At 39.2% G+C, this 144,179-nt stretch overlaps 5 protein-coding genes across 10 annotated transcripts in view; 2 read left to right on the top strand and 3 right to left on the bottom strand.

Moving 5' to 3' along the window:
• park7 (parkinson protein 7) overlaps positions 1–3,653 on the bottom strand; it is a 5,989-nt gene extending 2,336 nt beyond the window's left edge. Inside the window, exons 1-4 of the mRNA XM_017451145.2 lie at positions 3,424–3,653; positions 1,652–1,753; positions 1,206–1,265; positions 298–367 (exon numbers count right to left, since the gene is read on the bottom strand). Of these exons, the coding sequence (XP_017306634.1) occupies positions 298–367; positions 1,206–1,265; positions 1,652–1,753; positions 3,424–3,513 (322 nt within the window). The 5' untranslated portion in view covers positions 3,514–3,653. The remainder of the gene's footprint in view (positions 1–297; positions 368–1,205; positions 1,266–1,651; positions 1,754–3,423) is intronic.
• A 31,783-nt stretch (positions 3,654–35,436) lies between these two features.
• Positions 35,437–100,298, bottom strand: pax7a (paired box 7a). 5 transcript variants are annotated; one of them, XM_047149334.2, is made up of 9 exons: positions 100,161–100,298; positions 94,603–94,838; positions 93,426–93,570; positions 92,972–93,100; positions 69,689–69,888; positions 59,580–59,745; positions 59,298–59,494; positions 40,291–40,540; positions 35,437–38,423 (listed from the first exon to the last, which is right to left on the bottom strand). In XM_047149334.2, exons 2-9 carry the CDS (start codon positions 94,738–94,740, stop codon positions 38,308–38,310), a joined length of 1,341 nt encoding a protein of 446 aa, XP_047005290.1. In that variant the 5' UTR covers positions 94,741–94,838; positions 100,161–100,298; the 3' UTR covers positions 35,437–38,307. The 5 variants fall into 5 exon arrangements, with proteins under 5 accessions (XP_047005290.1, XP_047005288.1, XP_047005289.1 ...); XM_047149332.2 differs by lacking the exon at positions 100,161–100,298 and adding an exon at positions 96,118–96,810 and having other exon boundaries at positions 93,426–93,567; XM_047149333.2 differs by lacking the exon at positions 100,161–100,298 and adding an exon at positions 96,118–96,810 and having other exon boundaries at positions 93,441–93,567.
• Positions 100,299–105,600: 5,302 nt separating this feature from the next.
• Positions 105,601–107,276, top strand: mrps16 (mitochondrial ribosomal protein S16). Of its 2 annotated transcripts, none has more exons than XM_017450693.3 (4): positions 105,601–105,746; positions 105,972–105,999; positions 106,613–106,873; positions 106,955–107,276. In XM_017450693.3, the coding sequence occupies exons 2-4, from the start codon at positions 105,987–105,989 to the stop codon at positions 107,083–107,085; spliced, it is 405 nt and encodes a 134-aa protein (XP_017306182.1). In that variant the 5' UTR covers positions 105,601–105,746; positions 105,972–105,986; the 3' UTR covers positions 107,086–107,276. The 2 variants fall into 2 exon arrangements, with proteins under 2 accessions (XP_017306182.1, XP_017306184.1); XM_017450695.3 differs by having other exon boundaries at positions 105,611–105,766.
• A 3,149-nt stretch (positions 107,277–110,425) lies between these two features.
• Positions 110,426–129,587, top strand: LOC108255055 (uncharacterized). Its single transcript, XM_017450696.3, has 9 exons — positions 110,426–123,860; positions 124,014–124,135; positions 124,245–124,309; positions 125,210–125,412; positions 125,539–125,704; positions 125,826–125,993; positions 126,408–126,490; positions 126,578–126,673; positions 128,011–129,587. The coding sequence occupies exons 1-8, from the start codon at positions 110,519–110,521 to the stop codon at positions 126,640–126,642; spliced, it is 14,214 nt and encodes a 4,737-aa protein (XP_017306185.3). The 5' UTR covers positions 110,426–110,518; the 3' UTR covers positions 126,643–126,673; positions 128,011–129,587.
• Positions 129,588–132,499: 2,912 nt separating this feature from the next.
• On the bottom strand, positions 132,500–141,117 carry errfi1a (ERBB receptor feedback inhibitor 1a). Its single transcript, XM_017450698.3, has 4 exons — positions 140,904–141,117; positions 136,327–136,532; positions 136,081–136,160; positions 132,500–135,982 (listed from the first exon to the last, which is right to left on the bottom strand). The coding sequence occupies exons 2-4, from the start codon at positions 136,476–136,478 to the stop codon at positions 134,844–134,846; spliced, it is 1,371 nt and encodes a 456-aa protein (XP_017306187.1). The 5' UTR covers positions 136,479–136,532; positions 140,904–141,117; the 3' UTR covers positions 132,500–134,843.
• Between the last annotated feature and the right edge of the window lie 3,062 nt (positions 141,118–144,179).

The raw sequence follows: 144,179 nt of genomic DNA, 5'->3' as shown, positions 1-144,179 counted from the left end.
AAAAAAGATTCAGTAAATCCTTAGAACGTCCTTAATGTAATCATGCCATTAGCTTCATGACATGACCTCATGACATTGCTAATTCAATCAGTGACAAATTATTAAAAAAATTCAACCTGTAAGAGGCTAAAATGCCACTGCAGTCGTGAGATCACTCAAGTATGAGACGATGAAATGACACTTTCAATTAGCATGCGCTATTAAGTGAGAGTGTGTGTATTTTCTGAGCCTGTATGCAAAGCCACCACGTGCAGCAGAGCCATCGAGGTATCAGGTATGCGGTGGATTAAACAGTACCTGCGCAGATGGCGGCAATCAGCCCTTTCCTGCCCTCCTGCTCCTTTAACACCTCCTTCACAGCAGGAGACTACGAGAGAGAGAACGAGAGAGAGAGAACGAGAGAGAGAGAGAGCACACAAAGTTAACATCCTGAACACATTATGAATTTTCTTGCGTGAACCTTCATGACCTAATGAATCATTTAAGACTAATGCAACATTTGGATGTTATATTATGTCAGGAACATCGGCATGTGTAATATACTTGAGTAAAAAACCAAAGGAATATTCCTTCCACTGATTTACTGTTCCATTATTGAGAACTTGGTTTATACTTGATTTGACTGCATACGTGAATGTGCAGAAATTGGGGTGGCCCGAACCCCACTGTGCTTCGAGCCCGGAAAAATTAACACTGACATACGCTGGACAGCAGGTCAGAGCCAAAACATCTCTGACCATCACGTTTCCAAGTCAAACAGTTTGTTTGTTTAAGCAGAAAATCTTATCTTAAGCAGAAAATTTATTTTATTTGTTATATAATATACTTAATGAGAAATATTAGATAACCTTTACTTTAAAAGATATCACTTTTATATAACAATGAAAATGGGGGGGGAAATGGAATGGATTTCCTAAAAATGAATCATTCTAAAATGAACATAAAAGTTAATATGTAATTAAGATAAAATACTAAGAACAAATTGATAATCAAGAATCCGGGGGGGGGGGGGGGGGGGGGGGGGGGGGGCTGTTCAAAATCCAAACATTTATTTATAAACACTGATAAAAATTTATACAAACAAATAAAATGCATAAATGCTCAAAATGTCAGACAACAAACAAAACTAGAGAAATATTAAAATGTTTAGATGCATTTTAAATACACTTTTGTGAAAATAACGGCACAGAAACCAAAACACTCACCTCGGACAGGTTCTGGGCTCCGAGCAGTCCTCCAGGTAACAGAACCACATCATATGGGCCCTGAAGGGGAATTCTACTGTCAGTGACATTAAAACCCGGTTTATAAGAGAAGAGTTTGTGGAGAAGAACAAACACTGCTGATTTTATCGTTTACATTTTATCTTCTGATTGACTACAATTTAACAAATACAAAGAGGTCTGAATATAAAACGGTTTACTCATTTGCTTCTGAAACACTTAGAAGGGTTAAAAATATAAATGCATGTTTTAAGTTATCTTGAAATCAAATAGAACAACGTTGCAGGGTCAGGACAATTCCACCAGGGGGAGACGTAGCAACAATCATTTATCATCATCATCATCATCATCATCATCATCATCATCATCATCATATCAGTGTGTATTATGTTTTATATTTATGTTGTTCTAAGACAGTGAATGTTGACCTGTTTCGAGGCTTCCTCCAGGCTCGAATCTGGACAGATGAGGACATCACGGCTACACTGAACAGGATCCTTCCCCGTCAGTCCTGCTACAGTCACAGCGATCTGTCACAGTCACACACACACACACACACACACACACACACACACACACACACACACACACACACACACACACACACACACACGAGAGGCTTAAACACACGCATTAAATACTCTTTACTGACAGACGTAAAGATGACAAATCTGTATATTTCCAGTCAACCTGAAGAAGTCGACTCATATTGGCAAGCCAAGTCAAATGATTTTGATTCACTGGAGGAAAAAAAAAGACTTGGGACAGCAAACATGAAATTTATGTCCCTCACGTTATGATTTATAATTTAATAAATAAATAAATAAAAAGTTTCCATTCATATTTTTCACAGCTTGCCTTTATCAATAAAATAACTTCTCTAAATCAGCCAAGAGTCAACTCGTACCGGTGAGCCAAGTCAAATGATCTGACTCACCAAATAAGCCAGATATTGCATCAATAAAATAAAATCACTGGGGAGCTGAGTCAAATAATTTGACTCATTTAAAAAACCCAACCCCCCATCACTAATCATTGGACAAGTGGCTGAAATATAGAAGAAAATGTTCTAACAGCCAATTACTGATGGGAATTCTGACTCTTTTAGTGAGTCAATGTATTTGACTCAGCAAACCAATAAGAATCGACTCTTTGCTGAGTTGGAAAAATTCCTTTGACAAAAGCAAGATTTTTAAAAAAGATTAAAAAATAAACACAATTAAAGAGATTTAAAAATAAATAATAATAATAATAATAATAATAATAATAATAATAATAAACATGATAAAGTGAGGGACATGCATCTCATTTTCCAGCGATTTATCTAAATATTACTGGTGGCAATTCTGGCGCTTTTGAGCGAGTCAGATTATTTGACTCAGTGCACCAATAAGAGTCGACTCTTGCCGAAGATAGAGAAATTCCTCTACCGATAAAGACGAGAAAGTAAAAAAGAAAAGAAAAATGCTTTCTTAAAAACACATAACGTTAGGGATAGAAGTCTCGTGCTTCAGCGATTTATCTAAATGGTAGTGATGGGAATTATGTCTCTTTTCAGTGGGTCGTATCATTTGACTGAGCTCTCCAACAAGAACCGACTATTTGCGGAGTTGAAATAATTATTTGATCAATAAAGACGGGATGTGGAATTGCTGAAAAGAATTTGAATAGATGACAAGACTCGTGCTTCACCGATTTTTCTATATTTTAGTGATGGGAATTCAACTCACCAATAAGAATCGTCTTTTTGCTTAGACTTATTAAAAATAATAAATAAAATAAAGAATAATAAAGCGCTGGATGGAAAGCCTCATAAAAACTTGATTCTGGATTTAAATCCGGGGGCTAGAAGAGCACAGTGTTTTGTTTGTGTGTGCTTTTCGGTGAGATTAATGCCAAAGTCCATAATCATGACCGCAGCACACTTTGACATTTAGCTTTATTAACCTGAACCCTTCCTCAGTCTAGTCCAGTATGTATACACGTAATACCCGGATAATGTAGCTAACCTCCGCTAGCTACTTCTCACTGCCGAAAGAGAAAATAAAATAATAATGCATTTAAGTTTAAAGTAGCACAATTTAAACATTAAACCCAATCCGTGCAAACAACCTGCATGTCTGCAAGACTGGAGAACGTCATACAACCGCGCTAGCGCACTAGCTAGCTAAACCAGGTTAGCGCTAAATAGGCTACAAACCCCAGCTCTGCGCATGACGTCCACGGGTATCACTGTCTCCATCTCCTCCGCCCCCTTCGCCAAAATCACTAAGGCTCTCTTTGCAGCCATGACTTTCACCAAAACACGCTGGAGAGACTAGAGAAACCGGAGCAGAACGCTTCAGTTATAGCCGTAAAAATCACGACCGAGTTCCAAATGCCTGAAATTTTTACATGTAGCGCACTTGCTAGGGTGAAGACGCCTTTATGTCAAACCCTAGGTAGCGCAGTTATGTAGGAAGTAAAGAGCAATTTGATTTTTTTGCATACAATAAAAGTCACGTTTCCGGGATAATAGAATCATGAAGTGTAAAGTATTTATTCGCAAATAAGAAAATAAAACAGTTTATATACTTACAAAAAGACGACTAGTTAAATAAAGCACAAAAAATGAACTTCAATTAGAACATGCATCAAAACTAGATAAAATGTATAAAAAGAAAGCGGGTAAACTGTAAATCAGGACAGTTTCTTGTTAAGCTAAACGTGCTTATTAAAGACACAGCATTTATTACGAAAAGATCAAATGTTTTGTGAATCTGTAATCCCTATTTTCACTGTTCTCTGGAAAGTCTGTGTATCTTCTCTTATCTTCTACAACCATTTATTTTTTTTAATTCAACCTTGATGTCGAAAAGCACTCATACAACGATCTGAAACCCTCCCAGTAAAGCTGTTCGAGTGCAATATAAATAAAACAAATGCTTCTGATGAACTTCATTGCATTATTTTATCTTTATTTTTCAGATATTTATGTGACTGTCTGGCTCAGGACCATGTTAGTTTACATTTTCTCCCACCACCAGAGGGCAGTGTAGGATCTGATATGGCAAAGTTCTCGATTTCACGCAGTTCTGATGGGAGTTTTGACTCTTTCCAGTGATTCACATAATTTGACTTGGTTCACCAATAAGAGTCGACTCTTCATTGCGATACATTTACCAATGATTGTTATTTGCCTCCATTTTGTCTCAGTCGAAGCATTTTTATTACATTTCACCTGCCTGCGTCTACATAGCACACTGCTTGTATACCGGAGTCTAAATGCTCTCAACAGCTATAGCCATGTTTCCATCCACGTAATTTTATGCAAATTTTGGGATATTGCATGAAAAAACGTTGAATGGAAACAAACAAATGCGGATAAATTCCTCGATGCACATAAAAACAAGTCATGTGATTCTGCCTCAACAAATCATGACTGGATAATCGGCTCAGAAATGTATCGATACTTTGCACCAGTTTCCCCGGAAACGATGGTTCCATTCTGTTGAACACACAGGATGGAAACGGCGCTTTATTTGCATATGTTCTATGCAACATTCCAGTTTATCGTATAAGTTAAATTCGCACCTTGGATCACTGTCCAATCGCAGCTTTACGCCGTAAACGGGGGCGTGGTTATAAGCGGACGGTTTTGATCCATACGGAAAAGTCTGATATGAAAATGATTGGAGATTTCCAAAATACATGATTTACAGAATTAGCCACAGAACATGAATGCTAAGCTAATCAGCTAGTTGGATATGACAGTGAATGACAAGAAACAGGTGTTTAAATCCCACTCCTGTCAAGCTGAGACAAAACAACAACAACAACAAAAAAAAAAACAGTTTGCTTGATGTTTATTTCGAACAACAGAAGGTCATGAGGACATTTCCCATTAGCAGATTCATAGATTGTGACATTTACTAAAAGTATTATTATTATTAGACAATTTTCAGTAGTTTCCTAAGCATAAAATATTTAAATAATTATTTTTATATGTATATTTGATATTTTAAAATGAAATATTATCCATCCATCCATCTTCTATACCGCTTATACTACTGGAAACCTGGAGCCTATCACAGGGAGCATGGGGCACAAGGCGGGGTACACCCTGGACGGGATGCCAATTCATCGCAAGGTACAATCACACACATTCACACACACATTCATACCATACGGACACTTTGGACATGCCAGTCAGCTTACCATGCATGTCTTTGGACTGGGGGAGGAAACCCGAGTACCCGGAGGAAACCCCCCCGCAGCACAGGGAGAACATGTGAACTCTACACACAGGGCCATGGTGGGAATCGAACCCCAACCCTGGAGGTGTGAGGTGAACATGCTAACCACTGTATTATATTTATATCATTTTGTATTATTTTAAAGTTTTGAATGTTTAGGCATAATGTACGAAATGTAAAAAAAATGTAATTCTATTTTCATTGACATGTTTGTGTGATTTCCTCTCTAAAGGACAGACCTAGGGGGAAAACACTTAAATTCGAGGCCTACGAGAATTATTTTTTTAAATAAATAAAGTGAAAAAAGCCACTTCTTGCCAGTTTGAATAGGTTTCTGTGTTGTGTAAAAAGTGCACTTTTTCTTTATGCAACAGATTAGAGTGAAGCATGGTGTTCTGGCAGACGCCCGTGTGTGTGTTTTGTAGTATGTTCCCAAATCCATCCGTCTGCGCAGATTACCAACAAACACAGCTGGGATCAGCTGAAGCCATTCCTCTGTGCTACACCAACTCATTCCTAGAAACACACACTTCATTGAAACCCAAATGATAATTTATATATACACCTCAAAAAAAAGTTGTTTGTAAACCAGGAAACCTGGCGAGTCTCCGCTGGGAAACAGAAATTTTGAACTCTGGATGCATGGGCATGGAAGTGGATGTGGAATTAGCCACGGACACATCAACACACACACACACACACACACACACACATGCACACAAACATACACACACACTTGGCTTTGGTGGCTCTCATGACAGTTATAATGCTCTGCGCACAATTCAGGGTTTAGTGTAGACCAAAGTGTGTGTTCTTGTAGGATCTAGTTAGCTTCTTTGTAGCTACTTCATTCAAAGAAAAAAGAGATATAAATGCAGAGACAGAAATACAAAAAGATGAGTATGCAGTAATCCAGTAGCTGTATGGCCTTGAGATTGATTATTAAAAGAAACGGAAATCAAATCGAAGTCGTAATCAAATCAGCACGCTGACACATGAGGCATAAAATGACGCTCGTTATTGTTTAGCATTTAATAACACGTTTTTAATGTTGAATAAAACATTCATTACTATAAAACAAAAATACATAAACACAATGTTAATTGTTAAATATAATACAATAATGCTTTTTTTTTTTTAAAAAGTCTTTGATTAGTCGAAGTTAAAAATTACAATATATGAATATGCATGGTTTGTGGGCGGAGTCTCACAAACATGACCAGCCCCAATTCTGTTATTTGGAAATAACTAGACTATATTAATACATGGATTATAGTAATGTATTTAGTACTATAACATACACATACCATCCACTTTATTAGGGACACCCATGCACCTGCACTCATGCACTTATTTAATCAGCCAATCATGTAGCAGAAGCACAATATATAAACTCATGCAGATATGAGTCAAGAACTTCAGTTAATGTTCACAGCGAACATCAGAAATGGGAAAATTTTTGATCTCTGTGAATATAGCCGTGACGTGGTTGTTGGAACCAGATGGGCTGGTGTGAGTATTTCAGAAACTGCTGATCACCTGGGATTTTCACACGCAACAATCTGTAAAGTTAGACAGAATGGTGCGAAAAACAAAAAACATAGAGTGAGCGATAGCTCTGTGTTGATAAGAGAGGGTTAGAGGAGAATGACCGGACTGGTCTGAGCTGCCAGAAGGATATAGTAATTCAAATAATCAGTCTTTTCAAGCGTAATGAGCAGAAAAGCATCTCAGCATGCACAAAACATCAAACCTTGAGGTGGACGACCTACGACACATCAGATTCCTCTCCTGTCAGCCTAGAACGTTAATCTGAGGCTATCATGGGCACAGACTCGCCCAAACTGGACAGATGAAGATTAGCTCAAGTGGCAAAGAATGATTGCATTTATGGCTCCTAAGCCGTGCAACAGAAAAGTCTTCGTCCAATCATAAGGAGATCGCGATTTCAAATCCTGACGACGCCACAGCAAAGAAAGCAAAATTGTCCATACTCTCTCCCCTGTTAATCACATCACAGTGATACTTGACAGTAGTTGGTTTCTGAGTGTTCATGTATGCGGATGATTTGGCAGATGACCCTATCTTCATTAAACATAAGCAGGCTGCACTGCACTGCATGATGTTCATTCATTCATCCTTAGTAACGGCCTGGTCAGGATCACAGTGCTTTAAATTAGGCTATAGGTTTCTTTATGTTTTGGGATATAATGGCAACTAAATTTATAATAAAATAGCACAAACAAAAATAAAAACTGTGTGAGTGGGCCACGCCTACTTGTTTGAATAGGAATACAGATATTTGGAGCACCAAACAGATACGGATGTTATAGTCTACGTAGGGAGCGGCAGTGACAAAGACAACAGACCGGCGCTGCATAAACGGGAAAATTGGAAAACCCCCAGGTGCCTTCATGTTCATCTTTTGTTAGCAACAAGCTTGTGATGTACATTTTCCTCCTCAAAACACCGAGCTGCAGAGTCGGTGTTACGCATTTAACAAGCGAATATGTCTGAATGTTTATTGATTGAAAGCTGACATGTGTATGTAAATAAGAAGGGATGCTTTGCTGTGAGCGGCCATGTTGATTTGACGTCACTTGCTGAACTTGGGGGTTGAGGAGACCGTCCCAAGCTCTTTCGCAGGAATTCCCCAGTAGCCAGATCCTAAAGCTCTCTGAACACATGTTTCTACTTTCTGTGGGGTTGTGGTAAGGAGTAAAACAGCCCAGTGATCATCAGCGTCAGTGTCACTCTTGAAGTTTCCAGCATCATGTCACACAAACATGGAAAAACATAAAATTTAAACCAGATTCAGTGCAAAATCTGCCAAACGTACAAGCTTAGACATAAGCATCAGGCGGGACCTTTGATCTTTGCTTGGCGGCCCTGACGGCTTTTAATTCTTTCCTGACGTTGAGATGAAATCTTTTCCATGTTTACTGGAGTAGGAGGAACATTAGTGCTCCTCGTCGAGGCAACACGGCTTTATTTTCTGGCTCCCTCCTCAGCAGCCGCTTGGTTGCCAGACGCTCTGCAGACTCAGCTTTATCTAGTACTGCGCAGAGGTTTCTTCTCAAACCTGAGGGGCTTCTGGAATTGAACCACTAGGGATTCTTTAATACTTTATTTTTTTTTTTAAATAGAAGTCAGGGAGTCAGGGAATTCCACAAATTCTTGTTTGTCGTTAAGTAATCCTGTTAACATCGAATATGTAATGGTTTAAACATGAGAATATTTTCGTTTTTTTAAAGAAGAAATTATAAGCTCTGTTCAGATCCCGGCCTGTATACGACGGTCCAAAATGTTCACATCGCATGTTGGAGTACAAGAGCAGATTAAAGTTGAAAAGAAACCTCGGAATACATTAAAGCGAAGACGCCTCGTATCCGTACTCAGATTCAAGCCAGGAATCGCTCACGAGTGCCATGATGTTCTTATTACGGCCATGTTTTTCGCTCAGCTAGGTCGTAGGTCTGATCGATCGGATCTGAGACGTTACCTGGCTAAAAAAGGTTTCAGGAAGTGATTTAAATCGTTAAGCAGAACAAAATCGTCGTGACACCTGATACAGGTACCAATGAAAAATGAAATAAGTGTCCTGCTTATTTTTTATACACACTTTAAAACTTTCACATTTTCTACACTCTTAAAGGGAAACTCTAGCATATTAAAGATCTCATCTCTAGCTATTGCATCTTTAGTGTATATACAATTACCACAGACAATAATAATCTTTTTAAAAAACATGTTTAAACATATTTACAGGGCTCATTTACTGTACAGTGTGACGGGACGAAACCTTTTTCTCCATTTGCTAATCTGATTTCAGCTAGCCAAGCGCTTTGCTGGTCTTTGACGCGTTAGCCGTTAGCGTAGACGGACAGCTGTGTAAGGCAGGTGAGACGTGCAGCTGCTTCTCCTAAAATGAGCAGCGTGACCGATCCTGACATCCCATTCTCCCAAATCATCACACGCTACACGTCTAGTAGCGCATTAGCTCCATAGTTGTCTCCCGTTGTGCTCTGGCTAATTTAAAAAAATGGACGCATATGGAGAGTATCAGTGCCTTCTACACCACGGGCCTCACTCCATCAACGTGAAGACCAAAAATCTGTTTGCTTTCTTACCTCAGTCACGCTAGGCGGTTTTCATATGCTAGTCATGATGGTATGGCAGGGCAGATAAGACTGATTCTGTTAATACTTGGCTAAATTTACATGTTCATTCACACTTGATTACACGGGGCAGAGGCCAGGGTTCTGTCACGCTTTTTAAGAGTCACTTGAAGGAAATATCAGCGAGTCCTGCAAGTCTGCCAGGCTCTGAGAAGGCTACTCAAAGACAATAAGGCTTCTGAGTCCATTTTACAAGAACGAACGTCAGACAGTCTGGGGATCTGAGCGAAACTGAATGCTTAAAGGAATACTTTGGCGAAAAATTTAATTTACGTACACATTTTAAATGTAATCAATCGTCTGAGAAGTTGATCGGATGTCTTTCAGAGCTACAAGGATAATATATAACGTAGCTCAGACTTCACACAACGGGCCTGATTTAGCAATCTTTTATTAAAGTTTCGTTGATATGTTTGCATAAGTCAAACCACACTAAAAAATTTTTTCGCAGGATTTACAAAAGTTGTGTGCGTATGTTGATTGTCTGTAAAGTGCAAAGTGTGGTCCTGAAATAGCTCGTTTACATGTAGCGACGCACACAAAACTCCATAAAAAGATCAAGGCCCGGAAACATGAAATCTTCCATCCGCGGCATTTTGTTTACAGTTTACGGCTCTGCGTCAGACAGACTGGCCCTTCCTCCATTTACACAGCACCATTTCTTTTGTCACACATCTGAGCAAGTCTTGAATATAGTTAAATTTATCTTGTATTTTTTATTATAAGAGTACAGTAAACCAAATAGTGAGCGCACTATTATTAGTGGTTAGCACGTTCGTCTCACACCTCCAGGGTCGGGGGTTCGATTTCTGTTGCAGCTCTGTGCGTGGAGTTTGCATGTTCTCCCTGTGCTGCGAGGGTTTCCTCTGAGTACTCCGGTTTCCTCCCCCAGTCCAAAGACATGCATGGTAAACTGATTGGCGTGTCCAAAGTGTCCGTACTGTATGAATGTGTGTGTGAATTGTGCCCTGCGATGGATTGGCACCCCGTTCCCACCGATAGGCTCCAGGTTCCCCGTGACCCTGAAGGATAAGCGGTATAGAAAATGGATGGATGGATGGATAAACCAAATATAAGATCAATAAACCTATTTCTGGACATTATTACTTATTTCAAGTTTGTAGTTTTCTTATTCTTATTCTAGAAATAAATGCTTAAAATGAATGCTCAAAATGATCTCCCGATAGAACTATTTCAAGCTTGAAATGAGTGCGAATGTGGCTTGAAATAGGTTTAATAATCTTATATTTGTTTGTAATTGTACTTTTATAATAGGAAATACTAGATAGATTTGACTATATTCAAGGTATTTCCACTTGCTATGATGTAATTTTCTGATGTGCATAATTGAATGATTAGCTTTATTTGTCTTACTTTATGGGTTTGTGTTGGCTTGGTTCCTTACTTCCTTCTTTCCTTCTTTCTTTCCTCTATTTAATTAATGCACATAATATTAAACGACTGGTTTTGACAAAAGGTTCTGGATGGTGCCGTTAGTCCCTGACCTAGTGAACTAGCATGAGGACGTGTTTTTGATCGAGGCCCTTCCAAAGCACTTCTATAAAACAATCAAGAGGTTATGAACATTATTTCCAAATTGATGTGATTTTTAAGAATGCCAAATTTCTTGTGTAAACGCTTGTGTGAATGATTTACCAATAAATCTGTTCGTATCCATTCTGATAAACGAGGCCCAATGTCTAATAATCCCAAGACAACAACAACAACAACAACCAAAGAATCTTATCAGTCAGAGAAAACTTTCAGCCTCAAGCTGAGACATACACACACACACACACACACACACACACACACACACACACACACACACACACACACACACACACACACAGACATCATAATTATGCCTTTTTCTCAAGCCTCACGTCTGTAATTTTCACTTTAAAGCTGTGTATGATGCAGATAGAAAATGTTCAAGACCCTGATAGAAGCAGGTCTGGTGTCTTGTGCAGATAAGCCATGTGTGTGTGTGTATGTGTGTGTGCGTGTGATTCAAGCAACTGAAATGAAAATATAGAGACAGAAAACACTGGACCAGCACAGCTCTCACTTCTAGCACACAGTAGGAGATGAAGATCCACCAGCAGAAGCCTTTGAGCGCTCGCTCGTCTTAATATCTCCGGCAGTGAGGCGACATTTCAGCATCAACACCAAGATAAAACACTGACCACGCTTCTCCTCTAATCAATTATCCATGCTTCAAGGGTGGCAAATGCACGGATCTGATTGGTCAGGAGGTGTGCGTCATTTCGGCTGTAACACGAACGACGGGTTTATAATAACGCGCTCATTAATATAACGTGATGCTTTCTATAGCAGCAGCTCATATATAGGGCCGTGTGCGGCGGGTGCTCCACATAATCTAAAGTTTAAAACACATTATAATCGTTGAGGTGTTTTGTTAGGAGACGTTTATTTAACATTTAAGGAAGGACTCACAGAGCTTGGTGAAGTTTTCACATAACAAGAATGTCTTAAGGACTGAGGAGTTTAAGGTTTCCTCGGAAAATTTACAAGCTCTGTTTATTGAGAGAGAGAGAGATAGAGAGAGAGAAAATAGGAGATGCTCATTGCTGTAATGTAAGTGAGAAGAGGAACTAACTTGTCTTAACTATAAACTGTTAAAACGTGTGACGTCGTGACGTTTGTTAATATATTAAACATTGTACTCATTGAAAAGTATTTGTGGTACAGTATAAGTGGAATAAAACACCCCCAAATCATGTGGTTATATGACAAATACACACCCACCCCCGACGTAGATTAGTTTCATATAACAGTATCTATAACCTGTCATGTGTTATTCCTTTCATGTAACAGGCCATGTTTTGCATACGATGTGGAGGTGTCACATGAGGACCCGCATTCTCAGTCGCACAGTGTTTCAGGAAATGGAGGATGCTCTTGTTCTCTGGCCAGATAAAGGAAGAAGAAGAAGAAGAAGAAGGCAGCTCACAAGACTGCTAAGGAAGAAGTTAACCATCTCACTGCCACGAAATCATGAAACCTTTTAATCTTTTTTTTTTTTTTTTTTGATTAAAATTGTTACTGCATATACTACTCTTTAATTATTCCTATCCATATAGCCAAGATTGTACATAAAATCTAGAACTCTAAAAGTTACTTCGGTCATCCATCTATGGGAATACAACATAGAACCATTTCAGATTGGTTTCTCCAGATAAGGAGAACCTTAAAATATCCAAGAAAACTATTTTAGAACCCTTTTGATTCACTGCTGAAAGTGCACCAAGTACCGTTCTAAACTCCTGACTCCTACTTTGTTCAGCACCATTAAAAAAAAAACATCTCGAACATGGGCGGATTTATAGAGCATTTCTTAATGTGAGATTATTATAAATCAGATACTGAAAGATAAAAGATTACTCAGACTGTTTTTAGACGATTTTCAAGCTACTTTCTATAAATAAATGCTTAAAATTAGACAAATTGTCTGCCGATAGAACTATTCAGACTACCTCGAGATTGAAATTTATTATTATCTTTTTAAAGTCTAGAAATTAGGGCTGGGCAATATGACAAAAATATCGTATCATGATACACAACAAGTATCACCGATATATAATTTAGCAGACAAGGAGTCCACAAAACAGTAGTAAAATAAACCAAAAAAAGCGTCGACTGAGTTTGACAATACTTTAACGTCTACAAAGACAAAGAAGAGTACATTTTCAAAATATTACGTAAAATCAGCAGCATCCATTCAGCGCTGTTTAATTTGTAATTGTTACAAATGTAAAAAAACAAAACAAAACTTCACCATAACAACCATATCTCAGAAAATTGTATCACGTAATCATTTATTGCGATATCGATATTATATCGATATATCGCCCAGCCCTACTAGAAATAGGCTTAATAATGAGAGATTTCGTTTATTGTATTCTTATAAATAGGTATAATAGGTTATACTAGATATATGTCGCTACAGTATATTTAAGACATTTTCACTCGGCATCATTTGCTGTGGCAAAGTGTAGCACAAACCTTAAAGGGATAACTAAAGAGTGTAGTTTGCGTAAATGTGTATCTGGGATTGCTCCTTAAATTGAGCTTAAAATCTTCGGATTAACCGTTTAAAATAATTACGCTGAGCATAAATGGAATACAAATAATTGTTAAATTGAAAATCAAAGACAAAGACAAAAAAAAACTTCAGCATTAGAATTCAGACTGTTGTTATGTGCTGTCAAAGCTACTACTATTATGGGCCACTCTTCTTGTTGTTGATAAACGTATCAGTAGATTTATTTTCAGGAAATAATAAGGTCACTAAATAGGTCCATAAGCTGTTTACGGTCACACTGTGTTCAGAAAACTTCTGATTTTATTCCGCCTTCAGAGGTCAAAGCAGTATTGTAAAGTAACGCCGTTTCAACACCATCAGCTCCTTGTCTGGCGTCTTTCCTAAGCAGCAACAGTATTACTCCTACAGACCTTGATCTGTGCGGCTCGGAGATGAGCGGAGGTCTGGAAGCTCCGTGTTCGGCTCGTCTGGCGGTCCGGAGATAAAAGTCAGGAGGAGATCCTGTCGAGTGAAACATCTCAGCGGTTTACAGAGAGACAGAGTGAGAGTTGCGCACAGGTTTGGGGATTCTCGGGGGAAATCCACTCGTCCCTTTAAGTCTGGACGGGTGAATGTGAAATCAATGGTACACCCATGTAAGAGTTCGCTTGTGTGGCCTTCACTGGCTTAGGAATAGTACAAAAGTCTCACTTTTTTATCGCAAAGTATATTGGAAGCTATTAAATGGTGAAGGCAAACAAAGCCGCGTGGATGTGGATGGATTGCACTGTCTGGGCGAATATCAATATTCGTAGCTACTCATGCTTGGGGAAAAAATAAAGGGCTTTGTATTATAGGAAAAGCATCAAGTCACAAAGCAAAAAAAAAAAAAAATTGATGCCTGTTATAAAGGATGTACAGATTCACAGATTATCAACCAACGCCACCTTCTCAGTGCACTAGGTTCGCCAGAAGTTTCCACATCTGCAAAGTTCTAAATACTAAAGTGTATATATATATATATATATATATATATATATATATATATATATATATATATATATATATATATATATATATAAATGGCACGTACACGGAACAACGCATCCCTAAGCTCTATATAAAGTCAGACTCACGTCATAGCCTCATGTTGAAACTCATTCCATTAATGTTTTTATGTTTATGTTCGTACATGAAAGAGAAAACAGGAAATATGTATCTTAATTAGCACTTTAGTGTTGACTGTTTAGGTAAGAAATGACAACACTATCTGGATTGTGATTGGTCAAAGATGATTCCAGAACAGAAGCTCTGACAGTAGCAGCTGCAAATCACACGTTCATATTAGTGCACTCGTTCTGATTATGGTAGGTTATTGTTTCTACAGAAACCGCTCGTTCACAGGGACACGCCCGACGGACGCTCCGCTAACAATAAACTGATTTTAAAATGTATGTGATTATCAATATGGTGTAAGTTTTCTGTAAGGAGATGTTTATTTAACATTCATGGAAGGAGTTTCCAGTGTCAGAGCTTTGTAGCAGTCAGAGGTGAAGCTATAACTTTGACTTTTTTTATGATGCAATTTAAAGACAGAAGAGTTTACGCTTTTTTGCCGTTTCTTGGGTAACATGACAATCTGCGATTTTTTCCCTTTTTTTTTCTTTATTAGCTTCAAAATACGAGAGGGCTGGTGAGGGAACGGCTGTTTATAGCTGCGATAATGTAAGTGAGAACAGGAAATAATTTGTTTTTTGAACATTAAATGTAATAATGAAGCTAATAAAAACAATGGTGTATGACGTTCTTTAATAAACAAGGACTGCTGTGGTGTCAGAGGAATAAAACACTTTAGGACATGCTTTAGCCTACTACGAGGTGGGAACTGTACGATTATGTTTATTATTTTTTAGTTAGGATGAACTGTAAGATGTTTATTTCAAATTCATAAATATGTCTTTAAGATTTAATAACATTAACTTTTCAGTCCCTCCAGGATTGCGCGATTTTGCGATCACAGAAATGAATGCAAAATCCAGGAAACACCACAGTATTTGGAGGAGCTTGCAAATTTTTTTTAATTATCGCCGATTTTCCGCAGATTCGGGCCGAGACGCGTCATGTGACATGAATCACGACGCGCGTTCAGCCGAAGCCTTCTTCGATTCACGTGTGTCGAACACGAGTACAGCTAAAAGGACTGACTTCTGAGGTACATTTGAAAGGGTGTTCGAAAGCATTTAAAAACATGTTACACAGCAAAACCTAACGTTTTCCTAAACTTAAAATTATTCCAACTCATGAACATGGTTCACACACTCCCGCATGCTATACTTCCTGCATGAATAACGCTAGCTAGCCCATCACGCTCGCGATCTACCAGAACCCATGTTCTTCAGTTTATATTAATGTGTAATGAGCGTATTGACAGCGTGCGCTCCAGAGAGCCCTCGGTCTCGGAGCTCATACAGAAGGTTTCTGTGCCTCGGCTCTTCTCGCCTCCACTTCATATGCAAAGTAGAGAGGAGAAGCGGCGCGGTCTCGGGCCTAAAGCACATTCCTCCTCACATAACCCAAAGTGACAACAGCAGCAGGAGCGGGGCCAAGCACACAGTGGCACTCTCACTAAAGCATAATGCACTTAGCGCTCCTCTAAACACCATGCTCTGCATTATGGCAAGAACTGAGTAGGAGATTAAAAAAAATGTTGCTGTTTATTTCGGTTTACACAGCAAGAGAAGTCTTTTAAGTGGGCTTGCGCGATTTCTCCGTTCATGCTGAAGTGTACGAGGTAAACAGGGGCGAAAAGAGCAGATAGAGCAGCATACTAATTGAGGGTTTGGAGAAACATCTCACTACGGTGCTGTTAACATGGACAGCCGGTACTACAATAATACATTCACTCCTCTCTCTGTGGGAATCCTTAAAAACCGTTGAGGAATCTTTTTTATAAGTTATTATTTCCTTCTTATAATCGGTTATGTTTATATACACGCTTCGAATATGTAGAACCCTTAAGGTTTCGTCAGTTGTCCCTCTACAAAGTGTTTCCCTATTAAACATGTTCCAAGTAGAACCCTTTATTTTGTTTTTGGAAGCTAACAACCTTCAGGGTTAACGATGGCACCGATCCAATACCAGCAAAAAAAAAACGTTGGATGAGATATCGGAGAGAAAAAGGAACGAATTTGATCCGATCCTGAAACGAATTTGATTGGGAAAATAGGTATTTTTTTTTTTTAAATGAAAATGTTTACATCTAAACAGACCTGGTTGTATTATTTTATTAGATTTGTACAGTTGCAATCAAAATTATTCAACGCTTTTTTTCTAATTAAAGTAATAAAAATTCTAAAAATTTTTTTAGAATTTTTAAAAAAATGTAAATGTAAAATTCATGCAGTAGAGGGTGCGATAGATTGGACTATATTCAGGATATTTTCACTGATATCATTTTTGCAGTGTAGATGTGTGGAGTCGGAGTCGTCGAGGTCAGTAAGAACGCACAGTAAGGCGCTGTAAAGATGATGAATGAGAGATTACCGTGCCATTTCATGGATTGTATATATATTATCAGTTGTGACACACGTCACACACGGTTCCCAGGGTAGACGGGTTAAACAGCTGGATCGTTCCCCTCCGTCCTTGCGGTTCTTTCATGTCTGTTTTCGGTGCCAGTACACTTTTATTTGTTTCCCACACGCTTTATGTAAGGACGTGACGGTAGTAGTAGTGCCATGCCAGATGGGGCAGGAGTGTGAAATGGGAATACAAAGATCTACCTTAAATATGAGTGTCGGAAAGGACTGCACTCTTAGAACATTTAGAACCCTTAAGTAGGAAATAACGCGTTTATTGAACCCTGAATTCTACCACAAATGGCAGAAGTGAAGCACAATTCTGGTAAAATTTTAAACCCTTACATGTTCTTTAATTTTCTGTCTCATGGAGCACTTAAAGGTTCTTTGTAGAACCATTTTAGGAGAACTCTTAATTACCCAATGAGTAAACCACGAGTGTCCCAAGATAGCAAAATGTTAAACTGAAGAAGCTTTAAGGGTTGTAATGGTACTTAAGTGGTTTATAGGATAATTAAGGGTTCTTCACTTTCAGGTTATGTTTTTAACAGGAAACCACATCTACATAGAACCTTTAAGGGTTCCCGCAGAGTGACAGCTGAGCGGACACGTAGTGTGTAGTAAAAATATCCAGAAGTGATGTAAGGAGAAGTGGGAGGGTACTACGGATGGTTCTGGAGTCCATCCCGGTCCCCACTAAATCTCACACGATGATGTCATACATCACTGTTCACTAAAGCTACTGTTTACTCCAGGCTTCATTTGGTGAAGAATAATTATCGGTTTATAGCTGTCGTGAAATTGCTACAGGAAGTTCCTGCATTCTGGCGTGGAGGGTTCTTGTTTTGAAAAGAGAAGAATAATCTGTGTGAGAGCCATGGAGCAAGAGGGACAGAACTCCACACCGGACGTTTGAAAGAGACGTGAGAGTTAGGGGGAAGGGGCCTATGGCCTGGGAGTGGGGAGAAGGAACCCATACAGAGCTTAAGTCTCGATCCGTTCTAATAAAATCTGAGGAAACCAAACAGGCCTCGTGTGTGCGGTCCTGGGATCTACCTTCAGGCTATGTGCTGGTTAATCAGAGACTCCCCAGAGCGATCGCACTTGGGGAGGGAACCCGGGCCAGATCCGGTTCAGTTCACACATAAACACTGACGGGAATGTCACAGGGGAAAATATAGAAAAGCTTAAAATGTTGTGTTGTATTGGGCTCACTTTTCAGAAATTTCTGCTCTGTCCAGGTAGTGTACACTCAACAGACCTTAGCCAGGTCAGGTATTTTATGTGTTCCCGCTCAAGCACACCTGGTGCAACAAAAGAAGCCCTTGATGAGTTGAGACTGTTGAATAGTTTTGAGATTGGAGAAATCATTATAAGTTGTGTTTTCAGTTGAATTTGGGGAAACCCCTCTAAGCGTTCGTTGTGTTGAATTATTTCAATCGCTTTTGTTTGATTTGTTCATCGCAAACAGTTGAAAGTCGGTCAGTTTTGACAATAAACCTGATTTGAAATGGGGTGGGGGTGAATAATTTTGATTGCACCTGTATATAAATATATAAAATATGATTGGTCTTGCCATATCTAAAAGTTGGAAAAACTTTGTGCACTTTAATTTCCTTATTGTTCTACGGGATGAGAAGAACCTCCTAACACCCGTACATTTTCATTCCCCCGACCTACCGAGGGTCTTCAAATGAGACTTTATGTTTCATACACGCAGCATCTTGGGTTGCAGCGACTGCAAATGAAATTGATTCCCCTCCCGTTACTCTCCACCTTCAATTCGGACTCCAGCTGCGTTTCCCCGTATGGAGCAGTAATGAGAGAGAACGCGCTCGATCTAAAGCCGGGCCGCATCACAACATCCAATCCTTTCATTAACTGCGACGCAAACGCACGCTCCCTGTCACCCCCAGACGTATCTGAATAAAGCCACGGCTGCACGTCGTATCTGTGTTGTCATAAATATGGATGTCAGAATCTAATGAAATTCATTATAAAGCGCTCAGTGCTATAGACAAAAAAATGGAGCGAAATAAGACAAGAAAGTAAACAGACCTAGAAGTTTATTGCACATGTATTACCATCTATTGAAGTTTTATACTTTTATACTATATCTCCAAAGAACAGTGTGATATTTACATATTCTGGTTCTTTCATAACGGTTTTAAAATGGTTTCACTCAACTGACCTGTTTACATATAAGGGACTAATCATCAAAATTACATTTAAGTCATTATGTGGCGTTCCCAATAGTACTACACTTACCTGTACGTGTTGTTGAGTTGGAACCATCAAGGGTACACCTTTAGTACCTTGTGTACAGTATATTTCATCTGGAAACATGGAAATAGTGTTACGGTTACAGTATCTTATACATACATGAGCTCACAGAAGCTTGTGATTGGCTAGTGTCCCTGTGATTGACAGGTTGAGAGAGATTATGCCCCTCCCACCCAGAAAGAATAACCAAAGGTGTGTTTCAATCAGCTCCCTAGCTCTCTAGGTGGTGAATCAGTATATGGTACTTCAAGCAGGATCGTAGGCTAGCTAGTGGATTCTTCAAAATCATTAAACACTTAAAAGTCGTTGGATTCAAGTAAACCATATATAGAATGGCAAATAAAGTAAAAGATCTCTAGCGTAAGTAATCATTCGAGAGCTACAACAACAATAAAGAATTACTTACATTTATAGACGAAGTTGGCTGCGATTTTGTCCGCCATTTTGTTTCGTGCCGAGAAGCTTAGAAAATATGACGTCATTTCCAGTAAGGGAACATAGTGAGCATCGATGCTCCCTGGTTTTTGCAGTGCACTGTGGGATTTTAGAGAGTAAACATTCCAGTGAACTGGAAGGATTTTGAAATTGAGACAGAACTCAAAATGGCCGACTCCCTGACTACTGTACCCTGACTACTGAACTAAGGAAGCTGAATGAGACGCACCCAAAGTTTGCTCTCTTGGCTCCTGGTTTGACATTAATATACTTTTAAACCATCTTTCACTTTAAAGAGCCTCTAGAAAATAATGCTGTCTCCTAAGCAGACATTTATAAGTGTGTGTGTGTGTGTGTGTGTGTGTGTGTGTGTGTGTGTGTGTGTGTGTGTGTGGAGGGATTGGTCATCATTTCTAAATTATTTGCTAAAGTTGTGTGTAAAAGATTTCTTGGCTAAATTGAACGAAAAATTCCTTCCACATTTCCGAAAGTTTCACTGATTGTATTAAAAATTTTTTACCAAGCAGGTTCAGACACAGCTTCGTTACATTAACACTTGGCCACGCCCCCAAAAGTCCATAAAAGGCAAAGCTCACAGAGAGCAACAAAATGGCAACAAAACGGTGAAAGAGCAGCTCTCAAGGGGGGCGTGCGCAAAATCCTCATGTACTGCAGCTCTTAATTGTCTTAATTTCCTGGAAGTGCTTTGGATTTCTTTCGAGTCATTATGAAATAGATGAGTCTGATAAAATGTTCAATAAATCGGTGTGTAACTGATATAAACAAGTGATTTATACTTGACAGCGTAATCCGTATATCAAATTGCAGCAACTCATCGACATTTATAGGATTTGAAGCCAAACAGTCGCGGTTCATGTTAGTGAGTCATCTTATACGTGGATTTACACGTAATAAACATTCTACCCCAATGACATGTATTTTCTTACGTAAATACTCCTGCAGATGATTTACGAATACGTGGATGAGCGCATGTGTGTTTGCTTGCTCCAGGGTCTCAGGTGTGTGCTATCTCGGTCAGTGCCTTTGGGAGCTCCTCCAAAGCGGTGCTGCTGTAAATGACTCACTAAACAGTCCTGCACTGGATCCTGCATTTTGGGAGGAAAATCAATTATTTGACCCCCCCGTACATTTCACAGTGCATTTTAAACACCCTGGAGTGAATTAAACCCGGACACACACACACACACACACACACAAAACAACACAAAACCGTTCTCTTTATACAATTCCAACAACGACCGGCATGGTGATTCTGACAGACTGTATTTGTTATCTTTTACAGATTCACTAAGGTGTGCTAATGCGCCTGCTGGAGAACATATCCTCTGTCCATGACGCCGCATGACCTCTCCTGCGGCTGACGCCGACGATCTGACAGCTCTAATGAAAGATGATTACCGGGAGGCATCCGTTAATTTGGCCCTAATCACGACAAAAAGGAGAGGCAGCACTTAACAGCTGTGAAATGGCAGCCGCTGTTCGGAAATGAGGCTCTGGGGAGGAGAGGGGGAAAAAAAACAGGTCCGAGGGCAAGGGGTTAGAGCCTCCGCTGTCATTACCTGCCTGCTATTGTGGCGCTGCTGCACCCGGATTAGCTCACGGTAACTTTATAGCACTGTATTTGTCCGCCACTTCACCTGGAGAAAAGAGAATTGGTTTGCCGCAAAGCTCTTTGATCCAGGTGAGAAGCTGACAGTAACAGGCTTAAGCTCGGTTCTTTATCTGCTGAGTGCCAGGGGATTGGACGTCGACCCTCGTTAGGCTGATGAGGTACAGGAAGTCCATCTGTGTCGAAGTATTAGTGGACACACACACACACACACACACACACACACACAAAGAAAACAGCACATCATTGACCTTTGATTAACAAAAAGGTTAGGGATGGAGAGATACTGTTAACAAAAGAGGTCCTCGATTAGCACAGATGTGGAAAGACACCAAAAATCACAATTATGAAAAGACTCAATATAATCAAGACCCGTCTATAGGCTTCATTCTAAATTACCCGAGCGGCTGAGAGCGCTATCGATTTCTGGATTTTCTATAACCACGATACACACAGTACTGTAGTTTAACTGCAAGTCACAGATTTATGTACATTAATTTGCTTGTCCTAATATGTTATCTAATATGTTTCCATATTAGATGTGCAACAGCTCATTCACAGAGATTTTTTTTTAAATTTATTTTTTTTTTTTTTTACAAATGTCTGCAATCACTGATAGGTTGAAGTTTTCTGTAAGGAGACGTTTATTTAACATTTATGGAAGGAAGGAAAGAAGGAGTCTCCAGTGTCGGCGCTTTGTTACAGTCGAAAATGTGAAGCTGTAACTTTTTACGACAGAAGTTTACAGGTTTTTTTTTATGGGTTCTCTTTAACATGACAATCAGCATTTTATTAATTGTCTTATTAACTTAAAAAGTGCAGCTGGTGAAGGAGTGATTATTTATAGATGCTATAACATAAGTGAGAACACGAACCGACTCGTTTTCGCAGACATTAAAAGTAGCTATACACGAATATAAAGTAGGCCTATGACGTGTCATTCTTTAACAAATAAACAAAAAACTGTAACTGTGGTCAAACTGTTGTGTTATAAGAGGAATAAAACATCATCACACCACCGTGTTGTGTCTTATTCGGCACTTGTGGGACCACTGGGAATCTCTGTGCGTCATAAAATATACATTACAACACAGGGTGCATTTGGCATCCTCTTAATCATGCTTCACCATTGTGTTCTGCTTAGACAGGAAGACAGCAAACCATGCCACAGTGTAAGCAAGGAGTCCTGCTGGTGTACCACACACACATTTCACAACACCGGTGTGCACTAAATACACCGAGAAGCTGAAGCGTGCCAGCGTGCATGAGGAAGGCGAAGAATTCTGCGAGCTGGCAGCCAGCACAGTGTTACCTTTTATTACTGTCATAATTAGTGACCCACGGTGCCAGGCTTGGGGAGGGAGAAAAGGCTTTGAAAGTCATCTGCTTGCAGAAGGCCTGAGGAGAAGGCCAGAAAATAACCCCCATTCAATTAATGGAGTGAGAAGCTGAGCTCAGAGCTGGGATAATATGACAAACAAGCCAGAACATTCCGTTTGGCATCATTTGGATTAATCAGTCAAATAGCAGCGGGCAAACAGACGTCGAGGGGGTTCGGGGGGTTTGATAGGGGGCCTGCGATTAAATTACAGAGCTCTTAAAGATGTAACTAATGTGTCCGAGGGGGCAGCAAGTTGATTTTATATGCAGTATATCTTTATTTACATTATTACCAAAAACCGTGTCGATTTTTTCCCCAGTTCCAGTAATGAGACATGGTTCAAAGGTGTCCCCAGCATCTATACCAAAACATCTGGACCCAAAAAGTTTATTCCAAACGTGGCTCAGGATTAGACGATCAAGACGATCATCATGTCTGAGACGTGGTGTGTCTTGGTCAGCTTATTCAAACGAGTTCATGTCATCATCAAGTCCATTACTGATTCGCTGTCAGGTCTTTAATCTGGTGTTCGTACTTATTGGCTGATAAAAGCTTTGGCGTCAACCTGAGCACTGAAAGCCGCTGATCCGTGCCGACATACACAAACAATTACACTTCGCTTAATGTTCTAGAGATGACTAGATGAGGGGGGAAAGGATGCTGCACTTCTGAAATATTAGGCTTCATCACTCCATGGGCCGAATTCATTACGTAGCTCATTGGCATTAATTATTCTCAACGCTGGCTTCAATTATGTTTCAAACCGTTCACATTTGGAGCTGCTTAGTGCACGACTGAGCTACTAGACTCTGCTCAAATATATGTATATGAATACAATTGGAATTGGAATACGTGTATAATTGTGCTTTTTCCCGACTCTCATTTTGAACATATACACACCTGCCTTCAGTTGCTGATCTCCAGTGAATATAAATATTGAATAATGTAATATTTTCTTAAGACAAAGGGCAACTTTTGATCGTAGGCTTGATGCCATGCTTGCCAGTGGATCTCTCTCTCTCTCTCTCTCTCTCTCTCTCTCTCTCTCTCACACACACACACACACACACACACACACACACACACACACTTTCACCTTCGCGTGATGCTTTGAGCCCACTCGAATACCCGGTAAGCCACTTAAGCCCCGTTTCCATGGCAGCCTCACACAGGCTTTTTTTCCCACCCTGCTGAGGTGTTTCAGTTGTGGCTGAAATTTGAGTTTTACATTTACAATATTAATGAGCTAATTACACGAGCACACATTCTGGCTGCTGTTTAGAAACACTGAATAACGATGCCTATTTACATAAGTTAATTATGAGAAACTGGTGAGTTAATGTGGCACTTTATTTATTCTCATCAGAAGAAAGACGTCTCTGCAATTATCGAGTCAGCTCATTTGACTCGGCTCACTGATAAGAGTCAATTCCCAAATGACTCACTGCCATTTTGTTTTCCAAACTGGACAAAATGTGCTATAGTTTTTAAAACTTTGTTATAGATTTTTATTTCATGAAATTATCGAGTCAGTACAAAAAACATGTTAGATTTCCAAACATTTGTTTTCCAGCACAAAATTAAATGTTACAGAAAAAGGTTTGTATATCAGTAAAGAACGCAGTATATTAAGTGGTAAGAGACACTTTTCAGACAAAAAAAACATAATGAAGGCTACTGGGTTTCGCTGCAAAAATAAGAAGCGAGAGCGACAGTCAAAGTCTCCAGAAGAACTGTGGCAGGTTCTGCAACATGCTCAATAAAACTCAGCTCATTTCCTTACAAAACTGCACTAATTCTACCTGCAAGTACTAATATATATGTTTGGTTTTTTTTTAAAGCAAATGGTCATCAGACCAAATATCGACATTGTTTCATTTATTTTTGTTTACTGCTCTTTATAGTAGGCCTATTATATTTTAATATAGAATCATTCAACTTAATTATGTTTGAAGGCATCTTTGCTGTACAGCATTTCTTTGCATGTGCCTAAGACTATTGCACAGTACTGTCTGTGTATATATATATATATATATAAAAATATATACATATATATATATATATATATATATATATATATATATATATATATATATATATATATATATATATATATATGCACTAAGTTCAGTAATGTTAATTAATGTCGATTAATCAATGTAAAGAGTCGACTCTTGTGGGCCACCTAAAAGATTCAGCTTAAAGAGTCGACTCATTTCCAAACGACTCCTCACTATTCTGAATAAAAGCACAGATGAATCATGTCTATAGTTTTTTATTTTTTTTTTAACTGTTTCGATTTTCACTGAGCTGGATGGAGGAATGGGGTAGAGGGGGTGAAAAGAAGAATATGTATATCTCTAAGCCTACAGAAAAACACACGCCTGGGTAAAACGCGGGACCAAGCTGGGCACCCTGGCGTCGCCTCTGAAGGGGGTCTTAGACAATTCCCTGCTGCCTGTGCTAGGTTTGCAAAGTCCAATTTACGGCTAATATGGAGGTCGCGGCAGCGGGGCACAGAGGGCCTGGTAGGACATAATGGCTACGGAATTGTAAATATTGGTTTGGAGATGGACCCAAATGGAGGGGCAGGCGCAGGGAAATTTCCATCGAGTGCAACTGGAGGCCTGGAATAGATTTTCCATTCTACTGTGTCGCATTAGATTTTCGGAGGTGCTGGGTGGCAGGTACATGTCATTAGTAACACTTTAGCGCAGTAATGAAGCTTTTTATTTATCCGCCGGCTCCTCTCATGAATGCATAAGGAGACTCTCAGCTATTCTACCCCCTGGAGAGGAAGGAGGAGTGTGGGAAAGCACAGGGGATGGGACCGGGGGGGCAGTAAAGGCTACAGGAATGACCATTGAAGACTTAAATACTACACACGGGACACTAAGACAACACATTTACCCAGAGGTGATGAACTGACACACACACGCTCACTCCTCAGCCTCATTGGTAAACCTGACAGCCACTTATGGGATGCATCACTCAGACGAGCTCCAGCCCCTAAGGAAAAAAGAAACATACACACGCACACACACGCACACACACACACACACACACACACACACACACACACACACACACACACACACATACACACACACACACACACACACAGATAAGAAAATGGCAGTGCAGTCATGTTTACTCTTGTGCATCAGATGAAGCGTATTGAATGGAAATTCGTGATATTTGTTCGTTTCCACATTTCAGATTTTCACAGTTCTCAGGTTGTTTCGAATGCATACACACAAACACATACAAGTAAATAATGCTCTTCTCTGGCACTGATATTGATATTGACTTGGAAATTCTCAGCTTCAGATATTTAAGTACACGGTTGAGGTCATCAGTTCCCTGCTGTCCTTTAGCCCTACAACACAGAGGGTATTTGGATATTTTGTACATGGTGGTGTGTTATTTGAGTTCATTTGAGTTATTAGGTTCAAATTAAAGTTATATCTTACTGAGTGTTTGATTTCCCCAAGGAACACACACAGCATTTCACTCAAAATGAAAACAAAAAAGAAGGTCTATACAGCTAAATGGGACTCATATGACTGACATTAAAAGTATTTATTAATGAAGAGTAACTGCAGTGTAAACATCGTTTGTCCTGAAGATGTCAGAATTGTTCCAAAGCACTGACATCGGAGACTCCTTCTCTAAAACTTAAATAAACATCACCTTACAGAAAAGTTCTTCTTCGTTCAATTACATTTTTTAAAACTGTTTATTATTAGTCTTAGGTTATGTTGAGCATCTGCCGTGCGAGTGATCTGTTGCTATAGAAACGATAACGTATTCTGTTTAGGTTGGATAACACTCACTTGCATAATGCTAACTGGCACTGTTAGCCACATTAGCATTTCTGGACAAATTATTCCTTTTAATCTCTATTTGGCAGTGAGCGCCAGTGTTGCTCAGGAGGTCATAACACACACACGCACACACACACACAGAGCTCAGCGTCCCTTCCCAGAGTGCAGCGAAGCAGGTCATTGGTCGTGGTCAGGGCCTCATGGTCACCCCAGCGTCCTGCCTCTTCATTTCCCTTTCATCTCTGGTGTGAAATCGTTGCCGGTGCGCCGTTGACCCGCAGCATTAAGAGGTCGACTATTGAAATCTGATGTGTGCCTGTTGGCTGAGAAACAGGGGAAAGCTGAGACGACAAGAGATTGGATTTTAACAGGGATTTTTGTTTATACATGACGTGTAGTGTCAGTGCTCTGAGACATATACAGCACTTATTCTCTGGGGGCTGAGGGGGAACTTTTATAACTAGACTAACCATGACTTTCTACTTTAAAAACGGGATGTGTTCCATTTTCTTATTTTTCCAATACGTTTTTGATATAGGTTTGAATTAAAGGTTGAATTAAGATATAGGTTTGAATTAGCTCAAATGAGATTAACTTCGAAAAATCTCACTATATAAGAAAACCAATCCCATGTAAATTAGTTAGCTAGTTAGTTAGCTAACTAGTGATTTTATTACGTTAGCAATGAAGTGCTAAGTGTACACTCTTAATTATTTCTTTTTTTTTTTTAAGGTCCCTCAAGGATTTTAGTGTAGAAAAGTGGTTCTGCTTGGAACCCTCATTGCTGTAGGGTTCTACATTAAACCTTTAAGGGTGCACAAAAACGCTGTGTGAATCTCCCTCTCTCAGAACATACAATACCACACGACACTAAAATGATACCATAAACCAAGTACGGATTCGATTCACTGCAGAGCTGATTCAGTTCACAACTGACACGATTTGATTCAGGTCCCATCCCATATGATTAATTGCCGTTATATTTGGCCTGCCCAGTTTAATCACATTAAATAAAACATATTTATTAGAAAAGTAAAGTGTATTAGAAATGAACTGGCATTACAGCTCCTTTGCTCGAAACACTAATTAGCAATTAAGAATTAGCACAAAGGTTTAAAGTACTTACAGAGTTACAGTAATGCAAATACAAATAAAACACAATAACCTTTAAGGTCCTTCTCCAGTTAGACATTCATTTGAACAAGGTCTCTTCCACAGCACCTGTTATCTTTCTCATGAGGGCTCACACTCAGAATTAAGCAATTGTGCGAAAAGTGTCAGAATAAGAGTCATTCACTGTAGGAGAGTAATTCATATATAACATGCATTAAAGCCAGTGCAGGACAGAAACGTTTCACAAGAATCCAGACATTTTTTAATTTCTATATTATTATAAAATTATTATAACAGTGACGGTCATAAATTTATTAGCTAAAAGCTCCAGTGTGCTGCACATTCATAAGATTTATTTTCCTTGTAAACTTAATTGACAAATAAGTGGTAATTAGCTAAAAGGTCATGGCTAATATTATGTAATAGCTTATGGCCAGCTAGTTAGCTAGTTAAGTATGTTAATATGGATGAAAGGAAATGAATGCTAGCACTGACTCGTACTGGTTGTATCAGGCAATATTGTTTAGTTCTGATTAGAAACGGAAGCAGCCCTGATGTATAGAATACACCCATTATAAAATTTATACACACCGCTTCTGTTACATTTGAGTTACGTGCTCAGTTTTGTATTCAGATTAGCAAAGTAAGCTGACTGTAGTAGTTTAGGAACTAGAGTCGACATGCTAGTTACGCTAGCAGGAGAGGTATATGACGGCTCTGCGTTGTAGTTTATTTTTGCACAATTTCGTAATTCTTTTCTGTTTCAATCCTGTTTGTTCCTGATTCTGAAAATTGGTGCTAATTAATCCAACTGGTAAAAATCGTTCCGTTAGTCAGATCGACATTTGGGTAATGTGTGAGATTCGGGACGAGTAGCGCTCGCTGTAGGCTAGTTACAGCACCGGGAAGAGCATTATGTTTAAACATAAACCGAATTTAAAAAGAAAATGTAATAATTTTTCTTTCTCTGTCCAACTGGGTTACAAAACCCTCCTAAAAAACGAATAGCGTTGAGACAAAATCTGCTCCGGGTTACCGATTTGTCCAACTCTGAACTCGATGTGGCTTTTATCTTTTATTTCTATTTTATTTCTGTTTTATTTCTATTTATTTCTCAGAGTTTGTATTCCTGTCCAAATGAGGTGTCAAGTCTCAAACTTGTCAAACTTTTAGCTCTAGAAGTGAAACATTTTATTCAGGGAGAGAGAAAGAGTGAGGGAGAGAGAGAGAGAGAGAGAATCTATCACAGGTAACTGTTAGATATGATTTTCCTGATAAGGAGCTGTAATTTGGCTTTTACAGATAGCTGCAGGGGTTAGAGAGCTGAACCACGCTGATTTACTCTGTGTATGTGTGTGTGTGTGTGTCTGTGTGTGTGTGTGTGTGTATGCATGTATGTGTGTGCATGTGTGTGTGTGTGTGTGTGTGTGTGTGTGTGTGTCTGTTTTCTTCCTCTTCTCCATCACAATTTTTTATCTCGCCCATTCAAGGTTTATTTATTTATTTATTTATTTATTTATTTATTTATTTTTATGATTTTCACTCGTTTTATGTTATTTTATTTTGTTATTTCTCTCTCTCTCTCTCTCTCTCTCTCTCTCTCTCTCTCTCTCTCTCTTACTCTCTCTCCCTCTCTCACTCTTTCCCACTCCCCGCCCCCCAGAAGGTGAGATCACAAACCCTACAGAAGCCAAGTTCTGGCCATGTTTTAAAGAGCACTGGACAAAATACAAATATTTGAAAATGTATTTCATGGCAATTATGTTGAGTTTCATGGCCCCGGCGCAGTTCTGAGGCACAGCCTGGATGCCTTAATTTGTATAGAAATTGTAATCATTTGTTCATTTCAAGGTGAAAATTGCATTTTTTAATTTAAATCGTATCCTGCGTGATAGGCTATTATCTAGAAAAATTGTCTTCGTGTATGGCGGTCTATGGCCAGGCGTCACGCTTGTTAAGAGCTGCACTTCCATTCAGAAAGAGCTTATGTACAAAACCCTGGGTTTGTTCTTCACTCACTCAGGGCCTCTCTCTCTCTCTCTCTCTCTCTCTCTCTCTCTCTCTCTCTCTCTCTGTGGCTCATTTCCATTTAACTTATTAATATTAATTAGTCTGAGAGCTGAGCTGAGGTTTGATATGTAAATCAGAACGAGGCTTCACAATGATTTTTATCTCAGCTGAACATTTCTCTGATTTACAACTTTTTTTTGTCTTATCTATAGAGGAGGAGAGAAAGGTGTGTGTGTGTGTGTGTGTGTGTGTGTGTGTGTGTGTGTGTGTGTGTGTTTGTGTGTGTGTGTTTGTGTGTGTAAAAGTGAAAGTGATTTTTTTTTCTCTCACCCTGAATGACAAACCCACCTTCAGAACCAAGAACCTGGAAAGACCCTAATCCCAGAATTCCTTTAGCATATGAGCAAATCCACATTTTAGCCACGTTAAGCAGTAAAAAAAATGCTTTCTGATTCAGCCAGACGTGAGAATGAAATCCCAGCTTACTCGTCCTTCGGAGTGGCGCAGGTCCTCCATATATCCTGGAATAATTACAGGATTTAGGGAATTACAGCTAGCTGTAAGTGCTATCACCGTGACGGCCGTTAGGGCCGGGTGCAGCGGAGTGTACACTTGAAACACGTAAGTCTTGGTGAAGAACAAGAGTAATGTGGCTGGATCGCGTCCTGAGATTCTTCAGAATCCTTAAGCTCGCTTATATGAAGAATTAAACGCTCCGTGTCGAAAATAATGTTATGAAGCATTGAGTTACTGTTAGCACCCGGAAGTGCTTTATTTCTCTTATACCACAGCAATTACAATTAAAGGACGAGACATACTTTTTTATCTGTTGATAGTTACACTAAATGTGCAATTGCAGCTATGAACAGTTCTTTCGCCAGCCTCTCTAAGAGAAAATAACTCAACTCATTGTGTTACCGAGAAAGTGGAAAAAGCGTAAACTCACCTGTTTCGCAAATCTTAATGCTTACAGCTTTACCTCTGACACTGGAGACTGATTCTATCCATCCATCTATTTTCCGTACCCCTTATCTTACACAAGGTCACGGGGGGCCTGGAGCCTATACCAGGGGACTCGGGGCACAAGGTGGGGGACACTTCGGACAGGGTGCCAAACCATCCCAGGGCACAATCACACACATTCACACATTACACACAAATTAGAGACGCCAATCAGCCTACAACACAAGTTTTTGGACTGAGGGGGGAAACTGGAGTACCCGGAGGAAACCCTTGAAGCACAGGGAGAACATGCAATCTCTGCACATACAGAGCGGAGGCAGGATTCGACCCCCGAACCCTGGAGGTGTGAGGCAAACGTTCTTCTGTAAGCCACCATGCTCCGTGACTCCTTCCATAAATGTTAAATAAATGTCTCCTTACAGAAACACAGAACACGATGACTACAGGTTTGTTAGTCTCTTTATAATTAGTAGTGTATCCCTGCAAATGAGTTGTTACTATAGAAACGATAACGTATTAGAAAGAGCGCTCACGTTTTTTTGCAGAAGAATCAAAACACTTCTGTGGAAACTTTGTTTACCTTGTTTTTAAAAAATTAAAAAAAGTATAAATTTAAACTGCTGCTCCTCCACACCTCGCTTTTCTCTGCCAAAGTTCAAACCGAGGGATCTTATGTACAAATAAGCAGTTTATTAACTTCACTCTGAGGTCTGAGTGAGTCAGGTCTTGCAGTGGCGTCTCATTCTCCATGCCTGTCCCTTCTCAATTATTGGTGCCCTTTTTTTTTTTTACTTCTCAATTAGATCCAAATCGAGGTCCTTCTTTCTCACCTCACACACTTTCCAGGCATGCCTCCCAGGAGATAGTGGCCCACCGGCATTCCTCTCTCTCACACGTCCTGGAGCTCAGGAGTTTCATTTCCATCCCTGTGATCTAAACAAGCCCATTATGGGAAGGACACGAGCCACGGCCGATGGGAAAACGTCCCAGTGTTAAGCCACCGTGGCACCTAGGCACCTTCAACGGCTCTACGTCTAAGTGCGGTGCACAATATAGAGGGTTTTAAAAAAAAAAATATTTATTTTTTATCAGAACCTTTCCAGAAGAAGCGAGAGGAATCGGCTCTTGTGGGTTCTGTTTATCTGTCGTCCTGTAGTCAATCAATTACAGCATCAAAGCAGAGGAGAGGGGCAAGCCACAAAGCGGAGGTGCATGGTGGATTGGGACGCAACCCACAGGAAGAGGACCAGGAAAGACAGGAGAGGTGGAGAACTTTGGATGCAGAAAACGAGAACCGTACAAACATAGTTAGAAAAAAATTACAAACAACAAATATTATACCTACATAAGTTGCCTGAAAGACAATCCTCAATTTTTAAAATGTTTTTAAAAAAAACAAACAAACATGTAAAAGTATTTATTAATGTTTATTTGTTATTTATTTATAAGCTTTGTTTTGTTGCTCCTTGATCAATTCCTGTTTTCCTGGATGTTAGAAATAATAATAATAATAAAAAACAACGAACATTAAACATGATCTGGGCCATTAAGAAAAAAAATGCAAGAAATTTGAAGCAAAAAAAGAGAAAAAAGAAAAAAGGAAGAGTTTAAAAACTTGTTAGACATTACAAGAATAGGCTCATCAAACTTAAGAGTGGGGGTGCCAATACTTTTACACCAGTGTTAAGGAAAGTATTCATATGACTAAAGCTCAGCTTCTGTGTTATGTCATGTTGTATATTCATTCTTGCTTATTGTCATGAAGGGTGCCAATATTTTTGTAGTCAACCACACGCTAATCCTGCCGTGTTGCTGTGGTCATCAAAAATACACTCAATGTGGATCACATCACTGGAGCACAGAGAGCTGGGTTTCTCCTCAGAGTTCTCCTCAGAGTCTCCTCAGAGTCTCCTCAGAGTTCTCCTCAAAGTTCTCCTCAGAGTCTCTAGGTTCTCCACAGAGTTCTCCTCAGAGTCTCTGGGATCTCCTCAGAGTTCTCCTCAGAGTCTCTGGGTTCTCCACAGAGTTCTCCTCAGAGTCTCTGGGTTCTCCTCAGAGTCTCTGGGTTCTCCTCAGAGTTCTCCTCAAAGTTCTCCTTAGAGATCTCCTCAGAGTCTCTAGGTTCTCCACAGAGTTCTCCTCAGAGTCTCTGGGTTCTCCTCAGAGTTCTCCTCAGAGTCTCTGGGTTCTCCTCAGAGTTCTCCTCAGAGTCTCTGGGTTCTCCTCAGAGTTCTCCTCAAAGTTCTCCTTAGAGATCTCCTCAGAGTCTCTGGGTTCTCCTCAGAGTTCTCCTCAGACTCTCTGGGTTCTCCTCAGAGTTCTCCTCAAAGTTCTCCTTAGAGATCTCCTCAGAGTCTCTAGGTTCTCCACAGAGTTCTCCTCAGAGTCTCTGGGTTCTCCTCAGAGTTCTCCTCAGAGTCTCTGGGTTCTCCTCAGAGTTCTCCTCAGGGTTCTCCTTACGGTTCTCCAGTGTGACACTGCGGTCTCACACATCAGACCCCAGAGTGAGGAAACACAAGTGTTACTGTCAGAATGAACGGAAGAGAACGTGGTTGCTTAGTTACGCACACGGTCACCGGCTTAACATTTATGTTCTTACACTTAAATACTGAAGATGACTTAAATCACCAATGTTACACTCGTCTGCCATGTTTGCAGGTTGAATTCACCAAAACTCCTCCTCCCTCACTCCCTCCCTCCCTCGTGCAAGGAATTGTGGGCAATATTGACTGAAAAAGTGCCCATGGTTCCACACGAAAAGCTACCAGAAATAGTAGACCATCCAGGTTCCTTTTCACCATACTTCGATTTGGTACACACTAATTCTAATTTCGGATACTATTTAGGATGGACAGTAGGCGAACTGGGAAGCAGCATACTTCCTAATTTGTTTTTATCACAGCTCTAATCACACACACCTGATTCTCAGACTCACACCTGAAGGCTGATTATGTGTATCAGGTGCGTTAAATTAGGAGTGAAAATCATTCGATTAGCATGAATGTAAAATCAGGGACCGACGAAAAATATTATTTTAATCATGTTATAGATTAAAGTAAGAGTTCGCTGCACAAAAATGAAAGGAGATATGATGACACAGAGGTCTGGACCTTGGTTGTTTTGAAAGATTTGGATTTTTCCCCCTCCATTTGTCAAATTCAAAATGGAAACAGCAACATCTTGATACTACGGTGCCATAAAGTAGGAAATACTTCGTGTTTTGGGTTCCAAGACCCAATCGGGAGTGATGATCGGTTCTCGACTGACCACAGAGCAGCAGAGAGGAGGACTCTTAAGGACTGCCCATAGACATCCGTTATCGCTGGACAAAAATATCACCTCGGTGTGGACAGAAGGCCAAAACATAGAGAAAACGCTTAGTCTTCGCTAATCATGGTTAATGAATGTGCTGCCAGAGTGAGATTCTTGATCGACAGCTCCCTGACCTGGAAGTAGGGACTTCAGCTGTGTGAATTTTGGAGAGCGTTCTGGATGCAGTTCTCTGTATAGTTCTACTGTTTGTACTTTGTAGTGGAAATGACTTGCTTACTGAATCAGTATATTAGCTTGTTAATAATAGTTGAGGTTTGGGTAGTCTCATACCACTATTAATTTTTCGAGATGAGCTTTCAGAAATGGTATGGAATGTCATCGTCATCATCATCATCATCATCATCATAGTCATCATCATCCTCCTCCTGTGAAAAGGTGAAAAGGAAGCTTAGAAAACTGTTAATAAAGAACGCTGTTTATTAGAATTTTTGCCCCTGAGTTATTCTTTTCAGGGTCGCGGGGAATCCTGGAGCCTATCCCAGGGAGCATCGGGCACAAGGCGGGGTACACCCTGGACAGGGTGCCACTGTATGATTATAGATAAACGTCAGCTGATGAATTACAGATCACTACAAACTCCTTGTCTGGCTACAAACAAACACTTAATAAACATGTAGTTCAATTTTAAGTTGTATTGTGTAACATTTCTCAGTAATAACATACTACGAGCGTGAGAAAGCTCATTATTAACTATTGTCTTAATGGCCTAATATCAAAATTCAGAAATCATCAAGTAACTATTGATTTTAAGTCAATAAACATAGTCAGAAAAGTTTGTGGATAAATGGAAGGAAAACATAACGAAGATTAGAAATTAGCGATTCATGCTGTGCACATATTTAACCAGAATACATTAATGCCACGTGGACCTCGTGAAAAAGTTTCATCCCGGTTTGGGGGCGGAAATTTTGATCGCTGTCAAATTGACATAATGTTAACTCTTTTAAAAAAAAAATAGCTGTTTGTGATCATACAAATAGATGAAACCAGATGTTATATCTATTTATATCTATAAACCATTATGTTGAAGGCTAAATATTCTGACCCAGTATTTCAGTTAACGACTAGGCCTATATTCCTATAGATCCATACCAGACTTTTCTTTAAAGATGCATTTGTATTTGCATTTGAAGCATCGTCATGTTTATAAAATTATAAACTCATGATACAAGCAGGGTTTTTTTCTTTTCTTTCTGTTTTAGATCTTTAATCAGTAACATTTATGCCAGTGTTACAGGAAAGACACCAAAGTAGTAAATACCAAATACAAGTTTCACACTAATCTATTACATCATACAGCAGAATAAATTATACCATGGGAATGTATACACACACACACGCGCACACACACACGCGCACACACACACACACACACACACACACACACACACACACACACACAGACGCACATGCTAAACAGAAATGGAAGAAAGCATAAACACAAATCCTAAGTGATAGGTTTAAGTGATTGGTTTCAGGGGTTTCAGGAGGAAATAGATACACTTTTAATATCCAAATGTCGATTAGCGCACGTTAGCCACGGATGGTCTAAGCTAAGAGTTGATTCTCTGTTTATTTATAAAATGTACACAATCAGGGGCAAAGGAATCATCTAAACAGTCAACAACTACTCGCAGTGTCTTGATATGTTGAGGCTTCATGAGGAGTTCTTCAGCGCCGGAGCTGCAGTAGCACCGATCATGGCTGTGTTTTTCTACCAGATATATTCCACAACAATCAAACAAACGTCTCTGTTCCAAAAAGTAATAATAAAATAAAATAAAAATTCACATCTGCAAACTGAAAATGTTGAGTTCTTATCATCGGCGTCCATGTGATCGATGTCAGTTTGTGTAGTGGCCAGGAAGAGTCAAACATAATATATACTATATATATATTTCACAATTTTTTGGGAATTTATGGAATGCTGTTTCATATTATAGCAAAAAATTTTTCCATCATCATGGAAATAAAACATAAGAACAGAAAAAAAGAATAAACCCACACTCTGACAAAGTACTGTATTTTTTAAATGAAAAAAGCCTACATATCAATTAAAAAGTAAAGTAAACAAATGTAAAAAGGAAAAAAGACGAAAAAACCAAATCCCTTGTTTCATCTACTATCGGACATAATTGTTTTGTTTTTTTGGTTTAGTATAAAACATACTCTTCATAAACAAAACAAATACAATCTGCGTGTTTTACTGTACAGTTTCCTTCACGGGCAACTAAATATAAATAAGCTGGAAAGGCTATACAAAGGTCAAAGATCGGACCGTCTTTAAAGAAAGTTGAAGAAAGAGTCTGAATGAAGAACGGGAAGTGAAAAGAAAGAAAGAAAGGAAGAGAGAGAGAAAAGGAAAGGAAAGGAAAAAGAGAGAGAGAGAGAGAGAGAGAGAGAGAGAGAGAGAGAGAGAGAATGTGATGTTGCACTTTCACCTCTGCCCTTTAGCAACTGAGATGAGGATTCGATTTGCGGAAGTGTGTGTGAACACAGGGATTCGGATCTGGAAAAAAACCGGCACTCCGACGTTCTGACGTGATCCAAACACCACATGAGTAAAGGTGTTTGTTCGTATACATGTAGGCCAAGACATTGTTTATTTTATTATTATAGGCTATCAGTTCCAAATATCCAAGACCACACTGAAAATCTGGGATCATATGTTTAAGTGTTTAATTGAAGACAGAAGGTTTTACAATTTTAAAACAAAATTTAAAATGCTAAATATTCAGAATATTGAAGATCCTGCGGTATTTCTTCATTATTTAAACCGAAGCAAATGTATGATATTGATCATGTGAAGTTTTTGTAGCCGAAAAAAGATGGATTTTCTTCGAGTCTTATCCCTCATGCTGTCATTAAAGCAGAAAACGGGACGAACCAAATACTAACAACTTCCGAAATTTGTGTAAATATTTCTAAAATTTTACTTTTCACTCAATTTTTTTTTTTTTTTTGCTGATAATGAAAACTGTTGCATTAAATTACAAAGCATTTACATTTTTTTTGCTCTATGTTATTTATACAAAGGAAGAATCCAGGAAGTAACTGCAGTGGAATAATTCAGTAATAATAGTAGATGAGGTCAAAGTTCAGTGTAGGTACACGAAAGTCCTTCATCTGCTGTCTAAGCAAAGTGCTTCTGAGTCTTTAGGAGGTGAAACCAGGTTCTGAAACACCTTGTTTCTCTCAAAACGTGATTTTTACCAGGCCTACATACATGCAGTACTGTAGATGCATATTTAACTTCGCTCGAGGGGAGTCTTTAATGTGAAGAGTTTAGTGATTTAGAGATCGAAAGATTTTGGTTGTCCATAGGACCTCACAAACAGAGCCTATATCCCACAAATCCTCTTTCCTAAGGGAGAAGAGTAGCGAAGAGAACATTTGTCTCACAAGCGATGACGTAAATTCCCAGGAGAAGATCCTCAGTCAGACTTCCCAAGATCTTCTGGAATGTAAAGCGAAATAGGAAAGCTCGTCAATGCGCACCGTTTCACATTAAGAGTACAGAGTTCCGAAATTTGGGAACGGGAAAGGAATGTCACGGTCTGACGAGCACAAATTCAGAGAGAACGAAGACATGAAGGAATGAAGGGATTTGCACTCATAGCTTTTCATACAGCTTCATTATGATGATGATGATGATGATGATGATGATGTTTGTTTAAATCATAAAATTATTCGACGGATTTTTGCATGAGATCCGGTCGGTGTTGTGTTTCATAGCGAAAACAAAGGTGTTAATCATAATTACAACAACAAGGAAGAGGAGAAATATCATTATCAGGAGAGTACTAATAAAAAAAATGAACAATTTTTAATGACGTCTGACTTCATAGATGAGTATATACAGTACAGGAAGAGACACGGTCAGAAATAAAAGCCTGTCCTCTTTATCAGACGAGTTCTCGCTTAAACACCAGGGACATCAGGCTGGAAGTCTCTCACACACACAAGTGTTAGAGAATTACAAGTAGATCACTTAATAAGCAGATCTGCTGGTGTGTGTGTGTGAGGGTGTGTGTGTGTGTGTGTGTGTGAGAGAGTGTGTGGTGAGATGATCAGTAGGCCTGTCCCGTCTCCACCTGCAGCAGGCCGAGTACTGCAGAGTGATCTCCCAGCTTCATCCTCCTCTGGGTGGACAGACTGACATTTTTAGCCAGGTAGTCGACTGCACCTAGAAAATCACACACACACACACACACACACACACACACACACACACACACACACACACACACTCATTAGTTGTGTGCTTAGTTGTGTCATTATTCTCACTATATCCTATATGAGTACGGGACAGGGATAGCACTGTATTACGCAAGTCCCGCCTTTTCATAAAAAGAAAGAGCCAATCACGTTGCTGGTAAGGGTGTTAAAGGAAAAATACTGGCCTACCAGATTCTTAGATTCTTAGATATAATCTGTCTCCACACCAGCGTTGCTAACTTACTGTCTCTAGATTTAGTGACTTTTGACTATTTATCACTCTTGTTCCCAACAACCAATCAGTGATCAGCATTATTCCCGATGACCAATCACTGACCACCATTGTTCCCGACATCCATTTACTGATCACCAGTATTCCCAGCGACAAATCACCGTTTTTCCTGTCTGTTGGCAGCACTTGATGACACTGGCATAGCTGAAGCATGAACCCATGCTGTCACTCACTGGAGACGTGTGTGTGTGTGCGTGTGTGCGTGTGTGTGTGTGTGTGTGTGTGTGTGTGTGTGTGTGTGTGTGTGTGTGTGTGTGCCACTCTTTATTACTCTTGGCATCTCGGATTTCATGCCTCACACACTCCTCATCAAAGCCCTTCCATTCATTCTGCCGTCATTAAGCGGCTCGCGTCGCTCAATCTCTCTGATAATTAACCTGACACTCGCTCATCAGCTTGCCTCCCACAGTGATCCACCTTCCTATCGATCCAACATCACACACACACACATACACACACACACACACACACACACACATTGAGGACACACACTTCACTTGCACTCCACACCGAGGCAGCGAGCAGAAGCGCTGCAGTTTGGCCCCGGTGTCAACACCAGCCACTGATTATGTTAATTAAATCAATCAGTCCTTTCCTGGCCTGCAGTATATGTGTGTGTGTGTGTGTGTGTGTGTGTGTGTGTGTGTGAGGGAAGGTGAGAGAGGTGGCTAAGAGGACACTAACCCCCCCGAGGGTACTTGGTGCGCTTTGAAGCAGCCCGGTGCCCGTTTCCCCAGCCGAGCAGAGTGGAGTGTGACTAAACGAGGAGCCCCGGGACATGGATAGGATCTTTATCAGGAGCATGTGTGTGTTCCTCTGGCCACAGGGGTCACGGAGTGAAAGAGACACAGCCATCGATCGACACGTTCACCACTTCCACCACCCTTAAACAAAACAATTATTTTTGCCCGGTGGTAGAAAGTCAAGTTGATTGCACTTGCAGCTAATATGAGACGCTGTAACCTTCTAGATTATATCGTGACTCTGTATTACTAAATATTTCGAGTAAACATGAAGTATGGGCCACTCCGGGAGAAAGGTGGAAGAAATAAAACATGCTACATTGTGCTGCTGGAGGAAAATAATCAATGATGGAGTGGTGTGAAGAAGCAGAGTTACTGTTACCACCCGGAAGTGTTTTATTCCTCTTACGCTGCAGTGATTTTTTCTTTTTTTAAAGAACGACACTTCGTACTTTTTTTTTTATCCATTTAACGTTGCAAAACATCTGAGAAACACGTTCCTGTTATCACTTACATAAACAGTCGTTTCCTCACTCCCAGCCTATTTTTTTTCTATCTCTTGACGTTAATAAGACAAAAAAAACACACACTTAGTCATGTTACTGAGAAAGTGCTGACACTGGAGACTCCTTCCAAAAATGCTAAATGCTAAATGTTAAATGTGTCCTTCAACAAGTCAACGGTTGCACTTGGTTGAAAATTTTTTTTTTTTTAAAAATACAAGTGTCGAGCTGTTGCTATAGAAACGATAAGGTATTAGAACTGCTGGTCAGGATGATGCGGACAGGAGCGGTACTCACTCTGGCCATACTGGCTGTACTGGTAGCCGGCCGTAACGGGGTCCACGCTGTAGCTGGTGGCGCTGTAAGTAGGAGGGCAGTAGGATTGGGACGAGGCCAGGCTCTCCACGCTCTTGATGGGATCCGAGCGCTGGCTGCAGCTGGCCGAGATGGAGCCGGAGGCGTCCAGGCTGCTGTGGAGCGGTGAGATGGGGAAGTCATGCTGTGGCTGAGTGGGCACGGCGTTGGGGTTGCTCAGGATGCTCATCACCTGCAGAGACATGGCGGAATAAAGCAAATGACACTTAAAACGTCCGATCTGAGTTCTCTGTGAGTCAGGCATAAACTTTAAGAACTTTTCAAGAAGAACTTTACTGTCATGTCCACAAACTACAACGCACAATGAAATTCTTATCCGTTCTCATGGATGCCGCTGTAGATAAGAAATAATTACAAATAATATTGCTGAAGAGTTGCATGACGTGAAGATCTTAAAAGCTCCACTGTTTGTTTAATGAGTGGCTTGGAATTTATCCATCAACACACACACACACACACACACACACACACACACACACTAAATGTCACCCTAGAAATTCTTCCAGAGATGTATTAAGAGTAAAAGAGCACCGGGACAGCATGGACTCCCAGGCAGGGCACGGGCGGCGGCCAGGCAGCTCAACAAGCGCTGAGGGAGAACTTAATCCCACCCTCCAGGCATCCCACAATCCCCTGCTCATGAATAATAACAAGTCAAGACAGATCCAGCCAAGCACCCGTTCATGAACGTGCCTTTTTGTTTTTCGACCGAATTACACCGCGCTTTATACAACAGATCACAAATCCACAGCTGTTTAACTTTATATATATTACATTTGCATATAAAGGATTGTAAAAAAAAAAAAAAAAAAAGGAAAATTAGAGTTGAAAGCGAAAACATAGGGTTTTGCATTAAAAAAAGTGTAAGATGCTACTCGAATATGTATAAAGTTAAGATTAAAAAAAAAAGTGTTTTAAAGTAAAACGTGTTTTAAAGTAAAGTGAATTGTTTGAATTAGGACACAGGACATTTTTGTGAGTCATATTACTTGCAAATTTGCACAATATTAACAATTCGGCTTACGGTCAAGTTTAGGGGTGGAGTTGGTGTTTTTACCTTTGTGCTATGCAGTATGTATACTATATATACATAAAATAATGGTGAAAATGCACAGAAATGTGACTGCTGTGAAAGAAAAACAAATATATTACCACAGTCTTTGAGATTTGAATTACAGGTGTGCATCAGGACTGGGAGTTTTACTTTCCTCTATATGCATGGGAGAATATGATGCTCGACAAAGATTTGATGAGTTTTTCATGTGATTAAGCGAGTGATATGCGATCACGTGTACTGTAGAACAACGATGCACGAGGGTGATGCTGTGAAAATGGATGAATCTGTGAAAAATAATGAATCATGTGGAGTAGAAAACCACATGGACTGCATGTAAAGGAATTAAGGTGAAAAATGTGTGTGTGTGTGGGGGGGGGGATATAACATATTAAGTGACTAAAAACCGAACGCGAGTCGTGCGATCGTTAACGTGAGGTAACGTGATGGTTAACGTTAACGAAACACGTCGGTGCTTTCCAGCTTGACTGCTTTACTGCTGTACAGTACACAGGCTGTACAATGCCGTGGAAGGTATGAAGGAATTTCAAGTTGTACAATATTGAGATTTCGAGTAACGCCAGATGTGAGACAGACAAAGCGAACTGAGGGGAAAGTGTTCTTAATGCTCTGCGTCAGTTCCATAAACAAATGGTACATCTGTAACCCGCAGTATATTTAAGAGGTTTATGAGACATGTTCAGGGACATAAGGCCCTGAGAGAGAGAGAGAGAGAGAGAGAGAGAGAGAGAGAGAGAGAGAGAGAGAAAGAGAGAGAGAGAGAAACAGAGAGAGACAGCGCGAGAGACAGACAGACAGAGAGAGAGACAGAGAGAGAGACAGAGAGACAGAGAGAGAGAGAGAGAGAGAGATAGAGAGAGATGGAGAAAGAGGACAGAGAGAGACAGAGAGAGAGTCAGAGAGAGAGAGAGAGAGAGAGAGACAGAGAGATAGAGAGAGATGGAGAAAGAGGACAGAGAGAGACAGAGCGTGAGACAGAGAGAGACAGAAAGACACAGAGAGAGAGAGAGAGAGAGAGAGAGAGGGAGAGACAGAAAGACACAGAGCGAGAGAGAGTGAGAAATAGAGACAGAGAGATAGAGAGAGATGGAGAGAGAGGATAGAAAGATGCCTCACACACGATCTCTCTCTTTCTCCTCACATCAGGTTCGTGTTGAATCGGCTACGCTGTGCTGCCCTTTGGCCTCCCTGCCTGCTAAACCAATTAGTCCATCAAGGAGTTGCTTAGACACACACATTCACACACACACACACACACACACACACACACACACACACACACACACACACACGTACATACATATATAGATCCTTGATGCTCTGGAGGAAACGTATTATTTTTAATATTTGACAAAGGCTTCTCCTAGGAAATGGGAAACACTTGAGGCACATCGGTTAGCCATTTCCGAATGGTAATTCTATTAGTAGGACTTCTCACACACACACACACACACACACACACACACACACGCACACACACACACACACGCACACACACACATGGAGCATGTATGGGACATGGATTCATGTATGCTGGAGATCCATGGTCGGTCCAGTTGAGACACAGGTGGAAGAGGAACTGGGAATGCCGGAGCCATGAGGAGGCAATACTACACGCTACAGCGCTGTGTAACACACTCATGAAGATGTGTGATGTTTCACTGTCTCTCTGAAGAAACATTTGAACCCTACAACAAAGTGCTTTACTTACACACAGGGTTCAAGTAGAATCCTTTCGGAGGCGTAAAGAACCACTGAAAAACTCTTTTTTAAATTTCATAATACGTAGATCAGGAGTTTAACATTTTGCCTGGTGTTACTCAAAGGTGGTTCTTGAAGGGTCCGTAACATATGCATGGGATAATATGGATTCTTTTCCTCCTTCGAAAAGTGTTCTACTGGATATAGTACACTTCAAGAGTTCTTCAGGGGTGTACTAGAATGGTTCTACTGTACATGGAGCACTTTCTAATACAGAAGCACTCTTAGGAGCACAGACCTCAGAACCCTGTATAAATATATGCACACATATCACAGAATAGACCCTCAGAAGAACATGTATTTGGTTCCAGATGAGTTTGTTGCCCATCTGCTTCTGTACACAAAGTATTAGCCTCCCTGCACCCCATTCCTCCATGAAAAGGAACCTTCATAAGACCAAGAACCCTCTAAAACCTTTTTTTTTTCTCTCTCTAAGGGTGTATTCCTTCCATTCATTTTTCTTCTTTCTTTCATCCTTTAAAAATAACATATATCTAGAACCCTGAAGGAGTTTGTCCCTCTGGAGGAACCTTTGGAGGTTCCATGTTGAATCCTACAATCATATCATAGAAGTAGTAGGACACTTATAGGGGGCTAAGAAATTGAAAACACTTAATGTATGTACCGAGAGCTAAGAGAGCTAAATGCCAGACAGGATCTAGGTTTTGATGTTACATTTATATGCAGATTATTTTACAGGTTAAAATGACAGGCAGATCTAATACTAATGCTAATTTCCTGTTAAAGCGGCCATGAGTGCACTACACCAGCATTTGGGATGGAGCCCGAAACTGGAAGTGCGAGGCCGACCTCTTTTTCCTTTTCTTTCTTCTTCATCCAAAAAGTTAAAACTCCTTCACCATTAAACAGCCATGTGTGTATGTGTGTATGTGATGATGATGATGATGATGATGATGATGATGACGATGGTACAAGTGTTTTCCACACCTAGATGTCACTGTTGAGAAACAGTCCAGCAACCGAAAATATTCAATGCTGGTCAGAAACACAGGGTTAAAAACCCAAACCTCACAGTTGTACACTCGTACCAAAACACACACACACACACACACACACACACACACACACACACACTGGTGGTCTTAGGGAGGTCTCTATCGATGGGTAGAAAGGAGTGAAAACTTTGTGCATAGTGAAGTGAGCTACATGCTTGGTGTGTGTAAAAAACTACAGCAAGTAACAAGCTAAGTTCCATGAGAAGGTTGAGGAGAAGTTGTTTAACCTTTACGGATGCAGTGAGATTATCTCCTTCACCTGAGATCTGATTAGACACGTCTTGTCACCTGGGGATGCTCACGTGGCTGAAAAAACACAAATCAATAGCATCCCGAGTCTTAATCTGATACCATGTTTTATCTGGATCATCTCAAGTTGGAGAGGGATAAAGATGAGCACCTCGTGGCTATCACACACACTTCACAACCTCCTCCCCTCCCGTCCCCCAGTCTCACTCTCTCTCTTGCGCTCTCTCTCTCCTTCTTTCTCTCTCTCTCTTTCGTGTGACTTTGATGAGCTGTGTTGTGTAGATAACCGCTGCCAGGACTGCAGAGTGTAGAAGCACACAGCCTCGGGGCAAGTGCCCGTCTCAACACACACCCATCTCTCTCTCTCTCTCTCTCTCTCTCTCTCTCTCTCTGCTCATAGATTACTCAATAAGTCCTAATACGAAGAGGGAAAAAAAACTAATTAATTCTCCCAACTTCTGAGAGCTCACAGCCTACGGCGTCTCTAAAGCACGAGTGTAAATTGATACAATGTGCATCCTTTTAGATAAACAAACACACAGACAAAACGCCAGGCTTTCACTCCGTCCATACACACACACACACACACACACACACCGAGCAGTCAAATTAGACACTATAAAATTATTATGCTATAAATGTAAGTGGAAGCTAGATGACATTTTCACAAGTGGGAATGAGAATTATAAGTACGCTGCTTATTTATTTATTTATTTATTTGTATGTTTGTTTATTTATTTATTTGTTCATTCAAAGTTTGAAGGAACTCCACGTCAGTAGCAATGATAATCAAAAATCCAGCATTTAGTCCACCATCCTATATGTTCTATCTCTTTTGTTATTTATTACTTTTTTTTTAATTTCACATATGTAGCTCTTATTCATTTGTCAGCCTTTTAACATATTCATTTGTTTGCTTCTTCATTTGTAGATTCGTCGCCTTTGTTCTCTACTTTAGAAGAAATGAGAGTGAAAAAAATCCTAAATAAATTCTCCCATGCCATAGGCTTTTAATTATTTCTTATTGACTATTTTAATTGACTATTTAATTTGAACATATTTATTCATTCATTTAGTCAATCGTTTTGTAAATATTCTTTCTTTTGTAAATACACTTTAGTAACAATAAGGGTCAACAATCCTAAATGTGTTCCCACATCCCATTTAGTTTTATTTATTGTTTATTTAACAGCTTTTCAAACTAACTTGTTTATTTATTCATTCATTTGTTCAGTCATTTGTCATTTTTTTCATTATTTTCTTTGTAAGCACATTTGAGTAACAATGAGAGTCAAAAACCTAAAGTTTATTTCCCCATGCTGTAAAAAACAGCTTCATTTACATATTTACTTACTTAATTACATTAAACATTTTATTACTGATATATTCTTACTCATTATTTATTAAACAGATTTGTACATTATTTTTTAGCTTATTTATCTATTTGTTTGTTTTATATTTTTACAACTTCATGTTAGAAGTCAAAAACATTCAGTTTGTTCCCCCATGCCATATACAACAGCCTTATTTATATTTCTTATTTATTTAACATTTGGTTATTTCTATATCTTTTATTTATTCTGCAATTTATTAAACTGCATTTTAAGATTTATTTTGTATTTTGTATATAAGTTAACTATTGTAACAATAACAGTCAAAAATCCTATATTTATCCCCCCATAGCTTATTAAAGAGCTTATGGGAGATACAATAAAATAAATAAATGCATGATATACGGTATCATATAAAAGAGCTATTCAATATCTCTCTCTCTCTCTCTCTCTCTCTCTCTCTCTCTCACACACACACACACACACACACACACACACACACACACACACACACACACACAGGTTTGTTGATTGGTGAAGTGTTGAAGTGTTGAGTACAAAGACTTCTGTAGGACTGAGTTACTGAATTCGCCCGAGGGCCGTCAGCCTGCAGAGGAGATAGCAGCAGAACCCTTCTTTCCTAATACACACACACACACACACACACACACACACACACACACACACACACACACACACACACACAGACAGACACACACACACTCCTAATCTGGCCCACAGTGGATTATGGGGACTTTTGTCACCACAAACTCCCCCTTTTCGAGTCCTCAGTGCCCTCCGGTGGTACCTTCAAGTTTAACAGAGGTCAGGGTGGAGAACCGCGGAGAATCCGCCGCCCGAGTGTGTGTGTGAGACGCCCGAGTGTGTCTGAGCTGCTGAGAGTTATCGGAGAGGAGCAGAACGATAATCACTGATTGGCCGAGCTGATAGGCGGCATGAAACCGGAGAGAGACTCATGTGGGTTAATGGTGTAAAAAGGAGTAAGAGTTTTTGAGTAAATAAATAAATAAACAAACACAATAAGCACGTTTCTTTAATTTCATTAGATCAGTGCCATATCTATTAACAACCCATTCACTTTGGCATCAATACACCAACAGTACCATTAACAACCATGTGTTATTTATTTATTTAATTTTTAAAATATCAAACCAAAATTAGCCAAACCTGCATCAGAGAGTGAAATCACTTCCTCATCATAAACAACATAACATTTGGATAATCTTTAACGAACATTTAGAAATGCTGTAAATGAACTGATGCTACTTGAATCAACACTTTCATGACGTGAGCTAAGTTACTGTGTTACTTTATTAACGTTATTAAAGGTGTATTAATGCTGAACTAGCCTACAAGTTAACTACTGCAGTAAGTAATGCTACTTAACGGAATATTCAGACGATATAAAACCTATTACGTGTTTCCTATGAACACTTTATTTAGTGATGTGAAAATGTAAAAGCAGCTTCCAGCAATAAAATCATCAACCCATAATCACACAAGTCTAGCCTGCAGAAATGTGGACCGCACCCCTCCCCCCAACACACACACACACACACACACACACACACACACAGCACAGCCCCCATCTGAGGAGACAAAATGACTATTTAAAAATAACAGTGGTTGCATAAATTCAATTAGGGGGCTTTTGGTCACGGTGGAAGTCGAGCGCGGGGCAATTAAGCAGCCTGGGAGTGCCTAGCCAAGCCGACTGGTGGCAGGGAGCAGATGACGGGGGCAGCGGTGGGCGTCAGCGCCTTAATTGGCCACAGCACATTAATCAAAAGTGAAAAGAAGCTTCCGTCGAGGACAGAGAGAGAGAGAGAGAGAGAGAGAGAGAGAGAGATGAGGAAAGGAAATAGAGACTGACCCAGGAGATGCTGAAGCGATGAAGGCAAGGTGTGATAATTGTGTTCAATTAGGCGTCTGATTGGCACTGACAGAATCTGGGCACTGACAAGTGCAGCACAGATGAGAGCGATTAGCGACTGCTGGAACAAGCTGTCACTCCTCACGGCCCGCTAACGGCATCAAACCCAGCGCATATGGCTTCCTCTGAACGGCCAGCTCGCTAATATCCTCTAATACACTCCTGTTCTACACCACCAACACAGTCACTCACTCTCTCTCTCTCTCTCTCTCTCTCATACACACACACACGGAGCTGTGTGTTAACGTTGAAATTTAAGCCACTGCAGATGGAATGGATCATTTTGAAAGACTAGGCTATAGATATCACAATAAATCATTTTCCATTCAAAATCATGGACTGTACCACTTTAGGTTGTTTCTCATTTCAACCGCCATCAAATGTTTCACATGAAGTCTTATTGGGAGGTTTGCTGTTTTAGAAAAGACAAACTCTTTTTTTTTTGTTCCTGACCAATCAGGTTTCAAATTCAGGAGCAACCGAGAGAAACAAACATGGAGGACGTGTCACATGACTTCTTTTTATTTTCCCCCCAAAAAGTTGCTGGAGTGCATTTTTATGATATATGTATGATGAACATATATATGATGTTTGTTGGTAAAAGCTCTCACCAGTAGCTAGTATCAGCTAAATATCTAGCCTAGCTTGTTCTGTAGATGAGTTTTGTTTTTTTGCTCACAGTTTTCCTTTCCCAATAGACTGAAATGGAGGCGGGGTTAGGGGTGTGTCTATAAAAAACCCCGAAAAATAACAGAAGTAATGTAAAACGGTCTGCACAAGATTTCACCCAGTTTGTTCAAACTTTGCCATGCAACTTGCGGAATTTTTTTGTGCTTTTTTGTGACTACTTAAATTGGTGAAATTGCAATCGCACAAAATTGTTTCGCTCGGTCTTTCGCAGTGATGTTTGTTGGTAAACTAGACCTTTTAGCTGTACTCGTGTTCGACGCACGTGAATTGAAGAGGGCTTCGGCTGAATGCGTGTCGTAATGACGTCACGTGACCCGCGGAAAATCTGCAGTAATAATCTCCTCTGAATATTGCGGAGTTTGTTTGATTTTGCGTCAATTGTGGAGGGACCGGTAAACACAGAGAATTGTTCTCGGGCTGGACCGCAGCTTTCCGAACGGCTTTTCTCGGCATCATAACATCCTGATGCTCATGCCATGGCTTAAACAGGGTTTTTTTCATCTATATTTTCCCAGATTATTTTCTAAAAAATCAACTATTGCACCTTTAACGCACAGGCCCATATTAACTGTCACTATCTGTTAATGTATAAGGTCAAAGAATGTGTGTGTGTGTGTGTGTGTGTGTGTGTGTGTGTGTGTCAGGGAGCAGACAGAAGCTGTAAAAAGGTCTGTGCTCTATTGCTCTTTCGCTCTCATGGGGCAGGAGGCAAGGCGGCGAAGTGTAAAGTGTGTAAAGTGAGGGACACGAGCTGGGAATGAGCCGACTCGCTCTCTAAACGCTGGCAGTGTGTTCGGCAGAGAACCAGAGGTTAATGTGTCTTCTATTGGGGAGCAATTGCAGAGTGCGTGGAGCGCAATCCTCTATTCTCCGCTAGTGATATGCTTGAGTGGCTGCGGGATGGATTCAGCCACCAGGAACAGGAGCTCACACACACACACACACACACACACACTTCTCACTTCGCAGAAATTAAACGGCACATTTTATGATACTGGATGAGTGCTTTCAGCATGGCTGTGGTAGAGAGAGAGAGAGAGAGAGAGAGAGAGAGCATAGTAAAGGAACTGAGGAAGAACCCACAGTGGGGGTGGGTGGTGGTGGGGGGGTTGTTTGCTGAAGACAGCAGGGGGGCGTCCCAGTGAAAAATGTCAGGTCAAATTATTCTTGACAGTGTTAATATCTGGCCCTCATAGCCATAATCACATGTAAATAAATAGTGAAATAGCTCTCAGCTGGAGGCAGGGAGCAGAGGGATGCTTCCAGATGAGCGCCATGGCCGACACACACTTCCTAATCAGAGGATGGTGAGGGTGTTCAAGAACCGAGTGATACTCGAGCTGAAACAATACAATCTGATCACGTTGTACCTACACTCTCAGAAAGAAAAGGTAGCAGACTGTACTTTTCCTAATCTTTCCTTGTTCCTTTAGTGTTTACATGCGGAAGGTGCATGTTGTAATTTAATTAGCGTTTAGACTAGGAGTGTTAAACAATGCTATTATACTGTATATGAAACAAACCCGATCTCCGACATGCAAAAGTACAGAAGGTACAGCCGTTCAACTTCAACTGCAAGTCAGGAACTCCAATATCCACCTCGCTCGAGTTCTCTGACATAAACACACCTAACATCACAGCACTATAACAGCACACCAATATGGCAGTCAACATTTTAACAGCTCAGTACGTTTAAATTTGTAACGTAATTCTGATCATTTCAGGCCAAATATCCTAATGTGATAAGACCAACGTGACGTAATATTCATGAGCAAACATGAACGAGACAGGTGAGTCATGTTATACGTCATGTCTTGTCGTTAACTGTGCAGCAATAATTCATGTAGATGTTTATCAAATATAAATTCAGCGACTAGGCAGACAAATATGACATTTTGATCTCAGGAACTCAGAAAAACAGACATGGAACGTTCAAAGGTACGAGTACAAGTGAACCGCAGCATTAAATCCTGAAGTAGGCGTGGCCTAGTTAAAACAAGTTCTAACTCTGACAGTTCCTCAACCTAAGCTACATCACTTCAGTTCAAAATCCAGTCCCTGCAGGATTTAACAGTGGGATTTAACGGTAGGAGGAGCTTGCAAGTTTTTAGATTTACCGCAGGTTTGGGGCGAGACAAAGCCAAAGCCGAAGCCGAAGCCTTCTTTGAGTTACGTGCATCGAACACGAGTACAGCTAAAAGGATTCATTTACCAACAAACATCACCGTGAAAGACCGTGCGAAACCATTTCACGCAATTGCGAAATAGTTTTCCGCAAAAAAAGTACAAAAAACTCCGCAAGTTGCATCGCAATGTTTTTTTTAAAAATCCGCAGCAAAAGCAAACGTTTTTGGCCACAACGATCACAAAAAAAATATCTGTGAAATCCTGTAAGGACAGATAATCAGTATCAACTAAAATTGGGATTGTTTTTTTTTTTTACACACACAAAACAACAAACTTAGAATACAAGTCACCACGACCCTGACCAAGCAGTTCATAAAATAACTGCACACTTCCATAGGTTAAATTAATGTTGTCTTCGTTTGTCCTGTGAGCTTCATATCAAACCACTGAACAAAATACATCCCTACTGTATGTTCAGCAAGTTTTAAAGGTACACCAGAGGTCACTAGTGCCTAATAATGTGCATTAAAATACATTTAGAAATGTGTCCTGGTATAATATTCATATTAAAAGTACACAAAATGTCTGCTTTATGATACCAAGTATGACGAGGATAAGTACTTCTTTATTTCTGAGAGTGTTCCAAAGCCATGATAGACTCATAGCACAATATCATCCTTCCCTGAAATCATTTTAAATCCTCATCAAGCCTCTTTCATTTATGTAAGAACCGTTTTATGGACATCCAAAGACGTCCATATTAAATATCCAAGGCACAGAATTTGATCTCAAAGGGGGGGAAAATCTCTGAGGGTTTTGGGGGATTTTATCCGGTGGGGTGCCGATGAGCGTGAGAGAAAACGAGAGCATGTGAGTGTGGCATGTAAGCGAGTAAGAAGCTGTTGCGGTATTAATCACGTCCACGCACCTGTCACACCGGCATGTGGAACTAACAGGAAGCACATTGGAGAAAGTGACGCCATCCAAATGGCTGGAGCTACCAGCACAGGTTCGCTCATGTTTACTCGGGCAGACAGCGACCCCGTGACCTCCTGACCCACTGAACCTGTAGATCTGAGGATAAAGCCAAGCCTGGATATGTCTAAACACCCTCACACACACACACACACACACACACACACACACACACTTCCACCTGTCTACAGAAAAAAAAACCCTAATCTATAGAAAGGTAATAATCTGTATTACGATTTTAAAGAAATCTGTAATTCGGGGCCAAATTGAGTCTCAATGCTGTAAATCAATGCAGAAATATCTCACTGTAACTGGCATTTAGGATACACACACACACACACACACACACACACACACACACACACACACACACACAATTTTATACTGGCTGCTTGCTTCTGCAAGATAAATGTAAAAATCGCAGACATTCACCATTTATCAGGAAACGGGAGCTCACATTCAGCGAGGGAAAAACTATCTCTGAGAAGGGAAGAGAGAGAGAGAGAGAGAGAGAGAGAGAGAGAGAGAGAGAGAGAGAGAGAGAGAGAGAGAGAGTCTTGCATTTAAATATCATTTTATTGTCCCTCTGTAGCCTTTCATATCTGAGTGCAGGGAAAAAGAGAGAGAAAGAGACAGAGAGAGAGAGAGAGAGACAGACAGAAAGAGAGAGAGAAACAAAAAGAAAGAGAGACACAGAAAGAGACTGAGAGAGGGAGGGAGATAAAGAAACAAAGAGAGAAAGAGAAATAGAGACAGAAAGAAAAAGAGACACAGCGAGAGAGACAGAGATAAAGAGACAATGAGAGACAGAGAGAAAGAGAGAGACAGACAGAAAGAGAGACACAGAGAGACAGAAAGAAAAAGACACAGAGAGAGAGAGACAGAGAAAAAGAGACACAGAGAGAGACAGACAGAAAGAGACACACAGACAGAGACAGAGAGAGACACGCACACAGAGAGACAGACAAACATACATACAGAGAGAGATTCAAGGGATTGTGTAAGACATGTGTAAAAATCACGTGAAATTCCACTGCATGCGAAATGTACAGGTGATGTGTATAAAAACGTGGGTAAATGGTAAATGTCACGTTTTCCATGTGATCATTAACACGTGACGTTCACATAGCTTTTCCATAAACGTGTCTAAAGTTGTAAGAACAGATATGAACATTAAGCGTACACAGGATCTCTAACCCTATATATATATATAAAATGCTTTCTACAAACTATACCCTAACACTTGCACAACAGACAATAGAGTCTTACCAAACCGTCAGACTGCTGATGCTGTGTAAGTGTACTTTTTATACACTTTCGATTAATTTACAGCCTTTCACTCTCGCATGTGAATAAAGTGTAGAAACGGGTCTGAGCTCTGAACCTGGGAACGACTTTAGTAGATCAGACGTGGGTGAAAAGGGGAAGAAAATATTTTTTTTTCCCTTTTTAGATACAAAGAGAAATTACCAGAACACCCAACCAGACCCCCTGATGCTAAAAGTTTTTGCGCCCGTGGGTGATTTGGGAAAACCCGAGCACATTTCTTGGCACGGATCTTCTTTCTCAAGCCTCTTATGCATCTTTTCCCATTACACCAAAAACATAAACAGTATCAGCTTTAATGTAATTATTAAAATAAATACCCCTCCGTAAGCACACACACACACACTCACACACACTCACACACACACACACGGGAAGTGTGTACAGGGTGGTATAAATACAGATATGCGCTCATCTGCTTTGAGAGCACGCCAGCTGACACCGTGCCCAGTCTGCAGCTTATAATAATGCCCAAGTGTGTGTGTGTGTGTGTGTGTGTGCGTGCGTGCATGCGTGCATGCGTGCGTGTGTGTGTGTGTGCACTCTCATTTATATTCAGTAGAAACACAGGTCTTGTCGAAAGTCAATGAGGAACATAGATGATGGAAGCTGAGTTCTGTTCTTTGGAGCTTGTGTAAATGCGCAGTGCTGCAGTATAGACGAGGAGGACGGTTCAGACGGAGTCGGAGCGTCTCTCCTCCCTTATCTCAGTCAGACAGTTGTGGAGAGCTCGAGAGCGGCGGCGGTGAGAGCGGTTAGAGCGGGCGGCGCGGGCACACACAGGCCCGGGGACAAGGATCAAAGCAAGGAGTGTGAGGAGTGTGCGCATCGAGGCTTCCTCACTTTTACTCGCCATCCTGCCTCACTCGCATGTCCAGAAATTTCTCTTACTTCTCTCAGTTCTGAAATCCTCACGGTGTTGATTAGTGGTGTAACAATCTGAGAATTTTGACCGATGCGCTGATTTAAAAGGCAAACGACTGCAATTAATTAATACAACAACCATGAACTGATGTGTAAATAATTTAATAGGCTAGCAAGTTGATTTGGCCGTAACTCTGTTACGTTGATAATATTCTGTAATATTCATTGTTCTCGAGGTAACAATAGACGTCATGCAGACGCTTACTGCAGAACGGACAGAGAAACCAAACAAATTTCCCTTCGGGGACAGTAAAGTATATCTTATCTGAATTAACAATAGGCCTGCCCTAGATTCTGAACAAAGTTGTTCATATATCAATCAGAGGCTACTAAATCGCATTACATTGCATTGTATTGCATTGTATTATATCGTATCGTATCGCATGGTATCGTATCGTAATGTATCGCTTTGTATAGTATCATACTGCATGGTACTGTATCGTATCGTATCGCGTGGGATTGTATCGTATCACATCGTACCGCACGATATCGTATCATATTGCATTGCATCGCATGGTATTATTTCATATTGGTATCGCGTGGTATTGTATCATATCATATCGTATCATATCGTATCGTATCATATCGTATCATATCGTATCACATCGCACGGTATTGTATCGTATCGTATCACGTGGTATTGTATCGTATCACATCCCATCGTATCATATCGTATCGCATGGTATGGTATTGTATTGTATCACATCTTATCGTATCGTATTGTATCGCAGGATAGAGGATAGACCGCATAACAAGATCTTATTCGTGCACGACATTTGAACACACACATTATTTGTCTTGCTATCTTTGTGAGGTCCTTTTACTGACCGAATTATTAATGTAGCTAATAAATGCCATACTAAATGACCTAAATCTATGATTTAAGTCTATGATTACAGAGTCTATAGGTTTGAGGTCGATTAATAAACATCTGTGTATCTTCTCAAGACTACATCTAATATATGTTAATGTTTGCGTGCCGTCTTTGTTGCTGTTAAGGGACTTGAAAGTTCCACACGTCCGCACAAGCAGAAATGTCCTCTATAACAAAGAATGAAGGTGAAAAACATTTTCCTTGTTATTTTTCTGACCTATGCTTTCCTTATTGACCGGTGGCCATTTTCTCCTTCCCTTCTTCCAACACCTGCTGTGCTCCAAAATGAAAAAGGGACCGTACCTCCGACCCGGTCAAGCACAGCTTAATGGATCTCATTTTGACATGGCGGCGCTCCGAGTCGAACCTCCTGACTTCCTACAAGCGGCGATGAGGACAACCGCAGGCCGCTGAGCAGCGATGAGTTTTCTGCCCGGCCGTAATGAGAAAATGTAGTGTGTCTGTGTGGGTTATGGGATTGTAAAGGTGACTGCGACGGCTGTCCTGAGATCAGCAGGGATCCATTACCACAGGCCACTCGGCCACCGCAACCCATTTGCCAGGAATGACAACATTTTGGTTGATTTTTACCAGCTACGAGCAGAAATGGCTTGTCTCCACCAAACAGATGTTCAATATAGCAGTGTTTTATATCTACAAAAGGGAAGATCTTTTTTTTCAGAGAGAGAGAGAGAACTTGGGAAAGGAACCAGACTTAAAGACACATCTCCTACAGGTTAAAGGTTCTAGGTTCAAAAGAACACACAGGGTTGCTCTCACACGGAAAAAAACAACAACTTTCGCGTCCTCTCCTGATACAAAACACATCAGTAAATCTTACAGGAAAAATCTCAGCAAAAGTCACACACAGGATAATGACACATCAAGTCCATTAAAATATACTACACACGTACTTTTGTATATTTACAGAAATGTGCGGTTTATTTGCAGTAAATATTATCATGCCTGGACATGAAGAGGATTACTCTGGGTGCCGAGTATTCTCTGTTCAAGTTTAGTTGTAAATGCAGGAATACTGTATTTTAATATTGTTTCCAAAAAAAAAAAAAAAAGAAAAAAAAAAAACATGTATTTGAGTTAAATATACATATATGTTACATACTCAAATATATATTTATTGTTCAAGCATTTACAATTTTATTTGTAGAAGAGATTCCAATTTTATTTTACTTGAATATCATTAGAACTTGATTTGACCTGGTCTTTCTTTCTGCCTTGAAAAATCTCATAACTCTTTTTTTTTTTTTTTTGTCTCGTATTATTTCTACCAAGGAATTTTCTTGTGCTAAATGAAGCACAAGTGAGAATCGCTATTAAATCTCCTGTGATATGAAAGAGAAAGAAATGTTCCACTGGGAAAAGCTTTACGACAAACAGCCCTTTATTAGGAAACACTGCTGGAATGCCAGGCATCTCCTCTGGTCTTTAAGTTTTTACCCAGATTGAGCTTTACTGTTGTGTGGAAGCTGAGAGATTCCCGGCGAAAGGACGGATGTGGGGTTCAGCAGTAAGTGACTGCAGCAGATGCTCGAATGTGGTAGGGATTCCTGCGTTCGGTCGGAGGTTTCGTGTGAAAGTGCTGGCAACCACAGCACAGAGACTTTGAGCTGAGCCTGAACTCTGGCTCTGCTGTCAGGCCGGACATATATCTCCGGCCCGATGAGAGTCTGATGGCTCTACCACATGTCCGAGAGAGAAAGATTGAGAGAATGAGTGAGAGATTTAGCCCTTCACCCTTCCTCCTCCTCCTCCTCGGACGTCTCACCATTTTTCCACGTTTAGGAATACACGACGGCGGAATAAAAGATCATCCCTGAACTCTGCATCGGTTTTATACTCATAAGGCGTTTTTAATTCATTTTCCCTCATTCACAGGGACTTGTACAGCGATGCTGATGCTTCACATACTCCAAGTTTAATAAAACAGATTAAACAGATTAAACTTAACAAATAAGAATGTATAATCATCGATACGGTGACGTTTTCTGTAAAGAGATGTTTATTTAACATTTATGGAAGGAGTCTCCAGTGTCAGCGCTTTGCAACAGTCAGGGGTAAAGCTGCAAGTTTAAGTTTTTGACATCTTCAGGACAGAGGAGTTTCGAGAGAAAGGCAGGTCAATAAGGGAAACACTTTATTGCTGCTATGACAAAAGTGAGAACAGGAACTAACTTCTTTCACGGATGTTCCACAATGTTAAATGTAAACATAAACGGATAAAAATAGTCTTTAATAATTGATAAAATGCTTGTTTTTTCCCCTGATTGCTTTATCCCTAACCTAATTATAGCATACCAAAATTATGAACCACTTTACCATCGGTCTGATTTGAGACTTTCTAAAATGTCTAATTGAAATTTCCCAACAGATTTAAGAGAAAAAAATGGATACATTTTCAACAAATATGTTAAAAACATAGCCTCCTCATTAAAAAAAAATCAAAAATTAATTTCTAATTTCTTTTCGAGCCCAAAAGCTGCAGTCCTAATCCACAGCATTAACCAGGAAACATTTATCATGTATTACTGAGAGGAATTCTGAGAAGCTGATTCTGTAGCCGGTATTACGGAGGCACATTAATGGATAAAATTTTTTTAAGAACCCTGTGTGTGCTGTGGCATTTACGCAGGTTGAGCAGGAGAGCATTAGCGCTTAAAACCTCTGTGCTGTGATTAACAATCACACACACGGCGAGGAGCCCGTGTTATCCTTCTGCAACGGAAAAGCTCTTTTTTGTCATCAAATCCTTCATTCTTTCTTTCTCAGGAAAAAAAGAGAGAGAGAGAAAGAGAGAGTTAGAGAGAGAGAGAGAAAGAGAGCTAATACCACAAAATGTTCCCCAATCTGCTTTGAGAAAAGAAAAAAAAGAAGACAGAGGAAAAAACTCTCAATAAAACACGTGTGAACAAGGGGTAATTGTGGACAAATGCAGCATTGAAATTCATTTTCAACTCTTTACACACCATTTCAATCTTATTTTCTGCTTGTTAGCCACGTCTTGTTGGTGAGGGTCAGCAAGACTGCCCGGTATTGATGGGTAATTGTGTATAATTCACTCTTCGCTTGCGTCAATACGCATCATTTTTCACTGCTCTCTCTGTCTAAACACGCATTCACAACAGCGCCAATGATCTACAGCTAGCAGTACTTGGAAAGACATGTTAGCATGTGTCTACTGTACGCGTGCTAACAATCCCACATGAAGCGGATGGAGACGCTCGCACTCGAAGCCTAATCTAATGACGCCTATTGACACAAACTGCAATTAGGACAATGAAGCTTCAAATCACATTCAGGACGTAATTCTCTGCTCTGTTAACTACTCCATAGAGACGGGAAGCACACTGACGTGTTCAAGAAAATATATTTACATTTACATTTGTTCTTTTAGCAGATGCTTTTATCCAAAGCAACTTACAAATGAGAAAATACAAGCAAAGCGATATATCAAGCAGAGAACAATACAAGTAGTGTTACCGTACAAGATCCAGAAGAAGCAAAGTGTGCAGAGTAGAGGTGTAAGTACCAGAGTAAATTTTATATATATATATATATATATATTTTAATCACTTTAAATCCCGACTCGTGCTGCTTCGACTTCCTCTAAGACAACATCAACGTTTCTAGGAGCTGTGACCATTTTATAGCGCTCTAGTGCAGGCTAGGTGAGGAGTAAACAGTGAGAGTCTTTTACCACTACAAAGTGGACCATTTTCCTATAACAGCACGTCCCCGAGTACATTTTATTCCTCTTATACCACAGGAATTTACCAACATTTACATATTCGTGTTCATTAAAGAACAATGTGTCACACCTTTTATCCGTTTATAGGTACATTTAATGTTAGTTCATGTTTTCACTCATGTTATAGCAGTTATAACATAAGTCGTTCCATCACCAGCCGGTCTTTTCTCTCTCTCTCCTGAAGTTAATAGTTACAGCTATTACCTTTAACAAAGACCTGGAGACTCCTTCCACAAATGTTACATAAATGTCACCTTACAGAAAACTTCACCACCCATTTTTTTTAATCACTAACCATTTTTTAAGCCCGTCTTAACATATTAGAACGAGCACAGTTGATAGAATTCTGCGATTTGCAGCTTCACTATTGTCAGACCTGCTGTTATAGAAAACTAATCAACAGCTTCCGACCAATCACAATCCAGAATTTAAGTGTTCTGTGACGTAGATTGTTTAAGGAAGTCTAAATCAAGGACCCTTTTGGTAACCCCCCCCAAAAAAAACTCAGCACTCAGGATTAATGAGTAATACATTATTTAAAGGTGAAGTTTGTGATGTTTAAAAGTGTTTCCACACCTGTAAGAGCTACTGTACCACTATGTACACTATGTACTTATGTACACTATGTACAGTATGTACCTATGTACACTATGTACACTATGTACCTGTAAGAATATATTGTATATATTTTTAAAGATACCAATTAGCAATACTGCCATGCAATAGATCTCAGTAGTCCACTAATCGATGTTTTCATTCAAACTGCAGTTCACATTACAGACAGCAGAGGTCTGTAAATATTGCACACTGCTCCTTTAACACTACTCCAGCATTGAAGAATGTGATTTAATTTGGTCTGACCTGTGGGGAGAGCCCGTTGCTGACCGGGTTCATGTGGTTGCTCGAAGCCGACGGGGCCATGAAGGTGTCCGAGTAGCTGGAGAAGGTGTGGCGATTGGATGAGAGGCCATAGGCGGAGCTACTGTCGGCTGAGAGCCCGCCCTGGTGCATGGACGAGGGTGGGAGAGGCTGAGGTCGATGCAATGTGCTACTTCCATCTACAATGCAAACGCATGCCCTATTAGAACGATAAAGCAAAACCATCGGTTCATCTTCAAGAGGCAGCATGTGATTGGTTCTTACCCTGGGAGAGGGTGGTGCTAGGGTAGGTGGTCTCTGGAAGTTGATAGGTTGGCAGTGTTGGCATTCCAGTCGGAGGAAACCCTCCAGGTAACAGGTGGTTAAACGCTGCCAGCTGATTGGCTCCTGCTTGTTTGCGCCATCTGGCTCGTCGGTTACTAAACCACACCTGGGAGGAGGAAATAAACAAGACCTTCGTTGAAGTAGAGAATGAGGAAAATAGAAATAAAATGAGATAAATGACTTATAATCCAGATAAAGTTAATATGACTGAATGGCGACAGTTACCTTTTAAAACACTAAAAGTATTTAGTATTTTAAGGTAAATAATAATAATAATATAACGAAAAAAGAATTTTTTTCGTTTTATGGAAGTCTGTGAAAAACCTGTTTTCAGTGAGCTAGATAATTGCATGTGATGTGAGACGATCTGCTACAGAAGTTTAAAAAAACGGTTTAAAAATGTTTAAAATGCCGGAATCGCTAAACCACGACCATTTTCATGCAGAATTGTTCTGAATCTGCTGAAATACTTTGCTGCGCTCGTAACCATTTGACACAGTAAGATCCAAATGTTCTTTCTATTCAGAATTAATAACCCCAAATATTTATAGCTCAGACACTCAGACAGAAATGCACACAGTGGGGATGATTGAGAGCGCGTCCCTGTGGGAAAGTATGTTTTATCACAGGGCGAGGCCCCTGTTGTTCTTGCTAAGTGGCTGAAGCTGTGTTCTGTATAAACAAGGCTCCCTGAGCTGCCATTTAGAGAGCCTGAGCGATTACGAGCTCGGAGGTAGACCACACGTTTCCACAACACGGACATCTTGACCGTTTAAAATGATCACTGCGGCCAATATGTCCATGCTGAAGTCTTAGGTTTTACCAAAAGAAATAAATAAACAAGATGTGGGATGCAGTGAGGCTCCATCATCAACTAAATCCTCTTTCTTCGACGAAAAGCATTGTTGTCGAACTACAAAATAAGCTCCCACAGAAGCGACTCTAGACGCTCGTCTTTAACCGACGGTAATTTACACATTGTAAAAAGGCTTCTGCTTCACCAAAACATGAATATAATTAGAGGACGTGAAAAGGCTCGGCCCGTACAGACGGCAACCTGTTCCGTTTCACCAGGACAAGGCCGGGGCCCCGTGTGCGCCAAAGGTTGAACGACATTGATCTATGCCTCGCACTGGCAATTCATCCGCACTTAATACACTGTCAGCGCAGTTCATCTACTGTTGTGTTTCAAATGGCCCAGTCCATTGTGAGGCAGGATGAAAGAGTGGGACAAAGAACTCTCAATACAGCGGACCGAACACTGGCCACAAAGAAGGGGCGTCCCTTTTTAAACAGGCCTTTAAGAGTTCCACTTTCATGGTATGCACACAAGGACACACTCTATTCGGAGGCGGTGGAACCGCAGACACACTCGACAAAACACACATGCACAGACACACACCCACACACCCCTTTCTTGCCAGCCACCCCCCCCTTCCCAAAGTGGTATTTATATTGTCTGTGTGCAAAACTGTCAGGTCGCTAGCAGCTAGCGTCTCATTCAAATCAGCTTCAATGGATCTTTAACGTTTGATTCGACCAGAGATGACTCTTACCCATCTGTCAAGTGTTCGGTTCAAACCCCCTTTTTTTTCCTTTAGTCTTTAGTCGCAGAAAGCGACGCCCACCCTTCCCCCACTTTCAGACTATAAAGCTTCTGAGGGGGCCCTTTAACTCGGACTCGAGCCTTAATCCATGCTACTCAGGCAGGAAAAAAAGCAGCAGAAGTCGGGATCATGTCATCGACTGGCTCCATTAAGGTGCGCTGGAGCGGGTGGCTAGGCTTGAACTGATCTCCTACTGGGGTTGGACAAACAGGTCTCCTGGCCCCAGGGCACGGAAGCTATCGGGATGCACCACTTCCTTTCCTTAAATGACTCTGAAATCGTAGCAGTGCCACATGACCTGTGACCCCGAGACCCTACTCTTGACCTTTTCAGTCTTTCAACTCCACAGCAATTGTGGAGCAACACGGTGTGACGTCATGCTTCTGGGTTTGAATATGAAACTTTTGTAGGTGACCTTAAAAAAGAAGATTGTGTTTTGCAATTTCTTGGAATTTTCTTTTTATTACCTGCTATTTTAGGTTGTTTTTCTGTTCAAATTCATGATTTTATGCTCTAGACCTGCACTCAATGTGGACGTGCTTCTGTAATCACACATATGAGTGAAATTTGCAATTTGAATTAAGAGTCTCCGAAGCACGCTCTTCGATCGAGTTAAATTCGCCGACCTCTGAGGCCTGCGTGTCCCTTCAAAAATGCAAATGGAAAAGCCTCTGAACATGTCCGTGTGAGTGTGTGTTTGTGTGTGTGTAAGGATGCCGTCTGGGTCCAGGCCACAACAGCTGCATTTCTCAGCTGGATTTGAGGCTCTGCTCTGGAACCTGATCACAAAGTCACCTTGGACAGTCCCAGTTTTCCTTCCATTCCATTCCACAATCCATCCTAATTCCTCCACAGAGACCCGTCTCATCCTTCATAAGCATTTTCCTGTCTACTGAGACTGATGATCTGCTGCCTTATGAAGGACGACGCATTCGGAGACCGACAGAGTGAAAGGGATCCTGTATATGAGAACAGGTCACATTGCCTGTGACAATGACAGTAAAAGCATCCGCCTCATCGTTAAGCTCATCATCGTCGGGTCAAACATGGAAAGAAGTGACGTTTGGTTAAGTGTAAGTTAATTGTAAATAGTTTTGTAGGCCAGATTTACTAACAGATTTACAAAAGTTTGCAAAACATATAAACATTTTCCTTACACTCATCTGAGTCAAACACCAATCAGCCATAAATTACCAAACGCATTCAAGGCACAGGTGATGTACATTTAGCCATGCACACACAAGCGCTAAAAATGAAAAAAAAAAAGTCGACTAAACGGTGAAAGAGCTTCCTAAGCATGGCGTGCAATAATGCTTCCAGTAACGCAGCTCAGCCACTGCAGCACATCGGCTACTGAAGGCACACACTCACGCTTACCTTTTTAAGTATAGGGCACCAATACTTTTGTCCTAACTGAACGGCTTGTCATATTTGTCTTAATTTATGGGTGCGTAATATGAAATGACAGAGTTTTGCAAAATAAATAATCAGTATTAAGAAAAAAATTCATCGCCAATTATAAGATGTCAAGCCACTCAATCAAGGTTCACGCTGGGATACAAATGTTTGTTTTCTGAACTAACTGAAGGTGACTTATGAATAAATTAATTTGAGAACCTCAGCGAAGTCTTGCCCAACATGAATAGAACAGGAAGGTTTGTTTGTGCAGTAAAAGAATTTAAAATAATTTGTAAAATAAAATTTTCTGCAGATTAGCATCACAGAACAAAGATCATTGTTAAAAGGTAGAGCGAGCATTACATGAAACTCTCTCTCTCTCCCTCTCTCTCTCTCTCCCTCTCACTCTCTCTCTCTCTCTTCACCAGCAGTGCTTTTGTGAATCACGACCCATGCTAATTTGTTTGCTATATATTGTTTTCAGTACCTGACTGTGTACTATGTGTATAATATATACAGTATGCTACAGTACATGTTGCGTCATGTGATATGCGTAGCCAATCAGCAATCGACAGTGTTGCTAGCCCCACCCTAAAGAACCATTAGTTCCTCTTGGTTCCAAGCTTGCCCAGGTATGAGAAACCTTTCATCCTGAATCTTTCTTTCTATTTCTAGTTACTAATGCCAAAATATCCACAGGTTTTAGGTTCCTGTTACAATGATTGCACACAGACACGATTAAACACACACACACACACGCACACACACACACACACAAGCAGGACGGCACTATGCTAATTAACGTAGCTGTGAGTGCGAAACGCAGGGAGGATGCAGAGGGATTAGCACGATAAGTATCAGAGAATACAGAGCAACTGAAAGCAAGTCATTTAAATTCTAATAATAAGAAACTGTTCGAACATTCTCACGGATGCACTGCAACAAATTCGCCCGTCTGCAATCTGCACCAAATCCTATTTATTCTTTTATAGAACATAAGCTCAGACTCGGAGGAACGAGGGGCTTTCCTGTCGGGCTGGGTGGGATTTCTGCACAAGAAACTTACTCTAATAAATCCCGGACGCATCTCAATACGGCTATTACATATAGAGAATCATGCTAATACTAGCACGCTGTGCTGAATTTCTTTGCCCATGTTCACGGTTCTACTACAAGCAATAAAATAAAGTCCTCTCTCAAGCTACTAGCATAAAGCATGCTATCACGACTCCTGATTCAAACTTCTTGCCAAATTTGATTTGGATGGTTCGTAAAACGGCAATGCTTATAGCTTATTAGATTCTACCTATAATAGCGTCATGCGCTATGTTCATTAGTGCTGAAAAGAGAATCTGTGTGAAGCAGCTAACTCCAGCGGAGATGGCTACGGCCACTTAGAATATTTGAAAATGAAGTAAAATGAGAACACGATTCACGTTCAGTGACAGAAGTTCTGATTTACAGCGAGCAGATACTTCTTCGTCCGTCTGTTCGAACGTCCTTCTTCTTTTACGAAGCCCAGCAGACTTTTACATTTGACCCGGCTAACGTTTCAAAGCAAAAGCAACAAGCTTCTCTCTGTCTCTCTCTCTCTCTCTCTCTCTCTCTTACTCTCTCTCTCTCTCTCTATCTCTATCTCTCTTTCCGTCTCTCTGGGAAGTGACCTGGCCGTTAGATCTCATGCTCAGCGATGGGGGGAGATTGAGAACGTGGTGCTCAGACAGAGAGACCGGAGAGGCCGTCACGCCAGCATGAAACTGATATAGATCCGATCCCACAATCTATCAGCCGGGGCGATAAAACTGCACTAGAGGTTTCTGATGAAGATGGATGGGTTGAGGAGACTCATGGGAGGGGTCTGGAAGCAGATCTGACACTGGAGATTCTGCTCCACAGTGAACACTTTGATATAGGGTTATCATAGACGTCAGATCTCATCGCTTTTGGTGTTTAAGCAGAGATGCTTAACAGTGCCGAGGTTGTGGGACATCAAGAACTTAACTTTGCCTTGTTTTGAGCATCTGTCTGCGTGCTAGCAACGCCACTACCAGTCTATAGGATTTTATTTGTATTCTATTACAATTCCTTTTATTGGTTGCAGTTATTCCATATATGTAGTGATACTACTTCTACTACTACTACTACTAATAACAACAATAATAACAATAATGATAATAATAATAATAATAATAATATAAAACAAATTCAAAGGGAATGTTCCTCGTATTCAGAGTCAGGTTCCGTAGGTGCTTAAGTAGATTTTCTGGTCTATCCCATTAAGAATCGGTGTTTAGCTCACATACGGAAGCACACTGCTTACAAGCAAGAAAAAAAATCGTATTATCATGTTATATTATTACAAGATAATGTAATAATGGGTATATTGTTGTTATGAGAAAATCTTATTATTATTATTGTGAGAAAAACATCTCGGCATTCCACGAAAAAAGAATCTCTTTATTATGAGAATATGTCACATTATTACAAAATTAAATCTCATTATTTTAAGAAAGTGTCTCATTATTATAAATAAATACATTAAAAAAAAAACTTGTGTGAAGATGATTCTTCATACATTTGGAACATTTGTAAACTCTGTTAATACAGAATTTTTTAAAATCCCCTTCCATAATAACAAGATCCTTTTTTCGTAATAACAAGATGATTTCTAATAATAACGAGATACAGATCACGCTGATGGGTTGGTCTAGTTTTTTTTGCATGGCTGTAGTGAGATTTTTCTTGACAGAAACCTTGTCAATAGAATCTAGACATGCTAATCAGGGATTGCTTATTAATAACCGAACATCTCGATTTCTCAATCTCAAGAGCAATATCATAAAATTACGTCCACAAATCTGAAGCGCTGTTGTTCAACATGTGCTTGAGAAAAGTAGAGGAGCTGAACAGGAGAGACAGCTCTGACGTGCAGTGAGCCTGGAGCAGATGATTGAGCGCTAGTGAGGACCCCTCTCCTGGCCTCTTTCTCACCCCACTGCCCTCAACTTCAGCCCCACTAAACTGACATCTGCTGGATGGGTCTCCACAGCTGTCGACAAGCAGGTCAGCACCCGCTGCCAAAGGCCTGTCCATTACCCAGCCTTCCAGAGCCAACTACATAACAAATGCCCCAAGTTTGTGCCCAAAGCCAGACCAAGGAACTCATGAAATTCTTGTTCTTGTTGCCTTCCAGAAACTTGTATTAGAACATTATAGGAGTGGTTAATGGACCTGCCAAAGCATTCACCAAAATGCAGTTTTCAAAGAAGGTTTAAACAAAAAAAAAAGTCCATGGTGGTGATTTTTCCTTTCTTTTTCTTTGAGTTGGTTAAAAAAAATAGTCCACAGCCACCAAGATCTTGTTTGAAGCAAATAAACAAAATGAAATCAATTTCAACAAACACATGCTATAGCAAACAGTGGGGAAATGTGAGTGCGGGCATGTTGTATACAGTCTACAGAAGCATTTCTGTTGTAAGATTGCTGTAAGCAGTATTTTGAATAGATTTGGAGAAATAAAAGCGAGATTACGCAGTGGGTATTATCCGCACGATGTGAAAAAGTTACGACAAATCGGTAACGTATGCTCAATGTGGTGAACTTGTTCTGAGTCATTACAACGTAATAACCGAGAAAGCTGGGCTGGGAATATCACTGAGAACAGTCAACCCTCGATTGGGATTTTTCTGTAAGGCTGGACTCGCAGATCTTCCAGAAGCGGCTCGACGGGTGTGTACACATCACTCGTTCTTTTTTGAAGTTGGTCCAATAAAGCAGCTGAAATGAAGCGCCTGTGATGATTCCAGCAGATAGTCGATTTGCGCAGATGGACTAAATCCAACCCAGTGACAAAACCACACATGACATGAGGAAGGGGGGAAAAATACGGGATGTTCACAACTGACCCCATAGTCCACACTCAGGCTCTCCCCCCCAGGCCACTAGCCAAACAACACTCCAGACCTATAGCTGTTATTTAATTTAGTTAACCACGGGCACTTTCTCAGAGTGACCTTTTTAAGAAAATCGAGTTTGGAATGACTTTTGGAGATTTTCAAAGTGTTTCAAAATTAGATTAGGAAGAGAAAACTTCATTAACAAATTTTATCCGACGACACGAATTCCTTGCCTCTTCACATGACATCTTTTTGCGTCATCATGCTCCGGGACCTAGATGGAAGAAGAATGGTCTTTAAAGTCCTTTAAGCCTCGTGCAATCTTTTCTTCATGATCTTGACTCATCTCATTTGCATGTTTTGAATCCAGCACACTTCCACTTGCTAAGTAAGGATTAAAACACGACTGCGCTGTTAAAGGAAAATAATCAACACTGCAATGCAGAGGGCTGTTACCCCCCCCCCCCCCCCCCCCCCCGCCAAAGTTAACATAAACAGCACGTCCTGAAGTGTTTTATTCCTTCATGTCATACTTCATACGTTTATAGTTACAGTTAATCTTGTGGAATGTCCACGAGACAAGTTCCTGTTTTTTTCCCCCCTAATGTCTGTGCTGCTGTTCTAGAAAATGAAATCAACACTTTCTGACCAATCAGAATCCAGAATTCAACATCTCTATACTATAATGTTATTTAAAGCACATGCTAAAGAATGTCTCTTGCAGGAACGCCGTGTTAAAACACTGCTATATGTCTTTCCGTTTTGTCCCATAATTCAAAATCGCAGGAACAAAGTTGTCTGTGTGATTTTGTTTTTTTTTTCAGTCATGCACATGCAATATTGTTTACTGCATCAGTACTTTGGTCAGATTATAACAGATGTACCGGATAAAACCACCATCGATGTACCTCTATCCCTGAGCTCATATTTGTCTAGAAGAACATCTTAAAGTGTCAAATAATGTGAAAAACAAGCATAGGATAATTCTCTCTGTGTCTTTCCACTAGTGCAGAAGCGACCATGTAGACATGAATCCTTCAGACATATGGGAAATCCATTACTGTGCTTTTTCTATAGGGATCGTGAGCGCAGGGAATGAGGGTCCACGAAGGGCAAAGAGAGCGATGGATAAAGGGAAGAAAAAAGGCAGCCCAAGAACACATCTTTTAAAAAAAAAAAATTATAAGCCTTTGATTGATTAATGTTGTTGTGGGGGCACGGAGTCCCTGGAGAGTAAGAGCGATCTCTGATTCGTAGAAGGGTTCACAAGCAGCCTGCTGTCTTTTAAGTGCTAGGAGGAGATGGAAAGCCTAGAGGAGAGATGAGAAACTCATCAGGAATGTGTTTTGTCTCACTTTCTCTTCTTGTCTGTCCATTTGCCCCACCCCCACCCCCCCAACTCATCCTCTCAGAGACAACAGCTGCCGCTATAACTCTACTGTATTTGCTTTTCGTTCTTCCATAAAATCCACAGGGTGGCAAAAAGCTGTCAAAAACCACCTAAGAGGGTTGGTTGTATAGTAATAAATGGACGCTAGTCCACCTCGTAACTGCTCTGGGTTTTCCGACAGCACTGGACATCTGACAAAGAAACTCCCAGTGGGTTAAAACATCTAGGCTCGCATGGATAAATAGACCATATAACGCCTGTAGATAATAAACAGAGATCAAACAAACGAACAATCATGTTGGTGAAGATCTTTGGGTTTGTTCAACAATTCTTAACTTTTTACATGAAATGTAATTGTTAAGAAAGAGAATAAACACCGGGACAAAAAAAATGGAGCACTTCATGGTAAAACACCAAACGCAGCTTCTTAACAGTCTGTCTATCATTACAACTGAGTGGAAGAGTGACAAACAAAGCACAACACAAGACTACATGGATGGAAGACGGGCATGATTTGATACATGGGGACAGAACAAACAACGCAAGACAACTCATGCAGTGCAGAAAGTGGCTATATCTATATTTATATATTTACACACCAGTGCGAATGAGCTAAACGTAAAACAGGTGAATTGAGACACGTGACATGGTGCCGTGGCTGATGGGAAATGTAGTTTCTAGTCCTTCTCCAATATTACATAACAAAGAGCAAAAATGTTAATCATGTCCATGTTTATGTGCAGGTTCACCTCAAAGTCATGCATACTGGGGGGAAAAAGGAAAGGAAAAACTATTCCATATTAACAATACTAAATTCCATGCACTTTATACAGATTGCTTACAATTCTACAGCATCATTACAAATGACCACAAACCTACACCATATACATAGTATATAATCTGGAAATTTAAAATAATAATAATAATAATAATAAAAAAAGGATTTATACAATGATCATGCGTAGATAAGACATCAACAGATTTAATTGAATTAGTTATTTATTTCCCTCAAACATACAGTATACTCACATGATAAAAAAAACTTCACTAATTACTTCCCTCATCTCTTGCATTTACTTAATAAGGAAGCCGATTTTGCCTCCGCTGTCATTCTGTTGAAGATCTGGAGATAACAAGTCTATGGAAATCCCTAGTATGTTTCCCTACTTTTTAGGAGGCTTAAGAACTCTAAATTATCCAGTTAACCTTTAGAGAACCGTTGAAGAACCCTTTTTATCCACCCCCCCCCCCAACTAAACTCACCACCACCACCCTGATCTTCAGAGGACAATAAAGAGTTTGTTAGCAATATATAGTATATAAAGTTCCATTTTGATGGAAACCACTCCTACACAGCAAAATCACCAGTGTTGAGTTGACACCCACAGTGTTGAATTTACACCATACAGTATTTATATAAGTCCACTGGACTCAAATAAACACTCTGGGTGTTAATTAAACACTAGGGATTTTACTATGTAAGAGAGGGCGGGACAAAAGTGAAGGAAAGAAAAAAGAAAGAAAAACCTAATACATGTATATAGAGAGAATAGGAGAAAATAATTGGAGATTTTTTAAGAAAAAGAAGAGTGCAGGTCTTTTGTATACTGCAATCTGAGAAAAGTCAGTTAAATGCAAAATCAGATATCTAGTCACGCTGTGTATTGTGGGTTTATATGTTCACCTGCTGATATGTACGTTGCTGTGTGAAACTTGTACGAGTGTGTGTGTGTGTGTGTGTGTGTGTGTGTGTCTAACCTGTACACGAGCCTCAGTGAGTTTGGTCCTCTGAGCCAGCTCCTCTCGGGTGTAGATGTCTGGGTAGTGTGTCCTCTCGAAGGCCTTCTCTAGCTCTTCCAGCTGCTCGGCAGTGAACGTGGTGCGACTGCGTCTCTGTTTCCTCTTCAGAGGCAGGTCGGGCTCCGACTCCACATCCGAACCCTCGTCTGTGCGGTGACCTGCAGTTTAACGTCATTTTATTAAAAAATATTAAAGCAGCTTCACTCTCAGCATGGCCTGCTATAAAAACAAATGGCAGAAATAATTCACCTTCACTCTTAAAAATAAAGGTTCTTCAATGGATCTTTACAGCACCATAGGTTCTTCAAAAAACCTTCTTCTTGTCAAGAATCAATTTTGATTGTATAGCGTTCTTGAGAGATTGGAGATTAAAGAAGTTCTTTATGTTTCTTTATCAGGTTCTTCAGAGCAATGCATTGGTTCTTCAAGGTATCATCCCTTAACAGGTTAAAGTTGCTTTATGAAGTATAAGTATAAGGTTGCTTGTGGGACTGGAAAAGGTTCTCCTGGCATCACCTTTAAGAACTTTGGCTCCTAACAGCACTAACTATGTTTTTTTTATTATTATTTTTATTAGAGAACTTATGATAACATTGTTCCTTGTGGCACTGCTGTGAAGAACCATTTCTGGGTTCTTTAACGCATCAGTAAATAGATGGTTATCTAAAGAAATTGAGAGTAAAAGATTCTTTGTGCAACTTAAAAGGGATCTCCTTTTCATGGCATCAGGCTGGAAAAACACTTTTTGGTTCTAACTGAAAACTTTATGTTACAGCACATATAAACAGTCGTTCCCTCACCAGCCTCTCTTTCATTCTCTTTAATAAGACCAAAAAAACACAGCTCTGAAGAGCTGACACTGGAGACTCCTTGCGTAAACGATAGCTAAATAAACGCCTCCTTACAGAAAACTTTACCACATCAATGATTACACACGTTTATTTATTTATTTTTATTTGTATTTTTTACGTGGAGCGTCTGATGTACAAGTCACTGTGAACGAGCCGTTACCATAGAGACAATCAAATGAGCGCATTAATATAAACCTGTGATTTGTTGCACTTGGAGCTGCTATTATAGAAAGTTAATCAACACCTTCTGACCAATCAGAATCCAGAATTCAAGATCGCTGTGGGTATTTTATGTGGTGATCTTTTTGGTATATATTTCAAGTGGATGGAGAAACAGAATCTTTAAGGGACGCTCGTCTTCCCCCCCCCCCCCCCCCCCCCCCCCAAAAAAAAAAGCTAACTAGCAAGGATAAATAACTCTTTACCCATAGCAATTTATGCATGAATATGGACATGTATACAAAATGGAAACACAATGAACACAAAAAAACATCCTAAAAAGAACTGGTGTAAAGCCGAGTGAGTGCAATCACAGCAGTATTAATGTTGTGTTATCTTCACACGGAGCCCAGGCTGCACTTCGTATGGGTTTTATTCATGTGTGGAGTCTTCAGAAGCATAATCCTGCCACTGAGCTCCGGAGGCCTGGGGACAGCGCTGGGAGGGTTATGGTAATCTACACAGGACACCTTGCCGTTCGGCGTCTCTCTCTTTCTCTCCACAGCGGCCCGAGGCTAGCCGCTCAGAGGCAAGCGCTTCAAATAAGTACGTTTGATACTCTATTACTTCTGAGCCATTGAATTCCCCACTCTTTGTGGGTTGGAGCCGGGGTTCAAAACATATTACAACAAATTGTACATTTAGCCTCTTTTTTTGTGCTTCCGTCAAACAAGAGCATAGATTTTGCTTCCATGTTTACAGCTCAAACAGAGTAGGTTTTCTGTCTGCCAAAATTGCATCATGCTGCATTTATGTCTACATATTTACAGAGGTGGGTGAAACTTTATGACAGAAAAAGGTTCATGCAAAAGGTTTTCTTCTGACAAGTAGAAGAACATAACAGAGACGGACGTGTTGCTCCAGGTTCTGTGGTCTTGCATCATCGCTGAGCGAAAAAAAGAAATTGAGGGAGAGGATTGAAAGAGAGAGATGGAAAGGATGTGAGCACCTTCCCCCGCAATACCACAGCTGTGACAGAAGAAGGCAAATCTCCTTTTGAGACTGTGTGTGTGTGTGTGTGTGTGTGTGTGTGTGTGTGTGTGTGAGTGTGTGTCCTGCAAGGCTTCCAGCAGCCTGGACCACTTCATAGCAGCTTTCTCCTCTCTCAGCTCTCTGTTCAGCTCTCAGCTTCCCCAATTCCCCGGCATCTGCCAGGAATACTACCGCTACATTACTATGCCAACAGGGTGTGTGTGTGTGTGTGTGTGTGTGTGTGTGTGTCCGTCCATCTGTGCATGTGCAAGCATGTTTTGGACATGCACCAGAATTCACAACGAGACTGAGGGCAAAAAAACCCACAAAAAAACTGTTAATAAAAAAAGAACAACCAAAAAAACTGGCTGGGTCTCAATTCCAGCTCCAGAGTTTAATTAAACAAGGAATTATGGGATTATATGGAGACTATCATTACAGGCCACTTGAGGAGTCTTCCCTGAATGTCTTTTTTTTGTCTCCCCGATCCGAGGCTCGATGATTCTCAACGGATTACACGCGGCCGCAGGACATGAGTCCGCATTCATTAAATCAATTCTTGCGTCTTCCCATCTTTTAATAAAGATTGATTTTTCCAGCGCACTCCAGCGAAAATACCCATGAACATACAAACTTGGATGTGTACATATCTGGGAATATCCCTTTGTTGGTTTTCATGAGGATGTGGCACAGAGATTTTATTTATTTTTATTTTTGGCCTCTAAGGCACCATGACAACACTTGAGCTCACCACAGCGGGCTATAGATCACTTTCCAAAGTCACCTCGGCCTCCTGTGAAGGCGTGAGTGGGGGGAAGCGATGGCTATGTGCTGCGGTGGTATTTTCATCCTTAGATGCCACACAATTTTGTACCATAATGACGTTTGCTCAAACTCTCTAGACGTATTAGTTTGTTAGCATTTTTATACAGGGATCTATGTACACTACGTTCTTTTGTGTTTATTTTGAAATGAAAAAATAGATACGCAGACGAGATGACGTTTCCATCGTTTCCATCGTTTCCATCGTAAAGGATGACAACATGGCGGCTGAAAAGATCAGCAATTTAAGGATATTTTAATCACCCAAAACTTCATTTTCTTCTTGTCAATCCGATTTTATGAAAACAGAATTCCAGAGCAAAGTTGCCTTCAGAAATAATGAAATGAAATATTTGTACAGTTTTTAAAAAAACAATATATACAGCAGCAAGAGTAGTAAATGAAACAAAGACAATATTTGGTGTGATGCTGGTGTGGAAAAAGTAGTCTCACGTACACGTTCTGCAGGTTTATACGGAAATGAGCTGCACATTTAACCGAGCATCTCGCAGAACCAGCCATGGTTCTTCTGGAGACTTTGACTGTCGCGCTCGCTTCTAATTTTTGCAGCGAAATCCAGCAGGCTTCATTATGTTTTTTTTGTCTGAAAGTAAATAGTCTCTTATGTAATACGCTGCTTTCTTTACTGTTATACTAACCTTTTTCTGTAACATTTCATTTTGTCCTAGAAAACAAATGTTTGGAAATCTGAAATGTTTTTGTACTGACTCGATAATGTAGAACTCATGAAATAAAAATCTATAACAATGTTTGTACTTAAAAAAATTACAAATATAGAGTGACTAAGACTTTTGCACAGTACTGTATGTAGAGAGTGTAGTGTAGAAGAGCTGACTTGTACCACCAGGCTGACTCCATTCACTCTGAAATGTACCCCCAGTGGCATTTTTGTCATATTTGGATCCATGAATATTTGATTTCAAGTCTTTGTGTGGTCAAACAAGTAGAAACAATCTGGAATTGAGTCAATGATTCAGTTTTTTAAAACTATTTTCATGAAAAAATTTATTCATTTCCTAGTTTTGTGTGTGTCAAAATGAACAAATGTAATGTACAGGCTTTTAACCTTCATTTATTATTCACATTTATACATGATCCTCTATAATTTTAGAAGAATAGCCAAAATATTTACATGTACTCAATGATTAAAAAAAAAAAGACCATGTATGCAGTCTAATGGTGTTCTCGGGCTTTGAGAAGTTCATATACACACCCAGGACTGAAGGTCAACAGCCGCCTCCCTGACAAAGAGCAAAGGATTATGGTAATGAAACAGACGCCAGGGCTGATAGAGCAGAGAGAGAGAGAGAGAGAGACAGAGAGAAAGAGAGAAAGAGAGAGAGGCATGATACGAACCCCATCTCTATACCAGTGAGATCCTCTGATTGTGATGATGGGTTTTATCATGGGGTAGAAGGCAGTGATGGCCTCCTATGGATTATGGGCAAAAACTATGAGGATGTCATGAGAGACATTTCATTTTTAATCTGGATTCACACTGTTTTTTAGTCCACAGTTATAAATCTGTTGCATAGCAAGGGACATGGGGGACATTTGATAGTTCTTGTTTATTTACCAATGTGATAAAATGTCAGCTAATTAACACCTCCAATAAAAATAAAATCCCGGCGGATGATGAGGTCAATGCACAAACACTTCTCCCTGTTTTAAAACAATAAGGTACATCCCGATTAATCCCCCCACATAATGACTCCGCTGTAATTCCATTTGAAGGTTGTGGGGATATTGATAAACGGCAGCTCACTTATCAAGCAATTAAAGTCTAATTATGTTGCATTCAGTCAGTGCTACAGCCAGGATGGTGTTTTCCTCCAGGGCCTAATGCGATCTTTAACTAAATATTGACATGAGGAGAAATTTAATTTGGCATGAATCAGGTGCGAAACAGATGTTCGGGCGAGTTTTAGATTCACGCTTCATTCTAAAGCAACTCCTCACGGAGCAATAAGAGGTAGAGAGAGATAAACTTGTGCCAAAGACAAAGAACTGTTTTACTGAATTGAATATTCTTGTTAATTAAGAGCAGGCTTCTCCTGCGGGATCATTTAGACTGCTAATGATCCATGAATCATTTCAACAGAATCTATTCTGAGATTAAGGAATCATTTAAAATTAATGAGTGGATGAGAAAATAAATCTTAGGTATGAAACAGGTTTGTATTTATGTTTGTATCGCAATTGTGTATCTATCTATCTATCTATATATATATATGTATATATATATATACACGCACACCACAGCAATGTATTATACCATTCTATACTATGCTATACTGTAGTATACTATACTACACCACACTACAATTCGCTACACTATATTATACTTGAGTATATAACTTTGTAGCAATAACCTTTTGATATCAGAAGGGATCTCAAAATGAATACTACACTACACTATACTACATTATAATATACTATACTACATTACACTAGACTGTACTATATCTGGTAACTGTAATCCTTTATAGTTCTGTTATAAATGCGTTATACTACACCACAGTATGCTACACTATACAATACTATGCTCCAATATACTATACTACACCACACTACATTAAACTACACTACACTATACTATACTACAATATACTATACTATACTACACTATAATACACTATACTCTACTACAAAATATTACAGTATACTACACCATACTACACCAAATGGTAAATGGTGCACTTATATAGTGCTTTTATCCAAAGTGCTTTACACTGTGTCTCATTCACCAATTCATAGCAGAGATGCCATGCAAGGCGCTAACTTGCCATCGGGAGCAACTTGGGGTTCAGTGTCTTGCCCAAAGACACTTCGGTATGTGCAGTTATGTGGGCCGGGAATCGAATCGCCAACCCTACGATTAGTGGACAACCTGCTCTACCACCTGAACTACAACCGCCCTACTACACACTACATTATACTACACTACAATATACTACACTATACTACACCACACTACACAATACTATGCTATATTACACCACACTACACTACACTATACTACGCTATACTACACCACACTACAATACACTATACTATACTACACTATAATGGCGTATATAAGGATATTAGGAGGAAAGTAAAAATCGGGGGGAAAAGCATGAAGAGGACTAACGGACTAAAAAACGACCATTGCACTCTTTAAATCAATTTCCCCCTTTAAACCTGGATATTCAGTAAACTTCCATTTAAAACTCCAAACTCTTCCTTTCTTTGACAGTGTCTTTACTTTCATCTAACTAAGATGCCTTTAAAACGATAAACCACACCAGCATCTCTGTTCCTAATGACAAGCACAGTAAACTTCTATTTCAGGAACGTTTGCCAAAAAACTTTCTTGGTCACTCCGAGCTTCTCCACATAATGACTAAAACAACATGAGGTCCGTTAAGCTAGTCCAGTGTGGTAGCAGAGCTCATGTTCAAACCCCTGCACATGGGATATCCATCACCTGTCTCCAAACTCCTCCTCTGACCTCGCAGTTGCCTTTTTATTCCTCTTCTCTCACTCCTTCTCTCTCGCCCCGTCTCTCGAGGGGCCTTTTTCAGTGGCAGTCCTGACTAAATGTGAGGTAATAGAGCCTTGATCAACTCCACCTCACAGCTGGACACTTCATAAAAAAACATTCCAGCAGTGAGGTTCATGTCCACAGACGAAGGCATGTGCCGGGGATAAACGTGCGGACCAGGAAAATGGTCTAACCTTTTCTCAGAAGTTATGTATGTTTAAAAATATTACATGTTAAACTGTTCGGGTCTAATTACACAGCAAATTATCCAGGAAAGAACCATGGCAGCATTTCATCTGGACTGAAACAGATACATAGGACTGATTCTTCTTCAAATTTAACCAAAATAAGGAGCTTAAACCTTCCAAATGAGGCAGTATTTAGCTTGAGTTAACAAAAAAAGACAATATTTGTGTCTATTATGTAAAGCATAAAACACACCTCCAGTGATCTGAAGATGTCAGAGTTACAGCTTTACCTCTAGGTGTTATAAAGTGCTGACACCGGAGACTCCTTCCATAAATGTTAACTAAACATCTCCTAAACAAAATCTGTTTAAATGGAGTATCCGCCTTTTCAGTAATTACTTCAGTACTCCAGTCATTTTCTAGTATAGCCAATTTCTAGCATGCGAGCAGATGCAAGGGAAGTGACTGCAGGGGCAAAAACTTTACCCCCACACCACTGAATAGAGCACGATAACGCAAAGATCAACCTTAATCTCGTATTGCATCAGGCAGCAGAAATAAATCTAATTGCAGAATTGAGTTTAATACAATTTAACAGTGTCCAAGCTCAAAAAGGAGTGTTAAAGATCGTTATTTAGGGAAAAAAAAAGAGACAATTGAATAGGACACTGGAGGTAGAAGTACAGATTTCACCATCACCCAAAATCCTGTGAATTAGTCAGGGATAAATGATGATGAAAGGCTTCCATGACATGGTGAGAGGGCGGTAGAGGCGGCTCGAGCCTCGTCTGCGATGCCTGCCTTTGAATCAGCATTAGCTCGACATTACGGCAAGATTCCATGGAGCCTTATTTTAATACCGTAACCAATGGCCTCGGTATCAGCTGTAGCTACCTCGCAAACTACCCAAGACAGAGGGACAAAAAAACAGACGGGGCTTTTTTTTTTTTTGCAGTGAGGCATTAGCTCATAATGGCTCATTTTGAAAAGCGTATTAGTTCCAGGATAATTACAAACAGGTCCTCACACATGCTATTTTTCAGGGACTTGACATGAAGCAGTGGATGACACCAGTTGAGTGTAAATGACAACCACCACCACCACCCTCCCACCTACATAATCACAAGACCAAAATAACAGTGCAGAATTAATCTTTTCCTATCTTTATTTGTTTGGTTTACATGTTTATTTCGTGCGTGCCATTGTGTGACTTCTTGTTGCAATCATGCTTTTTGTCAGCCACAGAAGAACGCCTTCATTGCACAAACAGTTCCCAAAACGAGACGTCTGATCTGATTTGCTATCTCTGACGTCCATCTGCCTCTCTCACATATCTCTCTGGCTCGCAGCCTGAATATAAACACAAGTCTCTCGCAGATAAAGCTCAGATACTGGTGTGCCCATGGAGGAAGAAGAAGAAGATGAAGATGAAGAAGGAGAAGATGAAGAAGGAGGAGGAGGAGGACTTGAGGGGAATTTGTCGTGAGATCAAAAATCTGACAAGGAAAGAATTAGCATTTTTTTTTTAAAAAGCAAGATTGTGCCCAGATTCTTTTTTCACTGCTATTAAAGTGTTTAAAGGGACAAACATGGTTAAGCCTAAAGACATGACGGAATACTGCCTCTATTGAAAGAAAAATTACTCAAATTTGTAAATATGGCTGTACAGAAAGAAAGAAAGAAAAAAGAAAGAAAGAACACTAGCCTAACTGTTTCCTCCAGCCAAACACTACATCAGATTTGTAAAGGTGTAAATATGCGTTGGCTGTGAGCTTCTCCATATTGGCCAACTTTTTATCCTGACACAACTCCCACTGAGGTTTGTTCATTCATCCATTCAGTAGCTTTTCTGTGGCTCTGAGTTGACCAGATGCTTACAAACACTGAATCAAAGGGCTACTCCTGTGTTCCTTTACTCTATTGATTCAAAAGGAGTTTAATCCACACTGCCCTTAAACAAGGAGAAACAGAGAAAACATTAAGTCAAAAGTACTATTTGGATGGGATTAGTTGTCCAGAATAATGCTGGAGGGATGTAGTGCATAGGAATTATGATCAATTTGCACAGGATAAAAGATCTCTATATAAATAACAGAGATGGGTGAGTCTTTACAATGCATATCTTTAATGCTAACTGATTCTAAGCACTTGTTGTAGATCATTAGTAGGTCGCATGACCAAAACATGGATGTAGGCTGCACCTGTATTAGGAACATTTATCTCATCTATGATACTTTCATGCAAAGTGTTTTACAACTGAGACAGGTTAAGGGTCTTCTTCAAAGATACAACAGTGGCAGGTATTGGGATCAGTGGCGGGGATTGGGATCAGTGGCGGGGATTGGGATCAGTGGCGGGTATTGGGATCAGTGGAGGGGATCGGGAACAGCGGCAGGGATTGGGAACAGTGGTTGGGATTGGAATCAGTGGCAGGAATTGGGAACAGTGGTTGGGATTGGGGAAAGTGGCAGGGATTGGGATCAGTGGAAAGGGATTGTGTTCAGAACTCACAACCTTGTGATAATGCCTAAGGCATAATTCCTTAACCACTGTGACTCCGCCGTCCCTGGGACTCAATAACTTACCTAAAACCGACACTTCTCTGACACGTCCTTTTCAAAATCATCTATATTTTATTGTTCTGTGTTTAAAACTTGGTTTTGGAAAGAAACAACAGAAAAGAGTGAGCACTTCCTGGAGTGTCACTATACTGAAAAAATGTGAGAAAACTCTTTTCCAGCAGGATATAACAGAATCTACACCAGCATGTTAATTCAAACTAAAAGATGACTTTTTAAAGAACGTGTCAGAGAAGTGTCGGTTATTTCTACAAATTATTTTGTAGGAGGTAAAATATGGAATATTTCCAGAAAAACGAATGACATGAAGGATTAAAACAGGACTAAAAGATACACTGGAGATACTCTGGTATTAATTACATTACCTCACATACGCTATTAAAAAAAAATTATCTCGTCCAAATAGGGCTTAAGTTTATGGTTCTCTCTTCAGGACAGCTGCCTCAAGCTATCAAGTGAGCCTCATTGTCAAAACCATTCTCACTCTCATCTATCAGCATTATCGAATTAACAACATTCTTGCACTCAAAACATTGAGATAAAACTCTCATCCATTAGAAATGACAAGAGTGCCAAGTGAGAAAGGAGAAGAAAAAAAGTAAAAATGGGAGGGAAGGATTCTATAATATTTGGCTCCCACAACAAACAATTAGACCTTCTTTTTTTCTTTAACAGAGGTAGAAAAGAAGAGGTTTTAAAGAGAGAGAGAGAGAGAGAGAGAGAGAAAGAGAAAGCGATACACAGAGAGAGAGAGAGAGAGAGAGAGAGAGAGAGAGAGAGAGAGAATGCGGGTGAGAGAAATGGTAGAGGCGCTGCTCTTTTATGGTTCCTGTCATGTGTGTAAAGACGCTGAGCGGTCGGAGGAGAGCGGGCCCGGGGCCTCTCGGCTCCTTTAGCCCCGCATAGACGCCGCACACCAGGGGGCCATTACAGCCTGAATAGGGCCCTGACAAGGCTGTGCAGCTTGGTGGGGTATCGATAAACGCTGACATATTGACTCCCTGTGCCCAAGCTCCAGGGGACAGGCATGCCTGAATATAAAGCGTGAAGGGCTTGAAGGGTGAGATTATCCCTCCACACCATGAGCACCACCAGCACCACCACCACCTTTTTGGAAGTTTTGAAAGTTTTGGGTTTTTTCCATAAAATTGTTTTTAAAGTGCAAATGAATGTTTGTAAAGGTTCTTCTGAAATGACCATCCACATAGTGAGAAATCCCAAAAGAATCACAATCGTACAGTATCGAAAAGTCTAAGATGACAGTTCCTTGCATCACCTAGGATAATAAACTATATGTTTCTCCCGGCGGTGGTCGTCTTTGGGGTCAGCCACCCTAACATTCACACTATACGCACTAGAAGTTGCCATCCAAATGAAAAGTATTTCATTTCCTCATGTTGGTTGCCAGCTAATTAAGGGCACGGCCACAGCAATCAAATTAAGAAGGACAACAAAGGTGAGAAAGAAGAGTCCAAAAGGTTGTGCAGGCACTCAAATGGGAAATCCAAAATCTAGTGGCATCAAAAAATTCTACAGGAAGGCATTATTAGAGGCAACATGCCACCTGAGAACTGGTCTGATTTCTAACACTCAAGAAAAAATTTGAGGAGATTTGAAAAGTAGACTCAAAAATCTTGTGTAATAATATGTACGGGGCATTCTTTAATATTCACTATCACAACAACATATTCACAAGCAAACAAATACACAGTAAACATTTAAGATTTAGTCTCAGGACTCATTCTGTTTTCAAAGACATTGCCAAATAAGATAATCCGTAGCATCAGATGAAGACATAAAAAGGTCAAATCAAACACAAATACAGTAAGAGAGACATCAAGACAAATACAAATATCAGTAAAAATGGGAAAGTAGCAGTAATAATAAAAGTTTGCATGGGTATAATTTACTTCATAGTGTTTTCTTATTATTGGCTTTTAAAAAAAGATATATTTCTGTTAGTTTGCATTCTCCCTCATTTCTTTGTGAAGCATCTGATAACACTCTCAATGGCTGTCAAAGAGAGACGGAGCGACAAACGATGCATAAATTAGCTCATTATTCATAAACAGGACACACGCCTGTTTTGTTCTATGTGAAGTTACAGGACTTGCACAAGCAGCTTTGACCTCTTCAACACCTTTTAGCCTCCTTCTGCATGTTTTTTCATGTATTTGGTGTAAAACATCTCTGATTTGCAACACTTGAAGAGCAAATTTATTGTCCTGGTGGGTGTGCGGCTGAAAGAATGGCCAGACGTTAAATGAAAATAATGAAGATTCCACTTGTGGAGGGGATCAGAAGCATAAAATGGGCGATGTTATGGCCCTAAGTAGCATGCGCTAATGGTGATTTTAAAGCAGCCGAGCATGATGTGAATGACTCTAATTCATCAGTGTTCAGACTACATGCACGGCTCCAAACTTAATTAGTGTTGCCCATTATGTGGGGCAGTTTTTCTCCATTGTAATGAAATTAGAGGGGAAATTCCTGTTGTCTTTTCCACTGCGCCTCGGTGGTAAACAAGCGGCTCGCAAATAATCCGGTACACTGTGCCCATCCGCTCCAGCTGTCAAAACTGGCAGGCAGTGAAAATCTGAGCTGACAAAAAGTTTAAAATCATTTACAGGACAATGTTACAGGAGACTTTGTTGAGGATCGTAATACGAGCCAACCATGCAGGGGGTCTAATCTCCGAAAAAGCACAACAAGGAGAAGGGAAGAGGGTCAAGCGGATCGGTTTGACATTTTTAACCCCTTCCAAAGACTGCTACAGCTTAAACATCTTGCATGCTTATAGCGAGCAAGAAATGGTCATTTATTACCATTTTAAACCAGGCCTTTAAAACTAGATATATTAATGTATTAATGTATTTAACACGGCAGACATTTTTATCTAAAGCAAATTACAACAGGAAGCTGTAAAAATGATATAAAAATGTCCACCAACTGGACACAAACAAATGAAACATAAAAACACAGAGAGAGAGAGAGAGAGAGAGAGAGAGAGAGAGAGAGAGAGAGAGAGAGAGAGAGAGAGAGACAGAGAGAACTAATTACAAATGTAAGAAAGACTTTACAATCTGATCTAAAACCAACAATCCCAGAAAGCAAGAAAGGGACATTTAGACTAATGAGAGTGTTATGAAGGTGCATGTTATAGCAAGGAGTTGGACTTAAAAATCAGCAGAAATAAACAAATAGAAATAAATAATGACTGAAAATGTAAAATGTAAATGTAAATGAAAATCCTCCATTTGTAGGCAGACTTTTAGTGAAGGTTTACACTATTTTTGTAATTTGTAATTTTTTTTTTGTATTTTCCCTTTTTAACTAGAATAATTTTCTTATTAATTCGTTTGGAGAGGATGAATATAGATGTCATGCAGTATGTCCTGCTGAAATAATAAAAATGTTTATTAGCATTAGAACCATTTTTTGGAACTGTTTACAATTTTTGTAAAACTGCAGTTTTCTTGCCTGCTGAAAATTCATCTAAAATGAAATCGTATATTTTTCAGCGTAACCTTTCGAGCTTTTTCAACCCTTTAAAATGCTTTTAAAATTAAAGGAGCAAATCTGTGCAACAGGACACACAATTATACACCACAAATAAAATGCAATTTTAAAGAAAAAATAGACGCATTCACATAAGACATTAGGTTTACTAGTAAAAGCCCAGCTCATTATAAGCGTTTATTTTCTAGAATCGCTAAAGGTGCGTCCTTTAATAAACCTATACTGAAAATTTGTCATTTTATCACACTTTCCTGAAACTGGAAAACATATATCATGAGAAGATGGTGATTTATGTGCTTTATATGTCTATATCGTGGCCTGAGATGTATTTTTTAGTGACCGAAGCTAAGAAACTCATTGCATTTGCTCATGACACACTGCATTGCCTCAGCAGTTATTTGTGTTTTACAGTGCCATAAATAAAGAAACAAGGCTTTTATGAGAGATGATAAGGTACTTTCTAAGTCATCCTTCATTAGAGTGATATGTCAAACAACAGAAATGATACTACTATTGAAGCAGAATAAAAATAAATAATAATAAAAAACATATGCCTTTGTGGCTTAATGAGGATGAAAGTAATTAGAATCGAGAAGAAAGCAATACCATTCACACCCAAAAGGCAACAAATATAGAATAACACCACAATCAAAACACTCCACAGGAAATGAGCTTCACACAAAACCCCTGAAACGAGAGGCCCTTCTCTTTCTGTTTGCTTTCTGAGAGGTGTTTCAAGTGTGTGACAAGAAATCAGCTCTAAAAGGTCCAATTTATTCGGAATTGCCTCCACTCTAAGAGCAAAATACAGCCTGGAGTCAAAACCCCTTTGGGAATTTATTTCCGACGCTGAGGGCCCTCGTCCTGTCCGAAGGCACGGTCAAGAATTACCAGACGGAGATGGATTGGAGGGGAAATGGCCTTTAGAGACGTCATTTTGTCTTGTCACGTCAAACACCTAGTTGAAAGTGACAAACGTCCTTTCCTTTCCCCAGTCTCCTATCTCCTGTTCAGGAAAAAGGTCTGTCTAATGAAAGTGAAGACGTGCGATCCTGAAGCCATATCGACCAAACAGTAGCCCGATTCTGTCCCATCCCACAGTTCTTAAAGAGCTCATTACAGTACATCACACGGCCCGTGTCGAGCCAAGCTCACGATAAACAGATCTTTAGCTGAATGCCGAAGTGAACTGAGCCTAAATTGGATTGCCGATACAGACACCTCGAGGAGAGGCGGCTTGCGATATTAAAGAAGAAAGCGACAATCGAGAAGAAAGCCTGGGGACTTGAGACGAGAGCCATCAGAGCTCCGGTTCTTTAACTGAAGCGTTATTGATCTTTTCATCATCTGGGACTTTTAACTTGTTTGTTTAGAGGAGCTTTAACTCTGCTAATAGCTGTCTCTGCACATAATCTCCCTCACTTTTGGTCGTCCCGCCACACATTCCCAACCCCTTTCTAAACCTTTGTGTGTGTGTGTGTGTGTGTGTGTGTGTGTGTGTGTGTGTGTGTGTGTGTGTGTGTGATGGGGTTCTGCTCTGCAGGACGATTGTGTTGCTAATGTGGACACCTGCCAGATTGGGGAGGGATAAAACCACCACATCACATCATCACATCACAGGACTCTTACACACAATTAAGTTTGGGGTAGATGGGGTCACAAATCAGAGAGAGAGAGAGAGAGAGAGAGAGAGAGAGAGAGAGACAAGTGAGCAGACAGACAGATAGACAGTCATGTCTGTATATAAATGCAGAGATGTGTGTATTCCATGTAAACATATAACTTTTGTATCAGTCTACCTGCACGATTTGTTTTGCCAACAATGTGAGCACATTCATGCAAATAAACTGAACTGAGAGAGAGAGAGCGAGAGAGACAGACAGAGAGAGAGAGAGAGAGAAAGAGAGAGAGACTAGACAAATTCTAGACAAATCTAGAAATTGCCCCCAAATATTTCTATGGTATAATGTTTAGCTACACTTTTTATGTGACTATTTTCATTTCGTTTCTGTTTTAACAGAGTTAACTTGATCATAAAGCCGTGACCTCCAGTGAAAATGAAAATAAATAAATGAATAAATGAACAGAAATACCAAAAGCACAAGTAAACCCCGCATCCATCAGCACTACACCGATCAAACTTGATCAGAGTGGACTGTCTGGATTGGTGTGAAAGTGCAGATTTATATAAATAACATTGATACACACTACACTCGTCTCTCTCTCTCTCTCTCTGTCTTCTTTCACTCTCTCTCTTTAACGTGTTGCTGTCCAGCCCGATCGTGTCAGTTTGAAGCCTCCATTCAGAAGTATTCATGCATCTGCCTTTGTGCCACAATGGCCTCTAGTTTATAAACTGTCTGCTCACTGGGCCTCGGGCTTCAGTCCTCATTGTCTTCCTCGCCTTAATAAACTTTTTGAAGGAGTTCATCAACTCCTCTGAATAGTGCACCGAGTCTGAAGACACAAAGTAACAGAGGGCTCCATTTTTCCTTCCCCCCTCCTTCCTTCTTTCTTACTTTCTTTCTTTCTCTCTCTCTTTTCCCTTTTTTTTTTTGCAGGAGCAGTTTGTCGGACAATGCGGAGAGGAGCCTGTCAGACTTCAGAGAGGTCTCAGAGCCGACACAAGAACAAAAAGAGGCAGCATTCAATTACAGAACAAAATGCTTTTCATTAAAAAAAGGGAAGAAGACAATTGAATTTTCTCTCCATTCAAGCAGCATGGAGGATGATTCAGTGATTCGAGCTCTCCTCGATATCTTATTCACAGAGTAAAAAGAAACACACAAAGTCTAAGAAAGTAGAATGCAAATAATAAAATGCACACACACACACACACACACACACACACACACACACACACACACACACACACACACACAAAAGCAGAGGCGTCCTTAATATTCAGACTAGTGCATGATACAAAAGTAGATGCAGAACACTTATATATACAAGTCTATTAGAAGAAAGCATCTCCATTTCTTTCTTTCTTTCTTTCTTTCTTTCTTTCTTTCTTTCTTTCTTTCTTTCTTTCTTTCTTTCTTTATTGTAATTAAAATTCCAGTAGGAACCTTTTTTTAAGTTGTATATATTTCATAGCAATATAAGTTAAATTAATTTAATTAGTTATTTATACTTTTGAATAAGTCCCTGGAACCTTTGGAGGCTAATTAAATTGGGTATAAAAAAAAGAGAAAAGTGAAAAATAGGGAGGAATATTTTATATATATATATATATATATATATATATATATATATATATATATATATATATATATAAAGATGTTTTAAAAAAATCTAACCATCAGAATGATTTAAAGTGATTCCAGAAATTCTGTTGAAACAGAACCTTACAGAACGCTAATTTCAATAATATTCGAATCAGAACCATGATTAGATTAAAAAAAAAATAGTAAAATGCATTTAAAAAACAAAAAACAAAAAAAACCCAACAACAACATATTTTTAGTTTATTTTATTACTGTCTCTGACACTCTTTAAGAGGCAGTATAAATTTTAGAGCTGCAGTAATTTTTTAATGCTGGCTATAAGCCATTAATCCGCTGTTACACCTTTAAAATGTGTGAAAACTTTAAGGTCTTAAGGCACTTCCACCCTATAATTAATTTCATACCCAATTAGTTTAGGATGGCCACATGCTGGCCACAGATCACCACTACCTGCCTCTCTCTCTCCCTCTCTCTCTCTCTAGCCATAAAGTCAACACACCTCCTAACACCCTTCTTGCTGCTGAGCACTAATGTGTGCAAATGCCATAAGCACTTCAATCCGCCCACTAACGCACTAACGCACTCTGTAGTAGGCTTTATGTCAACTTATTACGGCTCAGATCGCCTCTGTAGTAAGCTTTCCCAGCGTTTTCACAGCAGGTTTAAGAAATCCTATGAAAATAATAAGCGATATTTACAAAAAGGTCACAGGAACGTCATACGTAAATAACCACATGGGTCACACGTGGTCTTTAGTCACGTCACGTATTTTTTTTTCACGTGCATGCGTTTTAATTTTTCCCACATGTCACCAAATTTCCAAAATCATTTCTGACGATTATTTTTATTTTCACGAGTTATTAGTATTTCAAGTGTACAGCATGTCGATTTTTCACGTGAGCACATATTTGTCACGTGTTTACTTCAGTCCACATCTGCATTTTCCAGACAGGACATGGTGAAATGCACGTTGAAATACATATTTTTTCAAATGTCATCATCATCATCATCATCATCATCATTATTATTATTATTATTATTACACATATGTCAACAACAACAACAACAACAACAATAATAGAAGGAATTTATACTACAGCTTTTCACAAGACAGACAGACAGACAGACAGATAGATAGATAGATAGATAGATAGATAGACTACTATTTGGATGAAACGAGTATCACGATTTCAAATGAGTAAATTGATATTATGAGGCGTTATTATAGCTACACGGAGGGTCGGAAATTAGCGGTTGTGTTGGTTTTCTTCTGATTTTGCCTTCTCTTGTTAAAAATATCAATTGTCACGTGAGACCGAGTCTCTGAAATTGATAACGAAATTCGTTCCGCTCATTCTCAAAGCTTTAAAACCTAGTAAAGCCTATATCATTTCTATAAATATTGTTCTCCTGTGACAACCATCACCAAAATCTCCAGTCATTAAAAAATATTTTAAAGGTTTGAACGTAGGCCTACACGTATAAACACTGTAAGTGAACTCAGTATTGTCCATCGTGTTGAATGTGATGCGTTTTAATTGCCAAATACATACATACATCCCTACATACACCTAATACAAATAAAGTTTTTTTTAATTCTCTAGTTAAATCTAGGATACTCATCCTATGCTGTTTTATATATATCAGAGGAAAGTTCATATTGGATTGATATTTATAGCAGATCTCACACAGATGAGAGAGTCCCAATCTGCGCATGTCAAAATCAATTGTACACACTGATCCTCCAGACCCATTAACACACTCTGAAGCCGCTAAACACACCGCCTAACACTCTAACCACTCAGAAGGGAATTAAATCGACACTCACTGTCATAAACATGTCTAATAAAAACTCATCTAGATGTCCGACAGGCCGATCAGACAGCACGGACTCCGAATATATCATTAAACCCTATAAAAACTCGGAGAAATGTTATATTCCTGCTCATCTTCACAGATACAGAAAATAGATCAGATTGAAAAAGCCACTGTTGTCCTGCCATAGCTTTTATTGCGTTTCTGTCACCACGAAAGGCTCTGATGAGCAAAAGGATTAAAAAAAAAAAAACTTTATAAACATCTCAATGTGCTATCACTGCCCAAAACATAAAAACTGTCAAATGCTCCTCAAAATCTCCCATCAGAAGACGGAAACACGAATACTGATGAAAGTTTAACTGCGTTAAAGGAGAACAATATTATGACAATTGTCTTTATTATGAATAATATCTGGATTTGAACTCTATTCCATTACACATGCGTTTTCCTATAAGCTTAATGACTCTGCTGGTCACTTGGTATTGGTTCGGGAAAATTTAATTGGTTCCAGGAATTACAGGCGTCTTTATAAGCGGATTTAAATCGGGTTAAATGCGGAGAGGAACCGTTTCCCTCCCGCCCTGTCGAGCAACAATGGCTCGAGTGTACTTTTATTGTGGTGGGAGATCTGCTCAATTTATTAAGCCATCCTGTGAAATGGTGAAAATAGCATTTCGAGAGTCTAAATATACCTCAAATGGCTGAAATGCGCATTGCTCATGCGCACTGGTGTTTATATCCATATCCAAATATGGAAAGCTGATGAAAAACAAAACAACGACGAATAATAATAATAATAATAATAATAATAATAATAATAATAACGTTTTTATATTATTATTATTATTATTATTATTGGTATTATTATTGGTATTATTATTATTATTATTATTATTATTATTATTGTTGTTATTATTACTATTATTATTATTATTATCCTCTAGGCTATATGAGTTGAAGAAATGCATGCGATGTAAATTCCATGATGAGATGAGTGTTGAAAGGGTGAAAGGGTGAAAGGGGAGGTTAATCCGAGTTTAATGCAGTGAATGCAGAGCTAGGGTCCAGGCTGTGATGCTCGGTGTTATCTCTGCCCAACATTTGGGTTTCCCTCAATTTCATCTGCGCGAAAAGTGCGCATGGTGTGACTCTTCACGCGCCCGAGGAAAAAATGTTATTAATAGCTAATATCTTCGCCATACTTTCGCTAAATCTCTCTCTCTCGCTCTCTCTCTCTCTCTCATACACACACCCACACCCTATTCCAGATGGGTTTGTTTGAAGTTTTCTTGCTCATTCACCTATTCACCAGGAACCGGACTCACTCACGTACGCACATGGGGAGACTGAATTATATATATATATATATATATATATATATATATATATATATATATATATATATATATATATATATATATATATATATACATGTATTAACCTTTTATTAATTTAACATTTAACCTGTGCAATATTTATTTGATGGACATGTTTGCATCTGATGAACTCTTTGCAATAAATAAATAAATGTTGGCATATTGACAACACAAAGGTCAACAACAAGTGAAGTTTTTTTTTTTTTTTTTGGGGGGGGGGGGGGGGGGGGGGTTGAGTCAACCCTGTAAATATTAATTGCACACTTTTATTAGAAAATGGTATTCAACTGAACACTCCCTTGTGCTTTGACCTGGAAGTATGGGTACAGTATGATACATAAAATATTTAAGCTACATTATTGCACCGTGATTCGGCCACCTTTCAGATAAAGCTTTAAAGGTAAACTACATGCACCTTGCTAGGTGACAAAAGATCTACTTCCTGACGGTAACACCAGCAACAAGGAAAAGAACACTTTACTGCCCTTTTTAAGTGTTCATTCAGAATTGCGTGTTTTTCTTCTACGCCTCCTGTATGTCAATATTATACCAATATTCAATACATATGTTACACATGAGGTGTTAACTCAACCCCAAGAGAGTTACTGTAATTATATCCTTTACGAGTTAATTTTACACTTCAAGTGTTAATTCTACATTTCGACGCATCCTGTCTCCTTATACGAATCTCAACAGGACACTAATATTTAATGCAAATATTACATTTTAGGTGTTAATTCAACCCTGGTAGAGTTAATTCTACACAGCACGGGTTAATTCAAAACAGGGCAACACTGACGTGATGTGACTGTCCTTTATTATGCTTAAAACGCGACCCGGGTGATTTTCTCCTGGCGCTCCATGACAGTGATATCTGATTATTCAAACATTCTTTTGTCTCCTTTTCTTTTTGTGTCCGGAATATCCTCGGGTGCCAGGGATCTATCTTTAATTGAATATGCACAGTGAAAGCGAGCCTGCTGCCCGACAGCCCCAGCAGGACTATCTGTGCTCCGGCCGCGCGTTATTATCTCCTCAGCGCGCCGCTAAATCCCGCCTGGCCTCTGTTTGATTAGATTGAGGACCTCAGGTAATCCTCCGGTTTGCTGAAGTGTCCATGGCCTCTCTGTCTCTCTGTGACGCGTCTTTATACTGGTGCGACTGGTGCAGATGGTTCCCGATAAATGGACGCACGGATACGTCGCATTTATTCACTTATGATGATTATTTTTTTTCCCCTTTTCTCGCGTCTGACAGACAAAAGGAGGACCAGGTGAGCTGTCAGAGAGAGCTGCGCGCCGAGTCATAACCCATTAGAGGGTAATTAAGCTCGCCAGGTTGAGGCCAAACTCTCCAAATTGATCTAAATGTGTGTGCTGTGTTTGCGCAACGAGGATGTCAGGTGAAGCCCAAAATGAAGCTGAAATTAGGTGCATGTCTTTTTTAAAAAACATAAACAAAAACAAAAAACCCCAAAGAGGGTCCAGACAGTTTATGTTAAACCACTGCGATAGGGAGTTAATTCACCACTTAGGACGTTGTTGTATAGGGCGTTATGACGCGTCATTAAAGTGCAGCTCATAGGATAGTATGTATTAGATTTGAATGCATGCGCACTTATCCTTATTTATTGGGATACCATGAGGATACAAACTTTTGCATTTAAAGCATCAAGGGCCTCAGACCATTTGCTATATAAAATATGAAATGTTTACTAATAGTTTATTTCAAATAAATAAATAAATAAATAAATAAATAAATAAATAAATAAACAAATATCGCATCACAAAAATACACTAAAACCTCATGAATTGACGCTCCAGGCAAATCCGCGGTGAGCCGTTTTAGAGATGAAAGTGAAAATAAATAAAGAGTTCAGATTAATCAGGCTTTAAAAAATATTCAACACTAGGTTTGTGCTCGAAACCTGAACGCGTGCAATATGATGGAGGATAAAATGCGCCTCGTATAGGACTAGCAAACAAACCCGGCGGCTATTACAGCTCACTCACACACACACACACACACACACACACACACACACACACACACACACTAATAAGCATTAACGTTATTCTAAGTGCTAAGGTTCTTTTGAGGAACTGAACGGCGCGACACGATGCTATTACGGCAGATTAGTGAGAATCATTAAACACACACACACATACACACACACACACACACACACACACACACACACACAGCTAAAGCTGTAACACAGGCATGCTGCTACTTCCTATCAATCAGCGCAACACACGTTTTTAAATAAAAATAAATAACCAGATTGTAAAGAATTAATAAGCAAAACGGACCAACATGCTCCCAAAACAACATTCCGATTAATTCCGACTAAATGATCTGTCGTGTATAAACTTCAGGACAGTTCCCAGTGCTACACATTATTATCTACATACTGACATATCTAGCAGCAGCCTAGAATAACAATATTTCCAAAACACAGGCCTACTCTGATTATTATCCATCGATATGTTTTCAGTAAGCAGACTATAATAAATAACTAATACAAATGAAAGCATAAAAAGAGAAACAATTCAAACATTTTAAAGACACACTGCGTTAGGCTATGTCATAAAAAAGGAGATCTCCAGCGGACTCATTATCCAAAGTGCGCGCGCACCCATCATTCCTTATTCACATTTCACCCATTTTTAATGGGTCTAAAGTCTACACAAAGCTTTTCTTGTGTTAAAGTGCTATCACATGCGCTGAATAGTCATATGCACATATGACATCTATTGTGTTACAAGAGAATTCCACTGCTCAGTTCAGCTGTTACGCAAGAAGTCAATCATACTAAAAACGTATTATAAATTATTATTAAAGGAAATGTACATTAGAATTATTCATAAATATTATATATCTTTGTTTATAACATATATTTGTGCATTTGTTTCAGTTTTCAAAATTGTAATAATTGCAAAGCAACCTTGGGTTTGAGATTATTGTTATTATTATTATTATTATTATTATTATTATTATTATTACTACTACTACTACTACTACTATTAATAATAATAATAATAATAATAATAATAATAATAATAATAATAATAATAATATAGATTCAGTTATTATTAATTATTTTCAGTTATTAGAATTATTACAATTACAAAATAAACATAACTCCAAAAAAAAAACATTACTAGATGCCTATAATGCTATTATATATAATATATATGTATATAATAATATTAACATACACGATAAAATACAACTGCATTAAATGCAAATAATGCAATAAATAACATTTGCATTTAATATAAATCCAATACACGCTGTAATGGACGTTGAAATTCTGCTTCTTCTTCTTCTTCTTCTTCTTCTTATTATTATTATTATTATTATTATTATTATTATTATTATTGTTGTTGTTGTTGTTGTTCTTAATGCTAATAATATTAAATTATTACATAATTTATAATAACATTACTACTGCATATGACTTCTAAATTAAGAACTGCAATCATTATAAATTTTTAGTCGTTATTACTGTTAAAACTATTACAATAAAATAAAAAAGTTGTTTATATATAATTTTATTTATAATATGATTAGCTGTTATTATAGCTACCACTGTCAGAATAAATTCATTATTATTATTATTATTATTATTATTATTATTATTATTATTATTATTATTATTATAGCTTAATTACATGGTGTGTTTAAAATGACAGACCCACTCCCGTGTGAGCTAAAGTGACGGCGTTGCTGAGAGTTGGTTGGTCAGCTGTCAGCTGTCGAGGCTGGTGGTTAAACTGAGCGAGTGATGAGCTCCACAAATGAATTGACGGCGCTAAATACCTTCCGTCAGGGCTCCCATAAATAATTGAGTGACGGACTGGGTGGCTAACAGCATGGCTAATTTCCTGTGTGCCGAGGACGAGCGCGATTTCCCCCTGACTGCCAAGAACAGAGCACTCATACCTCCACATCATCATCATCATCATCATCATCATCAATCTCCCCCCCACCCCCACACCCCCAAAAAAAGCAGCGGGACAATGACAGGGGCAATTATATACCCGTTAACCAGAGCACGTGCACTCATTAATCATCATCATCATCATCATCATCATCATCATCATAAAACACTAACCTCTGTCTCCCAAAATGCCATCGATGCTGTGCTTCGTTTTCTTCTCTCCATCTTCCTCCTTCTTATCGCAATCATCATCATCATCTTTCTTTCCAAAACGTGCTCTCAAAACCCGGCTAATGGAGCTCACTGAGATAAAAAAAAAAAAAAGAAAAAAGAAAAAGAAAAAACAGAAAAAAACCCATATATATATATAAAGAACTTTACATTTAAAAAAAATATATTTACATAAATTTCAAAAATCAATTACATATCACACGTGGTTAATACGTCATCACGTGAGAAAACATATGATGGTGCATTTCACACATGTGACATCGTGTGAATATTATATTTTATATATTATATTTTTTTAAAGCGAATATTCGCATGTGCAGGAGAGAGAGAGAGAGAGAGAGAGAGAGAGAGAGAGAGAGAGAGCATTAGGTGTCATTAGGAAGAAAAGTGTGCTTACCAGATGAGGCCTCACCTGAAGGAACCGTGCTTCTGTCACACACTCCGTCCTTCAACAGTTTGTCGCGGATCTCCCAGCTGAACATGCCCGGGTTTTCACGCTTGTATTCCTCAATCCTTTTCTCCACGTCGGGCGTTGCCACCTGCTTTAGTGTCGAACGGCGATTTTGCACAAAAGGCATGAAAAAATAGTATTTTAATTCTATAGGTCAATAATGTGCCATAAATAAAACAATGATGTTTATGTGCTTTGTCAAACAACCTATTCTGATTTAAAGCGGTGTGGATATTATGTCAATAATGAGTTACTTTCCAGAACGTCGCTATTTATATTGTATAATCTTCTATCTTCTATCTTATTATTCGACTCAAAGAAAAAATATCTAACTAACCTTTCCGACTTTCCAATATTAATATACACTCTCAGAAATAGGAATAATAAGGTATCAACCTGTACCTTTCCTTGCGACTTCTCTTCTGTACCTTTAGTCGCTACATATCTTTATACCTTTAAAAATAATTTAAGGTGCGCATTTGGAACTTGGAAAAAGCTTTGAAGCTAATTAAAGGTACAACACAAGCACCAACCCACACTAAAGGTACTAAAGTTCATGGTACCACACCAGAAACATAGAAAAGTAGCCTAAAGTAGTACCTTTAGACCTGTTTCTGAGAGTGTATGCCACATTAAGGATTAATACTACTATTACTACTACTACTACTACTACTACTACTACTACTAATAATAATAATAATAATAATAATAATAATGATAATAATAATAATAATATCTAACTTACATTTCCGAATTTAATTTAATAGGAAATAATTTAGTAAATATGTGCAAATCATTATCTAGGTTTAGAAAAAAAGGGTACTACACTGTACTACGCTTGTCGCAGTCTTGGTGGGAATCTTTATATCTTTAAATATAACTTTCAGCGTAAAACTTTAAAGTTAAATTCATGTATCATAATTATTTTAAAGGTATAGAGATACATACTAAAGGTACCAAAGATGTAACCTTGAAGGTAAGATAGTAAGCGACAAATGTGATTGCGCGCCTTGAATAGGTCGAAAACATCTTGTGTCGGTAACAATTTGCAAAAATAAAAGTTGACCGAGTTTTCTTTGACGGCCCATGTTTAGGATTTTTACTATTTACGGTTTTAACTTACCCTGGGTTTACTCCCCCCTATGGCTCCGGGCCGGATCGAACCCGTCTCCTGGTAGCGGCACAGGATTTTGGAGACGCAGCCGTGGGAAACGCGCAGCTGTCGGGAGATGACGCAGGGCCGGATGCCGTGGTGCGCCATCTCCACGATCTTGTGTCGGATGTGGTTCGGTAAAGGCCTCCCGTTGATGAACACGCCGCCGAGCTGGTTCACTCGACCCTGGCCCAGCGGGGTGGACACTGCCTCGTGACAAAATACAAAATCAGACACGTCGCAAGGTATCAAGAAGTTATAAAAACCCATAAACACATAAAGTCAATCGCAATTGTTTGTTTTGGGGTTGTTTTTTGTTTTTTGGTACACGACCCTGTGGCTTTGTCTATGGAAATGCAAGTGAATGAATCATTTCAAAATGTATGACAAGTATTTTTAAAAAAGTAATTTCCGTTGTATTACCACCCCCACCCCTTCCACACCAGACACATGCCAGACACACTCCATCTATTTGTCCAGTAACATGCATCATTTGAGGCAGCAGAACACTTGAGCGCCGCATTTCGCATTCAAGAGGCACTAAAAGGCACGTGCACTTTACACCTTGATTATTCCTAGTCATGCAGTACAAATATTGGCGTGATCCTTTGAGCCGTCTCTTAGCTGTGTGTTTTTACTTCCATTTGCCGCAGCCGACTACTTCACTAAATCCCGAAGCTCGAGTGCAGACGCGAGGTTCGTGAGTTTGAACAGTTTTCATCAAACGACCCTTAAGCACGAACTCCGTCTCATCACACTCCCATTTAGTGCTGTAGCTCTGCATGCAAGTGTAACTTTTTATGCGTGTGTGTGTGTGTGTGTGTGTGTGTGTGTGTGTGTGTGTGTGTGTGTATGTGTGTGTTTGGATATATGCAGCTGCTAGTTTTTTTAATGTAAAAAAAAAAAAATTAAACCACTTTCCCGCAATTATATTAACTTTAAATAAAGATTTTGCGCAATACTCTTGCTCTGTTGCATATTGCTCATTAGTGTATATGTACCTATTTATTTATCAAAAATGTATGCACTTTCCTAGAACAAAAATATATTTTTTAAAATTATATATTACATTATATTTTATTACAGAATCACAGCTTTTTACCAAATCTACTCATATAGGCTACAAATACAGTTGTCTGGAGTAAGTTGGCGCAAAAACTTCCTTCGGGATCAATAAAGTTTTATCTGAAATTTTGATACATAGCCCAAGTGATGCTATAACAACAAGCTATAATATTTAATGAAGTATTGTCCAAGATGATCACTTTTGAGCTTACATTTCTTAGCATTCTTCTTTCCCAGAGCTTTCCGTTTAAAAAAGAATACTACCTGCTCTAGGGAATACAGTGTGCGTAAAATAGTGTTTTATGAAAAACACTATTTTACTATTTTATAAGCAATTTTTGTAAAAAAAAAAAAAAAAATTTAAATAAATAAATAATAAATAAAATAAAATAAAATAAAATAAAATCAGAAAAGCTGTACCTTCAAGGGGAAATCCAGTGCGGGGGTAGTTCTGGCCCGGTGCTGGCCGAACCATTCGAGGAACCGTTCCTGGTAAAGTAGCCATTACAGCTACTCTAAAAATATTTAATAGTCCCTAGTGATGTTAAAAGAGATAAGTCCAGTCTCGCTTTAGTCAGAGGAAACTACAACTACAACAGATCCAGTGTTTTAAAAAGCCATGCACGAAAAAATAGATTCCAGAAACATTGAAGTAAATAACACTCTCAGAAAAAAGTCACACACACACACACACACACACATACACACGCACTTGTGCATTCAGGCGCGCTTGGGATAAAAAACAACAACAACAACTAAAGAGTGCAGTGTGTTTTACACAAAGTATGCAGAGAGTAAAAAAACTGAATGAAGGTAGATGATGTTTAGATGTTTGCCTCGACTCAGTCAGAGGTCTGCTGGTTTTGCTAACCTCCCTGGAGTAGCTGAAGTGGCCCAACTTTGGAGCATGGCGGTGGGAGGCAGGGATGGAGGGAGGGTTGGGTTGGGCGGGCGAGCGGGCAGGCGCGCAGCGATAGGTTCTCTGGCCTTTCTTTTAATTCCGTTTGAAAAGAGGAGGAGAAGCCTCGGAGCTGACTACCAATGAGAGGAAACAGGAAAAAGACGCGTACGCACATAGAGTCTGCTTCACTACCATCCTCCTCCTCCTCCTCCTCCATTATAAGGCCAAACCGAGTTTTCATTCATCTCTGATTTGAGATGTATGCTAAACGTTCCCTCTAATCTCTCTCTCTCTCTCTCTCTCTCTCTCTCTCTCTCTCACACACACACACACACACACACACACACCACATGGCCTCCTCTGCATGCAAACTATTTCCTTCCTGATCCTGTCAGTAGTTGACGTTAGCATCAGTTACATTCAGTCCAGTCACCTGAGTAACTGTCTGATAAAATACATACAAGGCTGTAAATAAATAAATAAATAAATAAATAAATAAATATTTCGATATTCACTTTAGCAACCATTGCACTAATCCAACCGACAATATTTTAACATATTATATGAACTTTTACGCAGCATCCTATAGAACATGAAACGAGCATGTCCTAGTTCTAGAAGTCTTCATACATCATTTGAGGCGTTCATCACATTCTTCAACAGCTGCTCTTATTCTGGAGCACAATTCGACTCCTCAACAGTACTAACAGCGACAATGAAATAAAACACCATGATGCCTACACACTATACACACACCCACACTTACATACATATATCTAGTGACTTCATGTGTACAACTTCTGTACCTTTCTACCTGAAAAGGTGCATGTCGTGTACCTTTAAATCTTTAAGTTAATTACCTCTAATTGGGTAGCCTACCTACTGATTTTTTCCCAAAGGTACATTATGTCTACATTTCCAACAAGTTATAGTTTAGTACCCTTTTACTTGATCTGATAGTCTACTACAGCACAAGATACTAACAGCAATAACACTATTAATACTCCACCGTGACCTCAGAATAAAAGTCTGTGACTGTCTTTTCCTCACACCGTAAGAACGCATGAATCCTGAATTAGATCAAATTAAAAACCGCACTTTGTAGTAAATAGAAACCCATGTTCTGAGCTGACACCGCTGATGTCCCTCCATAAAATAGGTTATAACATAATATGATTGAAATCTGATTTAAGATGTGATCAACGGTTAACTGAACAGTCCCCCTGAATTTGGGGTGATGATCCATGCGGTTTATTAGTTTAGTATCACGTTTTATTTTAGACACCACGTGGACAAAGCTGTGAATGTAAAATGTAATGTAATGCCATTTCTGTTCAAATGCAATGCACCAATGCTGAATTTGTGCCAGAGATTATTAAATACTAACGTGTTCAAGTCTTGCTAAACACAGACAAAAAAAATAAAAGTCAATTGTAAAGTCGTGGTTTAATTCAACAATCTAAGATGTAATGCAAAACTCTTGGTGTTAATCTGCGTTAAGGATTTATTTTTATTTTTTGCTGTAAGTGTGTGTTTGAACATGAAGTCCTGATTTAAAATGCCTTTCTTATTTAAACTGTACATGTGACGGCCCGAAAATAGCAAATGAAAAATCAGAAGTAAAATGTCATTAAAATCTAAACTAGAACTAAATGAAATGAAAGGTGGTGTCTGAACTGAGCGCATGTGCAGAAAGGCCCGGTTGCGCGTGTCCACTCTGCGGGAGCGCGTATGACACTATAGCTGTGGAGAACACTCATGGTGCAAAGCAATTTCACAAATAATTTTTACAACAATTAGGGAGTGTGCAGGGGGGTGAAATGGCGATTTCACATGCAGATGGGGAAGACGCGGTGGGGAAGACGGAGGAGAGTCTCTCTCTCTCTCTCTCTCTCTCTCTCTCTCTCTCGCTCTCTCTCGCTCTCCCTCTCAGCGGAAAAAAGGAGAGAAACCTACTGGTGAGGCTTTGAGGTGGAAAATTATTCTCTTTTCTTTACAGGTTTATGAAACTTTTGTTTCTTGTTTATTACAATACAAAATATTACAGTTTCAAAATATCTCTCTCTCTCTCTCTCTCTCTCTCTCTCTTTGAAAATTGCAAATACTATGACTTTATGAATTCTATAATATAGAGGTTCTATAGGTCTTAAACGATTTTTTAAAAAGGAAAATTTAAAAAAGAGATTTTAAACTCAATAATGTAGCGTGTGTGTTTATTAAGTATAACTGGTAAATTTGCAACCAATGATAATGATGATGATAGTAGTAGTAGTAGTAGTAGTAATAATAATAATAATAATAATGATAATAATAATAATAATAATAATAATAATAATAATAATAATTATTATTATTATTATTATTATTATTATATTTATATTTATTATATTATTATTATAGTGTGTGTAGAATTATACCAGTTTATATCGATTATGAACACTGATTGCATTACTACAATAGTAATACCATATATGTGTTTTTTTTTTGTAGTACACATTTAAGAAAATATACGTTATTGAAAGCTATAGACAATGACATCATTCAGGCAATGTAGCCTAATTTAGAGAAGAGTCATTGTTACAAAACACTATAAGGGACTGAGTGTGTTTAATTGAGGGACGAGGCCAGTCCATAAATAATCTAATAATAAAATAACATACTGCTGTTCATCAACAAAATTCTACATTCACACATTAAAGAAAAAAGCCTATTAGTATAGTTAAGGGTTCTAAATAGCTTATTATTATTATTCAATTAACCATTAAAAACCCCTTTTTCTATGTGTTTTAACTACAAACTCCAAATTATTGGTCATTTTAACACCATCTTAACACCTCAAACACTTATTTAAACTGACTTTTAGGGGGGAAATAGGTTAGGTAAGGGTTCATTGGATAATTAAGGATTCCTACTAAAGAGGTTCTACTTGGGAAGCTTTCTAATAATGAAACACTCTGTTCCAGGGTTTACAGGAACCTTTGATGGTTCCTCGAGAGGGAAAAGAGGGTGCATGATGAGCCAAAGTCTTCTCATAAACACTACACATCTACACATATGTCCTGTAGTTAAGGGTACTAAACTGTACCTTTCCTTGTTGCTTGAGTGGCACCCTTACGTCTTCTACCTTAAATATGTATCTTTCACATGAAAATGTGGAATCAGTTTGGACTGTAATGACCTTTTAGAGTACAGCTTTAAAGATACACTACACGCCGTTTCCCAGGTAAAAGAGATTTGTACACTAAAGGTCCAAAAGGTCTATGCATGTGTTTACATTTATATTTTTAAACGGAAAGTTGGAGCGAAACTAAATCTTAGCACCTCTTTTCAAAGCTTATGGCTAAAGAATAACAATATACAGGCTTCCTTATGAATAACACAAGCATGGAATGACTTACACAACATCACATTCCTCCTCTAATGTTTCCTTCCTCGAGAACTAAATCAGTTTACGCTCACAGGATCGACATTCTGATTTAAAAAATAAAAAAGCACAAAAGGTTCTACAAGGTCGACTCACAATTAAAGTTACAATCAAAGTTAATACCTATGTGCCAGGTACCTGAGTGAACTCCAGAACCGTTCCAAAATCTCTATGGTCCATCTCATCTCCTCCCAGCTCACCAGCACACGCTGCTACAGCGGCGGCTCTCAGCCCTCCCCGTGGACCTTGTTAACTTGCCGAGGCACGCTCACATCTGCTGAGAATTATGTCAATGTGTTATTGCTTCCTAGGCAGAATTATTTTATCCTGGAGGCCGGAGAGAGACGGTGTAAGATGTCATGTAGTAGGAGAGAGCTGCTGCTTGTTAGGCTTCACACTTTCATTAGAGAGAGGGAACGAGTTAGAGATAAACATCTTTATAAAACAGTGCAGTGGAAGAGGAGATCAGCCACAGCCCGTGTACATAGAAATGCTATTCAGGAATCATTTCAAAGCTTAAAATTTTCAGAATAATTTCCGCTTTGAAATATATTATAATATTGAAGATTTTGAAGACGTAAATATTGAAGATTCATTTGTCTGTAAATATAAATATATGAAAACTTTTAATTCTGCAAATGTGTTTTATTTGTTCGGTTTACTAAATTCAGATCCCCAGCTATGAGCTTAGTTCATCAACATCAGAGTGAAATATTCCAAGATCTCCTTCTTACTTTATGGACAATGAAGTGCACCAAAAAAAGAAATGTGAAAAAAGTTTTGGCAAACTGTTTTGTTGAGAATAAAATGAAAGCATTTATTGTTATGGTTTGAAATATAATCCTTAGTTTCGCTGCTGACATATAAACTAAAAGATTTTAACCTACTGCCTGTAGACAAAAAACTCATTAGTTATGTACAGGAGTATCTTAAGTTAAGTTATATTAATCATCAAGAACACCATCATGCATTAGAACAAGCTTGGACCTCAATTATATATATATATATATATATATATATATATATATATATATATATATATATATATATATATATATATATGTATACCCATGAGTATACTGTGATCGTTCCTGTATGTAACTAAAGTAAAATCATAAATTCTGTTTCATTATTTCTCTTTAAAAAAATAAAAATAAAATCTGAGTAAGGATTTGCAAATACACTGGTCATTTATTATTATTATTATTATTATTATTATTATTATTATTATTATTATATATATATATATTTTTTTTTTACATTTTTAATGTTTTTATATGGTCACTAATTTATTGTCTGTTAATAAAATTATAATAATACAATCATCAATAGTAATATTTTTCATATTCACATGCGGTATATTATTAGTTTATATTAAATGAAATGAAAACTGATGATGAAAAACATTTTAAAAATATATATTTAGTGCATGTCCATATAAACATTCCACCCCGAAACACCTTCTGAGAAAATTGTAAAAGCCTTAAGCGTTGTCCTTTGTGTTTTGTAGAACCCTACAACTAAATGTTATCCAATCAGAAAAGGTTTGAACTTTTAGGAACACTTAGTTATCCAATGAACCATTAAAGATCCCTTTAAAAACCCCTTTAAACATAAACCTTACATGATCTAGTTAAACAAGGGTTAAACCATAGAAACACGTTACAATTTCTGCACTCTTAGAAATTTTTAACTCTTAAGAGCTCTTTGGTTGTCCTTCAAAAGTTCTTTGTAGAACCCTACAGCTAAGTGTTTTACCATCAGAAAGGTTTTTAATAGAACCATTTTCTGAAAGCTAAGAACCTGTAAATATTATCCAACAAACCCTCAAAGACCTCATTTTTTTGCTCATTCAGAAATTTCCAATTGCATATTTAAAGAAAAATTGTTCTTCAAAAGGTTTGTTGTACAGATACTGCTTCTTAGCTTTCATAAAAGGTTGCAAATGTCCCTTAAAGAACCCTTTATCCAAGCATGGGTGTATTAACTGGTGTCTAGAACAAACTCCAAAGTATCGCTCTTTATTTTCTTAGAACCTCTCAGGAGCTTAGCATCTTGGTGTTTGGTGTACTCTTAGAGAAAGGGTTCTTTAAGGGTTCATTGGACAGTTGAGCAATCTTAGCATTCTGAAAGAGTTCAATTTGGAACCCATTCTTAATAGGAAAACACTTTGTTGTAGAGTTCTTCAAAGAAACTTTAAGGGTTCTGCTGAGGGAGAACCAAAGAACACGTCTAAATTTTGAGCACCAAAATGATAAATCTTGTATATATGAACAGAAACAATTTATATGCTCCACAGCAGCCTGATATTTTCTTCTTAATATTTGGAACCTGGCGGGTGTTTAACATTTAGCTATACTGGTACTTTAAAGGGTTTTTTTTTTTTTTTTAAAGGTTCATTGGATAATTAAAGGTTCTTAGCCTCCTAAAATGGCTCTACTTGGATAAGTGATAAGTAAACACTCTTAAAAGATGTCAATGTTCTAAGAGTATAGCTAGACGGTAAAACTACACTAAACACAATTTTCCTCTTCTGACCAGTATTGCATGGAAATTAAACCGGTATCAAGATCCACTGACCCAAATTAAGTCCCTGCTGAGTTCCTGATTACCCCTTTTGAAGTCCTTGCAAGGGCTTTAAATGGCAATTTTCCTCAAAAAATGAGGCAATTCTTTAAAAAAAAAAACAGTTTTATCAGTAAATGACATCAGTGAAAGTGCTGCTACACCTTTATCGTCAGTATCAGAATGTTTACGTTGCTGTCATCACCTTGCAAAACGCTTCAGAGTTAAAGTGCTCCCTCTTCTCTCTACGCATTTAACGATGAAGCGATCTAGAACGTGGCTCTTCCTGATAAACAGTACCCTGACCTCACGATCTCGTCCTGCTCTCAGGAGTGTGACCCAGGGGGAGTTAAGTGTCCACCTCACACACAGGGCCAAGGGCTCTTTCCTGTAATGAAGTATGACTATCGTCTGCTGGAGCTGTCTGGATGGCCATAGAGCTCAAAGTGTACATCTTAAAAGCAGGCGCTCATCCAATCTGGACGGCTCAAAAAGGCCTTTTAAGTGCATAAAACCTTTTAAAGTGGATAAGGGTGATTGGTGATCTGTTTCTGCGCACCTCCAGGCCACGTCTATGCATATAAACACAAGCGCACTGATTCCTGATTCCATCTATGTCTCTTCAGGCCAAATGACTTACACTGCATGAGGCTAGGTGTGTAAGAAATTGCTTCTTAAATGTTATTACAGCTGTAAAAAAATAGCATGGAACAATGGTAGAGTGATACAAAAAAATATTAGGATGCCAATGCATATTGGCATTTTGTTATAGATCTGAAATCTATATGCTGAGTAAAATCCCCAAATTACCTCCATCTTTTTAAAACAAAACAAACAAAAAGCTGGTCCAAAGAACTATACAGTCCCCTCCAAAACTATTGGAATGGTAAGGGCAATTCTTTAGTTTTTGCTGTAGACTGAAGGCATTTGCGTTTGAGATGAGAACACAGATTAGAATTTCAGCTTTTATTTCCTGGTATTTGTATGTAGATGTGTTAAACGACATAGAACATAGCACATTTTGCATCAAAGCACCCAATCTGTAGCCGAGCAAAAATACTGGAACATGTGACTGACAGGTGTTTCTTGTTATCTGTCCTGTTTGATTGATCGTTTAAACAATAAATAGCTCTGAACATCTACTCTTGGTTTTATCCTTCAGTTTCACCTGTAAAGACTGTGTTTGTTGTTAAAAAGGAAAAACCAACATGAAGATCTGAGAGCTGTCTGTGGGAGAAAAGTGAGACATTTTGAAGCTGAGAAAAGAGGGAAAATCAATCAGAGGCATTGGGCGTAGCCAATACAACAATTTGGAATGTCCTGAAAAAGAAAGAAACCACTGGTGCACTGAGAAACAGACACCGAATGGGTCGGCTAAGGAAAACAACAGAAACATTGTGAGAACTGAAATTGCTGAAAATGTTTACAGGAACAGTTTGTCTGCCAATTTACAGAGAAATGCATCCAAATTAATCAAGAGGAACTTCATCATGCAGTAATATAATGATCCAAAACACTTTGCCAACTCAACAAACGACTTCATCAGGGGGAAAAGGGGAAGGTTTTAGACTTGCCAAGTCAATCACCAGACCTTAAGCAGCATTTCACCTCCTGAAGAGGAGACTGAGGGAAACAAACAACAACTGAAAGCGGCTGTAGTAAAAACCTGGAAAAGCTTCACAAATGAAGAAACCAACAGTTTGGTAATGTCAGTGAGTCACAGGCTTGATGCAGTTTTTACAAGCAAGGGATATGCATCCGAATATTGCTGTAAGTGTTATTTACTTTCATTTACATAAAGACTTATCCGTTCGTATACTTTTGCACGCCTGTAGATTGGGTGGTTTGATACAAAAGGTTCTATGTTGTATGCTGTTTAACACAATTAGATGTAACTAACAGGAAATAAACACTGCAATCCTAAATGCTCGTAATTTGTATTAATGCCCCGGTTGTTTCTACAATACATATTATATACAAATAATCACACCAACCTGTTGCTGATCATTTTCCTATAACAACACGTTATGGAGTGTTTTATTCTTTCTATAAAAAAGTACCAAAATTATTGACACCCTCAGGGGTTATTTTAAATAAATGTCATTTTTGAAATCATATTATATTTCATTTACTCACAGTCCACAGGAATTCTGCTGTTGCCTTTAACCATGTCCTGGTGCCCTGAGGAATGAATAAATGTTCCACAATCATCTAAAAAAAATAATTAGGAAGACATAATAATATTAATAAATAATAATAATAATAATAATAATAATAATGATGATGATGATGATGATGATGATGATATTATTATTATCATCATCATCATCATCATCATCATCATTATTATTATTATTATTATTATTATTATTATTAACAACAACAACAACAACAATAATGATGATGATGATGATAATAATAATAATAATAATAATAATAATAATAATAATAATAATAATAATTTCCGCCTTCATGTATTCTGTCAAAATGGTGCTTTTCCTTTTCTCAGCTGCATCATCTGATCATCTGAGCATCACTAACAGGCCTGTCACACATGATTCTGCTTCCTAAAAAGCCACAGGTGGAATAAAATGGCCGCTCTGAGATGACCATGCTCAGCATGTAGGATGCATTTGGTTTGCCATGTAGCTTTTAGATTCTATTTTTCACTTTCTCTGTAAGTGTAGTGTAATAATAGGCCATATTGCTGTTATTGTTTTCCTACAAAATCACAGTTTTTGTGTTATTTGTAGCTTTGCCTTCACATAATAGGTACCTCAACGTGACTTTCTTAAGTTAAGCAACAAAAAAAACTATAAATTAAATAACAAAAATGGAATATAAACTATTACTATTACCATATTTCTAATAATTCCAAAATTATAATCATGTATTTGATTCCCCTTACAAAATAAATATTTTCAAATGACACACTTGATTGAAGCGTCGCTGTAGTGGACGTGTAAACACAGTACATTGTCGCCTTCAGGTGGACAATCCGTGGAACTGCAGGCTAAATTCAACTTCCGGTACATTTCCGATGTAACAGGGAGAGAAAAAAAATGGCGGCGCCCTTGCAAATGTCGTGTTCTTGATGTCGACGGTACTCTTATTGTGGTTTCTCGTACAAGTGATACATTTCCAAGCTTTTATACAAAAGTGAGTCAATATTTTTTGAGGTGAGAAATGAAGTTTATGATATGAGGATCTTAGCTCAATAGCTCAATGGGTGTTTAGCACGTAGAAGTTAGTAGGCGTGTTCATATACATGTAAGGTTTATGGACAGCTTTTAGTGTTATAACGTGTGTTAATCACTTCTGTGAAATAATTTCCATACATTGAGATTGATTGGGGTTTTTTTTTTTGGCTCTTGTTTTTCCTAGGACTAAAACAGAACCATGGTCCATCTGTGTAAGTATTTATTATCTGTCAAAATCACATACATCATAAAGCATTTAAAGTTATTAACTTTCTAAATAGCTTGTGGTGAAAGTTTCTAACGTTTGTCTAATTGGCTTTAACCTTTAAACAGACTGCAGTAGCAAGTTGCAGGCTTATATATTAATTAAAAGTGTGTCCTTAATTAATGAATTGGGTGTATTCTTAAATGAAACCATAAGTTTAAGTGGTGTGGAATTCTCACCGTAAATAAATGCTCACAATAAATATCTAACTTGACAAAAGGTGTTAATAATGTCCATAAATTTCATATGTATGACATCATACAAAGCTCAACCCTTGCTCCAAACACTGACCTGCATATAATTTCATCACGGGACTTGATTTGTCATTGTGAAATTACACAAAGAATCTAAAGTTTCTAAACTAAATGATTACTGTGGGACATTTTCCAGGATGGCCCCAGACAGAATATGACACCCTCATAATATTCATGATTTAATTCAATAAAAGCATGTAGAAGTTAAAAAATCTTTTGTACCTTGTTAAAACCTTCCCCAAAATTCTGACATCTATGAAATCACCATGAAAAAAAACATCGGTTGTGTTTGTTTGATCATGACAGCATCATTATTGCTCAAAAAGTACCACGGGGGTCATGTGGTTATCCGCCTGGCGCTCGGTGGTGCCACCAACAGACCGTTTTTCCGTATAGTGGCTGCCTACAACAAAAGGGCACGAGATGGCAAATACATCGAGCAGCTGGGATCGTACGACCCTCTGCCCAACATCTACAACGAGAAACTCGTCGCCTTCAACTACGACAGAATCAAGTACTGGATGGGGTGTGGCGCTCATCCCACTAAACCTGTGGCCAAACTTTTGGGTCAGTGCATCTATTTAGGAACTCTATACCTTTCTGAAATGACGATGTTTAATGGTTTGTTTGTGGTTTCATATATTTCAGGACTGGCCGGGTTTTTCCCGCTGCATCCTATGACGATAACGGAGGCAGAACGGCAGAAAGCAGCAGCAGCTTTGAAACAGGAAGAAACGAGTGAGGATGAAGATGAAGAAGAAAAGCAGGCAGAACAGTAGCATTTACTCTTAACGCCTAAAATGGCGTGCTTTCTTTTCCGTCCTCATTTTAAAAGAACTCTGCTCACACTCACTTGATATAATGAGAGACTGGGACTCATCCTGATGGTCTAATGCATTTTTATTTTTTATTTCAATAAAACTGAACAGTAATGCATTTTTAGTGCAAATAAATCTCATCAAAATGTGAAGAGCGTTTGTGAGAAAATAATTTTTTTTGTGTGTGGGTTTTTATCCCACATTTCATGGAGTATCTTATCATATTTAAAAAAAAAAAAAAATTTTCAAAGCAGCTTTAATTTCAGGTGCTATGTATCTGATGGAGCTTTATTATATCCATGTGAAATATTTTACAGAATTGTACTGGCATCCAAGTGCAGGTTTAAAGGTTCACTTCCTTCTTACGAAAAATTTAAGAGAACAGTTACTAGGAAATATTTTTCCATTGTTAGGTGATACTCATAATCGGATCAATCGTGCAGTAGCAAACAGAGGTGTGGGTTTAGTATCACTTGCTATTCCTCTGTTTGCCTAATGCAGTCATTTACAAGCTCAGATAAAATGTCTGTTTATAGAACAGAAGTATTGCCCATCATAAACTGACTTCTCTGTAATAGTAACTCTACAGACCTGACCTGTATGGAAATGTTTTACCTTACAGTACGTTCACAATGGTAAGCAGGGCTGTAAACATCAAAACCTCAGACTTCCACATAATATGATATTGTATGAAACTGGGCTGGATTTTCATAGTGGTATATTTATTAACTCTACAATTTAGTTACATTACACAGTTGGTTGATCATTCTACGCTCGTTCTCATTGCAATGGTTTACTTAAGGTGTGACTTTTAACTTTCTCAATTTCCTGATGAAATGCAGAACGTATGTTAATCATCACTTCATTTTCTGGTGGACTCGAAAGATACGAAGCCTCCTTTTATTTCTTCTGAAGCCTGGTACAAATGGGAAGAAAAATAGAAATGGCACTTAAATGAGATCAGCGTTCACTTTTATCAGCACAAACAAGCCAATTTAATGAAAATGGGAAGTTTTGTTGGGGTGATTTGGAGAAATAAATACTCCATGACACTCCATCCTGCAATACTCTTGACTGTCATACTTCTGATACCAGCAACAACACCGCTTGGTAAGTTTAATCCAATTTTTAGCAAAAGAATATTTAAGTAATTTCTGGTGTATTTGCTACTGTAAACCTTGTCAATAGTGGTATGCAGGGAAAATACATGAACATCAAAATGCAAAGTAGGTATGATAATTGTTGGTACAGTGGATATGAAAAGTCTACACACCCCTGTTAAAATGACAGGTTTTTGTGAATTAAAAGAATATCATGTTTAAAAAAAACAATCAGAAACCTTTTTAGGGAAAAAGTAAAAAAAAAAAAAAAGAAAAAGTACAATAACCTGGTTGCATAAATGTGCACACCCCTAAACTAATACTTTGGTGAAGCACCTTTTGATTTTATTACACCACTCAGTATTTCTGGGTAAGAGTCTATTGGTGTGGCACAACTTGACTTGGTAATATTTTCCCACTTTTTCGTTTAGTTGGATTCAGGTCTGGGCTATGGCTAGATCATTCAGAAACATTGATCTTCTTTTGGTTAAGCCGTTCCTTTGTGGATTTGGATGTATGCGTTATGTCATTGTCATGCTGAAAGGTGAAATTCCTCTTTATAATCTAATGGTATTTGTAGTTATTCGTGATTCCCTTCATCTTGACAAAATCCCCAGTTCTGGCTGAAGAAAAGCAGCCTTAAAGCATGATGTTGCCACCACCATGCTTCACTGTGGGTATTGCCCCAAACATACCTTTTGGAATTATGAAATGATTATACCTTTTGGAACACATTTTGCCACATGGTTTGGGATGATTTAGTTGAGCTTGGATGTTTTTTTGTGAAAAAGGGCTTCCGTCTAGCCGCCCTACCCCATAGCCCAGACGTGAAGAATATGAGAGACTGTCGTCACATGCAAAGAGTAATCAGTACTCATCAGATATTCCTGAAATTTAATGTTGTTATAAATTCTCTTGGCAGCCTCCCTTGTAAGTTTTTGTCTTGTCCTTTTGTACATTTTTGAGGGACGTTCAGTTCTTGGTGATGTCACTGTGGTGCTCCATTTTCTCCACTCGATGATGGCGTTCACAGTGTTTCATGGTACATCTAATGTTTTGGAAATTCTTCTGTACCCCTCTCCTGATCGATACCTCTCTACGGTTAGACATTTTATATGCTTTGTAAGCTCTTTGCGGAACATGGCTTCAGCAGTCAGATGAAACCAAGAAGATGTGAAGAAAGTCCTACAGAAACAGCTGGTCTTTATTTGGGGTTAATCAGAATAATTTCATTGATCACAGCTGTATGATAATTACTTTTCAACATGAGATTTAATGTGAGTGTTTCATTCTGAACACAGCCACATCCCCAATTATAAGAAAGGGTTAGCTTTTTAAAACTTTTTTCCTATTTTTCCCTAAAATGTTTGATTGTTTTTCCACTTAATTTTTTGCATGTAGTAATTCCACATTGAGAGTGGAAAAATTTCTGACATGATTTAGCTTGATTTAATTTTTTTACCTCACAAAAACCTGCCTGGTGTGTAGACTTTTTTATATCCATTGTATGAATAATCCTCAAAGCATTCATGCATTTTTGTTCTGTCGTATACATGTATGTTTTCTTGTAAATATTTGTCCCAATTGACAAAGAACATCAGATTGAAAATTTTAATTTAAATGAGTTGACATATATTTTTGTATATTTGGTTGGTGAGTAGTGTACTATAATGCACATTCAGATAATCGATATATTAATTAAATAGCTGATACATGGGGGATTTCAGACCTTGCTGTTATTTGAAAACAGGTGTCACTTTCAGTTAATGTCATCAAAAAAGTTTTTCTTTACAGTGAAGATGCTCAAGGTTGGGCTGTAAGGAAACATGACAATAAATATTTCAAATACAAAAATGAATTATGATCATTTTTATTCAGCCAACAATGGGTTAAAAACACCTATGCAAAATGGAGTTACTGTAATTTTATTATTTTTAGGAATAGTATGATTGTTATGATTTTTAGGAGTGGCATGTTGGTATGGAAATATATTTTAATAACCCATAAAGGTCTGACGCTTAACCTATAAAAGTGACGACATTGAAAAAAGTTAATAAAAGTTAATCTTTAACATGCAGCATTGCTTAGTATTATTTAAAAATTGCATTTGGATTATAAAAGAGGTATCTGCTGCATCAATATCAAGACAGTACACATCGCTTGAATTAACTGGTCGCTCTTCTTCTTCACTAGCACCCGACCAAACAAGCCAGCTATCATCAGCATTTTCGACCACAGTTGAAACCTTGGCTTCATTTTCAATAACTGAACACAATTCCACAACCACACTACTAATGTTCAGAGGAAATAAATCCACAGAAATAAATCCTGTATCCTCAACTGAACATTCACCACCAACTACAGAGTCAGCAACAACTTTAACAACTCTTACCAATATAATTTCTGATTCGGCAGTGACTACCACTACAAGGAGTAATGAATTCACATCAACAGACATAACTGAACAATCCAGTGGAACTTCAGAAGCGTCAAGAAAGACAAATCAACAGACCACACATGTAACATTTCCTTCATTTTCAACAACAGGAACAACAGAATTCAGAACCACAACCATAGTGACACCAACAACAGAAAGCAAAATCCAAACGAGTAAAATAGTGAACACAACAGGCGGATCTACACATCCCACTGTGGTCTCCTCAACTGAAGATGTCCATTCAGTAGCATCCACCTTCTCAACATCCATGCCCTTAAAAAGTTATGGATCAGTGAGTTCTGAAACTACAGAAAAAACCTCAACAGAGTTCACATCAAGTGAACTAACTGGACAATCTTCTGAAACTTCACTAGCACCCGACCAAACAAGCCAGCAATCATCAGCATTTCCAACCACCGATGAAACCATGGCTTCATTGTCAACAACTGAAAACAACTCCACTACTACACTTCCAATGTTCACAGGAAGTGCAACTGAAACATTTCCTACAACAGATGTATCCACACAGAGAACTCATATATCCTCTAGTGAAGGTACAAATTCACCATCAACTACAGAGTCAGCAACAACTTTAACATCTCTTACCAATGTAATTTCTGATTCGGCAGTGACTACCACTACAAGCACTAACGAATACACATCAATAGACCTAACTGAACAATCCAGTGGAACTTCAGAAGTGTCAAGAAAGACAAGTCAACAGACCCTAGTATCTTCTTCCACGCTTTTAACAGTTCCTTCATTTCCAACAACAGAATTTGGATCTACAGCTGTAGTGACACCAACAACAGAAAGCACAATCCGAACAAGTGCCATAGTGTCTGCAACAGGGGAATCAGCACATCCCACTGTTTCCTCCTCAACTGAAGATGTCCATTCAGTAGCACCCACCTACTCAACATCAGTGCCCTCAAAACCTCATCCATCAGTCAGTTCTGAAACTACAGAAGCAAGCTCAACAGAGTACACATCAAGTAAAATAACGGGACAGTCTTCTGAATCTTCAGCAGCACCAGAACAAACAACCCAGCGATCCTCAGCATTTCCAACCACAAATGACCACATGGCTTCATTAGTGACAACAGCCACAGATAGCACAATCCAAACAAGTCCCATAGTGTCTACAACAGAAGAATCTGCACATCCCACTGTATTCTCCTCAACTGACGAAGTCCATTCAACACTATCCACCTTCTCAACATCCATGCCCTTAACAAGTTATGCATCAGTCAGTTCTGAAACTAGAGAAACAACATCAACAGCGTTCACATCAGGTAAAATACCTGCACAGTCTTCTGAAACTTCACTAGCACCCGACCAAACAAGCCAGCAATCATCAGCATTTCCAACCACCGATGAAACCATGGCTTCATTGTCAACAACTGAAAACAACTCCACTACTACACTTCCAATGTTCACAGGAAGTGCAACTGAAACATTTCCTACAACAGATGTATCCACACAGACAACTCATATATCCTCTAGTGAAGGTACAAATTCACCATCAACTACAGAGTCAGCAACAACTTTAACATCTCTTAGCAATATAATTACTGACTCTGCAGTGTCCATCACCTCAAGCACCAATATATACACATCAATAGACTTTACTGAACAATCCAGTGAAACTTCAGAAGTGTCTAGAAGGACTAGTCAACAAACCACGATATCTTCTTCCACATCTGTAACAGTTCCTTCAACAGTAGTGACACCAGCAACAGAAAGCACAATCCAAACAAGTCCCATATTGTCTACAACAGAGGAATCTGCACATCCCACTGTATTCTCCTCAACTGAAGATGTCCATTCAACACCATCCACCTACTCAACATCCATGCCCGTAACACCTCATCCATCAGTCAGTTCCGAAACTAGAGACACAACCTCAACAGAGTTCACATCAAGTGAAATAACTGGACAATCTTCTGAAACTTCACTAGCACCCGACCAAACAAGCCAGCAATCATCAGCATTTCCAACCACCGATGAAACCATGGCTTCATTGTCAACAACTGAAAACAAATCCACTACTACACTTCCAATGTTCACAGGAAGTGCAACTGAAACATTTCCTACAACAGATGTTTCCACACAAATAACTCATATATCCTCTAGTGAAGGTACAAATTCACCATCAACTACAGAGTCAGCAACAACTTTAACATCTCTTACCAATGTAATTTCTGATTCGGCAGTGACTACCACTACAAGCACTAACGAATACACATCAATAGACCTAACTGAACAATCCAGTGGAACTTCAGAAGTGTCAAGAAAGACAAGTCAACAGACCCTAGTATCTTCTTCCACGCTTTTAACAGTTCCTTCATTTCCAACAACAGAATTTGGATCTACAGCTGTAGTGACACCAACAACAGAAAGCACAATCCGAACAAGTGCCATAGTGTCTGCAACAGGGGAATCAGCACATCCCACTGTTTCCTCCTCAACTGAAGATGTCCATTCAGTAGCACCCACCTACTCAACATCAGTGCCCTCAAAACCTCATCCATCAGTCAGTTCTGAAACTACAGAAGCAAGCTCAACAGAGTACACATCAAGTAAAATAACAGGACAGTCTTCTGAATCTTCAGCAGCACCAGAACAAACAACCCAGCGATCCTCAGCATTTCCAACCACAAATGACCACATGGCTTCATTAGTGACAACAGCCACAGATAGCACAATCCAAACAAGTCCCATAGTGTCTACAACAGAAGAATCTGCACATCCCACTGTATTCTCCTCAACTGAAGAAGTCCATTCAACACTATCCACCTTCTCAACATCCATGCCCTTAACAAGTTATGCATCAGTCAGTTCTGAAACTACAGAAACAACCTCAACAGCGTTCACATCAGGTAAAATACCTGCACAGTCTTCTGAAACTTCACTAGCACCCGACCAAACAAGCCAGCAATCATCAGCATTTCCAACCACCGATGAAACCATGGCTTCATTGTCAACAACTGGAAACAACTCCACTACTACACTTCCAATGTTCACAGGAAGTGCAACTGAAACATTTCCTACAACAGATGTATCCACACAGACAACTCATATATCCTCTAGTGAAGGTACAAATTCACCATCAACTACAGAGTCAGCAACAACTTTAACATCTCTTAGCAATATAATTACTGACTCTGCAGTGTCCATCACCTCAAGCACCAATATATACACATCAATAGACTTTACTGAACAATCCAGTGAAACTTCAGAAGTGTCTAGAAGGACTAGTCAACAAACCACGATATCTTCTTCCACATCTGTAACAGTTCCTTCAACAGTAGTGACACCAGCAACAGAAAGCACAATCCAAACAAGTCCCATATTGTCTACAACAGAGGAATCTGCACATCCCACTGTATTCTCCTCAACTGAAGATGTCCATTCAACACCATCCACCTACTCAACATCCATGCCCGTAACACCTCATCCATCAGTCAGTTCCGAAACTAGAGACACAACCTCAACAGAGTTCACATCAAGTGAAATAACTGGACAATCTTCTGAAACTTCACTAGCACCCGACCAAACAAGCCAGCAATCATCAGCATTTCCAACCACAGATGAAACCATGGCTTCATTGTCAACAACTGAAAACAACTCCACTACTACACTTCCAATGTTCACAGGAAGTGCAACTGAAACATTTCCTACAACAGATGTTTCCACACAGACAACTCATATATCCTCTAGTGAAGGTACAAATTCACCATCAACTACAGAGTCAGTAACAACTTTAACATCTCTTACCAATGTAATTTCTGATTCGGCAGTGACTACCACTACAAGCACTAACGAATACACATCAATAGACCTAACTGAACAATCCAGTGGAACTTCAGAAGTGTCAAGAACGACAAGTCAACAGACCCTAGTATCTTCTTCCACGCTTTTAACAGTTCCTTCATTTCCAACAACAGAATTTGGATCTACAGCTGTAGTGACACCAACAACAGAAAGCACAATCCGAACAAGTGCCATAGTGTCTGCAACAGGGGAATCAGCACATCCCACTGTTTCCTCCTCAACTGAAGATGTCCATTCAGTAGCACCCACCTACTCAACATCAGTGCCCTCAAAACCTCATCCATCAGTCAGTTCTGAAACTACAGAAGCAAGCTCAACAGAGTACACATCAAGTAAAATAACAGGACAGTCTTCTGAATCTTCAGCAGCACCAGAACAAACAACCCAGCGATCCTCAGCATTTCCAACCACAAATGACCACATGGCTTCATTAGTGACAACAGCCACAGATAGCACAATCCAAACAAGTCCCATAGTGTCTACAACAGAAGAATCTGCACATCCCACTGTATTCTCCTCAACTGAAGAAGTCCATTCAACACTATCCACCTTCTCAACATCCATGCCCTTAACAAGTTATGCATCAGTCAGTTCTGAAACTACAGAAACAACCTCAACAGCGTTCACATCAGGTAAAATACCTGCACAGTCTTCTGAAACTTCACTAGCACCCGACCAAACAAGCCAGCAATCATCAGCATTTCCAACCACCGATGAAACCATGGCTTCATTGTCAACAACTGAAAACAACTCCACTACTACCCTTCCAATGTTCACAGGAAGTGCAACTGAAACATTTCCTACAACAGATGTATCCACACAGACAACTCATATATCCTCTAGTGAAGGTACAAACTCACCATCAACTACAGAGTCAGCAACAACTTTAACATCTCTTAGCAATATAATTACTGACTCTGCAGTGTCCATCACCTCAAGCACCAATATATACACATCAATAGACTTTACTGAACAATCCAGTGAAACTTCAGAAGTGTCTAGAAGGACTAGTCAACAAACCACGATATCTTCTTCCACATCTGTAACAGTTCCTTCAACAGTAGTGACACCAGCAACAGAAAGCACAATCCAAACAAGTCCCATATTGTCTACAACAGAGGAATCTGCACATCCCACTGTATTCTCCTCAACTGAAGGTGTCCATTCAACACCATCCACCTACTCAACATCCATGCCCGTAACACCTCATCCATCAGTCAGTTCTGAAACTAGAGACACAACCTCAACAGAGTTCACATCAAGTAAAATAACTGGACAGTCTTCTGAAACTTCACTAGCACCCGACCAAACAAGCCAGCAATCATCAGCATTTCCAACCACAGATGAAACCATGGCTTCATTGTCAACAACTGAAAACAAATCCACTACTACACTTCCAATGTTCACAGGAAGTGCAACTGAAACATTTCCTACAACAGATGTTTCCACACAGACAACTCATATATCCTCTAGTGAAGGTACAAATTCACCATCAACTACAGAGTCAGCAACAACTTTAACATCTCTTACCAATGTAATTTCTGATTCGGCAGTGACTACCACTACAAGCACTAACGAATACACATCAATAGACATAACTGAACAATCCAGTGGAACTTCAGAAGTGTCAAGAAAGACAAGTCAACAGACCCTAGTATCTTCTTCCACGCTTTTAACAGTTCCTTCATTTCCAACAACAGAATTTGGATCTACAGCTGTAGTGACACCAACAACAGAAAGCACAATCCGAACAAGTGCCATAGTGTCTGCAACAGGGGAATCAGCACATCCCACTGTTTCCTCCTCAACTGAAGATGTCCATTCAGTAGCACCCACCTACTCAACATCAGTGCCCTCAAAACCTCATCCATCAGTCAGTTCTGAAACTACAGAAGCAAGCTCAACAGAGTACACATCAAGTAAAATAACAGGACAGTCTTCTGAATCTTCAGCAGCACCAGAACAAACAACCCAGCGATCCTCAGCATTTCCAACCACAAATGACCACATGGCTTCATTAGTGACAACAGCCACAGATAGCACAATCCAAACAAGTCCCATAGTGTCTACAACAGAAGAATCTGCACATCCCACTGTATTCTCCTCGACTGAAGAAGTCCATTCAACACTATCCACCTTCTCAACATCCATGCCCTTAACAAGTTATGCATCAGTCAGTTCTGAAACTACAGAAACAACATCAACAGCGTTCACATCAGGTAAAATACCTGCACAGTCTTCTGAAACTTCACTAGCACCCGACCAAACAAGCCAGCAATCATCAGCATTTCCAACCACCGATGAAACCATGGCTTTATTGTCAACAACTGAAAACAACTCCACTACTACACTTCCAATGTTCACAGGAAGTGCAACTGAAACATTTCCTACAACAGATGTATCCACACAGAGAACTCATATATCCTCTAGTGAAGGTACAAATTCACCATCAACTACAGAGTCAGCAACAACTTTAACATCTCTTAGCAATATAATTACTGACTCTGCAGTGTCCATCACCTCAAGCACCAATATATACACATCAATAGACTTTACTGAACAATCCAGTGAAACTTCAGAAGTGTCTAGAAGGACTAGTCAACAAACCACGATATCTTCTTCCACATCTGTAACAGTTCCTTCAACAGTAGTGACACCAGCAACAGAAAGCACAATCCAAACAAGTCCCATATTGTCTACAACAGAGGAATCTGCACATCCCACTGTATTCTCCTCAACTGAAGATGTCCATTCAACACCATCCACTTACTCAACATCCATGCCCGTAACACCTCATCCATCAGTCAGTTCTGAAACTAGAGACACAACCTCAACAGAGTTCACATCAAGTAAAATAACTGGACAGTCTTCTGAAACTTCACTAGCACCCGACCAAACAAGCCAGCAACCATCAGCATTTCCAACCACCGATGAAACCATGGCTTCATTGTCAACAACTGAAAACAACTCCATTACTACACTTCCAATGTTCACAGGAAGTGCAACTGAAACATTTCCTACAACAGATGTATCCACACAAATAACTCATATATCCTCTAGTGAAGGTACAAATTCACCATCAACTACAGAGTCAGCAACAACTTTAACATCTCTTACCAATGTAATTTCTGATTCGGCAGTGACTACCACTACAAGCACTAACGAATACACATCAATAGACCTAACTGAACAATCCAGTGGAACTTCAGAAGTGTCAAGAAAGACAAGTCAACAGACACTTGTATCTCCTTCCACACTTTTAACAGTTCCTTCATTTCCAACAACAGAATTTGGATCTACAGCTGTAGTGACACCAACAACAGAAAGCACAATCCGAACAAGTGCCATAGTGTCTACAACAGGGGAATCAGCACATCCCACTGTTTCCTCCTCAACTGAAGATGTCCATTCAGTAGCACCCACCTACTCAACATCAGTGCCCTCAAAACCTCATCCATCAGTCAGTTCTGAAACTACAGAAGCAAGCTCAACAGAGTACACATCAAGTAAAATAACAGGACAGTCTTCTGAATCTTCAGCAGCACCAGAACAAACAACCCAGCGATCCTCAGCATTTCCAACCACAAATGACCACATGGCTTCATTAGTGACACCAGCAACAGAAAGCACAATCCAAACAAGTCCCATATTGTCTACAACAGAGGAATCTGCACATCCCACTGTATTCTCCTCAACTGAAGGTGTCCATTCAACACCATCCACCTACTCAACATCCATGCCCGTAACACCTCATCCATCAGTCAGTTCTGAAACTAGAGACACAACCTCAACAGAGTTCACATCAAGTAAAATAACTGGACAGTCTTCTGAAACTTCACTAGAACCCGACCAAACAAGCCAGCAATCATCAGCATTTCCAACCACCGATGAAACCATGGCTTCATTGTCAACAACTGAAAACAACCCCACTACTACCCTTCCAATGTTCACAGGAAGTGCAACTGAAACATTTCCTACAACAGATGTATCCACACAGACAACTCATATATCCTCTAGTGAAGGTACAAATTCACCATCAACTACAGAGTCAGCAACAACTTTAACATCTTTTAGCAATATAATTACTGACTCTGCAGTGTCCATCACCTCAAGCACCAATATATACACATCAATAGACTTTACTGAACAATCCAGTGAAACTTCAGAAGTGTCTAGAAGGACTAGTCAACAAACCACGATATCTTCTTCCACATCTGTAACAGTTCCTTCAACAGTAGTGACACCAGCAACAGAAAGCACAATCCAAACAAGTCCCATATTGTCTACAACAGAGGAATCTGCACATCCCACTGTATTCTCCTCAACTGAAGATGTCCATTCAACACCATCCACTTACTCAACATCCATGCCCGTAACACCTCATCCATCAGTCAGTTCCGAAACTAGAGACACAACCTCAACAGAGTTCACATCAAGTAAAATAACTGGACAGTCTTCTGAAACTTCACTAGCACCCGACCAAACAAGCCAGCAACCATCAGCATTTCCAACCACCGATGAAACCATGGCTTCATTGTCAACAACTGAAAACAACTCCATTACTACACTTCCAATGTTCACAGGAAGTGCAACTGAAACATTTCCTACAACAGATGTATCCACACAAATAACTCATATATCCTCTAGTGAAGGTACAAATTCACCATCAACTACAGAGTCAGCAACAACTTTAACATCTCTTACCAATGTAATTTCTGATTCGGCAGTGACTACCACTACAAGCACTAACGAATACACATCAATAGACCTAACTGAACAATCCAGTGGAACTTCAGAAGTGTCAAGAAAGACAAGTCAACAGACACTTGTATCTTCTTCCACACTTTTAACAGTTCCTTCATTTCCAACAACAGAATTTGGATCTACAGCTGTAGTGACACCAACAACAGAAAGCACAATCCGAACAAGTGCCATAGTGTCTACAACAGGGGAATCAGCACATCCCACTGTTTCCTCCTCAACTGAAGATGTCCATTCAGTAGCACCCACCTACTCAACATCAGTGCCCTCAAAACCTCATCCATCAGTCAGTTCTGAAACTACAGAAGCAAGCTCAACAGAGTACACATCAAGTAAAATAACAGGACAGTCTTCTGAATCTTCAGCAGCACCAGAACAAACAACCCAGCGATCCTCAGCATTTCCAACCACAAATGACCACATGGCTTCATTAGTGACACCAGCAACAGAAAGCACAATCCAAACAAGTCCCATATTGTCTACAACAGAGGAATCTGCACATCCCACTGTATTCTCCTCAACTGAAGGTGTCCATTCAACACTATCCACCTTCTCAACATCCATGCCCTTAACAAGTTATGCATCAGTCAGTTCTGAAACTACAGAAACAACATCAACAGCGTTCACATCAGGTAAAATACCTGCACAGTCTTCTGAAACTTCACTAGCACCCGACCAAACAAGCCAGCAATCATCAGCATTTCCAACCACCGATGAAACCATGGCTTCATTGTCAACAACTGAAAACAACCCCACTACTACCCTTCCAATGTTCACAGGAAGTGCAACTGAAACATTTCCTACAACAGATGTATCCACACAGACAACTCATATATCCTCTAGTGAAGGTACAAACTCACCATCAACTACAGAGTCAGCAACAACTTTAACATCTTTTAGCAATATAATTACTGACTCTGCAGTGTCCATCACCTCAAGCACCAATATATACACATCAATAGACTTTACTGAACAATCCAGTGAAACTTCAGAAGTGTCTAGAAGGACTAGTCAACAAACCACGATATCTTCTTCCACATCTGTAACAGTTCCTTCAACAGTAGTGACACCAGCAACAGAAAGCACAATCCAAACAAGTCCCATATTGTCTACAACAGAGGAATCTGCACATCCCACTGTATTCTCCTCAACTGAAGATGTCCATTCAACACCATCCACTTACTCAACATCCATGCCCGTAACACCTCATCCATCAGTCAGTTCCGAAACTAGAGACACAACCTCAACAGAGTTCACATCAAGTAAAATAACTGGACAGTCTTCTGAAAATTCACTAGCACCCGACCAAACAAGCCAGCAATCATCAGCATTTCCAACCACCGATGAAACCATGGCTTCATTGTCAACAACTGAAAACAACTCCACTACTACACTTCCAATGTTCACAGGAAGTGCAACTGAAACATTTCCTACAACAGATGTATCCACACAGACAACTCATATATCCTCTAGTGAAGGTACAAACTCACCATCAACTACAGAGTCAGCAACAACTTTAACATCTTTTAGCAATATAATTACTGACTCTGCAGTGTCCATCACCTCAAGCACCAATATATACACATCAATAGACTTTACTGAACAATCCAGTGAAACTTCAGAAGTGTCTAGAAGGACTAGTCAACAAACCACGATATCTTCTTCCACATCTGTAACAGTTCCTTCAACAGTAGTGACACCAGCAACAGAAAGCACAATCCAAACAAGTCCCATATTGTCTACAACAGAGGAATCTGCACATCCCACTGTATTCTCCTCAACTGAAGGTGTCCATTCAACACCATCCACCTACTCAACATCCATGCCCGTAACACCTCATCCATCAGTCAGTTCTGAAACTAGAGACACAACCTCAACAGAGTTCACATCAAGTAAAATAACTGGACAGTCTTCTGAAACATCACTAGAACCCGACCAAACAAGCCAGCAATCATCAGCATTTCCAACCACCGATGAAACCATGGCTTCATTGTCAACAACTGAAAACAACCCCACTACTACCCTTCCAATGTTCACAGGAAGTGCAACTGAAACATTTCCTACAACAGATGTATCCACACAGACAACTCATATATCCTCTAGTGAAGGTACAAATTCACCATCAACTACAGAGTCAGCAACAACTTTAACATCTTTTAGCAATATAATTACTGACTCTGCAGTGTCCATCACCTCAAGCACCAATATATACACATCAATAGACTTTACTGAACAATCCAGTGAAACTTCAGAAGTGTCTAGAAGGACTAGTCAACAAACCACGATATCTTCTTCCACATCTGTAACAGTTCCTTCAACAGTAGTGACACCAGCAACAGAAAGCACAATCCAAACAAGTCCCATATTGTCTACAACAGAGGAATCTGCACATCCCACTGTATTCTCCTCAACTGAAGATGTCCATTCAACACCATCCACTTACTCAACATCCATGCCCGTAACACCTCATCCATCAGTCAGTTCCGAAACTAGAGACACAACCTCAACAGAGTTCACATCAAGTAAAATAACTGGACAGTCTTCTGAAAATTCACTAGCACCCGACCAAACAAGCCAGCAACCATCAGCATTTCCAACCACCGATGAAACCATGGCTTCATTGTCAACAACTGAAAACAACTCCATCACTACACTTCCAATGTTCACAGGAAGTGCAACTGAAACATTTCCTACAACAGATGTATCCACACAAATAACTCATATATCCTCTAGTGAAGGTACAAATTCACCATCAACTACAGAGTCAGCAACAACTTTAACATCTCTTACCAATGTAATTTCTGATTCGGCAGTGACTACCACTACAAGCACTAATGAATACACATCAATAGACATAACTGAACAATCCAGTGGAACTTCAGAAGTGTCAAGAAAGACAAGTCAACAGACCCTAGTATCTTCTTCCACACTTTTAACAGTTCCTTCATTTCCAACAACAGAATTTGGATCTACAGCTGTAGTGACACCAACAACAGAAAGCACAATCCGAACAAGTGCCATAGTGTCTACAACAGGGGAATCAGCACATCCCACTGTTTCCTCCTCAACTGAAGATGTCCATTCAGTAGCACCCACCTACTCAACATCAGTGCCCTCAAAACCTCATCCATCAGTCAGTTCTGAAACTACAGAAGCAAGCTCAACAGAGTACACATCAAGTAAAATACCAGGACAGTCTTCTGAATCTTCAGCAGCACCAGAACAAACAACCCAGCGATCCTCAGCATTTCCAACCACAAATGACCACATGGCTTCATTAGTGACAACAGCCACAGATAGCACAATCCAAACAAGTCCCATAGTGTCTACAACAGAAGAATCTGCACATCCCACTGTATTCTCCTCAACTGAAGAAGTCCATTCAACACTATCCACCTTCTCAACATCCATGCCCTTAACAAGTTATGCATCAGTCAGTTCTGAAACTACAGAAACAACATCAACAGCGTTCACATCAAGTAAAATAACTGGACAGTCTTCTGAAACTTCACTAGCACCCGACCAAACAAGCCAGCAATCATCAGCATTTCCAACCACCGATGAAACCATGGCTTCATTGTCAACAACTGAGCACAACTCCTCAACCAAATTCCCAGTATCTGCTTCCACAGACGCTACAGCTCTTTCAACAACAGCATTAATATTCACAACAGTAAGGACAGTGGCAACAGAAACCACAATCCAAACGAGTTCAATAGATTCTACAACAGAGGAATCATTTCAGACCACGCTGTTCTCTTCCACTAAACAAGTCTATCCAACACAACCCGTGACCTTGTCACCTCTTCCAACAGTTACTTCTGAAACTACAGAAGCAACCTCAACAAATCATGTCCTTTCAACACTGTCCATCAACTCAACCTCTCGTACTTCAGTCAGTTCTGTACCTGAGTTATCCGCCACAGCAAGCTCCACAGAGCACACATCAAGTATAACTGGACAGTCTTCTGAATCTTCAACAGCACCAGACCAACCAAGTCAGCAATCAACAACACTTCCAAGCACAGATAGCTTCACAACCATGCTACCCAGCTTCACAGGAAGTTCAGCTATATCATTTCCCACGACAGACACAAATAATGTTTCAATTTCTACACAATCCACTCACTTCACTTCCAAAAATCTGTCACCTTCCACTTCTGAATCGATCAAATCAACTGTTGTACCTAGTCCTGGATATACAGCAATAGAAACGCTTTTGCCAAACAATTTCAGCTCCACAACTCTGAAAATGTCGACAGTAGGTCCAACCCGTACAACTTTATCTTCATCAACCACCGAACACTTCTCCACAGCTCTGTCCTCTACCATCAGTGCAACTTCTTTTTTCATATCTACAGCTGAACAAGACAAACAATCCACAAAATTACCTTCTACTAGTTTGCAAAATTCTGTATCGCCAAGTGAATCTTCTCTATCAACTATCACTGCTGTCACCGTGAATAGCTGTGCAGATTGCCAGTGTAATGGTTCACCGTGTTTTTTCAACATGACTTCTGGATTGTGCAAATGCAACTGCAGTGACTACACTTATGGTGATTCATGTAATTTAGCAGCTAACACAAGACCTGTTATATTATGTAAGTATATAATTCCCTTTAACTTAACAGTAGTTTTTTGTTTATTGTGATAATTTCTTTCATATAACTCGCTTTTTCCCTTTTATGTGTGAATAAATAAGTGAAATACCTCAAATAATTGAATTCATATAACAATGAAAACATTCATTGCAGCTGAGGAGAGACCTACAAGAAAGGCAAACATTTCTTTGAGACTTATACGGGAATATAATCCTGACTTTGAGCTTTTGAACTCTGAGGCATCCAAAAAGTTGATTTCAGTCTTATCACATGAGGTATGTAGGTAAATTTCTTTGTAGTTAGTTAGTTTTTCTGTAGTTAGTTAATTTTAGAGATCAACATTGGATCTATGTTTTTTTCAACTGGTCTTTATTGTTATTGCAGATTTCGGGCATTTGCAGAAGAGCAGATCCAAAAAACTTTAGAGATGTAAAGATTATCGGACTACTGTAAGTTCTCCTCAGGGAGGTTTCCTTCAGACATAGTGCGGTATTCACTTTTGCTCAATTCCTTTCCATATACCAATAGAAAAGTCATCACTCAAACTTCCTGCTATGTTGTTGGAGTGCTGTAACTTAGTAATTTCACTCATCTTGTATACTTTTAATCCTAAAGTTGTATATATAGTGTAAAGTCTAAATCTAGTGTAGTCCAGTGTACTCTAGAACATACACATGGCCTATCAGTTGTGTTAGCAGCAGCTAATTTCCTAGGGGAGCGTATAAAAACTTGAGAGTAGAAAAGTGGAAAAATGAGTGGCATTATGAGGAGTGTCACTTGTGGACTTTTATGAAGTGGAAATATGGGACTCACTAACTGCATTCGCCAGATTTTACACAATGAATGCTGCTTCATCACAGCCCAAATGCTCTGTGGTGAGTTTCAGTTATTCTCATCCTCAATAGAGTACAGTATCAAAACACTGAGTGATTCTCATCCTCAATAAAGTATGATATTAGTAATATTTATGAATGCAGTCTGTCTGCTGTGTTATGTACCTTTGTGATGATTATGGATGTAGGGCCTCCACTAATTTCAAATCAAACTGGCAGTCTAGAACAAAAGCAAGTACAACAGAAAAGTAGAATGGTTTACTGTGGGTCTACACTGGATGAAGGACAACCAGGACACCCGGGTCACTTGGGACCTTTAATAGGCTAGGCGTCATGATCACGATGACTTTGCTATCGATCCATAGCAAATAAACAAGCAAACAAAACATAAATACTCAACTAGTTCAGAAGGAAACCACCCTGTCAGGGTGCATAACCTTCCATTTTTCCCCCTGATATGTTTACTGCAAATCTCAGTTTTGACCTGTTTAATCCAAACATCATATTTGTCCCCAGGTCTGGAAGCATCATCGTCAAAAGCATTGCACAGTACAACTATCCAAACAACCAATCAGAAATAGATTTTCTCAACAAGGATCTAGAAACATCTCTAACAAACCTATTTAATAATTCAGATTTGCTTAAACATTTAAGTGAAGCACTCGGAAATGTTTCTGTTCAGGATACAGAAGTTCTAATGCAGACATCTGAAATAGCAAGTAAGTAATAATTCTCATAGTTTCATAAAAATGAAAATAAAAGTATTCTAGTTTGCCTCTTTAAACAAGGATTTCTCAGTTGTTTAACATTTCAAGACTAATGAATCCCCCCCCACCCCCACCAAGATATTTCAGACTTGAAACGGTTCTTGAATTGTAGTTCGGATTTTGCTGACTACACACTGAAAATTGTGGAAGGTGCCTGGGTGTGTGAGGGGCCATGCAAAAGTAACCCCGGCTACTGCAACGCTCATGGGGATTGTCTGAACATGAAAACCGGCCCAGGGTGCCTGTAAGTAGTGTTACGCATCCACTGTCTAATTGAGCACATATTTTTAAAATGCACAATTCTTGGTGTTACATACGTTTCATAGGAACGTGACAAACGTCTCTGTTCTTTCTAACTCAATCAGATGCTACAACACTTCTTTTCAAGAATACTACGGAACACATTGTGAGCTTTTCCGCAGAGGTGCAGGCTTTTACGCCGCTCTCTTCGGGAGTTTAGGAGCCGTCCTTCTTCTTTTCATCACTGTGACAATTGTGATTGTAGTTGTACGACTGAGGCACAGGAAATGCTGGTAAATATTGCTTTAGCAAATGGATCTATTAATAAAAGTATCACATTTAAACAGACAGAGTATTGTAAACTCCTCTGAACTCTGTTTTGAAGATGTCGGAAAATGTATGGATTTACCTCTGACTGTTACAAACCGCTGACACGGGAGACTCCTTCTATAAATGTTAAATAAACGTCTCTGTACAGAAAACTTCACATCAACGATTGCACATATTTTTAATTTGTCTATGTGGTGCGTCCGTGTAAATGAGCTGTTACTATAGAAACGATACCATATTAGAACAAGTGTATTAATATAAACCTGTGGTTTGCAGCTGCTATTATAGAAAGTTAATTAACACCTTCTGACCAATCAAAATCCAGAATTCAAATGCGCTGTGTAACAAAGTATACAAATAATTCCCCATTCTTATAGGTCCATGAGCGGCAGTCTTGATACGAGGAGGTCGAACTTGTTTGGTGACTACTTCTTTGACTTCACTGACAGAAGTCAAGCTTGTAAGTTGTTGTATTTCATGCTTATTTGAATTATCGGTTTGTTATAATTAATTAAAAGTGTTATTTAATTTGAATGCTTAATTGAAGGTCAACTTCAGAAGTATACTTTGCATGAAAACCTACAAGAGGCAGAGGCTGGAGCTTTTAGGTGACATGTCGAAAAATGTTGATACGGCTTCAAATGTAAGTATAATACATTCATTTATATATATATATATATATATATATATATATATATATATATATATATATATATATATATACACACACACACACACACACACACACACACACACACACACACACAAACACTTTAAAGCTATGCATCACATACATACTGTAATATTTACATACAGAGCCCTCCACTAATATTGGCACCCTTGGTCAATATGAGCAAAGAAAGCTGTGAAAAATCGTCTTTATTGTTTAACCTTTTGATCTTTTGTTAAAAGAATTCACAAAAAAATACACCGCTCTCCTGGATATCAAACAACTACACGACACAGGTTTATCCAAAAAAATATATCCTTTTTAAATATAGGTGTGTCACAATTATTGGCACCCCTATGAATTCATATGAGAAAAATATTTGAAGTATATTCCCACTGATATTTAAAATTTTTAGTACACTTGGGTGACTAGGAACAGGAAATTGTTCAACCTGGCTTCCTCTGCCAGAAAGCTTCAAATGGGCCATGGTTGGATATTCAAGTAGGACAATGATCCAAAACATACATCAAAATCAACACAAAATGGTTTACTGACCACAAAATGAAGGTCCCGCCATGGCCATCCCAGTCCCCTGACTTTACCATAGAAAATCTGTGGGGTGAACTGAAGAGGACAGTCCACCAGCGTGGACCTCAAAGAATCTGGAGAGATTTTGTATGGAGGAACGGTCTCAGATCCCTTGCCATGTATTCTCCAACCTCATCAGGCATTATAGGAGAAGACTCCGAGCAAGTATTGACTAAAATGGTACCAATAATTCATGCACACCTATTTTTAACAAAGATTTTTTTTGATAAGCCTGTGTTTTGTTTGATAGCCATGAGAGTATTTTTAATATATAATAAAAGATTAAAAGGTTAACCAAGGGTGCCATTATTAGTGGAGGGCACTGTATTTAAAAATTTTATGCCATTTATTTGACAAAATATCTATTTCAGGTAAACGTAATATTTATATATTTAAGTAAAGTTGTATAGAAAGTAAGATTAAGGATATATAACTGCAAAAATGATCTTTGTAAATTAAGTACTGTTGTTTTTTTATTTACTTTTTAAATCATCTGTTCACGTTCAAGGAGAGCATTGCTAGGTAGCCCTAAAGTGCTTTAAATGTAAAAACATGGCAGTGACACATGTGAGGAGTAAGGTCTGGCGTTTACTTTCCTGTTAATGCAATGCTAATAAATTAGTTTTACAATCAAAATATATATTTTTATTTTATTTCAAAAGATATTCCAGATATTCTGTGTTATACATTTTCTCTTTTCCTTTTGGTTTGACCTCTCCTAGGTGAAGACACAATAACGGACGTGAAGCCACAATTAACACCTTTTTTGGGTCATTCTGGAGATCTTCGAGCTTCGCTGTCTTACATATAATTAATTGCGAATGAGGATTATTATATTTATCTCTAAATCAAAGATTATAGACTGTCATATGAAATGTTTAGGGCCAAAAGTACAGATTTATTGTGTTTTTGCAGCACTTCCACAGAACACATAAATAATAGCTAATAAATTATTACATTAGCCTACACACATTTTTTTTTATATAAAAATTTCATTATGCCATGTACTTGAAAGTTACCTGGATGGAGGTTATGAATATGAACTAGCTTCCATTGCTACTGTATGTGTTATTGTTTCCTCTTCTTCTTCTTCTTCTTTTGGCAATCTTAGAATATTTGAGAAGGTCTTGAAGAAACCATTTATGTTAGAACCTAAAATGTTAGCTAAGTGTGAGGTAAATCTGTTCTTTAAAAACAAAAACCCTGCAGATGTAATTAGGTCCTCTCACAGGTTTTTTTAATGTATTAATCAGTACTGCTCACATACATATATAGCCATTGAAGTCCTGTTATTAAAAGTCATAAACCTACTTCCATCATGTCATGGATGGATATCCAAAGTCCTGGAGAAACTTGTATATAAGCAGCTACTGTAAATAAATATCTTTAAAATGCACACAATATCTGATTTGGGATGTTGCCAGATTACAGGAGCCATTCTGAAAGTTTTAATGATATCATATCTGCTTGTCATATAATATTCATTGTCCTAGCTATTTGATCTTTGATCTTTGATTTAATCTTATAACACAGTGCAGTTGATCTCTGGATGTGATTGGTCAGAAGGTGTTGATTAATTGTCTCTAACAGCAGCTCTGACAGTATTACAGCTGCACAGGTTTGTATTAATGCTCTCATTGATAAGGTGAAGTTTTCTCTAAGGAGACGTTTATTTTTAACACGTATGGAAGGAGTCTCCAGTGTTACCGCTTTGTATCATTCAGAGGTAAAGCTGTACTTTTAAGTTTTCCGACATCTTCAGGACAGAGGAATTTACATGTTTTTTGCAGTTTCTTGGTAATATGACAAACTGAGTGTTGGGTTTTTTTTACTTCAAGAGAGAGAAAAAGAGAAGTTGGTGAGGGAAAGACTGTTTATACAGTAGCTGCTTTAACGTCAGTGGGAACACGAACTAACTTTGAAACACTGGATGGACAAAAAATATGACGTGTCGTTCTATAATGAATTAAACATTGTAAGCACTGAGAAAATGCTTTGGTATAAAAGGGAATAAAGCATCTTCTGGGTGTGGTGTTATTGTAAAACAACATTAGCTCCCTCTATCATGCAACACCTTGGATGATTATTTTCACTAGATGGCAGTATAGGTTAGTGAATGCACCCTTATTAAAAAACAACAACAACACACAATTACATTATATTGTTTGCTGTGTTTAATGTCAGAATTGATCTTAAAATATTTTATGACATGCTTTAGTATCACATTCTCCCACAATATGTTTGACTTTGTCCTCAGATCTGTATGTTTATGAAATATTCCACATATGTAGATGATCTTTCAATAATAAATATACAAGCTAAATTTCCTGGCTGGTGTTTGCCTGTTATTCCATGGGAAATAAATGATAAATGAACTGATAAGGCCTGCACTGTTTTATGTATCCAGGCAATTGGTTGCAAGCTATTAAATTTAATGCCTCACTGGTGAGTCACACCTATCGACACATGACAAACATGGTAAATTGAAGCATCTTCATTGCTCCTTGGTGTAGATTCTACAAGTCTCTGGAACTGTATTGGAAGTACAATTTAACGTGGTAAATTGAGGCACCAATCTTCCAAAAGATTTTCCTTCAGCTTGGGATTTAATGATGGAGGTGGAGAGGGCTGTCTAAAAATTTCCCATAGCTTTTCAATAGGGTTGAGAGCTTTTGATTGTGAAAGGCCATAACATCATTTTCATTCTCATTGAAACCATACAGTGAGCCCTTGTGCCCTCTAGATGGAGGCGGGGTCATCCTGGAAGTGACCATGGACATCATTACAGTATAAAGATGACCAGTCAGAAGAACTTTGTATTGATTTGTACCAATGTCTTACGATAAGAGGACAAGTGGTACCAAACTACAACAGTGGGGTTTTTTCCCCTTTATTTTGTCACCTGTCTGTTTATCCACAAACCAGTCACATATTGTTCAGTGAACTGTGTAGAAATACCCTTTAAGCATTTCTAATCCGTCATAGTATGCTACATTACAGCCAAACATTACAATATTAATGCTCTTGCCTTTGGGCATCTTTCAATAAGATTCAGTAAGTTGCACAGAAAGACTCGATTCATGGCTGAATAATTGGTTAAATTATTAAACCGCAATAAATTGTGGTATACCACCAGCAGAGCGCTCACTAACTAACGCCTAAAGCGAGATTTGGTATGAATTTGCCTGTGGAGCTGGTGAGGTTAATGAGCTGATGAAAGAGGAAAGAGCTGCAGCAGAGTGTGTGACTGTGAGTACATGGTTGTCACACTGACAGCCATATTACACACAGAAACAGCAAACCATCTCCATGTTAGATTTCGTAGCTTCAAATAAAACAGGACAGACATTACTGTCTCACTAAGGCAATCTGATTACTCCATGCTTTCCTCAGGACACTTCATCATGTAAGAAATAAGCTTTCAAAAACGTTCTGAGTAGTTTGTGTTAGTGTTATCAGTGGTGACTCAACACTTGAAATTTTGGGCTGCTGAAGGTTTCTGGAAGTCCCAGTACTTCTAAGCGAACACTGTTGGGTACTTGTTTGATTGCGCTAGACATGATCTAAGTCTAATAATGAACAGATTAAAAGCGGGGTTGTATTAAACAAAGAAATAGATATAATCATTGACGTGGAGACGTTTTCTGTAAGGAGATGTTGATTTAAACTTTATGGAAGAAGTCTTTACAGGAGTTACTTTACAAGCTGTGTTTTTCATCTTATTTAGTAAGAAACTGCAGGAACATCTTGATAGCTGCTATAATGTAAGTGATAACCGGAACAGACTTGTTACTTGGATGTTCCACAATATTAAATGTAACCATAAACAGTTCATTTGTCGTATTGTTGTTATTTTTGTTGTTTTTTTAGGAAAATAATCAACTTCACAGTTACCGATTATTAGTTACATATTTACTTGCATGAGGTAATGTTAACCATATACTTAAGCTTTAATTTAATAACCTGTAAGTAAAGTTTACAAAGTTAATATGTACTTTTTGATGTTTGTTGAAATATTAAGTACATATGCATTAAATAATATTTACTCCCATTCAAAAAAAATTGAACACAAATTAACAGGAATTATGTTAGGTGCCTTGAACTCCTGTGTAAATATTGGCATCCACCACCTCACTTGCAAAATTCTCTTCCACAAACACACTAATTAAAGCACTATTTCAAATAAGTCAACAAGGACTTATTATTACTCGTAAATTGCATAAATATTGTTTAATGCATGTGTGTTTTGTTTGGCTTATTTCATTTTTATATAGTCAACATTCATTCGTTAAAATGAATTACAAGCTATTAACATTACTTGTATTAATCTGATGCTTTTGGTTTTCGTAATGTTAACTAACGCAGTCATTAATGTTTGTTTAGGAAATGTTAATGTACAGCGTCACTGTTTCTACCTCAAAGTTGTACAAAACAACTATTAGTCTACTATTGTTATTAGTAACATTAAAAAATTATTATTATTATTATGAATACTACTACTACTACTACTACTACTACTACTACTAATAATAATAATAATAATAATAATAATAATAATGAATAGGTTGCCATGGTAACAGCCATAATAAATTAGTTTCAGTTTCTATATGTTCTGGAAAATAAACCACCAGCTGCTATTTCCACTAAGGAACAATGCAGCAAAATTATTAAGTCATTATACAATAAAAGCAAATGTCCTTATCTCACATTGCATAAAGCAATTAACATGCGTAATATCCTCAAAACTTTGATTACTGCATACTCAGCTCATTCACGTTGGAAACAAATATCCTTGAATGGGAGTCCAGATCAGAACAGACTGTCCCTTTTCACCTGTAATTTTTTTTTTTACAATGACAAACAGGAAGTAAAGCAGGGAATGCACCTAATGCAATGTATGTGCGTGTGTGTGTGTGTGTGCGTGTGTGTGTGTGTTTGTGATTGATACATTTGGCACAAGTTGTCCTGAAACACTGATGTGTCCATAACATCCCTATCTGAAATCAGACACTAATCAGTACGCAAGAAAGCAAAAAAAGCTGATTTGAGATCAGCAGCTGGGCGACACCATAATTCACCTTCCTCCTGCCTGGAACAAGGCCAGCAGTAATGAGGCAGAGCATGAGGGCGTGGGCGATAAAACAGGCAAAACAGCAATATCTTTGTGTTCCGGCCATCTTTCACAGAGTGAGACACAACAGGACACCAAGATTTAAGACCAAACACGGGTCATAAATAAGTGTTTATTTTCTTTCTTCTTCTTCTTCTTCTTTAAGAGCTATACTACACACAGCACTATTCAGTGTAGCTAAGGACTGTGTTAAAATACTTTTACACATCACAATATACTGCTCTCTCTCAGTGCATTTTTTCGCTTGTTCCACACGACAGCAGAGAACATCAATCATTTCTTCTTGAATTTGCCTTCATTTCTTTTTAGATAAGACACTGGAAAACAGGTCAAAGATTAAATAGTACAATGTAAACATCTTCTGATAAATGAATTTTGTAAAATTATTTAAAAAAAATTAAAAACAAGGGACAATACAAAAATTAAAACAAAGTGGCATTGGCTACATACGTTCCTGATCTCTGTGTAGATGACTGACCTCAGAGCCTGTTTTTTTTTTTTTAAATCATTATTTTCAAGGTAACTATGATGTACCTGCTACATTTACTGAGTAATCACAATGGTGTATAACCATTATATAACAATATATAACAATAAAACATCTCATTTACCCGCTGCCAGCAGCCAAAGTCTCTGAGGCCCACACCCACAGCAATCACGTCTGATAGGTATGCAGGTACACAGAACAGGAAAGTCTGTTTTGTTTTGTTTGACTCAGCCAATTGTATTAGACATGGACAGAGATATGTATACGGGTTTGAATACAGAAGGTTTTTGGAAAGGTTCCTAATTTTGTGAGTGGTCACTGTGTAATCAAAAATTGAGAGCTAATGGTATTATTGGAAGTACATCGAAGAGGAAACGGCTTCAGATAGTAAACGCTTTGTCTACTGAGTCCATGCATAATTCGTTATCGTTCCGAGATAATGGGATATTAATAAAGAGAATGATTTTTCATTCCCATTATGGGAGGTAGGACAGGCCTATTCACAACTCTGATTCACAGCTTGTTTGCAGTTATTCAAAGACAACGGCTAGAGAGCACGGCCGGGTTTAAAAACACACGTCGCGCAAAAATAAAATGCAGGGCCAAGCTTCAGAAAGAAACTCAAAAACTCTATGTATTCATGGGAAACACATGAGGGCAATTTTACACCTGGAATTTTTCCTTTAAAAATGGGGTAAAGATTATAGGTTAGATTTGCTTTTTTTGTTTTTCTAATTCACTTTGTAAAAGGCAATAGATAAAAATTTTAAATAGATTGCCTCCAAAATTTCAAAAGTCACATTACAAGTAATTCTGCAATTTAAAACAGGAACATGAGGGAGGAGCTCCTGTTTATACAAGCCAGGTTTGTATGTTATCACTGCCAGCCTGGGTTTATAAGGAACCATCACATCTAATGTTGTTTGCATATTCTATCAAAGAAACCTGCAGCAACTGCAGTTAATCAGCAACATTAAGCTTGGTTTACGCCTGATTTCAGCCAAAAAATATATATATTGTGGGTGCATTTCCTGAATGTGAAGTGTTGAGAAATTTCAAATATTGTCCGTGCAAAACCGTGAACACAAATGCTACATTTAAGCCATTCCTATGTAACATGCACATCGTAGTTTTTACAATCAAAATTGACAAAGGTAAGCCACAAAGATGGACCATCCGTATGCATTCTCACTTACACACACACACACACACACATACAAGCACACACACACACACACACACACACACTCACAAACACACAGAGCTTCCATACAACAGCTAAGAGCACTAGTGATCCAGGAGGCTAAACAGCATACATTTCCAACTTCATGCCTATTTATTCACAATAAAACAGTCAGGTGTTATATGGAATATCCTTCATTCCGGCCACACAATAACTTGGCCTTGGTGTACTTCATATTTAATGTTCAACACAAACTGAACAGATGCTCTACTGACTCAGCGTCCCTCCGCAGCTTCACCGCCGGCCACAGAAGCAGCAATCTTCAAAGCAATACCTGACTACTAGCAACATAGTCTGTAAAGTAAAAATTTAAAAAACAAAACAAAAACACTGAATAAAATGAGGTACCAGACCAGCTCATACCCATCGACTGCACCATAATCTGCATTTTAAACACTTGGCTTTCACATAATGAACATTGAGCTAATAAAATGTATAAAAGATAACCATTCTGGGATGTTATTGAGTGACCAGTGCCTTCGCAGCAGCACTTCTACCACCGCTGTGCCTCCATTTTTTGAACGACACCACCAAAAACATCAGTAACTGCATGTTGTATGGAACTTATCCTACTTTTTTTTTCTCCAAAAACTAGAGTAACTCTATAACAACTATAACAACTGCTTAGGAACAGCAGAAGAGTCCTCCTGATTCTCAGACAACGAAGCATTGTCCATGTCCTATAAACTTTGCCTTATACAAGTTCTGAGTGTGTTTTCTTCTTGCTGTCACATGACCAGTCCAGACTGGAGCCAGACGCCTCAGTCCTTCGACTCGCAGCACTGTCCACAAAGTACTTCTCGTGCTTGTCAAGATACGTCGGCCGCTGCGGGAGCAGGAAATAGTGCGTAGTGCTGGCCTTCCTGCCATTTTCCATGATGGGTAAAATGCACGGGGAACCCTCACTGTTCTGTCTCTGCAGACCTCGGCTCACGTATTTGGGGTCTGGGGCAAAGCTTTGCGTGGGAGGCATGATCCCGTTGAGGTAAATGGGGAGGCTCTTGGGGCTCGGCGCACGGGGCACGCTGCTGGACAGAGGTTCTCTAGGGGGTACTTTGGGAGGTCGGTCATCATCGCTGCACATCCCAGCAGTGACCTCTGCTGACCAGCGGCGGTAGTCGCCGGTCTTGACGGGCCGCGGGGGAATGGGGACCCGAGGAGGGACTTCGGGTTTGTCCAGGTCGCGGGTGTTCCGTTGATGACAGGACAGGCGAAGGGCTGAGGGTTTATTGTAGGAGCCTGCGGGGCCTGAATGGGAGCGCCGGAGCTTGCGCTGGGTTCGCTCCTGCTGCTGCAGACATGTCGCTTTTTGCTGATGCTGTTTGTGTTGTTCTGGTTCCCTTTGTTGCGGAAGAAGGCTTTCCTGAGACTCGTGTTCATGTTTTTTCTTTGTCTGCTGCTGTTGCTGCTTTTGATGGGGTACTGGCCCTTCAAAATAGGCATAATTGATTTGTCCGCATTCCCTAAAACTCCGTCGACTGTGCATACCATAGCGGAAGTGGGAAGGTTTCGGACAAGAATCGGATACCAAACAACGACTGTCGTCACCAGCAATGAACTCGACCTCGTTGTCCACAGTCTGGTCAAGAGATAAGTCCACAGAGTAAGGGATTGGGGGAAGAGGTTTCACTGCCCGGCTAGGCGTCTGAGGAGGTGAGATACGGTCGGATACAGAGAGACGTTGCAAGCCAGGGACCACCTGGTCATCTTCGACGGGGCTGGGGGTGTGAGTGACAAATGTGGAGGATATGCAGAGCTGTGTGGGTCGGGACTTTTTGGGAGGCAACGGCTGGGCTCCGGGACTTTGCAGGGAACAGGAATGGACTCTGTGTTCTGTACAAAGAAGAAAAAAGACAGTCAGTAAGGACATAAAAACCATAAAACTATCTGTCTTTATAACTGAATTGCACAGGTAGAAAGATTTGGCTTACTGTCTCCTGCTAAGAACGATGGCACTTGTTGCCTGGATTGGACATTGCAATTTACAGAGGCATCGACACTGAAGTAGAAGCTGAAAGGTGAAAAACGGAAGACCATTTCACTTTTTCACACAATTGTTTCAAACAACCAGTGCTGTTTATCTGAGGTTATCAGAGAAAGTTCAGAGCCAAACAAAACTAATCCATCTTCAAGGTTCACCTTACAATAACATGTCGGTGGCCCATTGTAACACTCACTTGTCAAGATCATGGTCGTATTTCCAGGAGGACTTGGCTTTGGACATGCTATGGCATTGACTGCTATGCAGGAAAAGGCTTTGTGGGGGTAAACAAATCTCCTGGGCAGTCAAGCCTGCAATGGACATGCTCCAGCTGCAATCGAGTCGCATTCAAGCCAGGAAGCACTCACTAAAGCCGTGAGCCACCAAGCTGATGTGCTGTACCTGAAAACACAGCCATGGAGGGAAGAACATGACTTATTTTGTAGATAAATATTTAGCAGGCCATCTCAGAGTATTAAACATTTTCTATGACATAAAACAATACAGTTTGAAAGGACTGGCTGATGTATCCTTTTCATTTCCTGTTATTTGAGATCTTTTGTGAATTGTAGTGGATTCTGTCAAACTGTTAAGAAAGAAATCATCTGTTTTTCACGTCTAAGGCGAGACGTGTGGCTTTATCTCTCGGTTTGAGTTATGACCGGTCAACCCAGGGCCATCGGTGAGGACACCAACTCCCATTTTCCTCTTTTCTTTCTGTTTATTTATATTCGGTAACGTAGTCAGCCTTCCCTGACACCAACTGTAGCTCTGCCTTCATTGCCTTGTGCAGTGGACCTGCTCGAGGTCTTTCAGAAAAGAAAAACTGAGCAATGTTCCTCCAGCTCCACCAACTGTGGCATGACAAACGTTCGCCTTTACAGGACTTATGTGGATTGACAGGAGCGCACTCATTTCCAGAGGAGTCACAGGAATTTCAGCACAGCTTCATTACACTACACTATGCTGAATAAAACCTAATGCTAATATTTTTCTTTAAGCCAGTGTTGCATGATTCCAAGCTATGAGAGCTGTTCGCGATGTGTTTATATTGACAAGTTTCCATTAAGCCACAGCAGGTTACAACTTGAGAGTATTTATATACAGTACTAGCTTTACCTAATGAATTGCCTCTACATAGGCCTACATTTATGGGCCGTGAGTGTTAACCCTCAGTAGGGTTTGTCAGTATGTAAAAATTAAAAATAGCAAATGAAGAAGACCAGAAAATGACTTATTAGTGCACGACAAGCCATATACGGTATTGTTTAAATGAAATATCAGCCTTATGATTTTAAAATATTTAAGACATTTATGCAAATTAGTTGCATAAGGCTTTTTATTGCTGACGGCACTGCGGTCTCAGTTCGCTATGTTTACGTAGACATATCAAGTACACGCTCTGAGGTACTTTACACAGTAACCTTATCTAATACACCTTCCGAGCTATGAACCTATGAGAGCATCACCTGAAGAGCCCAGAGACAAGCTTTACTGTGGTGTCCTTCTCCAAGTCCGCATGCATTACACAGTTACATACGATCTATTAACATTTTCTTACAGCGCTGATGAATATTCGAATCTGATCTTGTTCTAATATGCTATCGTTTCCATGGTAACAGCTTGTTCACAGGGACCCACACTAGGCCAAAAATAAATAAATAAACAGATTACAAAAGATGTATTGTTATCTAACAAAGAAACATATAATCGTTGATATGGTGAAGCTTTCTGTTAGGATATATTTATTTTAGAGTTTTTGGAAGGAGTCTCCAATATCAGCACTTTGTAACAGTCAGTCTATACGTTTTTTCCCCCCGGCTTCTCGATAACAAACATAACTGCTTTTATTTTTTTGTCTTATTAACTTGAGAGAGGGCGAGAGAAAAGAGAGGCTGGTGAGGGAATGACTGTTTATATCTGCTGCAACGTAACTGAGAACAGGAACTAACTTCTTTTACAGACAACATTAAACCTAACTCTAAATGGATTAAAAAAGCATGACGTGTCATTCTTTAATAAGCTAATAATGGTAACCGTTGGCAGATCGCTGAGATATTTTGTATTATATAGCATCACACCACCCCAGCGTGGATTATTTTCCTATCACTGCATGCCCTGTCATGCTTTGTTCCTTATATACACATATACATCTGAACACAGTACTGTAAGTGTACTGCTTTTGGACCAGGGAACATGGAACATATGGGTATAAATCCAATCAGAACTGTAGTTAAAACTACTGCGAAGGTATTCCATAATCTCATCTCAAAAAAATTGAATTTTCATACTTGTGTTTTATTTTTTTGAGATGTATGAAAAACACATGTATTTTATGTATTAAAACGCAAGTATGAAAATTCCCATCTGCATCCTTCATATCTCTAACAGTGTACACAATCGCTCCTCGCAGTGCAACCTGATCCGTGATAATGAAGCCCATGGGGCGAAAGCTTCCTCTCGCAACAGGTGCAAGGCGTACCAGGCTGGCCGTGGTCACTATGCACATTTCTCTGCTGTATTTATGGGCAGCGGAAGCCAGCGCTGTTGTGATTTTCTGGTATTATGAGACAACGAGCTTCTACAGGAAACGCAAAGAACCAGTCTAAAGGCTTTGGGGTGCAAATTGCAACTTTTACGCATAAACTTGTAAGAACGGGATGTTCAACCTAAACCATGCAACATTTAAACTAATGTTACGACTAACAGGTTGTAGTTGTGTACTATTCCTTCACTTCTATCTGTACTTTCGGAAACAAGCCTGAAATACAATTTCTGTTCACGGTGTCACGTTTGTTCATCGGTGAGATCTTAATTTCTGAAGGGGTGAGCGCCGCATCATCGTGAAAACCTTGCGTTTAAACTAAACTATTAACCGTTATCAGATTTGAAGCTGTTTATAAGGGAACTGTTTCCAGTTTTTAATCGTTTAAATTCGCAGTGCTCTTATAGCTAAGCTTTGTTTGTGCTAACTTCTTAGCCATGTTTTTTTTTTCAGTGTGATTAAATAAAAGTTACATTTGACGATATATAACTGTAGTAGCCTGAATAAATTCATCATTTATTATAAGACAGAAACCCGAGTTACGTTCACTTAATCCAAATTATTATTTTTATTAGGTTATTAGGTTAAAGCACAGGGGAACTCTGACAATATAGCAAACATATAAATAAAAATATTAGATATTTTAAATAATAATAATAATAATAATAATAATAATAATAATAATAATAATATTTAACTAATATTTAATATTGCAAAAAATTATTTAAAAAGGAACAAGAGGGAAATTTCACTTAACACTGTAGTACACTGTGACATTGTTGATACTGACGATACCCCCGCCCCCTTCCCCCCGACACACCCACCCACCCACCCACATACGCATACGCACACGCACACATACATTTTCTCTCTTTACAACTTTAGCCGCGGCTCCCAAGCAACCGGACCCGCTCTACTTGCGCGTCAACAAGCGCATGTGAGCGCGCACATGCGCGCCTGCGTCTAGCCCACAATAATAATAATAATAATAATAATAATAATAATAATAATAATAATAATAAGCTTCCGCAAACGGCCCAGTGACTCTTCTGGAAAAGTGCGCGTTCCTGTCAGTGGCGTTTGGGCTCGAGCCGTGCGACTTGCAGTCAGCTAGAAAGTCTGTAAGAGCGTGTCACCATCATAGCCTACACAGTGCGCGTGTGTAGTGCGCGTGGACGCTATTTGGAACCGGGCCTTGAATGTTTAATATGATGACATCGAAGTGGGAGAGTTTCTTCAGCGTGGACTGGACGACGGTTTAGAATGAAGGGAAGTGTGCAGAGAAATGTGGAATAGTAAATTCAACTCAATAAAATAAAAAAATAAAACATTTTAGAACATACGTATTTACATGTAATATATATATATATATATATATATATATATATATATATATATATATATATATATATATATATATAAAAGTAGCCTAGAAATAAAACACTTTAAAAAGCGGATGTATCTTAAATCTGAACCTGGAAGCCTATGTGGCATCATCATCATCATCATCATCATCATCATCATCACACACACACACACACACACACACACACACACACACAAATCTGACTAGTCGTACACATGCGTAAATTTGCAAAAGGTAGTATATTATAGGTAGTATATTACGCTATATAAAAACATTGAAGAATCATAAATGGCGAAGTTGTTAGATTGTAAGACACCATGATACATTTAGCATCTTTAAATTAAAAACAAAAATCTGATTATTATCTGAATTTATTATCTGGTTATTATCTTGTCTGGTCATTGAAGCACTAATAGACTGATCAATCGATATTAAGCTTGCGCTCTCTCTCTCTCTCTCTCTCTCTCTCTCTCTCTCTCTCTCTATATATATATATATATATATATATATATATATATATATATATATATATATAGTGTTGATTAAATAATATTATGGCCTGTTTATTTGCTGTAGTCTGTTAAAGAATGTAAGTCTTGTCTTCTTAACACCAGAAATGGAGAACAAACACGAGTCTTTCTAAAGGTGCACAGTCAGAGTCAGACAATCTGATAAGCACACTGCCTACATCATCACGCCAAGGAAAAGACGCAATCACAACACACATGTGAGATGAGAAGAGAGATGAGAAGAAGAGAGATGAGATATGAGAAGAAGAGAGATGAGATGAGAAGAGAGATGAGAAGAAGAGAGATGAGAAGAAGAGAGATGAGATGAGAAGAGAGATGCACTTTAAACTCACCTTCAGCTCCGTAAAGGCTACACTGTAGGTCACCAGAATTACATGGTACACAGAGTTAATGCATGCTGCTTGTAAAGATCCTGTTGGTGCGTGCGCGTGTTCCTGTGTGTGTGTGTGTGTGTGTGTGCCTCAGTTAGCGCTGGGACGCGAGAAATAAGCGCAGGCATTCACAGGCCTGTTGCGACACTTACACAAGGACTCAATACAACGCTTCCTCTGTGCGCTGCTCTTTTTAAGCACTATCAGTGCTAGGACATGCTGACTCCGCCCCCTAATGCCTCTTAAAGCTACAGCACATGTTTTGCAGCATGGAATGTTGCATCCATTAATTAGCCTGCATGTACTGTACACTATATGCTCAAACGTTTGTGGACACCTGACCATCACCTGACCCATATGTGCTTGTTGAACATCCTAACTGTTATAAAGCACTCCACTCTGTTCTGGGAAGGCTTTCCACCTTATTTTGGAGTGTGGCTGTGAGAATTTGTGTTTATTCAGCTACAAGAGCATTAGTGAGGAAGTCAGGCACTGATGTCGGGATGTCGAGAAGGTCTGGGGTGCAGTTGGCATTCCAGTTCATCCCAAAGGTGGTCAGTGGGGTTGAGGTCAGGGCTCTGTGCAGGGCACTCAATTTCAATTCTTCCACTGTTTTCCAACCATAACACACCATGTCTTCATGGAGCTTGCTTTGTGCAGATTTGGGCCTCTTGGTTCCAGTGATGGGAAATTGTAATCCTACATCATACAAGTACATTCTATACTATTGTGTGCTTACAATTTGGTGGCAACCGTTTGGAGAAGAAGCATCTATCCATCCATCTTCTACCGCTTACTCCTTTTCAGGGTCACAGGGAACCTGGAGCCTATCCCACGCAGCATCGGGCACAAGGCAGGGTACACCCTGGACAGGGTGCCAGTCCATCGCAGGGCACAATCACATACACACTCACACACCCATTCATACACTACGGACACTTTAGACACGCCAGTCAGCCTACCATGCATGTCTTTGGACTGGGGAAGGAAACCGGAGTACCCGGAGGAAACGCCCGCAGCACGGGGAGAACTGGAGAAGAACCATAATATTTCAAAAAAAACAACAACAAAAAAAAAACTCAGATTGGTTTCATTTTTTACACAGGCCATTTCTGCCTGAAAATAAATGAGATCGAAGACTGATGTAATAAACATGACAGCCCTTCTCCAGTGGAAACTGGATGAAATCAAGATGCATTTATAATGCCACGTGTGAATGGCTATGCTTCTCGGTTGTCCACTTGTTATCTGGTCACTTTGGATGCATGTTAATTCCAGGTGTGAATGGTTTTATGGACCCCTGACCATCAACCCCATATCCGGTTCTTCCTCAAACTCTTGCCACAAATTTAGAAGCACACAATTGTATAAAACATCTTTGTACGCTGTAGCATTACAATTTCCCTTCAGTGGAACTAAGAGGCTCAAACACTGTTCCAGCATGACGATGCACCTGTGCACAAAGCGAGCTCCATGAAGATGTGGTGTGTTAAGGTTGGAAGAAGTTGGAAGATTTCGAGTGTCCTGCACAGCGCCCTGACCTCAACCCAATTGAACACCTTTGTCATGAACTGGAACTGCAGCCTCCTCACAATCACAACATCAGCCCCTGACCTCAACCTCACTAACGCTCTTGTATCTGAATGAACACAAATCCCCACAGCGACATTCCAAAATCTAGTGGAAAGCCTTCCTAAAAGACTTGAAGATAACTCTATCTTCAACAAGTTCAGGGAGGTTCAGCAAGTACATATGGGTGTGACCGGTCAGGTGTCCACATACTTTTGGAAATATAGTGTAAGTGAGAACAGGAACTAACTTGATGTTCCACAACATTCGTAAATGTTGTAAATGTAAACATATAAAAAGTATGATAAAAATGTGATTTGTTTTAAATTAACTGAACAAATTGTTGTGGTTAAGGGGAATAACACACTTGTGGACATGCTGTTATAGGAAAATAATCAACATCAGGGTGGTAAGAGTAACCATGCTTCATCACACCACCATGTTGTTTTGTTTTATAACAGCAACACATGTAATGTTTTATTCCTCACATATGTTATGTATCAATAAATTGTAGTACACATTCTATTAGCTAATTCTGATTTAGAAAATTCTTCATCTATCATAATCTATGTAATAATAACTGTCAGGCTGGTTTGCCATACAGATGTGCCAAGCCATTTATTCGCCTTTAAGAACCAAAGTTCTTAATGCTACACGGCTATAGATACTACAGTTAGTCCACTTTGTTAAATCTGATGTTCAGGTTGGTGTTTGGATTTAAAAAAGAACTTTGACAGGTTAATGCCAAACATGCCATGTTCCCCCATGTAATTAAAACTTTCCCTCTCTTTTATTAGCTTGCCTTTAACAACCCTGTGTTAAGAGGCTCCATGATGAGTTTGCTAAACACAAGCATCTAGAAGAACTTTTTCTTGTAGATGAAAAAAAAACAACAACAAGATGATATCTTACAGTATGATGTTCCAGAACAAGAGTTGGAAGTGGATGGAAAAAAAATATTAAAACACCCATGAGACCTGTTTGAAGATGGCAGGAAGAGCAATGGGAGTGGGAGGCAGACGTGGAGATGGCTCCATGTCTGATAAGAGAGTGTACTCATCAAACACACAGACACACACTATCAGCAGTTTGTTTGTTGTATCCTGTCCAAATCATCTGGTAGCTTTTTCGTCATTTGCACGTAGGTCGTGTAACCTGAGCGGAGCTGTTGGTTGGTATGACAGGTTCAGATATTGAACGTAATATCTCTGCAGCATCAGATTCAATCGAGGCATAAGAACAAGATCGGAAAAGCCGATAACGAGACAGCTCAGTCCAACCACCCTGACTTTTTTTTTTTTTTTTTTTTTTTTTTTTTTTTTTTTAGAGATCGTGTTTACTCGATGCCGTAACAAAAGGTGCACGAATTAAACAGCCATGGAAAGGTTTTTCCTGTTCTGATTAGTGTCAAATGAAGGGGTTATCAGCAGTTTACCTTGAAATAGATTCTTGGAAACAGGTTGCACGAGAGTCGAAGAGTCACAGAGTCCGACAAAACCAAATAAAGCAGTGACATGATGGGAGTGCTGAACAAGCGCACGGTCACAATGTCCCACATCGAAAAACAGCATAAGGGCTTAAGCAAACACAGGCTATGAAAAGGAAAGACAGCAGGAACAAAATGTACTTGTGCTACACTGTTACAAATCCCCACGCCTGGCCTTGGCC

The sequence above is a fragment of the Ictalurus punctatus genome, chromosome 21 (assembly GCF_001660625.3).
Source record: "Ictalurus punctatus breed USDA103 chromosome 21, Coco_2.0, whole genome shotgun sequence".
NCBI lineage: Eukaryota > Metazoa > Chordata > Actinopteri > Siluriformes > Ictaluridae > Ictalurus > Ictalurus punctatus.
The sequence above is the reverse complement of the archived record's forward strand: the minus strand, read 5'-3'. Positions and strand labels throughout refer to the sequence as shown.

Bases quoted from the DNA above. Each gene is read 5' to 3' on its own strand.
- errfi1a (XM_017450698.3), bottom strand. From the start codon at position 136,478: ATGCGACTCGATTGCAGCTGGAGCATGTCCATTGCAGGCTTGACTGCC. The intron at 136,161-136,326 runs GTGAGTGTTACA...TTCACCTTTCAG, and splicing joins TACGACCATGATCTTGACAA to CTTCTACTTCAGTGTCGATG. The intron at 135,983-136,080 runs GTAAGCCAAATC...TTCTTTGTACAG, and splicing joins ATCGTTCTTAGCAGGAGACA to AACACAGAGTCCATTCCTGT.
- LOC108255055 (XM_017450696.3), top strand. From the start codon at position 110,519: ATGTTCAGAGGAAATAAATCCACAGAAATAAATCCTGTATCCTCAACT. The intron at 124,310-125,209 runs GTAAGTTCTCCT...ATTTGTCCCCAG, and splicing joins GTAAAGATTATCGGACTACT to GTCTGGAAGCATCATCGTCA. The intron at 125,705-125,825 runs GTAAGTAGTGTT...TAACTCAATCAG, and splicing joins AAAACCGGCCCAGGGTGCCT to ATGCTACAACACTTCTTTTC.
- mrps16 (XM_017450693.3), top strand. The intron at 106,874-106,954 runs GTCAGTGCATCT...CATATATTTCAG, and splicing joins ACCTGTGGCCAAACTTTTGG to GACTGGCCGGGTTTTTCCCG.
- pax7a (XM_017450691.3), bottom strand. From the start codon at position 96,202: ATGGCTACTTTACCAGGAACGGTTCCTCGAATGGTTCGGCCAGCACCG. The intron at 93,571-94,602 runs GTAAGTTAAAAC...TCGACACTAAAG, and splicing joins TAGGGGGGAGTAAACCCAGG to CAGGTGGCAACGCCCGACGT. The intron at 40,541-59,297 runs GTCAGACCAAAT...ATGTCTCTGCAG, and splicing joins GCAACGGGCTCTCCCCACAG to GTGATGAGCATCCTGAGCAA.